This window comes from Hevea brasiliensis, chromosome 6 (assembly GCF_030052815.1).
Source record: "Hevea brasiliensis isolate MT/VB/25A 57/8 chromosome 6, ASM3005281v1, whole genome shotgun sequence".
Lineage (NCBI taxonomy): Eukaryota > Viridiplantae > Streptophyta > Magnoliopsida > Malpighiales > Euphorbiaceae > Hevea > Hevea brasiliensis.
Window position 1 is genome coordinate 99,217,723 of NC_079498.1, and position 144,179 is coordinate 99,361,901.

The 144,179-nt window shown below is 31.6% G+C and overlaps 3 protein-coding genes across 11 annotated transcripts; all 3 read left to right on the top strand.

Annotated features, from left to right (window-relative positions):
- Window positions 1–12,632: 12,632 nt before the first annotated feature.
- LOC110650389 (metal transporter Nramp1) lies at window positions 12,633–92,362 on the top strand. Of its 5 annotated transcripts, XR_009149530.1 has the most exons (15): window positions 12,633–12,791; window positions 12,979–13,106; window positions 15,130–15,208; window positions 15,301–15,341; window positions 15,834–15,912; window positions 16,016–16,120; window positions 16,394–16,503; window positions 21,420–21,601; window positions 21,718–21,787; window positions 22,623–22,796; window positions 22,971–23,075; window positions 23,479–23,610; window positions 24,469–24,564; window positions 25,107–25,636; window positions 92,102–92,362. XR_009149530.1 is itself a non-coding variant. In XM_021805336.2 (14 exons), exons 2-14 carry the CDS (start codon window positions 12,993–12,995, stop codon window positions 25,446–25,448), a joined length of 1,629 nt encoding a protein of 542 aa, XP_021661028.1. In that variant the 5' UTR covers window positions 12,633–12,791; window positions 12,979–12,992; the 3' UTR covers window positions 25,449–25,976. The 5 variants fall into 5 exon arrangements, 4 of the variants coding, with proteins under 4 accessions (XP_021661028.1, XP_021661030.1, XP_021661029.1 ...); XM_021805336.2 differs by lacking the exon at window positions 92,102–92,362 and having other exon boundaries at window positions 25,107–25,976; XM_021805337.2 differs by lacking the exon at window positions 92,102–92,362 and having other exon boundaries at window positions 12,664–12,791; window positions 12,976–13,106; window positions 25,107–25,976.
- Window positions 43,294–51,639, top strand: LOC110648966 (metal transporter Nramp1). 4 transcript variants are annotated; one of them, XM_058148738.1, is made up of 15 exons: window positions 43,294–43,451; window positions 43,637–43,767; window positions 45,808–45,886; window positions 45,979–46,019; window positions 46,523–46,601; window positions 46,703–46,807; window positions 47,076–47,185; window positions 47,353–47,534; window positions 47,635–47,704; window positions 48,343–48,516; window positions 48,690–48,794; window positions 49,151–49,282; window positions 50,137–50,232; window positions 50,773–51,120; window positions 51,288–51,639. In XM_058148738.1, the coding sequence occupies exons 2-14, from the start codon at window positions 43,654–43,656 to the stop codon at window positions 51,112–51,114; spliced, it is 1,629 nt and encodes a 542-aa protein (XP_058004721.1). In that variant the 5' UTR covers window positions 43,294–43,451; window positions 43,637–43,653; the 3' UTR covers window positions 51,115–51,120; window positions 51,288–51,639. The 4 variants fall into 4 exon arrangements, with proteins under 4 accessions (XP_058004721.1, XP_058004720.1, XP_058004718.1 ...); XM_058148737.1 differs by having other exon boundaries at window positions 51,316–51,639; XM_058148735.1 differs by having other exon boundaries at window positions 50,773–51,639.
- Window positions 79,147–92,090, top strand: LOC131180856 (metal transporter Nramp1-like). Of its 2 annotated transcripts, none has more exons than XM_058148733.1 (14): window positions 79,147–79,301; window positions 79,490–79,617; window positions 81,635–81,713; window positions 81,806–81,846; window positions 82,342–82,420; window positions 82,524–82,628; window positions 82,902–83,011; window positions 87,900–88,081; window positions 88,187–88,256; window positions 89,097–89,270; window positions 89,444–89,548; window positions 89,956–90,087; window positions 90,949–91,044; window positions 91,585–92,090. In XM_058148733.1, exons 2-14 carry the CDS (start codon window positions 79,504–79,506, stop codon window positions 91,924–91,926), a joined length of 1,629 nt encoding a protein of 542 aa, XP_058004716.1. In that variant the 5' UTR covers window positions 79,147–79,301; window positions 79,490–79,503; the 3' UTR covers window positions 91,927–92,090. The 2 variants fall into 2 exon arrangements, with proteins under 2 accessions (XP_058004716.1, XP_058004717.1); XM_058148734.1 differs by having other exon boundaries at window positions 79,153–79,301; window positions 79,487–79,617.
- Window positions 92,363–144,179: the final 51,817 nt, after the last annotated feature.

Genomic DNA, 144,179 nt, shown 5'->3' on the forward strand with positions numbered 1-144,179 from the left:
ACTATAAAATAAAATATTAATTAAAGATAATAATTGAATAAGATATAATATATCACAATTAGAATATATAATTTTAATTAAAATTATAAACTTTTATAAATAATTTAAAATATTAATACTATTTTAGTTATTTTAGTATTTTATATAATTAATGAGTAATGTGCTATATTTAGTGGGTAATCCATTAGTGTACGTACAAATAATTTTATATTTATAATTTTTTAATAAAATTTGCCACATATAATTTATCTATAGAATTGTTAAAAAAATATTATATATTCTTTTACCTGAAAAAATTTTATTTTTTTTGTTAAATTAAAGAATTTTTTATAATTAACTATTTTACCAAAAAATCTTATTTTACAAAAATCTCATAAAATGAGTCCTTAAATTATGTTGAATTATCTTATTTTTTCAACAAAATAATTTTATTTTACATGAAATTAATACTATTCATGAATTTTTATTATAGGTATAGACCTGTAAAATGGAGAATAAATAGATTAGAGAATTACCCACAAAATGTTTTCGATAAGTATCTCTGATGGCAAGTTAGAGCTGGTAAGAGAAAAGTGTCTAAAATTGATTAGAAAGGATAACATACTTGACTACGAAGATTTTAACTTTTTTTCTAAGCATCTAATAGAGTCCTATTTGGATTAAAAGTGTGATCTTAAAAAATTTCTATCTTTAAGAAATTACAATAAAATAGATTCAATTAAGAAAAATCTAATTAAAATAGAATTCAGAATCCTGAATAAAGTGACCTATAGATCCTTAGGATAAATTGTGGATCCAAGATAACAATAGAAAGGTATGATTTGCTTAGTCATATATTTTATTTTTAAAATCTTGTATATTTAATTAAATATGTATCTATAAAAATATATACAGTAGGATTCTTATATTAGAATATTTATGTCTAACTCAATCCTTTTAATAAAGAGATTAGGTTGAATTTAATTGTAATTCAATCAAGAGAATGAATATCAATTAGTGGGTTTTACCTTATTTATCCAAAGAAATCACTACTCTACATTCAATTTTAATTTCCTTCCATACTTCACAAGTTCAAGACTCCATTTGCTAGCCTCATGGATAAAAATATGAATAAGAGGGCATTTGGTTTAAATTATAAGTCAATCAAATATACTTATAAATAAAACATTATAAATTATTTGGTTTATCTTATAAGTTAAAAAAAATTATTTAAAATATCATAAGTCATAAGTAAAATAATTTACTTAAGCCTTTCTACTTATAAGTAAATTTGACTAATTTATAAGTTAAGTCAAGCACCCTCTTACTTCTGGCTTAAGAGAAATTCCAAAAAATTATCTTATAATTTCACGTAATATTTACCAATGACTTAAGAGAAATTCCAAAAAATTATCCTGTAGTTTCATGTAACATTTTAATAAATCTACGTATTTGTCCATGCCTTGATTATAACACCCCTAATTTTTAAAATTATTATTTTATGGATAATTATTTATATTTTGTTTTATTTAAATTTTTGGAAATTATTTGAAATTTTTCGAATTTTAGAAATCGGGTTCGATTTTCTAAAAATATAAGACTTTGATGATTTTTAAAAATTAATTTAAAGAATACGTGGCAAAACTAAAAATATATTTGGACTTTACGATTTTTTTTGAGTTTTTTAGAATTTTTTCGAAATTTTTAGGCCTTGTTTTCGGTCTCAAGGCAGAGTAAAAATTTAAAATTTTAGATCCTGAATCGGACTGGTCGAATCAAACCGGACCAGTCAAATCAAACCGGCCATTTCCTTTTCTTCTTCCCTCCGCGAGCACGCCCGACACTCTCTCTCTCTCTCTCTCTCTCTCTCGTTTTCTTTCTCCTCTCTCCTCCTCTCGCCTGACCTTCCCACTCATGGCGCGTCACTGACTGTCCCCTCGCCACCCCACTGTCCCCTTCACATTGTCGCTTTGGCGCTGGGAAAACGCGCCATAAGACGCCCCAACGAACCGGGTCTTCCCGGGTCGATTCCGACCAATTTGGCCACCAATCGAACCGGGTCTTGTGCCACACCTCTTCTACACCTTGAGAGCTTTCCACAGACACCAAGAACACCAAAATCCATCGAGCGATTTGCCCAATTTTTGTCCGGAAAGTTTCAGCCCATTTTGACTTTTGGGTTAAATTTCTCGCAAACTGTGAACCCCAAGAGAAAATCGAGAGTATCGTAGTGCTCCATTCGTCTAGAGCTTCGCGGCAATACCAATTTCAAAATTTTCTGACACCGTTTTTTGGTGGGTCCCGCGAAACTTCGTAGTGTTTTTCCGAGCACTAAATGAGCTTAGAAAATTCTGTAAAAATTACATACTAACTCCCGTGTTGTGGGCTTAGTGTAGGTACCTTCAATTCACGAAAATTCAACGGTTGCCCAAGTTTGTGAATTTTGGGCCAGGCAAACAGGTTACCGAAAAAGTCTTGGAATTGGGTTGAGATTTTGGCTACCCCACCATTGTCAAACGTCTCGAGCGCGTTCCCGGGGTCGGAATCGGCATAGGTAAACCCGAACCTTACTTTTTCTTAATTATCTAGTGCTTGAATTGGATTAAAAATCCATAAAATATTTGTGGTAGCTTAGAAAATTATAATTCCTTTTGCATTAGCTTAGTAATAATGCTAAAGACCGCGGGGAAAAATTTTAGAATTTTTAAAGCTCATTTGGGTAGTTTTTGCAAAAATGGTTAATTATAAGGACTAAACTGTAATTTTTCATATTATGATTGTTGACTGTTTGGATGGGCCCATGAGGGGCTAAGTGATGTGATTGAGTTATGGGTGTGTGATTTGTGGATATAGAAGTGCGTTTTAAGCCCTTTTACAGGTTGGGTAGGTCCTGGGTATAGGGAAGACTTTGTCGGATTTTCAGCACGACTTAGGACATCTTTGGTCTTTTCTTAGTTTGTATTGAGTCAAATGTATTAAATAATTATAATAAAATTGTCAGGTGAGCCGAGACAGCCTTCCTCCTCCGCCCAGCCGCTACAGTGACTTCGGTTAAGTCTGTGAGTAAAATATTAATTTTAATTGTAATTTCGATATTATTATATGTTCAAGCATGCCCATGCATCACTTATAAATATGTATCTATGTAGTTAAACACTAGGCACATTTTATATTGCATTCATAGTTGTTGAAGTGTCATAAATGTTATTTGTGGTAATTTGGAGCAGTGTGTGTGCATGGCGTGCGTGTGGTATGGTATTGGATATGGATAGGATGGGTAGACACGGCTTGAGAGGTACTCGCTGGGACCTGATCCTTCGGGGTAGACACGGATTGAGAGACACTCGCTGAGACCCCGTATTTGGTTTATTAAGCGAAAGTCCGGCTTGAGAGACACTCATTGGCAGAGGTTGGATTAAGAGGGCTGTATAGGGAATCAGCTCTCATATATATATTGTTTGACAATGTTGGGTGTGTGAGTGCTCCAAATTTCTTTTTTGCTATTATGATATGAAAATTATGATGATATTGCATTTCACTCCACAGGGTGCATTAGCTTTAGATAGCTATAGAGATTATGGTTAAAATTGATATTTTACTCTTTGAGTCGAACGCTCACTCCTGTTCATCTATTTTTCTAGGATACAGGAGGATTATTTGTTGTGGCTAACCTGCTCTTCTTCTTTGCAGGTCCATTAATAGTATTTAATGTATTTTGTACAATTGAGGTAAATTTTAGACTCCGCATGTGTTAGAAGCACTTATTTTTATTTTAGGCCTGTATTATAAAAGTTATGTTGGACCTGTAAAATTATTAACTGTATGCATGATGGGATTGGATGATGGAGCTGAGCTCCTATTTGAGTTATGACATTTTGATTATGTGGAGGGTGAGCTAAGCTCCCTAATTTATTATATATTGTGTTTACAGGTTAGACGAGTCAAAAACTCCCCGTTAAATGATCCATTTTATGGCCGAACTCTGTCTGGTTGAATTCTTGAAATTGGGCCCAAATGGGCTTAGAGTTGGGTTGAGGAATAGTTAGGCTTACTATAGGCCTCGGGGGCTTTAGGCTGGCCCAGGTCCTAGTACCGATCCGGTCCATAGGATGGGTCGTGACAAATATGGTATTAGAGCTTTGGGTCCAGATTCATAGGGAATATTTATCTAAAGTGTTGGGAAGAGTCTAATAGGAGTCACATGCGGAGAATAGGGTCCACATTCATCTTGCATTGTCATCTTTGCTTCTAGTTTCTGCTTTACGTAATTGTGTGTAAATATGAGTCTATAGAGCTTTGTAACATGCCGTTTTGAATTTTTGTGGGCTAATGCTATTGAATTTCAGGAAAATATGTAGAAGCAGAAGAGCTGCTACTGCACCAGAATCGGATGTGCCTGACGAGGTCTCAGCACAGGATGAGGCACCTGCCCCGAGGAGGCAGGGTAAGAGGCCTAGAGCTACTCAAGTAGAAGAGCAGCTACCACCAGTTCAGGATTAGTCTTTTATGGCTCAGGGTCCCATAGACCCAATGGCAGCTACCTTAACCGGATTGCAGAGAACCATCAATATGATGCACAGTATATGGTCCACCCTCCCTAACAGCAGCAGCCCACCGCACCAAGAGGGGAACCTTATAAACAAATAATTAATTTCAAGAATTTGGTGCCTGATACTTATGATGTGTTAGACGATGCCTATCGGTTTTTGGATTCCTGCAAACAGGTAGGGATGGAGTTGCAGTTGACTGATAGGAGGCTTATAGAGTGTGTGCAGCACGTATTGGGGCCAGTGCCAAGACAGTGGATGACAGACTACGTACTACCTCTATTGAGGGATTATCTTGGACCCAGTTTGTGGAACTGTTTATCAACAGGCTTGTGCCAAAAAGTTTCAGAGATCAAAAGCAGTGGGCCTTTGAGGTCTTAAGGTAGAATGGCAGATCTGTAGATGAATATGCTACAGAATTTTTGGAATTGAGCAGGTATGCCCCTACAGCAGTGGCTGCAGAAAGTATGAAGGTAAAAAGGTTCCTAAAGGGGTTAGACAAGAGGTATGCAAACCTGGCCATGATGTCTGATCAGTCTTTTGATATGGTAGTTGATCGAGCCTGACAGATTGAGATTAGCTATACAGGAGATGATAGTGGAAAAGCAAAGAAGAATAGAGCAGAAGGTTTTTCATGTATTCCCTACACGGGTACCACGGATAGTGGCGGCCAAAGTCACTACAGAGGAAGAGGTAGAAGCAACAAAAAGGGTGGTATTAAACACAAATCTTGAGGATTCAGACCAGGGTACAGATCTAGCAGTGGTCACAGTTTGGGTTATAGCAGTTCTGGGTTTGGTTCAGGATCCTACTTTGCACCTTACACACAGTGTGGAAAAGGACATTCAGGACCTTTATATGATGGGTTCAGGAGTATGTTTCCGATGTGGCCAGCAGGGTCACTTTTTTAGAGAATGTCCAGTGTTCAGCAAGCCACAGATGGGGTCACAGGGTTTTGTTGCAAATGTTCCTCGTCAGTTGTATCCTCTTGCTTCCAGTATAGCAAGCAGTCAGTTCAGTGGCCAACAGGGCCGAGGACAAGAAGGACATGGATTTGGAGGCAGGTCAGGAGGTAGAAGTCAATATCAGGGTTCTGCAATGCAGGGTAGCGATTAAGCTCGGGTTTTCACCCTGACCCACCAGGATGTTCAGGCTTCCAATATAGTTGTGGGAGGTATTCTTTTAGTCTATTCTTATGAGGCTCGTGTTTTGATAGATCCGGGTACTATGCACTCATTTGTCTCCTCAGTTTTTGCCATGAGATTGGGTAGGAACCCTACAACTTTAGAATGCCCTTTTTCTGTAGCTACCCCGCTTAGTGACAACATAGATGTGGATATAGTTTTTTCGGGTAGCCCAGTAGTAGTGGATGGAAAGATCCTCCCAGTAGACTTGGTTCCTCTACTAGTAATGGATTTCGATGTAATTTTGGGAATGGATTGGTTGGCAACTCATTATGCCACTTTAGACTGCAGGAACAAAAAGGTGTATTTCCACATACCTGGTGTGGAAGAGTTTAGCTTTGATGGTGATAGGAGCGTGGCTCCATATAATTTAGTGTCAACAATTAGTGCTAGAAAAATGTTGGGGTGTGCATGTCAAGGGTATTTGGCATTGGTGAGAGATACATCTGTAGAAGGTGTCAACATGGAAAATGTTTCTGTTGTCAGAGAATTCATGGATGTCTTCCCTGAGGAGCTTTCAGGGTTGCCACCAAGAAGGGAAATAGAGTTCTGCATTGATATTGTGCCCGGTACAAAACCCATATCAATGCCTCCTTACAGGATGGCACCAGCAGAATTGAAAGAGTTAAAGGAGCAACTACAGTAACTTTTGGACAAGGGTTTCATATGTCCGAGCACTTCACCCTGGGGCACTCCTGTTCTATTTGTGAGAAAGAAAGATGGGTCACTGAGGTTGTGTACTAATTATAGACAGATGAACAAGGTGACTGTGATGAACAAGTATCCACTTCCTCGGATCAATGATCTGTTTGATCAGTTCCAAGGGGCTAGATTCTTTTCCAAGATAGACCTACAATCTGGCTATCATCATTTGATTCCAAAACAGCATTCAGGACAAGATATGGTCATTATGAGTTCTTGGTGATGTCTTTTGGACTCAATAATGCACCAGCGGCCTTCATGGACTTGATGAACAGGGTGTTCAGGCCATTATTGGACCGTTTTGTCATCGTATTCATAGATGACATTTTGGTATACTCTCAGACTGAGGAAGAATACGTTTGGCATTTGAGGATGGTGTTGCAGACTTTGAGGGAGCACCAGCTATATGCCAAATTTTCAAAATGTGAATTTTGGCTAGAAAGTATCTCATTCTTGAGACAAGTGATTTCTAGTGAATGCATTCAAGTGGATCCCAAGAAAATTGAGGCTATAACTGATTGGCTTAGGCCTACAACAATCACTGAGATACGAAATTTTCTGGGCCTAGCTGGCTATTATAGGCGTTTTGTGTAGGATTTTTCCAAGATAGCAGCTCCACTAACTAAGTTAACTCGGAAGAATGTTCCATTCATTTGGACAGATCATTGTGAGGAGAGTTTCCAGAAGCTTAAGGAGTGTCTAACCACTGCCCCTGTGTTGACATTACTGATGAGTAGTGAAGGATATACCGTGTACTATGATGCCTCCAGAGTTGGCTTAGGGTGTGTTTTGATCCAGAATAGAAAAGCAGTGGCTTATGCTTCAAGGCAGCTAAAGAGGCATGAGCAGAAATACCCCACCCATGATTTGAAAATGGCGGCTGTAGTCTTTGCACTAAAGATCTAGAGACACTACCTGTATAGTGAAGTGTGCGAGATATACACCGACCATAAGAGTTTGAAGTACATTTTCCAACAGAGGGATTTAAATTTGAGACAGAGGAGATGGATGGAGCTTCTGAAGGACTATGATTGTACCATCCAGTACCACCCTAGGAAGGCTAATGTAGTAGCAGATGCTTTGAGTAGAAAATCTTCTAGCAACTTAGAGCACATATCAACGGAGAAGAAACCGTTTATTCAGGAAGTACATGAGTTAATGGATCAAGGTCTGATTTTAGATCTTTCTGATGAGGGGGTATTGTTGGCCCATTTTTCAGTGAGACCAGACCTGCGAGATAGAGTCAGAGTTTCCCAACACAGAGACCAATAATTGATGAAGATCAGAGAAAGAGTACAGTAGGGTGAAGGTGGTGAGTTTGGATTTGCTAATGATGGCGCCCTTATGCAAGGTTCCAGGATATGTGTGCCCGACGTGGACAATCTCAAAAATGAAATCATGCGAGAGGCCCACTATACACTGTACAATGTCCACCCAGGCTCCACCAAGATGTACCATGATATGAAAGATAGCTATTGGTGGAATGGCATGAAGAGAGACATAGCAGACTTTATGTCCAAGTGCTTAACTTGTTAGAAGGTGAAGTTTGAATACTAGAGGCCGTCAGGGAAGCTGCAGGAGCTCCTTATCCCAAAATGGAAGTGGGAAATAATTACTATAAATTTTGTGACTGGGTTGCCTCGTACCACGCAGGGATATGATTCGATATGGGTAATTGTAGACGGTCTGACTAAATCATCTCATTCCTTGCCTGTGAAGACCACATATTCTGTTGCACAGTACGCTCGGCTCTATATTTGTGAAATAGTCAGATTGCATAGAGTTTCTGCTTCCATAATATCTGACAGAGGGCCCCAGTTCACTTTTCGATTTTTGAGGAAGTTGCAAGAGGCACTTGGCACACAGTTGAACTTTAGTACCACTTTCCACCCTCAGACAGACGGGCAGTCTGAAAGGAAAATCCAAATACTGGAAGACATGCTTCGCATGTGTGTTTTGGATTTTGGAGGTCAATGGGATGATTAGCTACCCTTGGTGGAGTTTGCCTACAACAACAGTTATCATTCCAGCATAGGGATGGCACCCTATGAGGCACTATATGGCAGAAAGTGTAGGTCTACTCTGTGTTGGACGAAAATAGGAGAAGCGAAGGTGCATGATATAGACCTAGTGCAGTACACTTCAGAGATAGTTCCTTTAATCAGGGAACGATTGAAAATAGCTTTCAGTAGGCAGAAGAGTTATGCAGATCCCAAACGGAGGGATGTAGAGTTTGCAGTAGGCGATTACGTATTCCTGAAGGTTTCTCCGATGAAGGGAGTCATGAGATTTGGAAAGAAGGGCAAGTTGGCACCTCGGTATATTGGACCTTTTGAGGTTACTAAGAGAGTTGGAGCAGTTGCCTACCTGTTGGAGTTACCACCCAACCTTTCTCATGTTCATCCTGTATTTCACATCTTCATGCTCAGGAAATACATACCTGATCCTTCTCATGTGCTACAGCAGGATATAGTAGAGTTGAAGGAAGACTTGACGTTTGAGGAGCAACCTGTAGCCATAGTGGACTACCAAGTGAGGCAGCTAAGATCAAAACAGATCCATATGGTTAAGGTTTTGTGGAGAAGCCAGTCAGTGAAAAAGTGCACCTGGGAGTTAAAGCGGGACATGCGTAGCAAGTACCCTTATTTATTTAATGTATAATTCTAATATTTTATTCTGCCTTGTGTAAAATTCGAGAACGAATTTTCTATAAGGGGGGAAGAATGTAACACCCCTAATTTTTAAATTTATTATTTTATGGGTAATTATTTATATTTTGTTTTATTTAAATTTTAAGAAATTATTTGAAATTTTTCGAATTTTAGAAATCGGGTTCAATTTTCCGAAAATATAAAACTTTGATGATTTTTAAAAATTAATTTAAAAACCACGTAGTAAAACTAAAAATATATTTGAACTCTACGAATTTTTTGAGTTTTCTAGAATTTTTTTGAAATTTTTGGGTCTCGTTTTCGATCCTAAAGCAGAGTAAAAATTCAAAATTTTATATCATGAATCTGACCGACCGAATCAAATCGGACCAGATTGGACCGGTTGAATCAGATCGGCCATTTCCTTTTCTTCTTCCCTCCGCGCGCACACTCGACACACTCTCTCTCTCTCTCTCTCTAACTCTATCATTTTCTCTCTCCTCTCTCCTCCTCTCGCCGCCCCAGCCTTCCCAGCTCGCCGGCGCGCCACCCCAGCTTGTCCCCCTCGCCGGCTATCACCTAAGGAGCCGAGAAAACGTGCCCGAAGACGCCCCAACGCGCAATGCATCGTTTTGTCTTCACGGGTCGATTTCGGCCGATCCGACTACCAATTGGACCGGGTCTTGTGCCAAACCTTTTCTACACCTCGAGAGCTTTCCATAGACACTAAGAACACTAAAATCCATCGAGCGATTTGCCTAATTTTTGTTCGGGAAGTTTTAGTCCATTTTGATTTTTGGGTTAAATTTCTTGTAAATCGTGAACCCCACGAGAAAATCGAGAGTACGGGAGTGCTCCACTTATCGAGAGCTTTGTGGCAATACCAATTTTAAAATTTTTCGACACTGTTTTTTGGTGGGTCTCGCGAAATTTCTTAGTGTTTTTCCGAGCACTAAATGAGCTTAGAAAATTTCGTAAAAATTATATACTAATCCCCGTATTGTGGGCTTAGTGTAGTTACCTTCAATTCGCGAAAATTCAACGGTTGTCTAGGTCTGTAAATTTCGGGCTAGGTAAACAGGCTACCAAAAAAGTCCTGGAATTGGGTCGAGATTTTGGCTACCCCACCATTGTCAGACGTCCTGAGCGCATTCCCAGGGTCAGAATCGGCATAGGTAAACCTGAACCTTACTTTTTCTTAATTATCTAGTGCTTGAATTGGATTAAAAATGCATAAAATATTCATGGTAGCTTAGAAAATTATAATTCCTTTTGCATTAGCTTAGTAATAATGCTAAGGATCGCGGGGCAAAATTTTAGAATTTTTAGACCTTATTTGGGTAGTTTTTGCAAAAAGGGTTAATTATAAGGACTAAACTATAATTTTTCATATTATGATTGTTGACTGTTTGGATGGGCCCAGGAGGGGTTATGTGATGTGATTGAGTTGTGGGTGTGTGGTTTGTGGATATAGAAGTGCGTTTTAAGCCATTTTACAGGTTGGGTAGGTTCTAGGTATAGGGGAGACTCTGTCGGATTTTCAGTACGACTTAAGATATTTTTGATCTTTTCTTAGTTTGTATTGAGTCAAATGTATTAAATAATTATAATAAAATTATCAGATGAGCCGGGACAGCCTTCTTCCTCCGCCCAGCCGCCACAGTGACTTCGGTTAAGTCTGTGAGTAAAATATTAATTTTAATTGTAATTTCGATATTATTATATGTTCAAGTATGCCCATGCATCACTTATAAATATGTATCTATGTAGTTAAATAATAGGCACATTTTATATTACATTCATAATTGTTGAAGTGCCAGGGATGTTATTTGTGGTAATTTGGAGCAGTGTGTGTGCGTGACGTGCGTGTGGTATGGTATTGGATATGGACAGGATGGGTAGACACGGCTTGAGAGACACTCGCTAGGACCCGATTCTTCGGGGTAGACACGACTTGAGAGACACTCACTGGGACCCCGTATTTGGTTTATTAAATGAAAGTTCGTCTTGAGAGACACTTGCTGGCAGAGGTTGGATTAAGAGGGTTGTATAGGAGATCAACTCCCATATATGTATTGTTTGACAGTATTGGGTTTGTGAGTTCTCCAAATTGCATTTTTACTGTTATGATATGAAAATTATGACGATGTTGCATTTCACTCCACATGGTGCATTAACTTTAGATAGCTATAGAGATTATGGTTAAAATTGATATTTTACTCTCTGAGTCGAACGCTCACTCCTATTCATCTATTTTTCCAAGCTACAGGAGGATTATTTGTTGTAGTTAACCTGCTCTTCTTCTTCGCAGGTCTATTAATAGTATTTAATGTATTTTGTACAATTGAGTTAAATTTTAGACTTCGCATATGTTAGAAGCACTTATTTTTATTTTGAGCATGTATTATAAAAGTTATGTTGGACCTGTAAAATTATTAACTGTATGCATGATGGGATTAGATGAGGGAGCTGAGCTCCTATTTGAGTTATGACATTTTGATTATGTGGATGGTGAGCTGAGCTCTCCAATTTATTATATATTGTGTTTACAGGTCGGACGAGTCAAAAATTTTCCATTAAATGGTCCATTTTATGGTCGGACTCTGTTCTGTTGAATTCTTGAAGTTGGACCCAAATGGGCCTTAGAGTTGGGTTGAGGAATAGTTAGACTGGCCTAGGTTCTAGTACCGGTCCGGCTCATAGGTTGGGTCGTGACATTGATGTATATAGATGTGAAAGTATTCATATTATTTTTTTTATTTTTATTAATTATAAACTAATATAATATAATAATAAAATTTTCAATTAAATTTTTTTAGTTTAAATATATAATATACCTAGAATATTGATAAAATAAAATGATAATATTATAATTAAAATAATAAATAGAATAAAATATGGGACTGTTTTATAATAAAATTTATATTATAAATTTATAATATTATTTTGCTATTATTTGGTATAACTAATGAAAAATTAGATGAAAAATTAGATGGATTGAAAAATAATTTAAATATTAATAATTAAATAGATGCATTTTAAAAATATTAAGATTATTATGTAAATTTCATAAAATCTTAAAGATTAAATTATAATCTTTCCAAGACTTTATATATATATATATGTTTTTGTGTGAAGACGAAGATTTCATTAAAGAGGATTAAAAGGCTGGTAAACCCATTACAAATTGATGCTGGTACACAGGATTGACATTGAACGATGACTACTTTCGAGCTAGGCAATGTGCTACTCTGTTAGCAGAACGCCTGACATAATTAAAAGAGACTAGATTTAATTTTATTTTAATAACTTTTAAAAATACGAACATTTTATTTATTTTAATAAAAATAAAATTTAATTTTTTATCATTTTGATAAATTAAATAATTTTTAAATACTTTTTAATTAACTAAATAATTGATATACAAATTAAAAATATATTTTAAATTAAAAATTACAAGTACGTAGTAAAATTAACCAGCTATTGTGCTACGCGCAAGCAGCGAAGCACATTTTTTCTATTTCGATGGAGACCATCACCGGCAAGTCATGTGTATATTATATATCACGGCACTCGTTTGCTAGAAAACAGAAAAGCTATCAGTGTTAGATGAGAGAGAGAGAGAGAGAGAGAGAGAGAGAGAGAGCCACCTACAAAGACTCCGAGAGTGAGCATTTGGAGAGTTCTTCATAGAAGTCTGCTTCTTGATGTGCCTTCCTGTGATTGAGGTTCGTCTTTGCCTCTTTCACAGCCATGCATCGTTTCTTTTTTCATTTTCTTTCCCGGGTTTCATTTCTTTTTCGTTTTTTAATCTGCAATTTGGGACCTCAGTTCATGAATTTTTGTGTTTTGATTTAATGGCAATCGTTCTCATAGCTTTCGTTGAATTTATTTTTTTTTTCTTTTGCATAGCAGGGAAAGAGAAACCAATGGCGGGTTCGACGTCTGTGCAGCCGCAGTTCATTGTCAGCACTGGGAATCGGAGCTTTTCCAATGCACCCCTTATTGACAATTCAGATACTGATCAAATTGTTGTTCCTAACGTAAGTTCTTCAGCTTACTTTCTATTTGTTAATTTCATTGCATCTTTCTGGGTTTGTTTACTTGATAATACTGTAGTTATTTTTTGTTTTGAGTGACCTCCATTTGTTTGAATTAAGTCCTCAGTTTATTTTGTGCATGTTTACGCACCTGTTTATTTTTTGTCATAGAGAAAGAGTCCAACGGTGTTTATTGGGTTCTGTAATTAATCAAGTTTAAGCGATTATTATTATTATTTTTAATTTTGTTATTTAATTGGACAAGGCAGCTTTGGATTCCTCTGCTTTCTGTAAGAAGCAAAAACAGTTTTGGCTTCTTTTGCCAATTAAATAAGATGGGAAGTCACCTATTTGGTTCAAGCATTTATCTGTTGATTACCTGATTTCAACTCACTGACATAAAAGTCCTTGTTGACGTCTTCTGTTTTTTTCTTCTAATTTAAGTGGATCAAAGGACTCATTTTATGTCCCTCTTCACACTTGACTTGATCAATTGAGAGAGAAATTAGATAAGTTCAACTTAATACTTATGGTAATCTAATTGTAAAATTATTTTCTTTAAAATATTTATTTTATCCAAAAGGGTTCAATTCAAGTTGCCTTCATGCTATTCATCTTTTTTTTTTTTTTTTTTTTGTTTCTCATTTCTTATTTCTGAGTTTTCGTTTGAACAGACTGATATCAGTAAGACAGAGTGGCAGACATGAGCATTGGATTACTCTGTTTTAGATATTATGACTCGAAAATCAAAATATCTCTTGCTACATAATTTTAGGAAATTCAAATCAAATAAAGAACTTTATATTAATAATTGTAGTTGCATTATATCTGGAGGAATGTTTGATGAGGATTCAATCCACCTACAAGTCTTTCTAAAACTACAGGCTTGCCGCTGTAATACACCCAGAAGCTTCGATGTGGTCCCTAAAACATCATAGATTATCCTATACAAATGCATTGACTCCTTTGGTACTAAAATTAGTCTCGAAAAATGCCTGCAGACAGACAGCGTATATTAATAATTAATGAAGTTACATTTTGATATAAAAAAGACTTAACTTGGTGGTGTGATGTAATTTTTAGCCATGAATGCATCTGCTTTGCAAACAATAATTAGAATGGTTTAGCAGTAGTGGGAGGCTTTTGTATGACATGGCTAAAGCTTTTGAAAAATTAACGACTGATAGATTGGAGAACGTCATGGAAAAACAAAGCTTTTGAGGGTCAAAAAATAAATATTGATATTCAGTCTTAATAAGAATATTTTTTTTTTCTTCTAATACCAGTACAGATAACTTGTCAACGAAGGATATCTTTTTTTTAATATACTATGATGCTGTTACTTTTAATGAAAAGTACAAAAATTCAGTGAAAAGTGAAATACGATAGAAGGTAAAGGATTTATGCAACTAAGATACAAAATAGGCATATCCATGTAGGCATGTATATGTTTATGTCAGGCAGGAGTAATTTTTAATTTTCTGGCTTACATCACAGAAAAATCCTCACATAAATATAGTGATTTTTTATTTTAGTTTTTGAAGTAGAAAGTAACATTTACCTCCCTCTACCCACCCTACAAAAAGAAAAAAAAAAAAGAGAAGAAAAATGTCCCTAGAGAAGAGTAGTTTGTGATCTTAATGGTAATAAATAATGGAATATTTTATAGGTTTTCCATTTATTTGGTTCATAGGAGAGCTGGCTTGATTAATCATTGATCAATATATTAGAATTTCTTCACTTTATAGCGTCAATTTGCTGTATAATTTTATTGGCCTTTCAGAAAAAACTCTCATTGCATTCCCTCAATATTGTCATTCTTTTGCAAATACCGTTTGTGTCATTGGTCCCAATCGCTCTCAGCTTTGAAGTCTTGATTTTGTGATTGTTTCACAACATTTTTTTTATGCAAAATTTGCATTTTTGTAGATGGTGACTTTGCTCGTTGTTGCGTTATCTCTGCATAGAATTGGTTTTGAATGAGAAAATTAGTTGATGGAATGCCATTTTCACTTTGTTTATGCAGAAGAAAAGCTGGAAGAACCTGTTTGCATATATGGGTCCAGGGTTCCTTGTTTCTATTGCATATATTGACCCTGGAAATTGTGAGCCCGAAATTTCTAAGTTTGTTTGTGCTGCCACATGTTAACACAGCCGCTAATAATTTATGCACTAAATATTCTGTGTTAACCTGCAGTTGAAACTGACCTGCAGTCAGGAGCAGAATACAAGTATGAGGTACATTCATTTTTTCTCAATGCAGCAGTGTTTTCTTCATCACCTCTTCTCAGTTTTCTATATTGGAGTGGATCCATGAGTCTAATCAGGGTCATCATGCATTGGCATAACATATTACCATGGGAAGTTGCCAACAATGCAAAATTTTAAACTCTAATTCAATTTGGCATTTTTTTTCATCAATGTCCAACAATGAATATGGTAGTCATTTATTTAAAAAATTTCCCAGAATCTTCTTTACCAGCCAACTAGAAGCAACAGAATGAAAGATGCCTAGTCTTAGTCCATCAAAGAGGCTCCTAGATAGGGTACACCGTAGTTTCCAGAGCCATTTTGCCTTTCATTTTAAAAAAAATTCTAGGGGATTGTGAAAAGTAATACTAGTTTCCCTCATACAGATGCTAATACTTTTTATTTTATTTTATTTTATCATACTTTAATTCAATATGCAGCATTACTTTCCTGAAGGATTTTTATATATTTTTTTTCCAGTTACTTTGGATCATATTAGTGGCCTCATGTGCTGCTCTTATTATACAATCTCTAGCAGCCAATTTGGGGGTTGTCACTGGTATGCGGCATCTAAATCTGCAACTTTAGTACATATTTTCTCCTAGCATACCCGTATTAATTGCCTGCATTTTTTTTCTTCCAAATGTAATTTGTAATTGTAGGAAAGCATTTAGCAGAACATTGTAAGAATGAATATCCTCGGGTGCCAAACTTCATCCTTTGGATTCTTGCTGAAATTGCTATTGTTGCATGTGATATTCCTGAAGGTAAGTTTTGTTAATTTGCTTAATTTTTTTTATTCATATACATGTATAATCAATATATTGCTACGAGCTTAAAAATTGCATTTTGATATTTCAAAAATAATATTTCCACATGCATGTACTTTTGAGCATCTTTATATGTATAATCAAAATTTTAAGAAGATATGGCCAAAATAGCGATGCATTCTCTTATATAACATGTTTCTTGTCCACTAATTTTTGTCCTAGGATGTTTGTTCTTCACCGTACTCTAAATGACGTTCCTTTCTTTTTCAGTAATTGGTACAGCCTTTGCATTGAACATGCTTTTCAAAATTTCTGTGTGGATTGGTGTTCTTCTAACTGGGCTTAGCACGTTGGTTCTTCTAGCACTACAGCAATATGGGGTACATCGTTTTCTTCTTAGTCCATGTATCTTGAACTATTAAGATTAAGAAAAATATAATCTTGTCTCTCTTTTTTTTTTTTTTATCTCTTTTATTCAGTGTTATGGAAAGTTAATCACTATATTATTTCTCTGTACATTCTGTATTCTGTATTTCTATTTAGGATTTATTATTTAGGATTTCTTCCTAATTAGTAGAACACAATTATATGAATCAATCGTATATATATACCCATGTACAGATTAATTAAAATTAAAGAGAATCATCTCTTTCTACATGGTATCAGAGCAGGTCATCTATTTAGAGTGACTATTTGTTCTCAACACCTAGCTCAGGAGAAACCTTGATCGCCGACTGGCCGTTTCGACTCCGATCAACATCGCCGGCGTTGCCTCAACCCCCTCATTCCACCATTGTGTGTTGTTGCCTGATCCAGTACACCATTAAAGGACTTCTGAGGTTTGGCTCTCAGATCCTATTTCGGTATTTGCTTGATTTGTGATTTTGGGTTATTTTGCTGCTGTAAGCACTTTGGATTAGCGTTTCGGTTAATTTTCTTTGTCTCAACAAATGACAGACAATAAGAATGCTATTTTTGATGTGATTCCGGTGATGACTAAGATTACAGAACACAAACTTAATGGTTTGAATTACCTGGAGTGGAGTAAGACTGTTAGGGTCTATTTGCGTAGCATTGACAAGGATGATCACCTTACTAAAGATCCACCTACGGATGATACACAACAAACTTGGCTAAAAAAGGATGCTCGGTTGTTTTTGCAGCTTCGGAACTCAATTCACAGTGAGGTAATTAGTTTAATTAATCACTGTGAATTTGTTAAGGAATTGATGGATTACTTAGATTTTCTGTATTCTGGTAAAGGGAATATCTCCCGTATTTATGATGTTTGTAAGGCATTCTACCGTGCTAAGAAAGAGAATAAGTCTCTCACGGCTTGTTTTATGAATTTTAAACGGGTATATGAGGAACTTAATGTATTGTGCCTTTTAGTCCTGATGTGAAAGTTCAGCAGGCCCAACGGGAGCAACTGGCTGTTATGAGTTTTCTTGCAGGCCTTCCTTCAGAGTATGAGACTGCTAAATCTCAGATTCTGTCTAGTTCTGAGATTTCCTCTTTGTATGAAACATTCACACGGGTCTTTCGTACAGAGAGTACCCAATCTTCACAAACACAAGAGTGCTCTTATTAGCCGTAATCCAAATGGACAACAGGGTAATAGAAGAGGAAGTAGAGGAGGAATTACAGGCAACAGAAGTCATCAGCGTAATGGAGAGGCTAATTCTAATCAGGACTCAAGAGGAGTTATTTGTTATTATTGCCATGAACCTGGCCATACAAAATATAATTGTCTTTAACTTCAGAGGAAAAATCAGCGATCACATATAGTAAATATGGCAGCAGAGGAGTCTACAGTATCTTCCTCTGAGAAAACTATTTTGGTATCTGCAGAGGATTTTGCACAGTTTTTCTAGTATCAGGCATCTCTAAAGCCTACCAGTTCCTCTGTCACTACGATCGCTGAGTCAGGTAAATCCACTACATGCCTTGTGTCTTCCTCATCCAAATGGGTTATTGATTCTGGTGTGACAGATCACATGACAGATAATTCTAGTCTTCTATCTGCTTTTCAGTCTAATCTCACTTCCTCTATTGTTACTTTAGTTGATGGTTCTACTTCTTGTGTCATGGGTTCTGGAACTGCGAACCCGACTTCGTCAATTTCTTTGTCATCTATTTTGTGTTTACCAAAATTCTCTTTTAATCTATTTTTTGTTAGTAAACTTACTCGTACCTTAAATTGTTCTGTTTCCTTTTTTCCTGACAAGTGTTTGTTTCAGGATCTTATGATGAAGCAGATTATTGGTAGAGGACGTGAGTCAGGTGGTCTCTACATTCTGAAAAATCATGTATCGCGGTCGCTTGTTTGCTCCAGTACCTTAACACCTCTTGAAGCTCATTGTAGATTGGGCCATCCTTCTTTGTCTACCATGAAGAAGTCGTGTCCTCGCCTGATCTTTATCAGTACTAGAATGTGAGTCGTGTCAGTTTGCAAAACATCATCGTTTGCCTTCTGTGTTTAGAGTCAATAAACAGGCTTCATCCCCTTTTGAGTTAGTTCATTCTGATGTTTGGGGTCCTTGTTCTGTTACTTCTAAAACTGGATTTCGATATTTTATTACTTTTGTTGATGATTACTTTCGTGTTACCTGGTTATATTTAATGAAAAATCGTTCTGAGTTATTTTCTATCTTTTGTGCTTTTTATAATGAAATCAAAACTCAATTTAATATTTCTGTGCGCATATTAAGAAGTGACAATGCCAAAGAAGACTTTTCAGCACAATTTTAGTCTTATATGACACAAAATGACATTCTTTATTAGTCTTCCTATGTGGATGCCCCATCCCAAAATAGCATGGCCGAAAGAAAAAATCGGAATCTTCTTAAGGTAACCGTGCTCTTCTTTTTCAGATGAAAGTTCCTAAACACTTTTGGGCGGATGCAGTTTCTACGGCATGTTTTTTGATCAATCGTATGCCGTCTTCTGTTCTTAATGGGGATATTCCTTATACTGTTTTGTTTCCTAAAAAATCTTTGTTCCCTGTTGAACCCTGTATTTTTTGTTGTACCTATTTTGTGCGTGATGTTCGTCCACAGGTTACTAAATTGGATCCAAAGTCTCTCAAATGTGTCTTCCTTGGGTACTCCCGGCTGCAAAAAGGGTACCGCTGTTTCTCTCCTACTCTTAATCATTATCTTGTTTCTGAAGATATCACATTTTTTGAGTCCACTCCATTTTTTCCTCAATCATCTATGAATGAGAGTCAGGGGGAGGAGGTTGATCTTTTAATATATACTGTCCAATCAATGTCTAGTCCTCTCCCACAGCCTGTTTTTTCTGTCTCTAGACCTACTCGACCTCCTGTTGTTCATGTTTATTCTAGAAGATTGGAGATTCTTGACTCAGATCCTCCACCAGCTACTTCGTTGGGAGATCCTATACCTCATACCGATCATGATTCTGATCTAGACCTACCCATTGCTCTTCGTAAAGGTAAACATTCATGTACTTACCCTATCTCTTCTTTTGTTTCTTAATACTGTTGGTGAGGCACTGTCTCATCCTGGCTGGTGTGCTGCTATGAAAGAGGAAATTAAGGCTTTAGATGCTAATGGTATATGGGAACTGTTGCCTTTGCCCACTGGTAAGAAAGCTATTGGTTGCAAATGGGTATTTACAGTAAAGGTAAATCTTAATGGTTCTGTGGCTAGGTTAAGAGCACGCCTTGTAGCAAAAGGATATGCTCAGACATATAGGGTTGATTACTCTGACACTTTTTGTCCTGTAGCTAAACTTACTTCTGTTCGCTTGTTTATCTCTTTAGCAGCTACATATGATTGGCCCCTGCACCAATTGGATATCAAGAATGTTTTCCTTAATGGTGATCTTCAGGAGGAGGTGTATATGGAGCAACCACCTGGGTTTGTTGCTCAGGGGGAGTTGGGTAAAGTTTGTAGGCTTCGGAAGTCTCTTTACTGCTTGAAACAAAGTCCTAGGGCCTGGTTTGGGAGATTCAGTGAAGCAGTACAGGAATTTGGTATGCAAAAGAGTAAGTGTGATCACTCAGTATTTTATAGGCAATATGAGGCTGGTCTAATTCTCCTGGTAGTCTATGTGGATGACATTGTTATCACTGGGAGTGACTCTGTAGGTATTTCATCTCTTAAAACCTTCATCTAAACCCAGTTTCAGACCAAATACTTGGGATTGTTAAAATATTTCTTGGGTATTGAAGTTATGAGAAGTAAGAAGGGTATTTTCTTGTCTCAAAGAAAATATGTCTGCGATTTATTGACAGAGACAGGAAAATTAGGTGCTAAGCCTTGTAGTGCACCAATGACTCCAAATTTACAGCTGTTAGCAGGGGATAGTGAGTTGTTTGAAGATCTAGAGAGATATAGGAGATTGGTAGGAAAATTGAACTACCTTACAGTCACTCGTCCTGACATTGCTTATGCTGTTAGTGTGGTAAGTCAGTTTATGTCTTCCCCAACTGTTGCTCATTGGGAAGCCTTGGAACAAATCTTGTGTTAACTGAAAGGCGCTCCAGGAAGAGGTTTGTTATATGGTAATCATGGGCATTTGAATGTTGAATGTTTTTCAGATGCCGACTAGACTGGATCTAAGGTTGACAGGAGGTCAACTACTGGATATTGCGTTTTTGTTGGAGGAAATTTGGTGTCTTGGAGAAGCAAGAAGCAGAGTGTAGTTTCTCGATCTAGTGCTGAATCCGAATACAGAGCCATGGCACAATCAGTATGTGAGGTAATGTGGATACTTCAATTACTAAATGATACAGGTTTTAAGACCTCTCTGCCTGCGAAATTGTGGTGTGATAATCAAGCTGCTCTCCATATTGCTTCTAATCCGGTGTTTCATGAGCGGACCAAACATATTGAGATTGATTGTCACTTTGTTCGTGAAAAGATTCAACAACAGATCATCTCAACAGGACACATCAAAACTGGAGAGCAGTTTTGAGATATTTTCACAAAAGCTCTGAATGGAGCTAAGATTGACTACATTTGTAACAAGTTGAGCATGATTAACATCTATGCTCCAACTTGAGGGGGAGTGTTATGGAAAGTCAATCACTATATTATTTCTCTGTATATTCTGTATTCTGTATTCCTATTTAGGATTTCTTATTTAGGATTTCTTCATAATTAGTAGAACACAATTATAGGAATCAATTGTATATATATACCCATATACAGATTAATTGAAATTAAGGAGAATAGTCTCTTTCTACATTCAGAAAATATGAGGCTTTGCCAAACATCCAATTATGATGCATTGAATCAGCTTAACCACTCATAATTTCTTCTTATAGGTCCGGAAGCTTGAATTCCTTATTGCTTTTCTTGTTTCTACAATCGCTGCATGCTTTTTGGTGGAGCTTGCCTTTGCAAAACCCTCTGCTTCTGAAGTTCTCTATGGGCTTTTTGTTCCACAACTCAAGGGACATGGTGCTGCTGGCCTTGCAATTTCACTTCTTGGTGCCATGGTTATGCCGTAAGTGTTTTATTCAATTATGTCTTCCAACTATTAATAGTTACTTCCTTTTGAAAAAAAAAAAAAAGAAAAGAAAAAACATGTTTATCTTCTTTGGCTTCATTGCCCTCATGCAGGCACAATCTCTTCCTCCATTCGGCATTGGTTCTTTCTAGGAAAATCCCACGATCCATTCCTGGTATCAAGGTAAAGATCTTGAGTATATTAGCTTTAATCTTAATCATTTGCAGGCATGCTTCAGTGCACAAGTTCGTTTATCAGTTTATGTGAGCATGTGTGCAAGAGTGACCATTTCCATGCACCTCTTTTGGAAAATTATATTTGTATGCAATATATTTTAGCCTTTTCTACTGGAGGATGGATTTCTTAGTGTGCTTATCTTTGTGGGCAACAATATTAAACAACATAATCACATTTTGAACTTTGTAGCTTTCAACCTTTTGGCTAGTAAATTCATCTTTTTTTAAGTATTAGTACATACCTTTGCATATAGAGTTTCAAGACACTTAAACATGTATCTTAGAAAAGTATCTTATAGCCTTGACATCAGGAAGGATTTTCCATCCAATAATAGTAAAAAAAAAAATAAGAGTATATAATAGTTTGATGATTGTGCACCCCAAATATCTCTACCCTTTTGGTTAGTTATTTTTCATCTTTTTTTAAGTATTAGTACATACCTTTGCATATAGAGTTTCAAGACACTTAAATATGTATCTTAGATAAGTAGCCCATAGCCTTGACATCAGGAAGGATTTTCCATCCAATAATAGTAAAAAAAATAATAAGAGTATATAATAGTTTGATGATTGTGCACCCCAAATATCTCTACCCTTCTGGAAAGATATGTTTTCATTGCTGTTGCTGTCCTAGCATATCTTGAAGGTTATCCAAAACGAAATTAAATTTATAAAGACACTGCTACATGTTAACAAGTTGACACTCAATGGTTCTTATTAAAACATGACATTGACGATTTTTTGAACATAGAAATTTGCAGAACTAACAATTTTGTTTGCAGGAGGCTCGTAGATTTTACTTGATAGAAAGTGCCTTCGCTCTCACACTGGCCTTTTTCATTAATGTATCTGTTATTTCTGTAAGTGGTGCTGTTTGCAATTCCCCAAATTTAAATCCAGAAGATCAGTCAAAATGCAAGGACTTGGACTTGAACGAGGCTTCTTTTTTGCTTAAAGTATGTGAACAAATTTTCCAAATATCTGATTACATTTCCCTATCTATACTTGCTTTTGTACTCAGATAATGCTAATCTTGTACTGGATATTACAGTTTGTTTTCAGTTCCTTCTAAATTTACAATTTGATCTTGATCTGCTTCATGATGGTATTTTATTAATCTTTTTTGATAGAATGTTTTGGGTAGATGGAGTTCAAAACTTTTTGCAATTGCTTTGTTGGCATCTGGTCAGAGTTCTACAATAACAGGAACTTATGCAGGGCAGTATGTCATGCAGGTACTTGGTCATGACATATAATTGTTATTATTTCTTGAGGTCCATGTATGTAAATCAGCTTGCCATTAGTGCTGCCACTTTTACCTTAAGTAATAAGGCTTTATGGTTGCGTTCCTGATTTCTGTTGAAGAATTTAATATTTCTTAGCTCATCTTGTCATGTTGCAAGCACTAATGCACAGAGCACTTCCTCTGTTTTTTAAGGCAAATGATCTTTTTAACAAAATCACTTTCAATACATACATACATACATATATATATGTGTGTGTGTGTGTGTGTGTGTGTGTTCTGAAAGAAGGCAATTGGTTCAGATAAATCGTATATAACTATAGTAGTCTCCTTGATTGCTAGATGTTGCTATGGTATGTTTTTCCACATAATATTCACAATATTTCATATTCCAGGGTTTCTTGGATCTACGATTGACACCATGGATACGGAACTTTCTAACTCGATGCTTGGCAATAGTCCCTAGTTTAATTGTTGCACTCATTGGTGGCTCTGCTGGTGCTGGAAAGCTAATTATTATTGCATCTGTATGAGTTGCTTACCTCTAAAACTATTATACTTCTAGAACAATGTGCGTTTTTTCTTTAAATTTTAATCATATTCTGATATGTATACAAGTAATATGCACAGAGAATGAACATTAATAAGGTGTGTGTAGTAATATATTTAACTGCCACAGATTGCTTTGCGTATTGTCTGCTCTCAACTTCATAAAGATGCACTACCTGTGCTTATCAATGATGTTGCGGAATTTCTTTACTTTTGCAAGATTATGAGATTCTATGGTGATATATGCATATATGGGTGCATCTTAAAATTTGAACTCTTATCTATGGTGTTTTATGTAATTTTAATTCCATGTTTCATTTTGATTGACCATCAGGTGGAATTTTAACCTTGTGTGCAAGTTTCAAATGATGGCAATAACTTGAAAATCTCGGATAATCTTAAAGCACTTTCTTGTCGTGATATTTGTGAGGATGTCTCTGTTCATATTAACGAGTAATGAGTAATGATCATTCTGTTATTGCTTCTACCAACTAATTAAATATAGAAAGCAATAAAACCTCTGTTCTTGTTTTTATTATTTTACAGAGTTGTTCTTATGGTTGAATGCAATGTCTATTGTGGATAACTACTCTCTCACATAATGCTAGACTTCTGGCTGCATTATCTGTTGTTGAAGAGATTTCTTATTGTCATTCACTTTCTGCAATGCTTTGTAAACACTGAAGGGCAATGACTTTAGGCTTGTCAAACAGAAAAAAAAAAAAAAAAATCTGTAATTTGTTGTTACAATGATTCCATTTTTGTCTAGACCAAGGGCTAAAATTCTCATTTGTATCTTACCTTGCAGCAAGTTCACATCTGGTGTTGTTTTGCAGATGATTCTATCATTTGAGCTACCTTTTGCTCTCATTCCACTTCTCAAGTTCACTAGCTGCAAAACCAAGATGGGGATACACGCCAACTCAACTATGGTATAATGTTATTTTGATCTATGCTTCTTCACTTATTCATTTATACAATTTATTTAACCATTAAATTTGGAGACTTTGATTTGTCTTGAAAATTTCTCGCCTGACTACTTGGAAGGGTCCTTGTATCCTGCAAAAAATCCTGTTAAGAATAGTAATGAAGTATTTGACATTTCCATGGAGACAGACAGCTGTAAAATGCCTGGCTTGAAATATGTTGTGTTTGTTTGGAAACTTTTTATAGAAGTTCTTGCTGTTTCTTTTTCTTTCTTGTCTTCACCTTCTTTCCCTTGATGTTATTTCCTGATTTTTCTTTTCCTTTGAAATGTTGGACTTGTCAGTCCAGTATTTTTCAACAGTAACAAATGCATATAAAGATTTCTTGACAGTGCTTCAATGACCAAAATTGGATAGATTGCTGTTAAAATGTTTTTTTTCAAGCATTCTGGAGATTATTACTGCAACATATATCATTATCTTTCAACTGTTATTTCTGCTCCTTAACTTTTCATTATCACTGGTTTATCATTTTTCTTCTTTTACAGATTTCAGCTCTCACTTGGATTATTGGTTCCCTGGTCATATCAATAAATATATACTACCTTGCAACTGGCTTCATCAAGATTCTTCTTAATGGCCATTTAGAAGTGGTAGCTGTTGTTTTTCTTGGAATATTCGGATTTTCAGCTATGGCTGTGTATTTGGCTGCAATTGCTTACTTGGTGTTCCGTAAAAACAAGGAAGCTACTCATCTTCTGGCACTAACAACACCTGAAAGTCGACAGATGGCCAACGAGTCTTGTGATACATCAATGCATTGTCTCCCTAGAGAAGACATAGTAAGCATGCAGTTACCTCAAAGAAGGTCTACAGAAGAAGTCAATTGATAAGTGGTAGGGTAAGAGTGATTTCCACTGATAAATGGTAGGGTTAGTGAGAGTTCAATAAGTGAGCTTGGGAGCCTTTATGTAATTGGGCCTGAGAGCCTTGATTTGTTTTTGGGCTTCAAACCTTGTATTAATAAATCCTACCATCTTGCAAAAAAAAAAAAAAAAAAAAAAAAACTCTTGTATAGGTAACTTACGGAGTTTTTGGCTCTAAGGAGAGTATCAGCCGAAACTTCTTGGAGCAGAAAAAGTGCTGCTCTCTGAGGTGGATTTTCCATGCTAGCAAAGGAAGAAGAATCTCTTCTTTTGGGTGGTCCAAAACAAGGTGCAATCTTTGTCCAACTTGGTGTATTCCTTTGGGATTTTCTTTCTTAACATCATGTGAAGATTCACTACAATCCTGGACCGTATATAATTCCTATAACACGTGATTATGTATGGAATTAGAATACAAGGTTGATCTTGAATTAAATATGTATGTAATACATGGTTATAGCCATTATTAATTTCAGACTTTTCTTGACTAAACTCGATTCACCACAAGTCCAAGACAAAAAATATATGGTAGAGCTCATCTATTAATACATGGATGCTACATGATTGTATTTTAAATTTATGATAAATTAAGTTTAGGCAAAAATTTTCAATTAATTCCTACACAACTAAAAGTGTTAACACGGATCTTAAACTACACCAATTATTAAGAGTCTTGGCTGCAGCAGAATTGCTCTTCTTACTAACATCAGTGGGATAAGTTGCCAAATTTGATGCCACCCCTTTGAAGGCAAACCTCTCTATTCCAGCTATCACTAATTCAAATAATAATAATAATAATAATAATAATAATAATTTGAATAAGTTTGAATTAATTAATCAATTTCATCAAAAGAAGCAAAATTAAGCTGATTTTACCTATGAGGAGAAAGCAAGACTTGTGAGTCCTTTTGTTCTCTGACCACCAGCAATAATTATCACATTCTGATGATACAAACTCAAAATTTCATGCAACATAGTTCGCATAACAGTGTCACATCTTTACTTCTGGGCTTATCAAAAGAAAAGAAAAACGGTGTCAGATCTTTAATTATACTTTATTTGGAAGCTATTGATAAGTCGTATTTTAATGTATAAATTTATGTGCTTTTATTTATTTATTTTACTTATTTTTAATTAATTTTATTTAGTTTTTGTTATTTGTTTAGTTTTTACTTTTTAGTATTTATTTTTTAGTCAATTTAGGACTTCTATTTTTTTTTTTTTTTTTGTATTTTTAGTAGGAAAGATTCCAATTTGAGCTAGAAAAGATTACAAATTTGCTATGTTTGAAAGCATATTTTTGTTGATCAAAATTTGTCCAGAATTTGGCCATAGGCAAGGTCATGGCGCAGACACAGCATGGCCATGTGGGATGAGCTATACAAATTTTAATTACTAATCTGACTGGGTTTTTAATGCTTACTTGGAGAAGAGTCACCTAAGGTTGAAAGAAGTCTAAATAAGTAGAGATTACCTTATTTAAGAAGGAAAGAAGAGGAAAATCAGGAATCGACTTGGAATGGGAGTCTAAGAAGAGGTCCCTAACCACTCAATTGGGAGCAAGAGGGAGAAGATTTCTACATATTGAAGCTTAAAAATGCACCCACAATTAGAGTTTGATCTTTATTATTGTTCTTTAAGTTTTCATGATATATTTTCTTCTTTTTTCTTGTTCTACCATCTCTAGTGTGATGACCCAACCTTGGAAAGCGGTCCAATGAGGGCGGGGAGTGACATAAAAGAGTAAACTCCCTGTAGGCTTCTAGGATGGCGAGGCTACCTATAGTAGTGGAATACGGGGCACAGTAATGAATCAAATCATACATTGAAATGGGAAAACCTAATCACTAAAGGCGCTTTTTGATGGAATGGCCTGGAGAGTTGGAAGAACTCCAGGGTTAAGCTTACTCGCTTGAGAGAAATGTTAGGATGGGTGACCTCCTGGGAGTTCTCCATTCTATCTATGAGACAAAACCGCGAAGCTCAGGATGGGGTGAGCCAAAGTGGACAATTCCTCTAATGGTTAGAGCAAGGGCATTACAGATGGTATCAGAGCCCGGCCCCCCCTCTAGTAGATGTGTGGTTCGAGGACGAACCAGGTGGAAGCTGGTGGGCCTGTGACGACCCGATCCAGGAAATCGGTTTATAGGTGAGGGAGCGTGAGGCATAGTGTCATCCAATAGAATTATATAAAATGCATCAGGTAATACCCAGGAAAGATGGTGGAGTCACAATGGTCTCACTTAAGTACCACCTCCTTAGACAATATTTCCTAGACATGCACTTCATACAATTCTAATAAAATCAAAGTACTGGTAAGTACCGTCTTCCCATAATATTACCACGGTACTAAGGATTTATGCCACGAAGGTATAGATAGACAGGAGTCACCACCCGGATAATAACCAGGACATATTCAGTTTTTCTTCCGAGAGTCATGAATGACAACTTACTCCTTGCAGAATTTCTATAATCCTCATTATCATAGCCCAATGTTTAGGTTCGGGATAGTGGGTACGTAAAGGGAAGGTGTTAGGCACCCCTTACACCTGGTCTAACCTCGTTAATTCGAGTGCCAGTCCTCTACTAATATTTCTAGAAGTCTTGTTTATTATTCTTTTATTAAACTTTATCCTAAAAATGCAATTTTAATTCTACACACGCAAGTAATTCACAAAAGGGTTGTTGTTTACAAAAAATTTTCATGCATAAGTAATTCCTATCTATGGGGTTGATAATTTTTAAATGATATTTACCAGATGACTAAAATTAATTTATTATTGAGAATTTAATTTACAAACAAATTCAATATAAAAATAAACCTAAGTTTTTATTTCACCTAATTAATTGATTCACCAAGTTATCATAAGGATAATTAAACTAAATTAATTATGTTGTACATGTGTAATTTATTCTAATATCACATAAGGCCCGAACAATCACAACCTAATAAAGATTTCTAATATGAAAATTTATTTTATAATTACCAGGTATTAAATTAAATTTATTTTACATGCAAATGTTAGTTTAATTTACAAACAAGATGAATTTTAATTTACAAAATATTTATTTAAATTAATTACATGCAAAAGTCAGTTAAATTAAAAACAAAGTTAATTTTAATTACCAAATAAAAATCCTATTATTACTGCAATTTCATGCTAATGGTTATTCTAGGAATTTAGGATTGCTTACTTGTTAGTAATTGCAATTGCCATTGGGGCAAGCTACCCTTAAAAAAGGGTATTCTCTTCTAGTATGACAATGATATCTCTGGCTTACTCCTTTTAGCTCCATTTAAGCTCCACGTAAATATCCTATTTGGTACTTACCTTAGGACTACTTACTAATTTTATTTGTAATAAAAATAAAGAAACTAAAAAGTAAAGAAACTAAAGAAAATAAGAAAATACTAATAACAATTCACATTGGATTCTAACTCTAGTCTCCTAAGGAGTTAAAATTCCTAACTAGTTATAACTACCTTAGGGTTTAGGTCTTGTAACATGATCCAAACACTTCATAACACTTCTTGAATTAAGAGAATTCAAAAAAATAAATTAAATATCAATTAGAACTCAAGAACGCACAAGAACATATATATATATATATATATATATATATATCAAATTCTGACAGATTGACAGTAGCAAGAAATTTGATTTTTGAAAAATAGTTAGACAAGCCTAAAAATCTTGAAAAATTTACAGAAGATAGCCAAAACATCATACAACATCATAAAATTCATAGATTAAACAAAACTCTAGCCAAATAATCTACACAAATCATAAATTTTCCTAATAATAGAATTACACTACTTTTTTGTAAAATTCATAACTCACCAACCATAACAGATACGAATGCGAAAGTAATTGGAAAAGATTCACAAGATTCCAAACTTAATTTTAGACACCATATTCACACAACAATATTAAGAAACAAGGGAGATATGGGCTCTACAAGTCGGATATTCTGCAAATCAGATTTTACAGGAACCCTAATTTCAAACAGTCATAACTTACAAAATATTAAAGTTTTTTTAGTGATTATTGAGCCTAAAATTAATAGAATTTCGTGTAGAATATGAATATAATTTTTTCAAATTTTTTACAGATTCAGAAAATAACAAAATAATAATAAAAATATAAGAGATAAAAAACTGAACATGTGCAGAGTTGTGTATCCCTCAAATTAAATATGATTACATGATCTATATAAACATACAAAATAAATTAGAAACAAGGAACATAGAATTAAATATTACATGGCATAGATCTTAATAAGAAAATAAAAGAACTAACATTCAAGAAATATCGCAAGAAAGAAAGAAGAGCTAAAAGAATTTTGACTATTTCTCTCTTAAATTTTTTTTCCTTTTTTTTTTTTCTTCTCCTCCTCCTTTTCTTCTCTTCTCCAGTAGGGTATTTATAGGGTTTTGGGAGAGAGGTGTGATAGGGTTTGGGGTCCTAGGGTGATAAAGTTCAAATAAATTAAACAACTAGAATTACAGAATTTGGGTGAGACTGAAATATGGAAGAAGTGTTTCAACCAATAGGAAGAGAGGGGAAGGGGAAGGCACCAATAGGGAGTGAGGAAGAGGTGTGGTAGGGTTTGAAGTTCTAGTGTGATAAGGTTCAGATAACTTAAACAACTGGGATTGAGGAATTTGGGTGAGACTGGAATATGGGTGAGGTATTCCAACCAATAGAAAGAGAGGAAAAAGAGGTGGCACCAATAGGAAGTGAGTGAAGCCAAAGTGGGAGAGAGAGTTTGTATGGAAGAGGGATAGAGAAAAAGATATTTTCTTATTTTAATTTTTAAAAAATAAATTAAATGGGTCATATTTAAAATTTCTAACTAGACTTTCTTAGGCCCATGAGGCCCAATTAAGCTTAATTAGGTATATTTAAAAACTACTCATATTAAATTTAAATAAAATAAAATTTTATTTAAATTTAATTAAATTCATTTTTCAAAAAAATATTATTTTATTTATTTATTTTTTTTTTTTCAAGATCATGCCACGGAATTAATAATTCAGCTCTATGCCTCCAATTACATCTTACAGTTATATAATTTTTTATTATTGGGTTTTCCACAGTCTCAATGCACATACTCATTACAAAATAAGGGTCTACACGATCCAATGAGGGCGGGGAGTAGCATAAAAGAGTAAACTCTTGGCAGGCTTTTAGGATGGCGAGACTACTTAGGGTAGTAGAATGTGGGGCACAGGAATGAATCGAATCATACATTGAAATGGGAAAAACTAATCACTAGAGGCGCCATTTGGTGGAATGGTCTGGAGAGTTGGAAGAACTCTGGGATTAAGTGTGCTCGCTTGAGAGAAATGCCAGGATGGGTGTTCTCCTGGGAAGTTCTCCATTCCACCTATGGGAAAAAACCGTGAGGCTCAGAATAGGCTAAGCCAAAGCGGATAATTCCTCTAGTGGTTGGAGCAAGGGCGTTACATTTAGGCTGAAGTAGACCATTTTGTAAGGAAATGATGGATCATAAACCTATGTTATGATTTCTTTCTAATTCAACGCATTAATTTTATTTTCATAAGATTATGCAATATTTGATCTTAATGCTTTGTGTTTATTCAATTGATTGATTGTTCTAATGAGATTTGAACAGAGAAGCTATAATTAATTTCTCTTTTAAATGCATAATTAATTTCTAGAAAGATTATTGCATATCACATTAGGACTAAGCTACCTTAAGAAGGACCCTAGAAATAGTGTGTGGTTTGTTTAATTCCTAACCAAAGAGGACGAATTAATTGTAAGAGATTCATGTTCTTTATGCATCTAGATTCTTACTACCCTAATAAGGGCCATTAATTTAGATGAATATTCGACTTGAAAAAGACAAGTGGCCATATTCAATCTTACCATCTCATTGTGTAAAACTTATATTGAATTAGTTATTTGCATAGGTGAAGGTGAAATCTGACCCTAACACTTTTATCATAAAAAGTTTATTTAATTAATTTAATTATTTACTTCTATTTTTATTGTTAGTTTTTATTTTAGTTAAATTCAAAATTATCAATTTCTCAAATAACATTTGGGTAGTATTAGCTTAATTGCAAATGACAATTTTGATCCTCGTGGGACAATACTTTTTCTCATCACTTTATTACTTGAACGACTAGTACACTTGGTAGTGTTAACTATAATGCATCAAGTTTTTACCACCATTGCCGGGGATCATAAGTTTATTTGTAGTTGATTTTACATTACTTGTTAATTTGAAAATTTTAATTTGTGTTTTGTTTTTCTTTTATTTTTTTTATTCTAATATTACTTATTTGTTTTCTTGTGAGATACCTCAAGATGCTTCATCAACAAGTATTCACAAGTTTTATTCAACAATACTTAGAGCCATTATATGCCGTTTGGAGAAGGTTTAATGAATTGGTAGAACAATTTTCAAATCACAGTTTCTCAAATCAGTTTGTTATGTTTTGTTTCTACAATGAATTGGATGATGCTACGAGATGTTGGGTGGATAATGAAGCTTGTGCAACTGGTGTTCAGCTTTAACATAGAAGCCATGAGGAAGTACTTCACCTGTTGAATTTGACTATCAATGTTGGAATCCTTTACTGTAGGATTGGAGTCACCAATACCCTCCATATACTTCTCACCTTATTATTACAGACCATCCATTTGGAGATCAAGAGAAAAATTTGCAATTTGAAGAGTTGTCAAATCTATTGGAAATTTTTATTAGTAAATCTAAAGTGAGCAATGAAATTTTTAGTGGTCCAATGGTGAACAATGGAGTGTTGCTTTATTATAAGGAATTATACACTCAAGGTGAGGAAAGTGAGTTGAAGTATGAGGAAGCTTCATGGAAAGATAAGCCTCAATTGAAAGAACAAGAATCCTCAGGAGTTGAGTCATCAAGAGAGTTCCCACATAAAGATGAGCTAAAAATAGAGTTCGTGGATGAGATAAAAAAAAAAAAAAAGAGACCATTGATTTGTGTTCATCGATGGTACTAATATATACACCACCTAAAGATCCTTACTTTTCAGTGACACCACCTTCACTATGCTACTTCTTCTATGAGCTAAAGCAAAAATTAGAAATTTCTCTCCTATCTCATTGTTTAAGGCCAAGTGTTGTTTGTGCTATAGGCAAAATTCTTTCAAATTTAGCCAGACTTGAGGGCATCATATATAAAGAGTCATATGTGGTGTTATATGACACCTATGTTGAAAGGAAGCCACTCTTTGATGATCCACTCTTTAGTTTTATGCCATTAATTTTTATTTTTATTTTAACTTCCTTATATTTCTTAAAATTGTAGGTTTTTATCGATTTTATTTAGTTTATTTTAATCAAATTTACTTTTTTTGGGGGTTATTTTTGTAGGTCAAAAGTTTGGAAAAGTCTGTAGAAAAAGCATGTGAATAGTATCAAAATTACAGTAGAGTGAATTCCTAGCAAAAAGTGCAGCAGAGTTTTAGGCACATGTATGCCTGTGCCCTGGGCACAGCCTTACCCATGTGCAGGTGCCTTACGGAGTTTTTGGCTCTATAGGAGAGTAGCAGCCGTGATGTGGCCCAACCGCAAATGCACGGGTCATACAAGTAATACAGTAAAGATATCGTTCCCATGAGGAGTTGAGTTAATGATTGAATTTTTGATATAAAAGTTGACTAAATCGAAGTATTTTTGAAATTAAAGTAATGAATTGATGGGTATTGAGAATGTGAAATCTATATGTGCAAAATTAATATTCTATTCATCAATGTATTAATTAAACTAAAATTGCATCAAATTGAAATAAGCAAGTTCAAATATGGCAAGATTCTAAAATGGCAAACAATTAAATTCAATTGAAAATTAGCAATGATAAAAAGGCGATTCCGGAGTTCGGGATTTCATATTCGAGCTATTTTGGGATTTTTAATTGGTTATCCAATCTTGTGAAACTTATGGGTTTTAAGGAGATTAATTCTTAAATCCTTTGAATTCTCTTTCGAGTGAGACAAAGAGTGCCTTAATCAATCTAATCCTACTTTCGTGGACTTAGAATTAATTAAGACCCATTAAGTTCTTTAATTAATCTGTGAATCCTCTTAATCCTTAGCCTATTTCTAGGTCCAAGTTAATTAAGTCCGATTTCTTGATTATCTATTACAAGGCCTTCTCCTTTCGGTGCTTCAACCATGGATTAAGAACATCACTTAATGGGATCCTACACTAAGCATGTCATTAAGCACACAAGAAATGAATAAAACTCATTAAGACCACAAAATATGGATTACCCCATCAAAATCCACAAAATATCTCAAATATTACAACCCTTACTCCAGAATCAAAGGTAAAACTACTCACTATCCATAATGCTTACAAGATATATTGAGTTTAAATGGAAATAAAGCTTTAATCTAAGCTAAGGAATAAGAAATTAAACACTAGAAATGTAGAAAAATGTAAGGAAAGAAAGAAATCTGCAAATCTTGGTTGAAAATGGTGTGGAAGGTGAAAGTGTCTCCTCAAATTCTGCCTCTCTTCTCCTTTCCTTTTCTGCTCCTTTTTTTGCTCCCCTCTAAAATGGGAAAATGAGACTATTTATAGCATTTTTCTGACATGGAGCCCTAAAATGGTATGTTCTAGGAGGAATTATCTGAGGGAATCTTCTGCCAGCTCATTAATGAACTCTTTATGGGACTGCATAAGTGGACTGCATAAGTTATGCAGTCCCTTATGCAGTTTTCGGCTGATTCTGGTTCACTTATGCGAAACTGCATGACTTGGTGCATAGGCTATGCACAATTCCGTGAAGGTGCATAAGGGAGGCGAGAATGTGCATAAGCTATGCAGTCTCCTTATGCACATTTCGGCAGGTATTGGAATAGTGATTTTTCTCCTTATGCAGATCTGCATAGCTTATGCGGCAAGTTATGCACAATTTGGTCAATGCATATTTCAGCTTGAAAACTTGTTTTTGACATCTTTGGCTGTAGAAGTCACTCCTCAATGGCAAAATTTCTCTTCAGTCCTTCAAAAATACCATTTTTTCCTACAAAACAAAGTAAAAGATACAAATTAATCCAAAATCGACAATTATGGAAAACTAACTAAATAACTAATGAAATTAGCTAAAAGTGACTAATAATCAAATAAAATAGCTATGAAATTAAACCTAAATGATTATGCAAAATGTATGCATCAAGCCGAAACTTCTTGGAGCAGAAAAATTGCTGCTTTGCTTGTCACGCCTGCGATTAACATTAAGTTTCACTGTATACGTGCTTTTAGTTCTCATATGCTAAGTTGTATTTTCTCCTTTTGGCTTATCTTTCCTGCAATAACCAAATGAAATTAATTTTATGTAATAATATTTAAAACTTATCATTTACTAATTCTTGTCAGTAAATGTTCATCACTAGTATATTTTATTTTTTATATTTTGAATTTATTTATGATTTATATGACTATGAATTCAAATAAAGTCCATAACAAGTAATAAATTTTCCCTAACTTTTCCTGTTCCTGGGCATTGAAAAAGGCTTAAAAACATTTAAAAAAAAATCATTTTACGCTTCTTTTCATCCTCTTTAATTAGAAAAATTAATTTTCATCTATATATTTTAACAAAATTAATTATGTACTTAATCTCTCTATTTTAAAAAATATATTATTTAATTTCTTTATTTTTAGTTTATGAGATATTTAATTTCTTCTGTTAATTTTTCTATTCATCAAGTTAGTCAAAATAGAGATTTAGTTGTATTATTCAAATTATAGGGATTGAATAGTTGATGGATTTAAAATTATGGGACTAAGTAGTTGTATTATTCAAATTATATGGACTGAATAATTAAGTTGGGAAAAAAATTGCTTTAAAATAACTTTAAAATTATTTACGTAGTATATTTTTTAAAATAAAAAAATTAAATAATTAATTTTTTTATGATAAAGAATTAAATAATAATTTTTTTAAAAAAATTAAGTCTGACTAAGATTAAATTGGAGGCTTTACAATTCTAAAGACAATTTCAGAAAAAAAAAAAAAAATCCAAGCCGTTCAAGAGCACTTAACACAAATATACGGGTTTTGGATAAATATTTATATATTTCCTTAAGTTAAATGTTGATGCAGGAATTTTGGGAAGTGATAGATAGAATTGAGCATATAATAATTTTTAGAAATGATATATAAAGGTGATTCTTTTGCCGATGCTGTAAAATGCATAATTGGTTCTTAGTCGTCACAGATTGTTGAGAATTATACGTTAACATATATATATATATATATATATATTAAAAAATATCTTATTGGAAAGTAAACTTTTTGGGAATATGCTTCAATCCCAAGTAATCAAGTGGCTCATTAATCGGCAGATACTGTGCAAGTGTTGTTTCTGAATTATTTGCCACCTTTGTTTTATAAAAAAAATATTTTATATATAAAAAAATATTTATTATAAAAACTATTTTTAAAAAATATTTTCTTATAAAAATATTTTTTATTATTTGAATATTATATTAAACTAATAATAAATATTTATATTATAAATATAAGTATTTTTATACTTTGATAAAATTACTAAAATTTAAAAAATAACTTACTCTTTTAATAATAATAAGTTATTTTTTAAAAAAATAATTTAATTTTTTCTAATTAGAAAAATTTTTTCCTTTAAATCGTTTAAAATTTTTTTCGTTTACTATTTTTTAAGTATTTTAAACTTTTAATAAAATATTTTCAATAAAATAAATAAAATTAAAAATTTTCTAAAATTATTGAACATTGAGTTACTTTTAATATAATTTCATTATCTTTTTTAATAAAGCAGTCCTATTTATAAAAAAAATTGAGAAAAAAATTCAATTGATCAAAAAAAATTGCATAAGGTTCCTTTCTTACACAGTTCTTGCTTCTCTCCCTTCTACATTATCATCTTGGATTTGTCCAATTGGGCCTTCGAATGGTCATGACCTGGAGACTCGTCTAAGGGCTAAGGCTATGAAAGTGGTCAGGTTGCTCATCAGGCCACAAGGCTCACAAGCCCGTAACGAGGCAAGTATTTCAGCCTGCCTTGGGATGAATGCAAATGTTGTAGCATATACCCAAAACCCTAAATTAATCCTCCGATTTATCTTCAAAATTAATTAATACCTCATATTTTAATTTGACTTAAATCATAGTTTTATAAAATTTAAGATTAAGCAATTAAATTTTATTTCTTTTAAATTAGAGTTTAGATAACATGTGAAACAGATAAATATTTTTTTTTTAATAAAAGATTGAAAGAGTGTTGATTCGAATTTGAATAAGTCAAGTAAGTAATATACTTTTAACTACATAAATCAAATCAGATTAGGCAACATATAAATGTTAATTTAATATAATATTCATTATGTATAGAAAATAAAAATTCTAACCCCTCCTAATAAATTCCAACAATTATGGACCTGATTTGACAATATCTTAGTGTTCACATAACTTTAACATAAGAAAATAATTGGATTTTTGTCCACTTGATGTCAATGGAGTTCATAATCATGTTAAGGCAACTATAAAAGATTATGGAAAGTTTATTATTTGATTGGAACAAATAAAATGTTTAATTTTACTTAATTGGACATGTATAAAATTAACTATAAAATATTATGAAAAGTTTAGAATTTAATTGGAACAAATAAAAAAGTTTAATTATACTCAATTAAAAATGCATAAACGACAACATTTATAATGATAATAATTACGGTTCTCAAATGTTATTTGATTCGACTAATTTAATTAAAAATTTTGATAACGAGATCTATGATAAATCTAAGTGACTCATAAAATCGAAAATATAAAATTTAGTCAATCCAATCAGAACTCGATCTAATAGAAACAAAAATCTTAACCATTTCCTACTAAATTCAAACAATTATGGACATGATTTGACAATTTTTATTGTCCACACCTTAAACTAAGAAAATAACTATACTTTTGTCTACTTGATGTCAATGTAGTTCATAATCATATTAGAGAAGGTAACTATAAAAGATTAGAAAAGTCTAGAATTTGATTGGAACAAATAAAAGGTTTAATTATACTCAACTGGAAATGTATAAAATTATAAAATACTTTGGTAATGATAATAATTATAGTTATTAAACTTGATCTAATTTAACTAATTCAAATAAAAAGAAAATTGGGAACGAGATTTATAGCCAATCCGAGTTATCTATAAAATTTGAAAAATAAAATACAACTGATTCGATCAAAATTCGGTTAATCCAATATATGATAATCCTTTACCAGGTAAATAATAATAATAATATTTTATTATTTTTTAAACTTATTTAATAGATAATACAAATTTATTATCTATATTTTCGAATAATCAATTTTAATGAATGACTAAAAATTAAATAGTATTAGTTGAAATTTAAGGTATATTAAACAAATTAATTAAATATTAAAAAGAAGTATTTATAATATACAAGCTAATATACTAAAATTAATTTATAAAAAATTATAATCATTAATTTATTATGTTAGTTTTTAATTTATTAAATTTAACATTAATTTTAGTATATTAATATTGATTAAATCCAGTGTTGATAATGATGGTATATGAAACTACGTATATACTTTAAAATAGGGTTGAACATTCGGTTCAAATCAAATCGAATTGAACTAAATTATTAAAATTGAATTAACTGAATTATTATATTTTAAAAATCAAACCGAATTGAAATGGATGAAAAATCAAATTGAACCGAGTCACTCTATTTCAATTTGGTTCGAACTATTTAATTTTTGAGTTTTAATGAGTTTTTTAATTTAGACTTAATTTTTAACTTATTTATCTGATTTTGATCTTAATTTAAATCTAATAACTATTAATCAATGAAATTAAATAATTTATATATATATATATAATTACATATAATTTATAAATTTCTTATAAAAATAAATTAATTTAAAAATTAATAAAATAATTTTATTCAATTTAATTTAATTAATTTTTTTCTTTAAAATCAAACTAAATTAAAATAATTAAATTTTTTAAAATATAAAAATAAATTAAATTAAATTATTTTAAAAATTAAATTAAAAATTTAATTTAATTTAATTTATTTAATTCAAATCAAAATAGTATTCACCCAATCTTAAAAAGAGGTATTTATTTGTGGTAAGAGCAATACCTATGTAGAAGTTAATTAATGGCACATGGTAAGCTTTGATTTGATTAGGTCTGCTTTAAAGAAACCAGCTATGGCACACACCCCAACCCCAAGATGCCAATCAAAAGCTTTGCTTGATTTTTTATTCCCAGTTGGATTTTGCATAGTCGGATGTCATTTCGTAGCTTGTTGAGTTGATTCTCCACCATGACATTGGGAATCAACTCATCTTGCTTGGTTTTTATTATATAGAGAAAATAAGAAGGAAATATCAAATATGAGCCATCCATATCAAGGTGGACCCCATTGGAATTGACATAGTAAAAATAAGCGGGCGGGCCCAGTTTACTGATACTCTAAGATATGGTTCATCGTAAGTCAAAGGTCTTCTATCACTGCCATGTGGCAACCCTGTAGCCACTTATCACCGAAAATTATATATGCGGCTGCTATTTCATGGAATAACCTGGTAAGTCAGTAAGTTACATAAACAATATCTAAGTACAAGACATCTAAATTTTAATTAATAATATAAAATTTTTATAATTTTTAATAATTAATTTTTAAATTATTTATATTAATGTGATATTTATCAAATTATAAATTAATAATTTTAAATTAATAAATTTTGAGTTATTAAAATATTAGTTTATACAATTTGCTTTATGGAGATTGTGAGTAAAAAAGAGAATAGAAAAAATAAATTAGAAAAAAATTAGTTATAAAATATTATTTTTAATTAATTTAATTTTTTTAATAAAATTATTATTTAATATTTTTATTTATTAAAATTAACTATTTAATCTCTATACTTTAAAAAATATAATATCTACAATCTTTATTTTTTTAGTATATGAATTTTTTAGTTCCTTTAGTTATTTTAAAATAAAAATATTTTTCAACTCAATTATTCAGTTTTTATAATATCAATAATATATTTATTTAGTCTAATATTTTTAAATACATTAGTTATTCTCTCTTTGTTTATAATTATTTTATCCTTTTTAACTAACTTGATTAACAAAAAAATTAATTGAAGGGATTATATTATTTATAAATTAAAAATAAAAAATTAAATAATATATTTTTTAAAATAAAGAGATAAAATAATTATTTTTATTAAAATATATTGATTGAATAATAATTATTTTTTACAAAAATAATAATAAGAAGGAAGTGTAATTATTCACTTAAAATATGTGAAATTTATTATCTAATATATGGCCACTTTTAGAAATTTATTTCCCCTAAACTAATTGCGTTGATATTTTCATGTTTGTTCGCACGTTAATCGATATTAAATCCTTTTCAAAGCAAGTATTTTTTTTAATAGAAAAATTAAGAAAGTAAAAGCTCAAATATAGCAAATCAAATGAGTGATATGTATCTAATCATTGAATTAAAATAAATTTGATGATTTTCTTAAATTTAATTCATAGAGAATCTTTAAATATACATGGCACATATGAATTATGATAAACTAATAATTAGATCTAACTAAATTTAAAAAATCAAAAAATAAAATAATTGGATCGTAACTAATAAAAAAATGTAAGTACATAGCTAAGGGACAGTTAATTTGATGCACAAAACTAAGATTGGAAGAGTTTGCATTTAATCAATCCAATTGGGTTACCAATCATAATATACGTGTTCGATTATTGTGAATAGTATATGTGTAACGCTTATATGGTATAAAAAATTTTTAGTAAAATTGTTATGATTTTATCAAAATACTTAATTATGTTTCTGAGCGCTGAATGTGTATATCCCTATCTTTGACAAAAAAAATTTTAATGAGAGTCAAATAAAAAATAAAAGAAAATAAATAAACAAGGTGTTTTTTATGATTGGTTTATATATAGTAAAATTACTTCATTGTAAACAATAAGATAATTTAACATAACTTTATAATTCATTTTATAAAATTTTTGTAAAATAATATTTTTGCATAAAATGGTTAATTAAGAAAATTTTATTAATTTATCGAAAAAATTAAAGTCCAAAAACATATAAAAAAAACACACGTAATATTTTATATAGACACCACCAAATAAGGTATAATCATCTAACATTTTACAATTAAAATTTATGATTCTAATTAAAATTAAAAATTTTTATAAAAAAAATTTAAGATGTTACAGAAAATATCATGATTTAACATAATTTCACAACTTATTTCATAATATTTTTATAAAATAATATTCTTTTCTGTTAAGTAACTTATTGCGAAAAAATTGGTAGCTTAACAAAAAAAAAAAAAACTTCATGAAGAAAAAAAAAAAAAAAAAATATATATATATATATATATATATATATATATATATATATTATTTTAGTAATACTATAAAATAAAATATTAATTAAAGATAATAATTAAATAAGATATAATATATCACAATTAAAATATATAATTTTAATTAAAATTATAAAATTTTATAAAAAAATTAAAATATCAGTACTATTTTAGTTATTTTAGTATTCTATATAATTAATAAGTAATGTACGCACAAATAATTTTATATTTATAATTTTTTAATAAAATTTGCCACATATAATTTATCTATAAAATATTATATATTCTTTTATATGAAAAATTTTTTATTTCGTTAAATTAAAGAATTTTTTATAATTAACTATTTTAAGAACAAGTCTGATTTTACAAAAATCTCATAAAATGAGTCCTTAAATTATGCTGAATTATCTTATTTTTTGAACAAAATAATTTTTTTTTACATGAAATTGATGTTATTCATGAATTTTTATTATAGGTATAGACCTATAAAATGGAGAATAAATTGATTAGAGAATTACCCATAGAATGTTCCCCGTGAGTACCCTCCTATGACAAGTTAGAGCTGGTTTGAGAAAAGTGTCTAAAATTGATTAGAAATGATAACATATTTAACTATAAAGATTTTAACTTCTTCTATAAGCATCGAATAGAATCCTATTAAGATTAAAAGTGTGATCTTAAAAGATTTATATCTTAAAGAAAATACGATAAAATAGATTCAGTTGGGAGAAATCTATTTAAAATAGGATTCAAAATCCTAAATAAAGTGGCCTATAGATCCTTAGGATAAATTACGGATTCAACATAACAATAGAAATGTTTGATTTGGTTAGTCATATATTTTATCTTTAAAATCTTGAATATTTAGTTAAATATGTATCTATAAAAATATATACAGTAGGATTCTTATATTATAATCTTTATGTGGAGCTCAATCATTTTAGTGAGATTAGGTCGAATTTAATTACAATTCAATTGAGAGAATGAACATCAATTAGCGTGTTTCGCATTATTTATCCAAAGAATCCATTGCTTTACATTCAATTTTAATTTCCTTCCATACTTCACAAGTTCAAGACTCCATTTGCTAGCCTCATGGGTAAAATTATGAATAAGAGGGCATTTGATTTAAATTATAAGTTAGTCAAACATACTTATGAATAAACATTATAAATTATTTGGTTTGTCTCATAAGTTAAAAAAATTACTTAAAATATCAAAAGTCATAAGTAAGGTAATTTACTTATACATTTCTATTTATAAGTATATTTGACTAATTTATAAGCCAAGTCAAGTACTCTCTTACTCATGACTTGAGACAAATTCTAAAAAACTATCATGTAATTTCACGTAACATTTACTCATGACTTAAGAGAAATTCCAAAAAACTATCATGTAGTTTCATGTAATATTTTAATAAACTTACATATTTGTCCATGCCTCGATGTATATAAATGTGAAAGTGTATTATTTTTTTTTAATTTTTTTATTAATTATAAACTAATATAATATATAATTAAATTTTTAATTAAATTTTTTTAGTTTTAATATATAATACACCTAGAATATTGATAAAATAAAATGATAATATTATAATTAAAATAATAAATATAATAAACATGGGAATATTTTATAATAAAATTTATATTATAAATTTATAATATTATTTTGCTATTTTTAATATAATTAATAATAAATTAAACGAAAATTTAAACAAATTGATAAATCATTTAAATGTCAAAAATTAAATTGATGTGTTTTAAAAATACTATGATTAACCTATAAATTTTATTAAATTTTAAATATTAAATTATAATTTATCCTAACTTTTTTTTACACTACCCTTTTTTTGTTAACAAAGTTAAAGTTGAGGATACATTTTTATCACAAATTTAAAGATGGTAAATTATAATTTCCCCAAGACTTATATATATATATATATATATATATATATATATATATATATATATATGTCTGTGTGTGTGTGTGTGTTTTTGTATGTAGACGAAAACTTCATCAAAGAAGATTAAAAGGCTATTTGATGCTGGTACACAGGATTGACATTGAACGAAATGACTACTTTTGAGCGAGGCAATGTGCTACTCTGTCAGCAGAACGCCTGACATAATTAAAAGAGATTAGATTTAATTTTATTTTAATAACTTTTAAAAATATGAATATTTTATTTATTTTAGTAAAAATAACTCTCATTTTTTTATTATTTTGATAAATAAATAATTTTTAAATGCTTTTTAATTAATTAAATAATTGATATACAAATTAAAAATATATTTTAAATTAAAAATTAAAAGCATGTGGTAAACTTCACCAGCTGATGTGCTACGGGTGAGCAGTGAAGCACCTTTTTTCTATTGTGATAGGCATGTGTATATTACATATCACGAGAGGGAGAGGGAGGGAGAGGGAGGGAGAGCCGCCTAAAAAGACTCCGAGAGTGAGCATTTGGAGAGTTCTTCATAGAAGTCTGCTTCTTGATGTGCCTTTCCTGTGATTGAGGTTCGTCTCTGCCTCTTTCACAGCCATGCATCGTTTCTTTTTTTATTTTCTTTCCCGGGTTTCATTTCTTTTTCGTTTTTTAATCTGCAATTTGGGACCTCAGTTCATGAATTTTTGTGTTTTCATTTAATGGCAATCGTTCTCATAGCTTTCGTTGAATTTATTTATTTTTTACTTTTGCCTAGAAGGGAAAGAGAAACCAATGGCGGGTTCGACGTCTGTGCAGCCACAGTTCATTGTCAGCACTGGGAATCGGAGCTTTTCCAATGCACCCCTCATTGACAATTCAGATACTTATCAAATTGTTGTTCCCGACGTAAGTTCTTCAACTTACTTTCTATTTGTTAATTTCATTGCATCTTTCTGGGTTTGTTTGCTTGATAATACTGTAGTTATTTTTTGTTTGAGAGACCTCCGTTTGTCTGAATTAAGTCCTCAGTTTATTTTGTGCATGTTTATGCACCTTTTTATTTTTGGTCATAGAGAAAGAGTCCAATGGTGTTTATTGGGTTCTATAATTAATCAAGTTTAAGCGATTATTATTATTATTTTTAATTTTGTTATTTAATTGGACAAGGCAGCTTCGGATTCCTCTGCTTTCTGTAGGAAGCAAAAACAGTTTTGGCTTCCTTTGCCAATTAAATAAGATGGGAAGTCACCTATTTGGTTCAAGCATTTATCTGTTGATTACCTGATTTCAACTCACTGACATAAAAGTCCTTGTTGACGTCTTCTGTTTTTTTCTTCTAATTTAAGTGGATCAAAAGACTCATTTTATGTCCCACTTCACACTTGACTTGATCAATTGAGAGAGAAATTAGATAAGTTCAACTTAATACTTATGGTAATGTAATTGTAAAATTATTTTCTTTAAAATATTTATTTTATCCTAAAGTGTTCAATTCAAGTTGCCTTCATGCCATTCATCTTCTTTTTTTTTTTTTTTTTAAATTTTGTTTCTTATTTCTTATTCTGAGTTTTCGTTTGAACAGACTGATATCAGTAAGACAGAGTGGCAGACATGAGCATTGGATTACTCTGTTTTAGATATTATGACTCGAAAATCAAAATATTTCTTGCTACATAATTTTAGGAAATTCAAATCAAATAAAGAACTTTATGTTAATAATTGTAGTTGCACTATATCTGGAGGAATGTTTGATGACAATTCAATCCACCTACAGGTCTTTCTAAAACTACAGGCTTGCCGCTGTAATACACTCAGAAGCTTCGATGTGGTCCCTAAAACATCATAGATTATCCTGTACAAATGCATTGACTCCTTTCGTACTAAAATTAGTCTCGAAAAATGCCTGCAGACAGACAGCGTATATTCATTAATAATTAATGAAGTTACATTTTGATATAAAAAAGACTTAACTTGGTGGTGTGATTTAATTTTTAGCCATGAATGCATCTGCTTTGCAAACAATAATTAGAATGGTTTAGCAGTAGTGGGAGGCTTTTGTATGACATGGCTAAAGCTTTTGAAAAATTAACTGACTGATAGATTGGAGAACTTTGCGGAAAAACAAAGCTTTTGAGGGTCAAAAAATAAATATTGATATTCAGTCTTAACAAGAATCTTTTTTTTTTCTTCTAATACCAGTACAGATAACTTGTCAACAAAGGATGTCTTTTTTTTAATATACTATGATGCTGTTACTTTTAATGAAAAGTACAACAGTTCAGTGAAAAGTGAAATACGATAGAAGGTAAAGGATTTATGCAGCTAAGACACAAAATAGTCATATCCATGTAGGCATGTATATGTTTATGTCAGGCAGGAGTAATTTTTAATTTTCTGGCTTATATCACAGAAAAATCCTCACATAAATATAGTGAATTTTTATTTTAGTTTTTGAAGTAGAAAGTGACATTTACCTCTCTCTGCCCACCCTACAAAAAGAAAAAAGAAAAGAGAAGAAAAATGTCCCTAGAGAAGAGTAGTTTGTGATCTTGAGGGTAATAAATAATGGAATATTTTATAGGTGTTCCATTAATTTGGTTCATCTTATATAGGAGAGCTGGCTTGATTAATCATTGATCAATATATTAAAATGTCTTCACTTTGTAACGTCAATTTGTTGTATAATTTTATTGACCTTTCAGATAGAAAACTCTCATTGCATTCCCTCAATATTGTCATTCTTTTGCAAATACTGATTGTGTCATTGGTCCCAATCGCTCTCAGCTTTGAAGTCTTGATTTTGTGATTGCTTCACGGCATTTTTTTATGCGAAATTTGCATTTTTGTAGATGGTGACTTTGCTCGTTGTTGCGTTATCTCTGCATAGAATTGGTTTTGAATGAGAAAAATAGTTGATGTAATGCCATTTTCACTTTGTTTATGCAGAAGAAAAGCTGGAAGAACCTGTTTGCATATATGGGTCCAGGGTTCCTTGTTTCTATTGCATATATTGACCCTGGAAATTGTGAGCCCGAAATTTCTAAGTTTGTTTGTGCTGCCACATGTTAACACAGCCGCTAATAATTTATGCACTAAATATTCTGTGTTAACCTGCAGTTGAAACTGACCTGCAGTCAGGAGCAGAATACAAGTACGAGGTACATTCATTTCTTCTCAATGCAGCAGTGTTTTCTTCATCATCTCTTCTCAGTTTTCTATATTGGAGTGGATCCATGAGTCTGATCAGGGTCATCATGCATTGGCATAACATATTACCATGGAAAGTTGCCAACAATGCAAACTTTTGAAGTCTAATTCAATTTGGCATTTTTTTTTCATCAGTGTCCAACAATGAACATGGTAGTCATTTATTTAAAATATTTTCCCAGAATCTTCTTTACCAGTCAACTAGAAGCAACAGAATGAAAGATTATATTGTTTGGCCTAGTCTTAGTACATCAAAGAGGCTCCTAGATAGGGTATACCGTAGTTTCTAGAGCCATTTTGCCTTTCATTTAAAAAAAAAAAAAATCTATCGGATTGTGAAAAGTAATACTAGTTTCCTTCATACAGATGCTAATACTTTTTACTTTATTTTTTCATACTTTAATTCAATATGCAGCATTACTTTCCTGAAGGATTTTTATATTTTTTTTTCCAGTTACTTTGGATCATACTAGTGGCCTCATGTGCTGCTCTTATTATACAATCTCTAGCAGCCAATTTGGGGATTGTCACTGGTATGTGGCATCTAAATCTGCAGCTCTAGTACATATTTTCTCCTAGCATACCAGTATTAATTGCCTGCATTTTTTTGCCCTAATGTAATTTGTAATTGTAGGAAAGCATTTAGCAGAACATTGTAAGAATGAGTATCCTCGGGTGCCAAACTTCATCCTTTGGATTCTTGCTGAAATTGCTATTGTTGCATGTGATATTCCTGAAGGTAAGTTTTGTTAATTTGCTTAATTTTTTTTTATTCATGTATAATCAATATATTGCTACGAGCTTACAAATTGCATTTTGATATTTCAAAAATAATATTTCCACATGCAAGTACTTTTGAGCATCTTTATATGTATAATCAAAATTTTAAGAAGATATGGCCCAAATAGTGATGCATTCTTTTATATAACATGTTTCTTGTCCACTAATTGTTGTCCTAGGATGTTTGTTCTTCACCGTACTCTGAATGATGTTACTTTCTTTTTCAGTAATTGGTACAGCCTTTGCATTGAACATGCTTTTCAAAATTTCTGTGTGGATTGGTGTTCTTCTGACTGGTCTTAGCACGTTGGTTCTTCTAGCACTGCAGCAATATGGGGTACATCATTTTCTTCTTAGTCCATATGTCTTGAACTATTAAGATTAAGAAAAATATAATCTTGTCTAACTTTTTTTTGATCTCTTTTATTCAGAAAATGAGGCTTTTCCAAACATCCAATTATGATGCATCAAATAAGCTTAACCACTCATAATTTCTTCTTATAGGTCCGGAAGCTCGAATTCCTTATTGCTTTTCTTGTTTCTACAATCGCTGCATGCTTTTTGGTGGAGCTTGCCTTTGCAAAACCCTCTGCTTCTGAAGTTCTCTATGGGCTTTTTGTTCCACAACTCAAGGGACATGGTGCTACTGGCCTTGCAATTTCACTGCTTGGTGCCATGGTTATGCCGTAAGTTTTTTATTCAATTATGTCTTCCAACTATTAATAGTTCCTTCCTGTTGAAAAAAAAAACATTTTTATCTTCGTTGGCTTCATTGCCCTCATGCAGTCACAATCTCTTCCTTCATTCGGCATTGGTGCTTTCTAGGAAAATCCCACGATCCATTCCTGGTATCAAGGTAAAGATCTTGAGTAGATTAGTTTTAATCTTAATCATTTGCAGGCATGCTTCAGTGCACAAGTTCGTTTATCAGTTTATGTAAGCATGTGTGTGAGAGTGACCATTTCCATGCACCTCTTCTGGAAAATCATATTTGTGTGCAATGTATTTTAGCCTTTTCTACTGGTGGATGGATTTCTTAGTGTGCTTATCTTTGTAGGCAACAATATTAAACAACATATCACATTTTGAACTTTGTAGCTCTCAACCTTTTGGTTAGTAATTTTTCATCTTTCGTTAAGTATTGGTACATACCTTTGCATAAAGAGTTTCAAGACACTTAAACATGTATCTTAGAAAAGTAGCCCATAGCCTTGACATCAGGAAGGATTTTCCATCCAATAATAGTAAAAAAAAATAATAAGAGTATATAATAGTTTGATGATTGTGCACCCCAAATATCTCTACCCTTCTGGAAAGATATGTTTTCATTGCTGTTGCTGTCCTAGCATATCTTGAAGGTTATCCAAAACGAAGTTAAATTTATAAAGACACTGCTACATGTTAACAATTTGACACTCAATGGTTCTTATTAAAACATGACGTTAATGATTTTTTGAACATAGAAATTGGCAGAACTAACAATTTTGTTTGCAGGAGGCTCGTAGATTTTACTTCATAGAAAGTGCCTTCGCTCTCACACTGGCCTTTTTCATTAATGTATCCGTTATTTCTGTAAGTGGTGCTGTTTGCAATTCCTCAAATTTAAATCCAGAAGATCAGTCAAAATGCAAGGACTTGGACTTGAACAAGGCTTCTTTTTTGCTTAAAGTATGTGAACAAATTTTCCAAATATCTGATTCCATTTGCTTATCTACACTTGCTTTTGTACTAGATAATGCCAATCTTATACTGGATATTACAGTTGTTTTCAGTTCCTTCTAAATTTACTATTTGATCTTGATCTGCTTCATTATGGTATTTTTTTTTATCTTTTTTGATAGAATGTTTTGGGCAGATGGAGTTCAAAACTTTTTGCAATTGCTTTGTTGGCATCAGGTCAGAGTTCTACAATAACAGGAACTTATGCAGGGCAGTATGTCATGCAGGTACTTGGTCCTGACATATAATTATTATTATTTCTTAAGGTCCATGTATGTAAAACAGGTTGCCATTAGTGCTGCCACTGTTACATTAAGTAATAAGGCTTTATGGTTGCGTTCCTAATTTCTGTTGAAGAATTTAATATTTCTTAGCTCATCTTGTTATGTTGCAAGCACTAATGCACAGAGCACTTCCTCTGTTTTTTAAGGCAAATGATCTTTTTAAAAAAATCATTTTCAATATATATATATATATATATATATATTCCTTAAATCGTATATAACTATAGTATTCTCCTTGATTGCTAGAGGTTGCTATGGTATGTTTTTTCACATAATATTCACAATATTTCATATTCCAGGGTTTCTTGGATCTACGATTGACACCATGGATGCGGAACTTTCTAACTCGATGCTTGGCAATAGTCCCTAGTTTAATTGTTGCACTCATTGGTGGCTCTGCTGGGGCTGGAAAGCTAATTATTATTGCATCTGTATGAGTTGCTTACCTCTAAAACTATTATACTTCTAGAACAATGTGCATTTTTTCTTTAAATTTTAATCATATTCTGATATGTATACAAGTAATATGCACAGAGAATGAACATTAATAAGGTGTGTGTAGTAATATATTTAACTGCCACAGATTGCATTGCCTATTGTCTGCTCTCAACTTCATAAAAATGCACTAACTGTGCTTATCAATGATGTTGTGGAATTTCTTTACTTTTGCAAGATTATGAGATTCTATGATGATATATGCATATATGGGTGCATCATAAAATTTGAACTCTTATCTATATGGTGTTTTATGTAATTTTAATTCCATGTTTCATTTTGATTGACCATCAGGTGGAATTTTAACCTTGTGTGCAAGTTTCAAATGATGGCAATAACTTGAAAATCTCGGATAATCTTAAAGCACATTCTTGTGGTGATATTTGTGAGGATGTCTATGTTCAAATTAACGAGTAATGAGTAATGATCATTCTGTTATTGTTTCTACCGACTAATTAAATATAGAAAGCAATAAAACCTCTGTTCTTGTTTTGATTATTTTACAGAGTTGTTCTTATGGTTGAATGCAATGTCTATTGTGGATAACTACTCTCTTACATAATGCTAGACTTCTGGCTGCATTATCTGTTGTTGAAGAGATGTCTTTCACTTTCTGGAATGCTTTGTAAACACTGAAGGGCAATGACTTTAGGCTTGTTAAACAGAGAAAAAAAAAAAAAAAAACTGTAATTTGTTGTTACAATGATTCCATTGTTGTCTAGACCAAAGGGCTAAAATTCTCATTTGTATCTTACCTTGCAGCAAGTTCACATCTGGTGTTGTTTTGCAGATGATTCTATCATTTGAGCTACCTTTTGCTCTCATTCCACTTCTCAAGTTCACTAGTTGCAAAACCAAGATGGGGATACACGCCAACTCAACTATGGTATAATGTTATTTTGATCTATGCTTCTTCAGTTATTCATTTATACAATTTATTTAACCATTAAATTTGAGGACTTTGATTTGTCTTGAAAATTTCTCGCCTGACTACTTGGAGGATCCTTGTATCCTGCAAAAAATCCTGTTAAGAATAGTAATGAAGTATTTGACATTTCCATCAAGACAGACAACTTTAAGATGCCTGGCTTGAAATATGTCGTGTTTGTTTGGAAACATTTTATAGAAGTTCTTGCTGTTTCTTTTTCTTTCTTGTCTTTACCTTCTTTCCCTTGATGTTATTTCCTGATTTTTCTTTTCCTTTGAAATGTTGGACTTGTCAGTCCAGTATTTTTCAACAGTAACAAATGCATATAAAGATTTCTTTACAGTGCTTCAATGACCAAAATTGGATAGATTACTGTTAAAATGTTTTTTTCAAGCATTCTGGAGATTATTACTGCAACATATATCATCATCTTTCAACTGTTATTTCTGCTTCTTAACTTTTCATTATCACTGGTTTATCATTTATCTTCTTTTACAGATTTCAGCTCTCACTTGGATTATTGGTTCCCTGATCATGTCAATAAATATATACTACCTTGCAACTGGCTTCATCAAGATTCTTCTTAATGGCCATTTAGAAGTGGTAGCTGTTGTTTTTCTTGGAATATTCGGATTTTCAGCTATGGCGGTGTATTTGGCTGCAATTGCTTACTTGGTGTTCCGTAAAAACAAGGAAGCTACTCATCTTCTGGCACTAACAACACCTGAAAGTCGACAGATGGTCAACGAGTCTTGTGATACATCAATGCATAGTCTCCCTAGAGAAGACATAGTAAGCATGCAGTTACCTCAAAGAAGGTCTACAGAAGAAGTCAATTGATAAATGGTAGGGTAAGAGTGATTTCCACTCATAAATGGTAGGGAAAGTGAGAGTTCAATAAGTGAGCTTGGGAGTCTTTATGTAATTGGGCCTGAGAGCCTTGATTTGTTTTTGGGCTTCAAGCCCTGTATTAATAAAATCCTACCATCTTGCGAAAAAAAACTCTTGTATAGGTAACTTATGCAGTTTTTGGCTCTATAGGAGAGTAGCAGCCGAAACTTCTTGGAGCAGAAAAAGTGCTGCTCTCTAAGGTGGATTTTCCATGCTAGCAAAGGAAGAAGAAGCTCTTCTTTTGGGTGGTCCAAAACAAGGTGCAACCTTTGTGCAACTTGGTGTATTCCTTTGGGATTTTCTTTCTTAATATCATGTGAAGATTCACTACAATCCTGGACCGTCAATTAATATATATAATTCCTATAACACGTGATTATGTATGGAATTAGTAATACAAGGTTGATCTTGAATTAAATATGTATGTAATACATGGTTATAGCCATTATTAATTTCAGATTTTTCTTGTTTAAACTCGATTCACCATAGGCCCAGTACAAAAAATGTATGGTGAAGTTTATCTATTAATGTATGGATGCAACATAATTGTATTTTAAATCCATGATGAATTGAGTTTATGCAAAAATTTTCAATTAATTCCTACACAACTAAAAGTGTTAACACGGATCTTAAACTACACCAATTATTAACAGTCTTGGTTGCAGCAGAATTGCTCATCTTACTAAAATCAGTAGGATAAGTTACCAAATTTGATGCCACCCCTTTGAAGGCAAACTTCTCTATTCCAGCTATCACTAATTCAAATAATAATAATAATAATAATAATAATAATAATAATAATAATAATAATAATAATAAAAACTTGAATAAGTATGAATTAATTAATCAATTTCATCAAAAGAAGCAAAATTAAGCTGATTTTACCTATGAGGAGAAAGCAAGACTTGTAAGTCCTTTTGTTCTCCGGCCACGAGCAATAATTATCACATTCTGATGTTACAAACTCAAAATTTCACGCAACATAGTTCGCATACCAGTGTCACATCTTTACTTCTCTGCTTATCAAAAGAAAAGAAAAACGGTGTCACATCTTTAATTATACTTTATTTGGAAGCTATTGATAAGTCGTATTTTAATATATAAATTTATGTGCTTTTATTTATTTATTTTACTTATTTTTATTTAGTTTTTAATTTGTTTTTGTTATTTGTTTAGTTTTTACTTTTTAGTATTTATTTTTTAGTTAATTTAGGACTTCTAATTTTTTTTTTTTGTATTTTTAGTAGGAAAGATTTCAATTTGAGCTAGAAAAGATTACAAATTTGCTATATTTGAAAGCATATTTTTGTGAATCAAAATTTGTCCAGAATTTGGCCACAGGCAAGGTCATGGCGCAGACACAACATGGCCGTGTGGGATGAGCTATACAAATTTTAATTGCTAATCTAATTGGGTTTTTATTTCTTACTTGGAGAAGAGTCTCCTAAGGTCGAAAGAAGTCTAAATAAGTAGAGATTACCTTATTTAAGAAGGAAAGAAGAGGAAAATCAAGAATTGACTTGGAATGGGAGTCTAAGAAGAGGTCCCTAACCACTCAATTGGGAGTAAGAGGGAGAAGATTTTTGCATATTGAAGCTTAAAAATGCACCCACAATTAGAGTTTGATCTTTATTATTGTTCTTTAAGTTTTCACGATATATTTTCTTCTTTTTATTGTTCTACCATCTCTAGTGTGATGACCCGACCCGGGAAAGCAGTCCAATGAGGGCGGGGAGTGACATAAGAGAGTAAACTCCCGGTAGGCTTCTAGGATGGCGAGGCTACCTAGGGTAGTGGAATACGGGGCACAGTAATGAATCGAATCATACATTAAAATGGGAAAACCTAATCACTAGAGGCGCCTTTTGATGGAATGGCCTGGAGAGTTGGAAGAACTCCGGGGTTAAGCGCACTCGCTTGAGAGAAATTTCAGGATGGGTGACTTCCTGGGAGTTCTCCATTCTATATATGGGACAAAACCGTGAAGCTCAGGATGGGGTGGGCCAAAGCGGACAATTCCTCTAGTGGTTAGAGCAAGGGCGTTACAGATGGTATCAGAGCCGGGTGTGTGGTTCGAGGACGAACTAGGTGGAAGCTGATGGGCCTGTGACGACCCGACCTAGGAAAGCGGTTTATAGGTGAGGGGGTGTGAGGTGTAATATCATCCAATAGAATTATATAAAATGAACCAGGTAATGCTCAGAAAAGATGGTAGACTCACAATGGTCTCACTTGAGTACCACCTCCTTAGACAGCATTTCCTAGACATGCACTTCATACAATCCTAATAAAATCAAACCACTAGTAAGTACCGTCTTCCCATAACACTACCACGGTACTAAGGATTTATGCCACGAAGGTATAGATAGACAGGAGTCAACACCCGTGTAATAATCGAGACATATTCAGTGTTTCTTTCGAGGGTCATAGATGGCAACTTACTCCTTGCAGAATTTCTACAACCGTCATTACCATAGCCCAATGTCTAGGTTCGGGATAATGGATATATAAGAGGAAGGTGTTAGGCACCCCTTATGCCTAGTCTAACCTCGTTAATTCGAATGCCAGTCATCTACTAATATTTCTAGAAGTCTTGTTTATTATTCCTTTATTAAACTTTATCCTAAAAATGCAATTCTAATTCTACACACGCAAGTAATTCACAAAAGGGTTGTTGCTTATAAACATTTTTCATACATAAGTAATTCCTATCTATGGGGTTGATAATTATTTAAATGATATTTATTAGATGACTAAAATTAATTTATTATTGAGAATTTAATTTATAAACAAATTCAATTTCAAATACCCCTAAGATTCTATTTTACCTAATTAATTAATTCACCAAGTTATCCTAAGGATAATTAAATTAAATTAATTATGTACATGTCTAATTTATTCTAATATCACATAAGGCCCGAACAATCACAACCTAATAAAGATTTCTAATATGCAAATTTATTTTATAATTACTAAGTATTAAATTAAATTTATTTTACTTGCCAAGGTTAGTTTAATTTACAAACAAGATGAATTTTAATTTACAAAATATTTATTTAAATTAATTACATACAAAAGTCAGTTAAATTAAAAACAAAGTTAATTTTAATTTACTAAATAAAAATCATATTATTACTGCAATTTCATGCAAATGGTTATTATAGGAATTTATGATTACTTATTTGTTAGTAATTGCAGTTGCCATTGGGGCAAGCTACCCTTAAAAAAGGGTCTTCTCTTCTAGTATGACAATGATATCTTTGGCTTACTCGTTTTAGCTCGATGTAAGCTCCACGTAAATGCCCTCTTTGGTACTTACCTTAGGACTACTCACTAATTTTATTTATAATAAAAATAAAAAAACTAAAAAGTAAAGAAACTAAAGAAAATAAGAAAATACTAATAACAATTCATATTGGATTCTAACTCTAGTCTCCTAAGGGGTTAAAATTCCTAACTAATTACAACTACCTTATGGTCCAAGTCTTCTAACATGATCCAAATACTTCACAACATTTCTTGAATTAAGAGAACTCAGAAAAATAAATCAAATATCAATTAGAACTCAAGAACACACAAGAACATATATATATACAATTCTCAGATTCTGACAGATTGACAGTAGCAAGAAATTTGATTTTTGAAAAATAGTTAGACACGCCTAAAAATCATGAAAAAATTACAGAAGATATAACCAAAACATCATACAACATCATAAAATTCATAGATTAAACAAAACCCCAGCCAAATAATCTACACAAATCATAAATTTTCCTAATGATGGAATTGCACTACTTTTTTGTAAAATTCACAACTCACCAACCATAACAGATACGAATGCGAAACTAATTGGAAAATATTCACAAGATTTCAAACTTAATTTTAGACACAATATTTACACAAAAATATTAAGAAACAAGGGAGATATGGGCTCTAAAAATCGGGTATCTTGTAAATCAGATTTTACAGGAGCCCTAAATTCAAACAGCCATAACTTACAAAATATTAAAGCTTTTTTAGTGATTCTTGAGCCTAAAATTAATAGAATTTCGTGTAGAATATGAATATAATTTTTTCAAATTTTTTACAGATTCAGAAAATAACAAAAAAATAATAAAAATATGAGAGATAAAAAACTGAACATGTGCAGAGTTGTGTATCCCCTCAAATTAAACATGATTACATGATCTATATAAACATACAAAATAAATTGGAAACAAGGAACATAGAATTAAACATTAGATGGCATAGATCTTGAAAAGAAAATAAAAGAACTAACATTCAAGAAATATCGTAAGAAAGAAAGAAGAGCTAAAAGAATTTTGACTATTTCTCTCTTAAATTTTTTTTCCTTTTTTTTTTTTTTTTGTCTTCTCCTCCTCATTTTCTTCTCTTTTCCAGTAGGGTATTTATAGGGTTTTGGGAGAGAGGTGTGATAGGGTTTGGGGTCCTAGGGTGATAAAGTTCAGATAAATTAAACAACTAAATTACAGAATTTGGGTGAAACTGAGATATGGATGAGGTGTTTCAACCAATAGGAAGAGAGGGGAAGGGGAAGGCACTAATAGAGAGTGAGAAAGAAGTGTGGTAGGGTTTGAAGTTCTAGTGTGATAAGATTCAGATAACTTAAACAACTGGAATTGAGGAATTTGGGTGAAACTGGGATATGGGTGAAGTGTTCCAACCAATAGAAAGAGAGAGAAAATGGGTGGCACCAATAGGAAGTGAGAAAGAGAGTGGAGCCAAAGGGGGAGAGTGAGTTTGTATGGGAGAGGGATAGAGAAAACGATATTTTCTTATTTTAATTTTCAAAAAATAAATTAAATGGGTCATATTTAAAATTCCTAACTAGACTTTCTTAGGCCCATGAGGCCTAATTAAGCTTAATTAGGTACATTTAAAAACTACTCATATTAAATTTAAATAAAATAAAATTTTATTTAAATTTAATTAAATTCATTTCCCAAAAAAATATTATTTTATTTATTTATTTATTTATTTTCAAGATCATACCACGAAATTAATAATTCAGCTCCATGCCTCCAATTACATCTTACAGTCATATAATTTTTCATCATTGAGTTTCTCACAGCCTCAATGCACATACTCATCACAAAATAAGCGTCTACACGGTCCAATGAGGGCGGAGAGTGGCATAAAAGAGTAAACTCCTGGCAGGCTTTTAGGATGGAGAGGCTACCTAGGGTAGTGGAATGTGGGACACAGGAATGAATCGAATCATACATTGAAATGGGGGAAACTAATCACTAGAGGCGCCTTTTGGTGGAATGGTCTGGAGAGTTGGAAGAACTCTGGGATTAAGTGTGCTCGCTTGAGAGAAATGCCAGGATGGGTGTTCTCCTGGGAAGTTCTCCATTCCACCTATGGGATAAAACCGTGAGGCTCAAAATAGGCTGAGCCAAAGCGGATAATTTCTCTAGTGGTTGGAGTAAGGGCGTTACATCTAGGCTGAAGTAAAACATTTTGTTAGGGAATGATGGATCATAAACCTATGTTATGATTTCTTTCTAATTCAACGCATTAATTTTATTTTCATAAGATTATGCAATATTTGATCTTAATACTTTGTGTTTATTCAATTGATTGATTGTTCTAATTAGATTCGAACAGAGAAGCTATAATTAATTTCTCTTTTGAATGCATAATTAATTTCTAGAAAGATTATTGCATATCACATTAGGACTAAGCAACCTTAAGAAGGACCCTAGAAATAGTGTGTGGTTTGTTTAATTCCTAACCAAAGAGGACGAATTAATTGCAAGAGATTCATGTTCTTTATGCATCTAGATTCTTACTACCCTAAGAAGGACCATTAATTTAGATGAATATTCTACTTGAAAAAGACAAGTGGCCATATTCAATCTTACCATCTCATTGTATAAAACTTGTATTGAATTAGTTATTTGCATAGGTGAAGGTGAAATCTGACCTAACACTTTTATCATAAAAAGTTTATTTAATTAATTTAATTATTTACTTCTACTTTTATTGTTAGTTTTTATTTTAGTTAAATTCAAAATTATCAATTTCTCAAATAACATTTGGGTAGTATTAGCTTAATTGCAAATGACGATTTTGATCCTCGTGGGACAATACATTTTCTCACCACTTTATTACTTGAACGACTAGTACACTTGCTAATGTTAACTATAATGCATCAAGTTTTTAGCACCGTTGCCGGGGATCATAAGTTTATTTGTAGTTGATTTTACATTACTTGTTAATTTGGAAATTTTAATTTGTGTTTTGTTTTTCTTTTATTTTTTTTTATTCTAATATTACTTATTTGTTTTCTTGTGAGATACTTCAAGATGCTTCATCAACAAGTATTCACAAGTTTTATTCAACAATACTTGGAGCCATTCTATGCCGTTTGGAGAAGGTTTAATGAATTGGTAGAACAATTTTCAAATCACAGTTTCTCAAATCAATTTGTTATGTTTTGTTTCTACAATGGATTGGATGATGCTACGAGATGTTGGGTGGATAATGAAGCTTGTGCAACTGATGTTCACCTTTTACATAGAAGCTATGAGGAAGTACTTCACCTGTTGAATTTGACTATCAATGTTGGAATCCTTCACTGTAGGATTGGAGTCAACAATACCCTCCATATACTTCTCACCTTATTATTACAGACCATCCATTTGGAGATCAAGAGAAAAATTTGCGATTTGAAGAGTTGTCAAATCTATTGGAAAATTTTATTACTAAATCTAAAGTGAGCAATGAAATTTTTAGTAGTCCAATGGTGAAAAAATGAAGTGTTGCTTTATTATGAGGAATTATACACTCAAGGTGAGGAAAGTGAGTTGAAGTATGAGGAAGCTTCATGGAAAGATAAGCCTCAATTGAAAGAACAAGAATCCTCAGGAGTTGAGTCATCAAGAGAGTTCGCACATGAAGATGAGCTAAAAATAGAGTTCGTGGATGAGACAAAAAAAAAAAAAAAAAGAGACCATTGATTTGTGTTCATCGATGGTACTAATATATACACCACCTAAAGATCCTTACTTTTCAGTGACAACACCTTCACTATGCTACTTCTTCTATGAGCTAAAGAAAAAATTAGGAATTTCTCTCCAAGCTCATTGTTTAAGGCCAAGTGTTATTTGTGCTATAGGCAAAATTCTTTCAAATTTAGCCAGACTTGAGGGCATCATATATAAAGACTCATATGTGGTGTTATATGACACCTATGATGAAAGGAAGCCACTCTTTGATGATCCACTCTTTAGTCTTATGCCATTAATTTTTATTTTAATTTTAACTTCCTTATATTTCTTAAAATTGTAGGTTTTTATCGATTTTATTTAGTTTATTTTAATCAAATTTACTTTTTTTTGGGGTTATTTTTATAGGTCAAAAGTTTGGAAAAGTCTATAGAAAAAGCATGTGAATAGTATCAAAATTACAGCGGAGTGAATTCCTAGCAAAAAGTGCAGCAGATTTTTAGGCACATGTATGCCTGTGCCCTGGGCACAGCCTTACCCATGTGCAGGTGCCTTACGGAGTTTTTGGCTCTATAGGAGAGTAGCAGCCGAAACTTCTTGCAGCAGAAAAATTGCTGCTCTGCTTGTCACGCCTGCGATTAACATTAAGTTTCACTGTATATGTGCTTTTAGTTATCATATGCTAAGTTGTATTTTCTCCTTTTGGCTTATCTTTCCTGCAATAACCAAATGAAATTAATTTTATGTAATAATATTTAAAACTTATCATTTACTAATTCTTGTCAGTAAATGTTCATCACTAGTATATTTTATTTTTTACATTTTGAATTTATTTATAATTTATATGACTATGAATTCAAATAAAGTCCATAACAAGTAATAAATTTTCCCTAACTTTTCCTGTTCCTGGACATTGAAAAAGGCTTAAAAATATTTTTTTAAAAAAATCATTTTACGCTTCTTTTCATCCTCTTTAATTAGAAAAATTAATTTCATTTATATATTTTAACGAAATTAATTATGTACTTAATCTCTCTATTTTGAAAAATATATTATTTAGTTTCTCTATTTTTAGTTTATGAGATATTTAATTTCTTCTGTTAATTTTTCTATTCATCAAGTTAGTCAAAAGAGAGATGTAGTTGTATTATTCAAATTATAGAGATTGAATAGTTGATGGATTTAAAATTATGAGACTAAGTAGTTGTATTATTCAAAATTATAAGGACTGAATAATTGAGTTAGGAAAAAAATTGCTTTAAAATAACTTTAGAATCATCTACGGACTAAAAATAAAGAAACTAAATATTATATTTTTTAAAATAAAAAAATTAAATAATTAATTTTTTTTACGATAAAGGATTAAATAATAATTTTTTTAAGAATTAAGTCTGGCTAAGATTAAATTCGAGACTTTACAATTTTAAAGACAATTTCAAAAAAAAAAAAAAGAAATATTCCGAGCCGTTTAAATAGTTATATATTTCCTTAAGTTAAATGTTGATGCAGGAATTTTGGGAAATGATAGATAGAATTGAGCACATAATAATTTTTAGAAATGATATAGAAAGGTGATTCTTTTGTCGATGCTGCAAAATGCATAACTGGTTCTTAGTCATCACAGATTGTTGAGATTTATACGTTAATATATGAGGTAAAGTTGGTGTTTGAGTTATGTTTTATGTTTATAATTACGAAATCGGATTGTCAAAGTATTATATATATAAAAACTTATTGGAAAGTAAACTTTTTGTATATAAAGGTGATTCTTTTGCTGATGCTGCAAAATGCATAATTGGTTCTTAGTCATCACAGATTGTTGAGATTTATACGTTAATATATGAGGTAAAGTTGGTGTTTGATTTATGTTTTATGTTTATAATTACGAAATCGGATTGTCAAAGTATTATATATATAAAAACTTATTGGAAAGTAAACTTTTTGTATATAAAGGTGATTCTTTTGCCGATGCTTGAAAATGCATAATTGGTTCTTAGTCATCACAGATTATTGAGATTTATACGTTAATATATGAGGTAACGTTGGTGTTTGATTTATGTTTTATGTTTATAATTACGAAATCGGATTGTCAAAGTATTATATATATAAAAACTTATTGGAAAGTAAACTTTTTGGGAATATGCTTCTATCCCAAGTAATCAAGTGGCTCATTAATTGGCAGATATTGTGCAAATGTTGTCGGAAAGTAATTTATATATAAAAATTATTTTTTATAAAAATTATTTTTTAAAAAATTGTTTTTTATCAAAATATTTTTATTATTTAATTATAATATTAAATTAATGATAAACAGTTATATAATAAATATACATATTTTCACATTTTAATAAAATTATTATAATATAAAAACTAATTTACTTTTTAAAAAAAGAGCAAGCCATTTTTTAAAAAACAGCTTAATTTTTCTTTTAATCAAAAAAAATATTTTTCTTTTAATCAATAAAATATTTTTTATTTACCCATTTTCTAAGTACTTAAATCATAAAAAAAGAGAAAAAAAATTTTTAATAAAATATTTTCTATAAAATAAAAGGAATCGAAATTTTTCTAAAATCTCATAATATAATTTGATTATCTTTTTAATAAAGCAGTCTTATTTATAAAAAAAATAATAGAAAAAAAGTAATAAAATTGGATGAGGCTCCTTTCCTACAAAGCTTTTGGATAAGGCTCCTCTCCCTTCTACATTATCATCTTAGATTTGTCCAATTGGGCCTTCGAATAGTCATGACTAGGAGACTTGTCTAAGGGCTAAGGCTATAAAAAATGGTGGGTTGCTCATCAGGCCACAAGGCTAACAAGCCCGTAATGAGGTAAGTATTTCAACCTGCCTTGGGATGAATGCAGATGTTATAGCATATACCCAAAACCCTAAATTAATCCAACTTTTTCTTCAAAATTAATTAAGACCTCATATTTTAATTTGACTTAAATTATAGTTTTATAAAGTTTAAGATTAAGCAAATAAATTTTATTTCTCTTAAATTAGAGTATAGATAACATTTGAAACATATAATTATCTTTTTTTTTTTAATAAGAGATTAAAGGAGTAGTGATTCATACTTGAATCAGTCAGCTAAGTAATATAATTTTAACTACATAAATCAAATTAAATTAGGCAATATATAAATGTTAATTTAATATGATATTCATTATGTACAGAAAATAAAAATCTAACCCCTCTTACTAAATTCCAACAATTATGGACATGATTTGGCAATATCTTAGTGTCCACATAGCCTGAATCTAAGAAAATAATTGTATTTTTGTCCACTTGATGTCCATGGAGTTCATAATCATGTTAAGGCAACTATAAAAGATTATGGAAAGTTTATTATTTGATTGGAACAAATAAAAGGTATAATTGTACTTAATTGGACATGTATAAAATTAACTATAAAAGATTATGAAAAGTTTAGAATTTAATTGGAACAAATAAATAGTTTAATTATACTCAATTAAAAATGTATAAAATGACAACATTTATATTGATAATAATTATGGTTCTCAAATGTTATTTGATACGACTGATTTAATTAAAAAAATTGATAACGAGATCTATGATAAATCGGAGTGACTCATAAAATCAAAAATATAAAATTTTGTCAATCCAATCAGAACTCGATCGAATAGAAACAAAAACCTTAACCCTCTCCTACTAAATTCAAACAATTATGGACATAATTTGACAATATCTTAGTGTCCACATAACCTTAACCTAAGAAAATAATTGGATTTTTGTCCACTTGATGTCAATGGAGTTCATAATCATGTTAAGGCAACTATAAAAGATTATGGAAAGTTTATTATCTTATTGGAACAAATAAAAGGTTTAATTTTACTTAATTGGACATGTATAAAATTAACTATAAAAGATTATGAAAAGTTTAGAATTTAATTGGAGCAAATTAAAGGTTTAATTAAACTCAATTAAAAATGCATAAAATGACAACATTTATAATGATAATAATTATGGTTCTCAAATGTTATTTGATTCGACTGATTTAATTAAAAAATTTGATAACGAGATCTATGATAAATCTGAGTGACTCATAAAATAAAAAACATAAAATTTGGTCAATCCAATCAGAACTCGATCGAATAGAAACAAAAACCTTAATCCTCTCCTACTAAATTCAAACAATTATGGACATAATTTGGCAATATCTTAGTGTCCACATAACCTTAACCTAAGAAAATAATTGTACTTTTTGTCCACTTGATGTCCACGGAGTTCATAAACATGTTGAGGCAACTATAAAAGATTATAGAAAGTTTATTGTTTGGTTGGAACAAATAAAAGGTTTAATTGTACTTAATTGGACATGTATAAAATTAACTATAAAATATTATGAAAAGTTTAGAATTTATTTGGAACAAATAAAAAGTTTAATTATACTCAATTAAAAATATATAAAATGACAATATTTATAATGATGATAATTATGGTTCTCAAATATTGTTTGATTCGACTAATTTAATAAAAAAATTTGAGAACAATATCTATGATAAATCTGAGTGACTCATAAAATCAAAAATATAAAATTTAATAAATCCAATCAAAACTCAATCAAATAGAAACAAAAATCTTAACTGTTTCTTACTAAATTCAAACAATTATTGACATGATTTGGCAATTTTTAAATTGTCCACACATAACATGATTTGTCAATTTTCAAATTGTCCGCACATAACATGATTTGGCAATTTTCATTATCCGCACCTTATCCTAAGAAAATAATTGTAGTTTTGTCCACTTGATATCAATGGAGTTCATAATCATATTAGAGAAGGTAACTATAAAAGATTAGAAAAGTCCAGAATTTGATTGGAACAAATAAAAAGTTAAATTACACTCAACTGCAAATGTATAAAATTATAAAACACTTCGGTAATGATAATAATTATAGTTATTAAACTTGATATAATTTAACTAATTCAAATAAAAAGAAAATTGGGAACGAGGTTTATAGCCAATCCGAGTTATCTATAAAATCTAAAAAATAAAATACAGCTGATTCGATCAAAATTCGGTTTATTCAATCTATGATAATCCTTTACCCGGTAAAAAATAGTAATAATATTTTATTATTTTTTAAACTCATTTAATAGATAATATAAATTTATTATCTATATTTTCGAATAATCAATTTTAAAGAATGACTAAAAATTAAATAGTGTTAGTTGATATTTAAGTTATATTAAACAAATTAGTTAAATATTAAAAAGACCTATTTACAATATACAAGCTAATATACTAAAATTAATTTATAAATAATTATAATCATTAATTTATTATGTTAGTTTTTAATTTATTAAATTTAACATTAATTTTAGTATATTAATATTGATTAAATCCAGTATTGATAATGATGTTATATGAAATTACATATATATCCATCCATGTACCTTAAGATAGGGTTGAGCGTTCGGTTCAAACAAAATCGAACTGAACTAAATTATCAAAATCAAATTAACTGAACTACTATATTTTAAAAATCGAACCGAATCGAAATGAATAAAAAATCAAATTGAATCGAACCAGTCTATTTCAATTTGTTTCAAACCAATAAATTTTTGAGTTTTGATAAGTTTTTTTAATTTAGACTTGATTTTCAACTTATTTATCTGATTTTGATATTGATTTGAATCTAATAACTATTAATCAATGAAATTAAATAATATATATATATATATATATATATATAATTACATATAATTCATAAATTTTCTATAAAAATAAATCAATTTAAAAATTAATAAAATAATTCTGTTATGTTTAGTTCAATTAATTTTTTTTTAAAATCGAATCAAATTAAAATAATTAAATTTTTTAAAATATAAAATCAAACTAAATCAAATTATCTTAAAAATTAAATTAATTATTAAATTAAAATAATTTAATTTAATTTATCCAATTCAAATTAAATTAAATAGTATTCACCCTGGTAAAATCTATGCCTATGTGGAAGAATGGCACATGGTATGCTTTGATTTGATTAGTACTGTTTTAAAGAAACCAGGCATGGGACACACCCCAACCCCAAAATGCCAATTAAAAGCTTTGCTTGATTTTTATTCCCACTTGGATTTTGTACGGTTGGTTGTCATTTCGCAGCTTGTTGAGTTGATTCTCCACCATGACATTGGGAATCAACTCATCTTGCTTGGTTTTTATCATATAGAGAAATTAAGAAGGAAATATCAAATAAGAGCCTTCCATCTCCAAGAATTAGGGTTGACCGCATAGGAATTGATATGGTAAAAAAAAGCGGCCGGGCCCAGTTTACTCCTACTTAAGATATGGCTAATTGTCAGTCAAAGGTCTTCCATCACTGCCATGTGGCAACCCACCAGCCACTTATCACCGAAAATTATATATGCGGCTGCTATTTCATGGAATAATCTGGTATACAAGACATCTAAATTTTAATTAATAATATAAAATTTTTATAATTTTTAATAATTAATTTTTAAATTATTTATATTAATGCAATATTCATCAAATTATAAATTGATAATTTCAAATTAATAAGTTTTGAGTTATCAAAATATTAGTTTATACAATTTGCATTATGGAGATTGTGAGTGAAAAGAAAATAGAAAAAAGAAATTATAAAATATTACTTTTCATTAATCAAGTTTTTTAATAAAATTATTATTTAATTTTTATATTTAATAAAATTAATTATTTAATCTTTATATTTTAAAAAATATAATATTAAATATCTCTATCATTAACCATTTGAATTTTTTAATTCCTCTCATTATTTTAAAGTTTTTTTTTCAACTCAATTATTCAATCTTTATAATTTCAATAATATAGTTATTTAGTCTAATATTTTTAAATATATTGACTATTCCCTCTTTGTTTATAATTATTTTATCTTTTTTTATTAACTTTACTAATAAAAAAGTTAATAGTAGGGATTAAATTGTTTATAAACTTAAAATAAAAAATTAAATAATATATTTTTTAAAATGGGAGATAAAATAGTTAATTTTATTAAAATGTGCTGATTGAATGACAATTATTTTTTTAAAAAATAATAATAAGAAGGAAGTGTAATTATTCACTTAAAATATGTGAAATTTATTTGCTTATTTGAAGTAATATTACATCTAATATATGGCCATTTTTAGAAATTTATTTCCCCTAGATTAGTTGTATTGATATTTTCATGTTTGTTTACACGTTAATCGATATTAAATCCTTTTCAAAGCAAGCGTGTTTTTTTAATAGAAAAATTAAGAAAGTAAAGGCTCGAACATAACTGATAAAATGAATAATATGCATCTAATTACTGAATTAAAATATATTAGATGATTTTCTTAAATTTAATTCATAGAGAATTTTTAATTATACATAGCATATATGAATTATGATAAATTAATAATTAGATCTAACTAAATTTAAAAAATAAAAAAATAAACTAATTGGATCCTAACTAATAAAAAAAATATAAGTACATAGCCAAGGGACAAAGTTAATTTGATGCACAAAACTAATTCGTACCAACTGATAAAACATAAATGATTGGAAGAGTTTGCATTTAATCAATCCAATTGGGTTGCCAATCATAAGATACGTGTTCGATTATTGTAAGTAATCACAAATTAGTAGGGTTGTTGATTTTCTTACAATTATAAAGAAGGATGAGATTGAGGAGCAAAAATTTAAAGCATTAAAATAATAAATAAAAATAATTAATGAGTTTGCATAGTAAACTTCTCCTGATTTTATTAAGATGTAATGTTTTGTCCCTAAGTATAGGGTATGTGTCTCTATCTTTAGCAAAAAAGCAAACCACTAAGAGGGGGAGCGAGTGAGTCTAGGTGTAACTCTGATTGAGGTTCGCGATTGGGTCGGGTGTGCCAAGGGGACTAGTCATTAGGATCCCACATCGATTGTGAAGAGTCAGTGTGTAGCACTTATATGGGATGAAAAGTATTGATAAAAGCTAAGTCCTATTCTTGAATGCTAATTGTGTATATCTCTATCTTTGCTAAAAAAAAAAAATCAAATTTTAATGAGAGTCAAATAAAAAATAAAAAAAATAAATAAATAAGATGTTTTTTTATGATTGGTTTATGTACAGTAAAATTACTTCGTTGTAAATAAAATGATAATTTAATATAATTTTATAATTCATTTTATAATTTTTTTTGTAAAATAGTATTTTTCCTGTAAAATGGTTAATGAAGAAAATTTATTAATTTATCAAAAATATTAAAATTTATAAACATAAAAAAAAACACATATAATATTTTATATAGACACCACCAAACAAGGTATGATTATCTAACATTTTACAATTAAAATTTATGATTCTAATTAAAATTAAAAATTTTTATAAAAAAAAAATAAGATGTTACAGAAAATATGATGATTTAACATAATTTCACTACTTATTTCATAATATTTTAATAAAATAATATTTTTTTTCTGTTAAGTAACTAATTGTGAAAAAATTGGTAGCTTAACAAAAAAAATAATTCATGAAGATTAGTAATACTATAAAATAAAATATTAATTAAAGATAATAATTGAATAAGATATAATATATCACAATTAGAATATATAATTTTAATTAAAATTATAAAATTTTATAAATAATTTAAATTATTAATATTATTTTAGTTATTTTGGTATTTTATATAATTAGTGAGTAATGTGCTATATTTAGTGGGTAATCCATTAGTGTACGTACAAATAATTTTATATTTATAATTTTTTAATAAAATTTGCCACATATAATTTATCTATAGAATTGTTAAAAAAATATTATATATTCTTTTACCTGAAAAAATTTTATTTTTTTTGTTAAATTAAAGAATTTTTTATAATTAACTATTTTACCAAAAAATCTTATTTTACAAAAATCTAATAAAATGAGTCCTTAAATTATGTTGAATTATCTTATTTTTTCAACAAAATAATTTTATTTTACATGAAATTAATACTATTCATGAATTTTTATTATAGGTATAGACTTGTAAAATGGAGAATAAATAGATTAGAGAATTACCCACAAAATGTTTCCGGTAAGTATCTCTGATGGTAAGTTAGAGCTGGTATGAGAAAAGTGTCTAAAATTGATTAGAAAGGACAACATACTTGATTACGAATATTTTAACTTCTTATCTAAGCATCTAATAGAGTCCTATTTGGATTAAAAGTGTGATCTTAAAAAATTTCTATCTTTAAGAAATTACAATAAAATAGATTCAATTAAGAAAAATCCAATTAAAATAGAATTCAGAATCCTGAATAAAGTGACCTATAGATCCTTAGGATAAATTATGGATCCAAGATAACAATAGAAAGGTATGATTTGCTTAGTCATATATTTTATTTTTAAAATCTTGTATATTTAATTAAATATGTATCTATAAAAATATATACAGTAGGATTCTTATATTAGAATATTTATGTCTAACTCAATCCTTTTAATAAAGAGATTAGGTTGAATTTAATTGTAATTCAATTAAGAGAATGAATATCAATTAGTGGGTTTTACCTTATTTATCCAAAGAAATCACTACTCTACATTCAATTTTAATTTCCTTCCATACTTCACAAGTTCAAGACTCCCTTTGCTAGCCTCATGGATAAAAATATGAATAAGAGGGCATTTGGTTTAAATTATAAGTCAATCAAATATACTTATAAATAAAACATTATAAATTATTTGGTTTGTCTTATAAGTTAAAAAAAACTACTTAAAATATCAGAAGTCATAAGTAAAGTAATTTACTTAAGCCTTTCTACTTATAAGTAAATGTGACTAATTTATAAGTTAAGTCAAGCACCCTCTTACTTCTGGCTTAAGAGAAATTCCAAAAAATTATCTTATAATTTCACGTAACATTTACCAATGACTTAAGAGAAATTCCAAAAAATTATCCTGTAGTTTCACGTAACATTTTAATAAATCTACGTATTTGTCCATGCCTTGATTGTAACACCCCTAATTTTTAAAATTATTATTTTATGGATAATTATTTATATTTTAATTTATTAAAATTTTAGGAAATTATTTTCAAATTTTCAAATTTTAGAAATTGGGTTCGATTTTCCAAAAATATAAAACTTTGATGATTTTTAAAAATTAATTTAAAGACTACGTGGCAAAACTAAAAATATATTTGGACTCTACGAATTTTTTTGAGTTTTCTAGAATTTTTTCGAAATTTTTGGGCCTTATTTTCGGTATCAAGGCGAAGTAAAAATTTAAAATTTTGGATCCTGAATCGGACCGGCCGAATCAAATCGGACAGATCGAATCGGACCAGCCATTTCCTTTTCTTCTTCCCTCCGCGAGCGCGCCCGACTCTCTCTCTCTCTCTCTCTCTCTCTCTCGTTTTCTCTCTCCTCTCTCCTCCTCTCGCTGCCCCAGCCTTTCCAGCTCGCCGGCGCGCCACCCCAGCCTATCCCCCTCTCCACCCCAGCCTGTCCCCCTCGCCGGCTATAGCCTGAGGCGCTGGGAAAACGCGCTCGAAAACGCCCCAACGCACAGCGCGTCGTTTCATCTTCCCGGGTCGATTTCGGCCAATTTGGCCATCAATTGGACCGGGTCTTATGCCACACATCTTCTATACCTCGAGAGCTTTCCATAGACACCAAGAACACCAAAATCCATCGAGCGGTTTGCCCAATTTTTATCCAGAAAGTTTCAGCCCATTTCGACTTTTAGGCTAAATTTCTCGCAAACCGTGAACCCCACAAGAAAACCGAGAGTACCGGAGTGCTCCGTTCGTCGAGAGCTTCGCGACAATACCAATTTCAAAATTTTTCGACACCGTTTTTTGGTGGGTCCTGCGAAACTTCATAGTGTTTTTTCGAGCACTAAATGAGCTTAGAAAATTTCGTAAAAATTATATACTAACTCCCATGTTGTGGGCTTAGTGTAGGTACCTTTAATTCATGAAAATTCAACGGTTGCCCAGGTTTGTAAATTTTGGGCAGGCAAACAGGCTACCGAAAAGTCTTGGAATTGAGTTGAGATTTTGGCTACCCCACCGTTGTCAGATGTCCCGAGCGCGTTCCCGGGGTCGGAATCGGCATAGGTAAACCCGAACCTTACTTTTTCTTAATTATCTAGTGCTTGAATTGGATTAAAAATCCATAAAATATTTGTGGTAGCTTAGAAAATTATAATTCCTTTTGCATTAGCTTAGTAATAATGCTATCGACCGTGGGGCAAAATTTTAGAATTTTTAAAGCTCATTTGGGTAGTTTTTGCAAAAATGATTAATTATAAGGACTAAACTGTAATTTTTCATATTATGATTGTTGACTGTTTGGATGGGCCCATGAGGGGCTATGTGATGTGATTGAGTTATGGGTGTCTGATTTGTGGATATAGAAGTGCGTTTTAATCCCTTTTACAGGTTGGGTAGGTCCTAGGTATAGGAAAGACTGTCAGATTTTCGGCACGACTTAGGATATCTTTGGTCTTTTCTTAGTTTGTATTGAGTCAAATGTATTAAATAATTGTAATAAAATTTCAGGTGAGCCGGGACAACCTTCCTCCTCCGCCCAGCCGCCACAGTGACTTCGGTTAAGTCTGTGAGTAAAATATTAATTTTAATTGTAATTTCGATATTATTATATGTTCAAGCATGCCCATGCATCACTTATAAATATGTATCTATGTAGTTAAATACTAGGCACATTTTATATTGCATTCATAATTGTTGAAGTGCCATAGATGTTATTTGTGGTAATTTGGAGCAGTGTGTGTGCGTGGCGTGCGTGTGGTATGGTATTGGATATGGATAGGACGGGTAGACACGGCTTGAGAGGTACTCGCTAGGACCCGATCCTTCGGGATAGACATGGTTTGAGAGACACTCGTTGAGACCCCGTATTTGGTTTATTAATCGAAATTCCGGCTTGAGAGACACTTACTGGCAGAGGTTGGATTAAGAGGGCTGTATAGGGAATCAGCTCTCATATATGTATTGTTTGACAGTGTTGGTGTGTGAGTGCTCCAAAGTGCCTTTTTGCTGTTATGATATGAAAATTATGATGATGTTGCATTTCACTCCATAGGGTGTATTAGCTTTAGATAGCTATAGAGATTATGGTTAAAATTGATATTTTACTCTATGAGTTGAATGCTCACTCCTGTTCATCTATTTTTCTAGGCTACAGGAGGATTATTTGTTGTGGCTAACTTGCTCTTCTTTTTCGCAGGTCCATTAATAGTATTTAATGTATTTTGTACAATTGAGTTAAATTTTAGACTCCACATGTGTTAGAATCATTTATTTTTATTTTAGGCTTGTATTATAAAAGTTATGTTAGACCTATAAAATTATTAACTGTATGCATGATGGGATTGGATGATGGAGCTGAGCTCCTATTTGAGTTATGACATTTTGATTATGTGGAGGGTGAGCTAAGCTCCCTAATTTATTATATATTGTGTTTACAGGTCGGGCGAGTCAAAAACCCCCCGTTAAATGGTCCATTTTATGGCCGGACTCTGTCCGGTTGAATTCTTGAAATTAGGCCCAAATGGGCCTTAGAGTTGGATTGAGGAATAGTTAGGCTTACTACGGGCCTCAGGGGCTTTAGGCTGGCCCAGGTCCTAGTGCCTGTCCGGCCCATAGGATGGGTCGTGACAAATGTGGTATCAGAGCTTTGGGTCCAGATTCATAGGGAATATTTATCTAAAGTGTTGAGAAGAGTCTAATAGGAGTCACATGTGGAGAATAGGGTCCACATTCATCTTGCATTGTCATCTTTGCTTCTAGTTTCTGCTTTATATAATTGTGTGTAAATATGAGTCTATAGAGCTGTGTAACATGCCATTTTGAATTTTTGTGGGCTAATGCTGTTAAATTTCAAGAAAATGTGTAGAAGCAGAAGAGCTGTCACTGCACCAGAACCGGATGTGCCTGACGAGGTGTCGGCACAGGATGAGGCACCTGCCTCGAGGAGGCGGGGTAAAAGGCCTAGAATTACTCAAGTAGAAGAGCAGCTGCCACCAGTTCAGGATCAGTCTTTTATGGCTCAGGGTCCCATAGACCCAATGGCAGCTACCTTAGCCGGATTGCAGAGAACCATCAATATGATGGCACAGTATATGGTCCACCCTCCCCAACAGCAGCAGCCCACCGCACCAAGAGGGGAACCTTACAAACAAATAATTAATTTCAAGAATTTGGTGCCTGATACTTATGATGTGTCAGACGATGCCTATCTGTTTTTGGATTCCTGCAAACAGGCAGGGATGGAGTTGCAGTTGACTGATAGCAGGCTGATAGAGTGTGTGCAGCATGTATTGGGGCCAGTGCCAAGACAGTGGATGACAGACTACGTACTACCTCTATTGAGGGATTATCTTGGACCCAGTTTGTTGAACTGTTTATCAATAGGTTTGTGCCAAAAAGTTTCAGCGATCAAAAGCAGTGGGCCTTTTCATGTATTCCCTACACGGGTACCACGGATAGTGGCGGCCAAAGTCACTACAGAGGAAGAGGTAGAAGCAACAAGAAGGGTGGTATTAAACACAAATCTCGAGGATTCAGACCAGGGTACAGATCTAGTAGTGGTCATAGTTTGGGTTATAGCAGTTCTGGGTTTGGTTTAGGATCCTCTTTTGCACCTTACACACAGTGTAAAAGAGGACATTCAGGATCTTATATGATGGGTTCAGGAGTATATTTTCGATGTGGCTAACAGGGTCACTTTGCTAGAGAATGTCCAGTGTTCAGCAAGCCACAGATGAGGTCACAGGGCTTTGTTGCAAATGTTCCTCGTCAGTTGTATCCTCTTGCTTCCAGCATGGCAGGCAGTCAGTTTAGTGGCCAACAGGGCCGAGGACAAGGAGGACATGGATTTTGAGGCAGGTCAGGAGGTAGAAGTCAATATCAGGGTTCTGCAACGCAGGGTAGGGGTCAAGCTCGGGTTTTCACCCTGACCCACTAAGATGCTCAGGCTTCCAATGCAGTTGTGGGAGGTATTCTTTTAGTCTGTTTCTATGAGGCTCGTGTTTTGATAGATTCGGGTACTACGCACTCATTTGTCTCCCCAGTTTTTACCATGAGATTGTGTAGGAACCCTACAACTTTAGAATGCCCTTTTTCTGTAGCTACCCCGCTTAGTGACAACATAGATGTGGATATGGTTTTTTCGGGTAGCCCAGTAGTAGTGGATGGAAGGATCCTCCCAGTAGACTTGGTTCCTCTACTAGTAATGGATTTCGATGTAATTTTGGGAATGGATTGGTTGGCAACTCATTATGCCACTTTAGACTGCAGGAACAAAAAGGTGTATTTTCACATACCTGGTGTGGAAAAGTTTAGCTTTGATGGTGACAGGAGCGTGGCTCCATATAATTTGGTATCAGCAATTAGTGCTAAAAAAAATATTGGGGCATGGATGTCAAGGGTATTTGGCATTGGTGAGAGATACATCTGTGGAAGGTGTCAACATGGAAAATGTTCCTGTTGTTAGAGAATTCATGGATGTCTTCCCTGAGGAGCTTTCAGGGTTACCACCAGGAAGGGAAATAGAGTTCTGCATTGATGTTGTGGGGGGTATAAACCCCATATCAATGCCTCTTTACAGGATGACACTAGCAGAATTAAAAGAGTTAAAGGAGCAACTACAGTAGCTTTTGGACAAGGGTTTCATATGTCTGAGCACTTCATCCTGGGGCGCTCCTGTTCTATTTGTGAGAAAGAAAGATGGGTCATTGAGGTTGTGTATTAATTATAGACAACTGAACAAGGTGACTGTGATGAACAAGTATCCACTTCCTCGGATTAATGATCTGTTTGTTCAGCTCCAAGGGGCTAGATTCTTTTCCAAGATAGACCTACGATCAGGCTATCATCAGTTGAAAATCAGGAATGAGGATGTGTCCAAAATAGCATTCAGGATAAGATATGGTCATTATGAGTTCTTGGTGATATCTTTTGGACTCACTAATGCACCAGCGGCCTTCATGGACTTGATGAACAGGGTGTTCAGGCCATTATTGGACCGTTTTGTCATCGTATTCATAGATGACATTTTGGTATACTCTCGGACTGAGGAAGAACACGTGTGGCATTTGTGGATAGTGTTGCAGACTTTGAGGGAGCACCAGCTATATGCCAAAATTTCAAAATGTGAATTTTGGCTAGAAAGTATCTCATTCTTGGGACAAGTGATTTCTAGTGAATGCATTCAAGTGGATCCCAAGAAAATTGAGGCTGTAACTGATTGGCTTAGGCCTACAATAGTCACTGAGGTGCGAAGTTTTCTGGGCCTAGCTGGCTATTATAGGCATTTTGTGCAGGATTTTTCCGAGATAGTAGCTCCCCTAACTAAGTTAACTCAGAAGAATGTTCCATTCATTTGGACAGATGATTGTGAGGAGAGTTTCCAGAAGCTTAAGGAGTGTCTAACCACCACCCCTGTGTTGACATTACCGATGAGTGGTGAAGGATATACCGTGTACTATGATGCCTCCAGAGTTGGCTTAGGGTGTGTTTTGATGCAGAATAGAAAATTAGTGGCTTATGCTTCAAGGCAGCTAAAGAGGCATGAGCAGAACTACCCCACCCATGATTTGGAAGTGGCGGCTGTAGTCTTTGCACTAAAGATTTGGAGACACTATCTGTATGGTGAAGTGTGCGAGATATACACCGACCATAAGAGTTTGAAGTACATCTTCCAACAGAGGGATTTAAATTTGAGACAGAGGAGATGGATGGAGCTTCTGAAAGACTATGATTGTACCATCCAGTACCACCCTGGGAAGGTTAATGTAGTAGCAGATTCTTTGAGCATAAAATCTTTTGGCAACTTGGCGCACATATCAACGGAGAAGAGACCGTTGATTCAGGAAGTACATGAGTTAATGGATCAAGGTCTGATTTTAGATCTTTCTGATGAGGGGGTATTGTTGGCCCATTTTTCAGTGAGACCAGACCTACGAGATAGAGTCAGAGTTTCCCAACACAGAGACCAGCAATTGATGAAGATCATAGAAAGAGTACAGTAGGGTGAAGGTGGTGAGTTTGGATTTGCCAATGATGGCGCCCTTATGCAAGGTTCCAGGATATGTATGCCCGACGTGAATAATCTCAGAAATGAAATCATGCGAAAGGCCCACTATACACTGTACAATGTCCACCCAGGCTCCATCAAGATGTACCATGATATGAAAAATAGCTATTGGTGGAATGGCATGAAGAGAGACATAGCAGACTTTATGTCTAAGTGCTTAACTTGTCAGAAGGTGAAGTTTGAACACTAAAGGCCGTCAGGGAAGCTGCAGGAGCTCCCTATCCCAGAATGGAAGTGGGAAATGATTACTATGGATTTTGTGACTGGGTTGCCTCGTACCACGCAGGGATATGATTTGATATGGGTAATTGTAGACCGTCTGACTAAATCAGCTCATTTCTTGCCTGTGAAGACCACATATTCTGTTGCACAGTACGCCCGACTCTATATTTGAGAAATAGTCAGATTGCATAGAGTTTCTGCTTCCATAATATCTGACAGAGGGCTCTAGTTCACTTTTCGGTTTTTGAGGAAGTTGTAGGAGGCACTTGGCACACAGTTGAACTTTAGTATTGCTTTCCACCCCCAGACAGACGAGCAGTCTGAAAGGACAATCCAAACACTGGAAGACATGCTTCGCATGTGTGTTTTGGATTTTGGAGGTCAATGGGTTGATCAGCTACCCTTGGTGGAGTTTGCTTACAATAACAGTTATCATTCCAGCATAGGGATGGCAACCTATGAGGCACTATATGGCAGAAAGTGTAGGTCTCCTCTGTGTTAGACGAAAATAGGAGAAGCGAAGGTGCATGATATAGACCTAGTGCAGTACACTTCAGAGAAAGTTCCTTTAATCAGGGAACGATTGAAAATAGCTTTCAGTAGGTAGAAGAGTTGTGCAGATCCCAAACGGAGGGATGTAGAGTTTGTAGTAGGCGATTACGTATTCCTGAAGGTTTCTCCGATGAAGGGAGTCATGAGATTTGGAAAGAAGAGCAAGTTGGCACCTTGGTATATTGGACCTTTTGAGGTTACTGATAGAGTTGGAGCAGTTGCCTACCGGTTGGAGTTACCACCCAACCTTTCTCATGTTCATCCTGTATTTCACATCTCCATGCTCAAGAAATACATACCTGATCATTCTCATGTGCTACAACAGGATATAGTAGAGTTGAAGGAAGACTTGACGTTTGAGGAGCAACCTGTAGCCATAGTGGACTACCAAGTGGGGCAGCTAAGATCAAAATAGATCCATATGGTTAAGGTTTTGTGGAGGAGGCAGTCAGTGAAAAAGTGCACCTGGGAGTTAGAGCGGGACATGCGTAGCAAGTACCCTTATTTATTTAATGTGTAATTCTGATCTTTTATTCTGCCTTATGTAAAATTCGAGAATGAATTTTTTGTAAGGGGGGAAGAATGTAACACCCATAATTTTTAAATTTATTATTTTATGGGTAATTATTTATATTTTGTTTTATTTAAATTTAAAAAATTATTTGAAATTTTTCGAATTTTAGAAATCGGGTTCGATTTTCCTTAAATATAAAACTTTGATGATTTTTAAAAATTAATTTAAAGACCACGTGGTAAAACTAAAAATATATTTGAACTCTACGAATTTTTCTGAGTTTTCTAGAATTTTTTTGAAATTTTTGGGCCTCGTTTTCGGTTCCAAGGAAGAGTAAAAATTCAAAATTTTATATCATGAATCGGACCCGTCGAATCAAACCGGACTGGATCAGACCGGTCGAATCGGATCGGCCATTTCCTTTTCTTCTTCCCTCTGCGCGCGCACCTGACACACACACACACTCTCTCTCTCTCTCTCTCTCTCTCGTTTTCTCTCTCCTCTCTCCTCCTCTCGCCACCCCAGCCTTCCCAGCTCGCCGGCTTGCCACCCCAGCCTATCCCCCTCGCCGGCTATCACTTGAGGCGCCGACAAAATGCACCCAAAGACGCCCCAATGCGCAATGCGTCATTTTGTCTTCACGGGCAGATTCTGGCCGATCCGACCACCAATCGGATCGGGTCTTATGCCAAACCTTTTCTATACCTCGAAAGCTTTCCATAGACACCAAGAACACTAAAATCCATCAAGCGATTTACCTAATTTTTGTTCGGGAAGTTTTAGCCCATTTTGATTTTTGGGCTAAATTTCTCTCAAATCGTGAACCCCACGAGAAAATCGAGAGTACCGGAGTGCTCCACTTATCGAGAGCTTCGCGGCAATACTAATTTCAAAATTTTTCGACACCGTTTTTTGGTAGGTCCCGCGAAATTCGTAGTATTTTTTCAAGCACTAAATGAGCCTAGAAAATTTCGTAAAAATTATATACTAATCCCCGTATTGTGGGCTTAGTGTAGGTACCTTTAATTCGCGAAAATTTAACAGTTGTCCAGGTCTGTAAATTTCGGGCTAGGCAGATAGGCTACCAAAAAAGTCTTGGAATTGGGTCGAGATTTTGGCTACCCCACCATTGTCAGACGTCCTGAGCGCGTTCTCAGGGTCAGAATCGGCATAGGTAAACCCGAACCTTATTTTTTCTTAATTATCTAGTGCTTGAATTGGATTAAAAATTCATAAAATATTCATGATAGCTTAGAAAATTATAATTCCTTTTGCATTAGCTTAGTAATAATGCTAAGGATCGCAAGGCAAAATTTTAAAATTTTTAGAGCTTATTTGAGTAGTTTTTGCAAAAAGGGTTAATTATAAGGACTAAACTGTAATTTTTCATATTATGATTGTTGACTATTTGGATGGGCCCAGGAGGGGTTATGTGATGTGATTGAGTTGTGGGTGTGTGGTTTGTGGATATAGAAGTACGTTTTAAGCCCTTTTACAGGTTGGGTAGGTTCTAGGTATAGGGGAGACTCTGTTGGATTTTCGGCATGACTTAAGACATCTTTGATCTTTTCTTAGTTTGTATTGAGTCAAATGTATTAAATAATTATAATAAAATTATCAGGTGAGTCGGGACAGCCTTCTTCCTCCGCCCAGCCGCCACAATGACTTCAGTTAAGTCTGTGAGTAAAATATTAATTTTAATTGTAATTTTGATATTATTATATGTTCAAGTATGCCCATGCATCACTTATAAATATGTATCTATGTAGTTAAATACTGGCACATTTTATATTACATTCATAATTATTGAAGTGCCATGGATGTTGTTTGTGGTAATTTGGAGCAGTATGTGTGCGTGGCATACGTGTGGTATGGTATTGGATATGGACAGGACGGGTAGACACGGCTTAAGAGACACTCGCTAGGACCCGATCCTTCGGGGTAGACACGGATTGAGAGACACTCACTGGGACCCCGTATTTGATTTATTAAGTGAAAGTCCGGCTTGAGAGACACTTGCTGGCAGAGGTTGGATTAAGAGGGCTGTATAGGGGATCAGCTCCCATATATGTATTGTTTGACAGTGTTGGGTGTGTGAGTTCTCCAAATTGCATTTTTACTGTTATGATATGAAAATTATGACGATGTTGCATTTCACTCCACATGGTGCATTAACTTTAGATAGTTATAGAGATTATGGTTAAAATTGATATTTTACTCTCTGAGTCGAACACTCACTACTATTCATCTATTTTTCCAAGCTACAGGAGAATTATTTGTTGTAGCTAACCTGCTCTTCTTCTTCACAGGTTCATTAATAGTATTTAATGTATTTTGTACAATTGAGTTAAATTTTAGACTTCGCATGTGTTAGAAGCACTTATTTTTATTTTAGGCATGTATTATAAAAGTTATGTTGGACCTGTAAAATTATTAACTGTATGCATGATGGGATTGGATGAGGGAGCTGAACTCCTATTTGAGTTATGACATTTTGATTATATGGAGGGTGAGCTGAGCTCTCCAATTTATTATATATTGTGTTTACAGGTCGGACGAGTTAAAAACTTCCCATTAAATGGTCCATTTTATGGTTGGACTCTGTTCGGTTGAATTCTTGAAGTTGGACTCAAATGGGCTTTAAAGTTGGGCTGAGGAATAGTTAGACTTACTACGGGTTTCGGGGGCTTTAGGCTGGCCCAAGTCCTAGTGCCTGTCCGGCCTATAGGTTGGGTCGTGACATTGATGTATATAGATGTGAAAGTATTCCGATTATTTGTTTTATTTTTTATTAATTATAAACTAATATAATATAATAATAAAATTTTCAATTAAATTTTTTTAGTTTAAATATATAATATACCTAGAATATTGATAAAATAAAATGACAATATTATAATTAAAATAATAAATAGAATAAAATATGGGACTGTTTTATAATAAAATTTATATTATAAATTTATAATATTATTTTGCTATTATTTGGTATAACTAATGAAAAATTAGGCGAATTGACAAATAATTTAAATATTAATAATTAAATAGATGCATTTTAAAAATAATAAGATTATTATGTAAATTTCATAAAATCTTAAAGATTAAATTATAATCTTTCCAAGACTTTTATATATATATATATATATATATATATATATATATATATATATATATATATATATATGTTTTTGTGTGAAGACGAAGACTTCATTAAAGAGGATTAAAAGGGTGGTAAACCCATTACAAATTGATGCTGCGACACGGGATTGACATTGAACGATGACTACTTTCGAGCGAGGCAATGTGCTACTCTGTTAGCAGAACGCCTGACATAATTAAAAGAGACTAGATTTAATTTTATTTTAATAACTTTTAAAAATACGAATATTTTATTTATTTTAATAAAAATAAAACTCAATTTTTTATCATTTTGATAAATTAAATAATTTTTAAATACTTTTTAATTAACTAAATAATTGATATACAAATTAAAAATATATTTTAAATTAAAAATTACAAGTACGTGGTAAAATTAACCAGCTATTGTGCTACGCGCAAGCAGCGAAGCACATTTTTTCTATTTCGATAGAGACCATCACCGGCAAGGCATGTGTATATTATATATCACGGCACTCGTTTGCTAGAAAACAGAAAAGCTATCAGTGTTAGATGAGAGGGAGAGAGAGGGAGAGGGAGGGAGAGCCACATACAAAGACTCCGAGAGTGAGCATTTGGAGAGTTCTTCATAGAAGTCTGCTTCTTGATGTGCCTTCCTGTGATTGAGGTTCGTCTTTGCGTCTTTCACAGCCATGCATCGTTTCTTTTTTCATTTTCTTTCCCGGGTTTCATTTCTTTTTCGTTTTTTAATCTGCAATTTGGGACCTCAGTTCATGAATTTTTGTGTTTTGATTTAATGGCAATCGTTTTCATAGCTTTCGTTGAATTTATTTATTTTTTTCTTTTGCATAGCAGGGAAAGAGAAACCAATGGCGGGTTCGACGTCTGTGCAGCCACAGTTCATTGTCAGCACTGGGAATCGGAGCTTTTCCAATGCACCCCTCATTGACAATTCAGATACTGATCAAATTGTTGTTCCTAACGTAAGTTCTTCAACTTACTTTCTATTTGTTAATTTCACTGCATCTTTCTGGGTTTGTTTACTTGGTAATTCTGTAGTTATTTTTTGTTTTGAGTGACCTCCATTTGTTTGAATTAAGTCGTCAGTTTATTTTGTGCATGTTTACGCACCTGTTTATTTTTGGTCATAGAGAAAGAGTCCAATGGTGTCTATTGGGTTCTGTAATTAATCAAGTTTAAGCGATTATTATTATTATTTTTAATTTTGTTATTTAATTGGACAAGGCAGCTTTGGATTCCTCTGCTTTCTGTAAGAAGCAAAAACAGTTTTGGCTTCTTTTGCCAATTAAATAAGATGGGAAGTCACCTATTTGGTTCAAGCATTTATCTGTTGATTACCTGATTTCAACTCACTGACATAAAAGTCCTTGTCGACGTCTTCTGTTTTTTTCTTCTAATTTAAGTGGATCAAAGGACTCATTTTATGTCCCTCTTCACACTTGACTTGATCAATTGAGAGCGAAATTAGATAAGTTCAACTTAATACTTATGGTAATCTAATTGTAAAATTATTTTCTTTAAAATATTTATTTTATCCAAAAGTGTTCAACTCAAGTTGCCTTCATGCTATTCATTTTTTTTTTTTTTTTGTTTCTCATTTCTCATTTCTGAGTTTTCGTTTGAACAGACTGATATCAGTAAGACAGAGTGGCAGACATGAGCATTGGATTACTCTGTTTTAGATATTATGACTCGAAAATCAAAATATCTCTTGCTACATAATTTTAGGAAATTCAAATCAAATAAAGAACTTTATATTAATAATTGTAGTTGCATTATATCTGGAGGAATGTTTGATGAGGATTCAATCCACCTACAAGTCTTTCTAAAACTACAGGCTTGCCGCTGTAATACACCCAGAAGCTTCGATGTGGTCCCTAAAACATCATAGATTATCCTATACAATGCATTGACTCCTTTGGTACTAAAATTAGTCTCGAAAAATGCCTGCAGACAGACAGCGTATATTAATAATTAATGAAGTTACATTTTGATATAAAAAAGACTTAACTTGGTGGTGTGATGTAATTTTTAGCCATGAATGCATCTGCTTTGCAAACAATAATTAGAATGGTTTAGCAGTAGTGGGAGGCTTTTGTATGACATGGCTAAAGCTTTTGAAAAATTAACGGACTGATAGATTGGAGAACGTCATGGAAAAACAAAGCTCTTGAGGGTCAAAAAATAAATATTGATATTCAGTCTTAATAAGAATTTTTTTTTTTCTTCTAATACCAGTACAGATAACTTGTCAACAAAGGATATCTTTTTTTTAATATACTATGATGCTGTTACTTTTAATGAAAGTTACAACAATTCAGTGAAAAGTGAAATACGATAGAAGGTAAAGGATTTATGCAACTAAGATACAAAATAGGCATATCCATGTAGGCATGTATATGTTTATGTCAGGAAGGAGTAATTTTTAATTTTCTGGCTTACATCACAGAAAAATCCTCACATAAATATAGTGATTTTTTATTTTAGTTTTTTAAGTAGAAAGTAACATTTACCTCCCTCTACCCACCCTACAAAAAGAAAAAAGAAAAGAGAAGAAAAATGTCCCTAGAGAAGAGTAGTTTGTGATCTTAATGGTAATAAATAATGGAATATTTTATAGGTGTTCCATTTATTTGGTTCATAGGAGAGCTGGCTTGATTAATCATTGATCAATATATTAGAATGTCTTCACTTTATAGCGTCAATTTGTTGTATAATTTTATTGGCCTTTCAGATAGAAAACTCTCATTGCATTCCCTCAATATTGTCATTCTTTTGAAAACACCGTTTGTGTCATTGGTCCCAATCGCTCTCAGCTTTGAAGTCTTGATTTTGTGATTGTTTCACAACATTTTTTTTATGCAAAATTTGCATTTTTGTAGATGGTGACTTTGCTCGTTGTTGCGTTATCTCTGCATAGAATTGGTTTTGAATGAGAAAAACAGTTGATGGAATGCCATTTTCACTTTGTTTATGCAGAAGAAAAGCTGGAAGAACCTGTTTGCATATATGGGTCCAGGGTTCCTTGTTTCTATTGCATATATTGACCCTGGAAATTGTGAGCCCAAAATTTCTAAGTTTGTTTGTGCTGCCACATGTTAACACAGCCGCTAATAATTTATGCACTAAATATTCTGTGTTAACCTGCAGTTGAAACTGACCTGCAGTCAGGAGCAGAATACAAGTATGAGGTACATTCATTTTTTCTCAATGCAGCAGTGTTTTCTTCATCGCCTCTTCTCAGTTTTCTATATTGGAGTGGATCCATGAGTATAATCAGGGTCATCATGCATTGGCATAACATATTACCATGGGAAGTTGCCAACAATGCAAAATTTTAAACTCTAATTCAATTTGGCATTTTTTTTCATCAATGTCCAACAATGAATATGGTAGTCATTTATTTAAAAAAATTTCCCAGAATCTTCTTTACCAGCCAACTAGAAGCAACAGAATGAAAGATGCCTAGTCTTAGTCCATCAAAGAGGCTCCTAGATAGGGTACACCGTAGTTTCCACAGCCATTTTGCCTTTCATTTTCAAAAAAAAAATCTAGGGGATTGTGAAAAGTAATACTAGTTTCCCTCATACAGATGCTAATACTTTTTATTTTATTTTATTTTATCATTCTTTAATTCAATATGCAGCATTACTTTCCTGAAGGATTTTTATATATTTTTTTTCCAGTTACTTTGGATCATATTAGTGGCCTCATGTGCTGCTCTTATTATACAATCTCTAGCAGCCAATTTGGGGGTTGTCACTGGTATGCGACATCTAAATCTACAACTGTAGTACATATTTTCTCCTAGCATACCTGTATTAATTGCCAGAATTTTTTTTCTTCCAAATGTAATTTGTAATTGTAGGAAAGCATTTAGCAGAACATTGTAAGAATGAATATCCTCGGGTGCCAAACTTCATCCTTTGGATTCTTGCTGAAATTGCTATTGTTGCATGTGATATTCCTGAAGGTAAGTTTTGTTAATTTGCTTAATTTTTTTTATTCATATACATGTATAATCAATATATTGCTACGAGCTTACAAATTGCATTTTGATATTTCAAAAATAATATTTTCACATGCATGTACTTTTGAGCATCTTTATATGTATAATCAAAATTTTAAGAAGATATGGCCAAAATAGTGATGCATTCTTTTATATAACATGTTTCTTGTCCACTAATTTTTGTCCTAGGATGTTTGTTCTTCACCGTACTCTGAATGACGTTCCTTTCTTTTTCAGTAATTGGTACAGCCTTTGCATTGAACATGCTTTTCAAAATTTCTGTGTGGATTGGTGTTCTTCTGACTGGGCTTAGCACGTTGGTTCTTCTAGCACTACAGCAATATGGGGTACATCGTTTTCTTCTTAGTCCATGTATCTTGAACTATTAAGATTAAGAAAAATATAATCTTGTCTCTCTCTTTTTTTTTTTATCTCTTTTATTCAGTGTTATGGAAAGTCAATCACTATATTATTTCTCTGTATATTCTATATTCTGTATTCCTATTTAGAATTTCTTATTTAGGATTTCTTCCTAATTAGTAGAACATAATTATAGGAATCAATTGTATATATATACCCATGTACAGATTAATTGAAATTAAGGAGAATCATCTCTTTCTATATGGTATCAGAACAGGTCATCTATTTAGGGTGACTATTTGTTCTCACCATCTAGCTCAGGAGAAACCTTGGCCGTCGACCGACCGTTTCGACTCTGATCAACATCGCCGGCGTTGCCTCAACCCCCTCATTCCACCACTGTGTGTTGTTGCCTGATCCAGTACACCATTAAAGGACTTTTGAGGTTTGGCTCTCAGATCCTATTTCGATATTTGCTTGATTTGTGATTTTGGGTTATTTTGCTGCTGTAAGCACTTTGGATTAACGTTTCGGTTAGTTTTCTTTGTCTCAACAAATGGCAGACAATAAGAATGTTATTTCTGATGTGATTCCGGTGATGACTAAGATTACGGAACACAAATTTAATGATTCGAATTACCTGGAGTGGAGTAAGACTGTTAGGGTCTATTTGCGTAGCATTGATAAGGATGATCACCTTACTAAAGATCCACCTACGGATGATACACGACAAACTTGGCTAAAAAAGGATGCTCGGTTGTTTTTGCAGCTTCGGAACTCGATTCACAGCGAGGTAATTAGTTTAATTAATCACTGTGAATTTGTTAAGGAATTGATGGATTGCTTAGATTTTCTGTAATCTGGTAAAGGGAATATCTCCCGTATTTATGATGTTTATAAGGCATTCTACCGTGCTGAGAAAGAGGATAAGTCTCTCACGGCTTATTTTATGAATTTTAAACGGGTATACGAGGAACTTAATGTATTGTTGCCTTTTAGTCCTGATGTGAAAGTTCAGCAGGCCCAACAGAAGCAACTGGCTGTTATGAGTTTTCTTGTAGGCCTTTCTTCAGAGTATGAGACTGCTAAATCTCAGATTCTCTCCAGTTCTGAGATTTCCTCTTTGCATGAAACGTTCACACTGGTCTTTCGTACAAAGAGTACCCAATATTCACAGCCTGCCAGTAGTGCTCTTATTAGCCATAATCCAAATGGACAACAGGGTAATAGAAGAGGAAGTAGAGGAGGAATTACAAGCAACAGAAGTCATCAGCGTAATGTAGAGGCTAGTTCTAATCAAGACTCAAGAGGAGTCATTTGTTATTATTGCCATGAACCTGGCCATACAAAATATAATTGTCTGTAACTTCAGAGGAAAAATAAGCGATCACGTATAGTAAATATGGCAGCAAAGGATTCTACAGTATCTTCCTCTGAGAAAACTATTTTGGTATCTGCAGAGGATTTTGCACAGTTTTCCTAGTATCAGGCATCTCTAAAGCCTACCAGTTTCCCTGTCACTACGATCGCTGAGTCAGGTATATCCACTACATGCCTTATGTCTTCCTCATCCAAATGGGTTATTGATTCTGGTGTGACAGATCACATGACAGGTAATTCTAGTCTTCTATCTGCTTTTCAGTCTAATCTCACTTTCTCTACTGTTACTTTAGTTGATAGTTCTACTTCTTGTGTCATGGGTTCTGGAACTGCGAACCCGACTTCATCAATTTCTTTGTCATCTATTTTGTGTCTACCAAAATTCTCTTTTAATCTACTTTTTGTTAGTAAACTTAGTCGTACGTTAAATTATTCTGTTTCCTTTTTTCCTGACCAGTGTTTGATAGAGGACGTGAATCAGGTGGTCTCTACATTCTGAAAAATCATGTACCGCGGTCGCTTGTTTGCTCCAGTACCTTAACACCTCTTGAAGCTCATTGTAGATTGGGTCATCTTTCTTTGTCTACCATGAAGAAGCTGTGTCTTCAGTTTTAGTCTTTATCAGTACTAGAATGTGAGTCGTGTCAGTTTGCAAAACATCATCGTTTGCCTTCTATGTCTAGAGTCAATAAACGGGCTTCATCCCCTTTTGAGTTAGTTCATTCTGATGTTTGGGGTCCTTGTTCTGTTACTTCTAAAACTGGATTTCATTATTTTATTACTTTTGTTGATGATTACTCTCGTGTTACCTGGTTATATTTAATGAAAAATCGTTATGAGTTATTTCCATCTTTTGTGCCTTTTGTAATGAAATCAAAACTCAATTTAATATTTCTGTGCGCATATTAAGAAGTGACAATGCCAAAGAAGACTTTTCAGCACAATTTCAGTCTTATATGACACAAAATGACATTCTTCATCAGTCTTCCTGTGTGGATACCCCATCCTAAAATAGCGTGGTCGAAAGAAAAAATCGGCATCTTCTTGAGGTAACTCGTGCTCTTCTTTTTCAGATGAAAGTTCTTAAACACTTTTAGGTGGATGCAATTTCTACGGCATGTTTTTTTATCAATCGTATACCGTCTTCTATCCTTAATGGGGATATTCCTTATACTGCTTTGTTTCCTACAAAATCTTTGTTCCCTGTTGAACCCCGTATTTTTTGTTGTACCTATTTTGTACGTGATGTTCGTCCACAGGTTACTAAATTGGATCCAAAGTCTCTCAAATGTGTCTTCCTTGGGTACTCTCGGCTGCAAAAAAGGTACCGTTGTTTCTCTCCTACTCTTAATCGTTATCTTGTTTCTGAAGATATCACATTTTTTGAGTTCACTCCATTTTTTCCTCAATCATCTATGTATGAGAGTCAGGGGGAGGAGGATGATCTTTTAATATATACTGTCCAATCAATGTCTAGTCCTCTCCCACAGCCTGTTCCTTCTGTCTCTAGACCTACTCGACCTCCCGTTGTTCATGTTTATTCTAGAAGATTGGAGATTCCTGACTCAGATCCTCCACCAGCTACTTCGTTGGGAGATCCTGTACCTCATACTGATCATGATTCTGATCTAGACCTACTCATTGCTCTTCGTAAAGATAAACGTTTATGTACTTACCCTATCTCTTCTTTTATTTCCTAATACTGTTGGTGAGGCACTATATCATCCTGGCTGGTGTGTTGCTATGAAAGAGGAAATGGAGGCTTTAGATGCTAATGGTACATGAGAACTGTTGCCTTTGCCCACTAGTAGGAAAGCTATTGGTTGCAAATGGGTATTTACAGTAAAGGTAAATCTTGATGGTTTTGTGGCTAGGTTAAAAGCACGCCTTGTAGCAAAATGATATACTCAGACATATGGGGTTGATTACTCTGACACTTTTTGTACTGTAGCTAAACTTACTTCTGTTCGCTTGTTTATCTCTTTAGCAGCTACATATGATTGGCTCCTGCACCAATTGGATATCAAGAATGCTTTCCTTAATGGTGATCTTCAGGAGGAGGTGTATATGGAGCAACCACCTGGGTTTGTTGTTCAGGGGGAGTTGGGTAAAGTTTATAGGCTTCAGAAGTCTCTTTAGGCTTGAAACAAAGTCGTAGGGCCTGGTTTGGGAGATTCAGTGAAGCAGTACAGGAATTTGGTATGCAAAACAGCAAGTGTGATCACTCAGTATTTTATAGGCAATATGAGGCTGGTCTAATTCTCCTGGTAGTCTATGTGGATGACATTGTCATCACTGGGAGTGACTCTGCAAGTATTTCATCTCTTAAAACCTTCCTCCAAATCCAGTTTCAGACCAAAGACTTGGGATTGTTAAAATATTTCTTGGGTATTGAAGTTATGAGAAGTAATAAGGGTATTTTCTTGTCTCAAAGAAAATATGTCTGCGATTTATTGACAAAGACAGGAAAATTAGGTGCTAAGCCTTGTAGTGCACAAATGACTCCAAATTTACAGCTGTTAGCAGGGGATAGCGAGTTGTTTGAAGATCCAGAGAGATACAGGAGATTGGTAGGAAAATTGAACTACCTTACAGTCACTCGTCCTGACATTGCTTATGCCGTTAGTGTGGTAAGTCAGTTTATGTCTTCCCTAACTGTTGTTCATTGGGAAGCCTTGGAACAAATCTTGTGTTATCTGAAGGGCGCTCCAGGAAGAGGTTTGTTATATGGTAATCATGGGCATTTGAATGTTGAATGTTTTTCAGATGCCGACTGGATTGGATTTAAGGTTGACAGGAGGTCAAATACTGGATATTGCGTTTTTATTGGAGAAAATTTGGTGTCTTGGAGAAGCAAGACGCAGAGTGTAGTTTCTCGATCTAGTGCTGAATCCAAATACAGAGCCATGGCACAATCAGTATGTGAGGTAATGTGGATACTTCAATTACTAGATGAGACAGGTTTTAAGACCTCTCTGCCTGCGAAATTATGGTGTGATAATCAAGCTGCTCTCTATATTGCTTCTAATCCGGTGTTTCATGAGCGGACCAAATATATTGAGATTGATTGTCACTTTGTTCGTGAAAAGATTCAACAACAGATCATCTCAACAGGACACATCTAAACTGGAGAGCAGTTTTAAGATATTTTCACAAAAGCTCTGAATGGAGCTAGGATTGACTACATTTGTAACAAGTTGGGCATGATTAACATCTATGCTCCAACTTGAGGGGGAGTGTTATGGAAAGTCAATCACTATATTATTTCTCTGTATATTCTGTATTCTGTATTCTTATTTAGGATTTCTTATTTAGGATTTCTTCCTAATTAGTAAAACACAATTATAGGAACCAATTGTATATATATACCCATATACAGATTAATTGAAATTAAGGAGAATCATCTCTTTCTACATTCAGAAAATATGAGGCTTTGCCAAACATCCAATTATGATGCATTAAATCAGCATAACCACTCATAATTTCTTCTTACAGGTCCGGAAGCTTGAATTCCTTATTGCTTTTCTTGTTTCTACAATCGCTGCATGCTTTTTGGTGGAGCTTGCCTTTGCAAAACCCTCTGCTTCTGAAGTTCTCTATGGGCTTTTTGTTCCACAACTCAAGGGACATGGTGCTGCTGGCCTTGCAATTTCACTTCTTGGTGCCATGGTTATGCCGTAAGTGTTTTATTCAATTATGTCTTCCAACTATTAATAGTTACTTCCTTTTGATAAAAAAAAAAAAACATGTTTATCTTCTTTGGCTTTATTGCCCTCATGCAGGCACAATCTCTTTCTCCATTCGGCATTGGTTCTTTCTAGGAAAATCCCACGATCCATTCCTGGTATCAAGGTAAAGACCTTAAGTATATTAGCTTTAATCTTAATCATTTGCAAGCATGCTTCAGTGCACAAGTTCGTTTATCAGTTTATGTGAGCATGTGTGCAAGAGTGACCATTTCCATGCACCTCTTTTGGAAAATTATATTTGTATGCAATATATTTTAGCCTTTTCTACTGGTGGATGGATTTCTTAGTGTGCTTATCTTTGTAGGCAACAATATTAAACAACATAATCACATTTTGAACTTTGTAGCTCTTAACCTTTTGGTTAGTAATTTTTCATCCTTTTTTAAGTATTAGTAAATACCTTTGCATATAGAGTTTCAAGACACTTAAACATGTATCTTAGAAAAGTAGCTCATAGCCTTGACATCAGGAAGGATTTTCCATCCAATAATAGTAAAAAAAATAATAAGAGTATATAATAGTTTGATGATTGTGCACCCCAAATATCTCTACCCTTTTGGTTAGTTATTTTTCATCTTTTTTTAAGTATTAGTACATACCTTTGCATATAGAGTTTCAAGACACTTAAACATGTATCTTAGAAAAGTAGCCCATAGCCTTGACATAAGGAAGGATTTTCCATCCAATAATAGTAAAAAAAAAAATAATAAGAGCATATAATAGTTTGATGATTGTGCACCCCAAATATCTCTACCCTTCTGGAAAGATATGTTTTCATTGCTGTTGCTGTCCTAGCATATCTTGAAGGTTATCCAAAACGAAATTAAATTTATAAAGACAATGCTACATGTTAACAAGTTGACACTCAATGGTTCTTATTAAAACATGACATTGACGATTTTTTGAACATAGAAATTTGCAGAACTAACAATTTTGTTTGCAGGAGGCTCGTAGATTTTACTTGATAGAAAGTGCCTTCGCTCTCACACTGGCCTTTTTCATTAATGTATCCGTTATTTCTGTAAGTGGTGCTGTTTGCAATTCCCCAAATTTAAATCCAGAAGATCAGTCAAAATGCAAGGACTTGGACTTGAACAAGGCTTCTTTTTTGCTTAAAGTATGTGAACAAATTTTCCAAATATCTGATTACATTTCCTTATCTATACTTGCTTTTGTACTCGATAATGCTAATCTTATACTGGATATTACAGTTTGTTTTCAGTTCCTTCTAAATTTACTATTTGATCTTGATCTGCTTCATGATGGTATTTTTTTAATCTTTTTTGATAGAATGTTTTGGGTAGATGGAGTTCAAAACTTTTTGCAATTGCTTTGTTGGCATCTGGTCAGAGTTCTACAATAACAGGAACTTATGCAGGGCAGTATGTCATGCAGGTACTTGGTCATGACATATAATTGTTATTATTTCTTGAGGTCCATGTATGTAAATCAGCTTGCCATTAGTGCTGCCACTTTTACATTAAGTAATAAGGCTTTATGGTTGCGTTCCTGATTTCTGTTGAAGAATTTAATATTTCTTAGCTCATCTTGTCATGTTGCAAGCACTAATGCACAGAGCACTTCCTCTGTTTGTTAAGGCAAATGATCTTTTTAACAAAATCACTTTCAATACATACACACATACATATATATATGTGTGTGTGTGTGTGTGTGTGTGTGTGTGTTCTGAAAGAAGGCAATTGGTTCAGATAAATTGTATATAACTATAGTAGTCTCCTTGATTGCTAGATGTTGCTATGGTATGTTTTTCCACATAATATTCACAATATTTCATATTCCAGGGTTTCTTGGATCTACGATTGACACCATGGATACGGAACTTTCTAACTCGATGCTTGGCAATAGTCCCTAGTTTAATTGTTGCACTCATTGGTGGCTCTGCTGGTGCTGGAAAGCTAATTATTATTGCATCCGTATGAGTTGCTTACCTCTAAAACTATTATACTTCTAGAACAATGTGCATTTTTTCTTTAAATTTTAATCATATTCTGATATGTATACAAGTAATATGCACAGAGAATGAACATTAATAAGGTGTGTGTAGTAATATATTTAACTGCCACAGATTGCATTGCGTATTGTCTGCTCTCAACTTCATAAAGATGCACTACCTGTGCTTATCAATGATGTTGTGGAATTTCTTTACTTTTGCAAGATTATGAGATTCTATGGTGATATATGCATGTATGGGTGCATCATAAAATTTGAACTCTTATCTATGGTGTTTTATGTAATTTTAATTCCATGTTTCATTTTCATTGACCATCAGGTGGAATTTTAACCTTGTGTGCAAGTTTCAAATGATGGCAATAACTTGAAAATCTCGGATAATCTTAAAGCACATTCTTGTCTTGATATTTGTGAGGATGTCTCTGTTCATATTAACGAGTAATGAGTAATGACCATTCTGTTATTGCTTCTACCAACTAATTAAATATAGAAAGCAATAAAACCTCTGTTCTTGTTTTTATTATTTTACAGAGTTGTTCTTATGGTTGAATGCAATGTCTATTGTGGATAACTACTCTCTCACATAATGCTAGACTTCTGGCTGCATTATCTGTTGTTGAAGAGATTTCTTCTTGTCTTTCACTTTCTGCAATGCTTTGTAAACACTGAAGGGCAATGACTTTAGTCTTGTCAAACAGAAAAAAAAAAAAAAAAAATTCTGCAATTTGTTGTTACAATGATTCCATTGTTGTCTAGACCAAAGGGCTAAAATTCTCATTTGTATCTTACCTTGCAGCAAGTTCACATCTGGTGTTGTTTTGCAGATGATTCTATCATTTGAGCTACCTTTTGCTCTCATTCCACTTCTCAAGTTCACTAGCTGCAAAACCAAGATGGGGATACACGCCAACTCAACTATGGTATAATGTTATTTTGATCTATGCTTCTTCACTTATTCATTTATACAATTTATTTAACCATTAAATTTGGAGACTTTGATTTGTCTTGAAAATTTCTCGCCTGACTACTTGGAGGGTCCTTGTATCCTGCAAAAAATCCTGTTAAGAATAGTAATGAAGTATTTGACATTTCCATCAAGACAGACAGCTGTAAGATGCCTGGCTTGAAATATGTTGTGTTTGTTTGGAAACTTTTTATAGAAGTTCTTGCTGTTTCTTTTTCTTTCTTGTCTTCACCTTCTTTCCCTTGATGTTATTTCCTGATTTTTCTTTTCCTTTGAAATGTTGTACTTGTCAGTCCAGTATTTTTCAACAGTAACAAATGCATATAAAGATTTCTTGACAGTGCTTCAATGACCAAAATTGGATAGATTGCTGTTAAAATGTTTTTTTCAAGCATTCTGGAGATTATTACTGCAACATATACCATTATCTTTCAACTGTTATTTCTGCTCCTGAACTTTTCATTATCACTGGTTTATCATTTTTCTTCTTTTGCAGATTTCAGCTCTCACTTGGATTATTGGTTCCCTGATCATATCAATAAATATATACTACCTTGCAACTGGCTTCATCAAGATTCTTCTTAATGGCCATTTAGAAGTGGTAGCTGTTGTTTTTCTTGGAATATTCGGATTTTCAGCTATGGCGGTGTATTTGGCTGCAATTGCTTACTTGGTGTTCCGTAAAAACAATGAAGCTACTCATCTTCTGGCACTAACAACACCTGAAAGTCGACAGATGGCCAACGAGTCTTGTGATACATCAATGCATAGTCTCCCTAGAGAAGACATAGTAAGCATGCAGTTACCTCAAAGAAGGTCTACAGAAGAAGTCAATTGATAAGTGGTAGGGTAAGAGTGATTTCCACTCATAAATGGTAGGGTAAGTGAGAGTTCAATAAGTGAGCTTGGGAGCCTTTATGTAATTGGGCCTGAGAGCCTTGATTTGTTTTTGGGCTTCAAACCTTGTACTAATAAAATCCTACCATCTTGCGAAAAAAAAAACTCTTGTATAGGTAACTTACGGAGTTTTTGGCTCTATAGGAGAGTATCAGCCGAAACTTCTTGGAGCAGAAAAAGTGCTGCTCTCTAAGGTGGATTTTCCATGCTAGCAGAAGAAGAAGAATCTCTTCTTTTGGGTGGTCCAAAACAAGGTGCAATCTTTGTGCAACTTGGTGTATTCCTTTGGGATTTTCTTTCTTAACATCATGTGAAGATTCACTACAATCCTGGACCGTCAATTAATATATATAATTCCTATAACACGTGATTATGTATGGAATTAGAATACAAGGTTGATCTTGAATTAAATATGTATGTAATACATGGTTATAGCCATTATTAATTTCAGACTTTTCTTGTCTAAACTCGATTCACCACAAGTCCAAGACAAAAAATATATGGTGGAGCTCATCTATTAATTTATGGATGCTACATGATTGTATTTTAAATTTATGATAAATTGAGTTTAGGTAAAAATTTTCAATTAATTCCTACACAGCTAAAAGTGTTAACACGGATCTTAAACTACACCAATTATTAACAGTCTTGGCTGCAGCAGAATTGCTCATCTTACTAACATCAGTAGGATAAGTTACCAAATTTGATGCCACCCCTTTGAAGGCAAACCTCTCTATTCCAGCTATCACTAATAATAATAATAATAATAATAATAATAATAATAACTTGAATAAGTATGAATTAATTGATCAATTTCATCAAAAGAAGCAAACTTAAGCTGATTTTACGTATGAGGAGAAAGCAAGACTTGTGAATCCTTTTGTTCTCTGACCACCAGCAATAATTATCACATTCTGATACTACAAACTCAAAATTTCATGCAACATAGTTCGCATAACAGTGTCACATCTTTACTTCTAGGCTTATCAAAAGAAAAGAAAAACGGTGTCACATCTTTAATTATACTTTATTTGGAAGCTATTGATAAGTTGTATTTTAATATATAAATTTATGTGCTTTTATTTATTTATTTTACTTATTTTTAATTAATTTTATTTAGTTTTTATTTTGTTTTTGTTATTTGTTTAGTTTTTACTTTTTAGTATTTATTTTTTAGTTAATTTAGGACTTCTATTTTTTTTTTTTTTTTTGTATTTTTAGTAGGAAAGATTCCAATTTGAGCTAGAAAAGATTACAAATTTGCTATATTTGAAAGCATATTTTTGTTGATCAAAATTTGTCCAGAATTTGGCCACAGGCAAGGTCATGGCGCAGACACAGCATGGCAGTGTGGGATGAGCTATACAAATTTTAATTGCTAATCTGACTGGGTTTTTATTTCTTACTTACAGAAGAGTCTCCTAAGGTCGAAAGAAGTCTAAATAAGTAGGGATTACCTTATTTAAGAAGGAAAGAAGAGGAAAATCAGGAATCGACTTGGAATGGGAGTCTAAGAAGAGGTCCCTAACCACTCAATTGGGAGCAAGAGGGAGAAGATTTCTTCATATTGAAGCTTAAAAATGCACCCACAATTAGAGTTTGATCTTTATTATTGTTCTTTAAGTTTTCATGATATATTTTCTTCTTTTTTCTTGTTCTACCATCTCTAGTGTGATGACCCGACCCGGGAAAGCGGTCTAATGAGGGCGGGGAGTGACATAAGAGAGTAAACTCCCGGTAGGCTTCTAGAATGGCGAGGCTACCTAGGGTAATGGAATACAGGGCACAGTAATAAATCGAATCATTTATTGAAATGGGAAAACCTAATCACTAAAGGCGCCTTTTGATGGAATGGCCTAGAGAGTTGGAAGAACTCCAGGATTAAGCGTACTCGCTTGAGAGAAATGTCAGGATAGGTGACCTCTTAGGAGTTCTCCATTCCATCTATGGGACAAAACCGTGAAGCTCAGGATGGGGTGGGCCAAAGCGGAGAATTCCTCTAGTGGTTAGAGCAAGGGCGTTATAGATGGTATCAGAACCGGGCCCCCTCGAGTAGATGTGTGGTTCGAGGATGAACCAGGTGGAAGCTGGTGGGCCTGTGATGACCTGACCTAGGAAAGCGGTCTATAGGTGAGGGAGCGTGAGGCGTAATGTCATCCAATAGAATTATATAAAATGCACCAAGTAATGCCTAGGAAAGATGGTGGAGTCACAATGGTCTCACTTAAGTACCACCTCCTTAGACAACATTTCCTAGACGTGCACTTCATACAATTCTAATAAAATCAAATCACTGGTAAGTATCGTCTTTCCATAACACTACCACGGTACTAAGGATTTATGCCATGAAGGCATAGATAGACAGGAGTCATCACCCGGATAATAACCGGGACATATTCAGTGTTTCTTCCGAGAGTCATGAATGACAACTTACTCCTTGCAGAATTTCTACAATCGTCATTATCATAGCCCAATGTCTAGGTTCGGGATAGTGGGTACGTAAAGTGAAGGTGTTAGGCACCCCTTACGCCTGGTCTAACCTCGTTAATTCGAGTGCCAGTCCTCTGCTAATATTTCTAGAAGTCTTGTTTATTATTTCTTTATTAAATTTTATCCTAAAAATGCAATTCTAATTCTACACATGCAAGTAATTCACAAAAGGGTTGTTGTTTACAAATAATTTTCATACATAAGTAATTCCTATCTATGGGGTTGATAATTATTTAAATGATATTTACCAGATGACTAAAATTAATTTATTAGTGAGAATTTAATTTACAAATAAATTCAATTTTAAATAACCCTAAGTTTCTATTTAACCTAATTAATTAATTCACCAAGTTATCCTAAGGATAATTAAACTAAATTAATTATGTTGTACATGTGTAATTTATTCTAATATCACATAAGGCCCAAACAATCACAACCTAATAAAGATTTCTAATATGCAAATTTATTTTATAATTACTAAGTATTAATTAAATTTATTTTACATGCCAATATTAGTTTAATTTACAAACAATATGAATTTTAATTTACAAAATATTTATTTAAATTAATTACATGTAAAAGTCAGTTAAATTAAAAACAAAGTTAATTTTAATTTACCAAATAAAAATCCTATTATTACTGCAATTTCATGCCAATGGTTATTCTAGAAATTTAGGATTACTTACTTATTAGTAATTGCAATTGCTATTGGGGCAAGCTACCATTAAAAAATAGTTTTTTTTTCTAGTATGATAATGATATCTCTGGCTTACTCTTTTTAGCCCCATGTAAACTTCACCTAAATACCCTCTTTGGTACTTACCTTAGGACTACTTACTAATTTTATTTGTAATAAAAATAAAGAAACTAAAAAGTAAAGAAACTAAAGAAAATAAGAAAATACTAATAACAATTCTTATTGAATTCTAACTCTAGTCTCCTAAGGGGTTAAAATTCCTAACTAGTTACAACTACCTTAGAGTCCAGGTCTTCTAACATGATCCAAACACTTCATAACACTTCTTGAATTAAGAGAACTCAAAAGAATAAATTAAATATCAATTAGAACTCAAGATATATACAATTCTTAGATTCTGACAGATTGACAGTAGCAAGAAATTTGATTTTTGAAAAATAGTTAGATAAGCCTAAAAATCATGAAAAAATTACAGAAGATAGCCAAAACATTATACAACATCATAAAATTCATAGATTAAACAAAACCCCAGCCAAATAATCTACACAAATCATAAATTTTCCTAATGATAGAATCGCACTGCTTTTTTGTAAAATTCATAACTCACCAACCATAACAGATACGGATGCGAAACTAATTGGAAAAGATTCACAAGATTCCAAACTTAATTTTAGACACCATATTTACACAAAAATATTAAGAAACAAGGGAGATATGAGCTCTACAAGTCGGATATCCTGCAAATCAGATTTTACAAGAACCCTAATTTTAAACAGCCATAACTTACAAAATATTAAAGTTTTTTTAGTGATTATTGAGCCTCAAATTAATAAAATTTCGTGTAGAATATGAATACAATTTTTTCAAATTTTTTACGGATTTAGAAAATAACAAAAAAATAATAAAAATATGAGAGATAAAAAACTGAACATGTGCAGAGTTGTGTATCCCCTCAAATTAAACATGATTACATGATCTATATAAACATATAAAATAAATTAGAAACAAGGAACATAGAATTAAACATTACATGACATAGATCTTGAAAAGAAAATAAAAGAACTAATATTCAAGAAATATCGCAAGAAAGAAAGAAGAGCTAAAAGAATTTTGATTATTTCTCTCTCAAATTTTTTTTCCTTTTTTTTTTCTTCTCCTCCTCATTTTCTTCTCTTCTCCAGTAGGGCATTTATAGGGTTTTGGGAGAGAGGTGTGATAGGGTTTGGGGTCCTAGGGTGATAAAGTTCAAATAAATTAAACAACTAGAATTACAGAATTTGGGTGAGACTGAGATATGGAAAGAGGTGTTTCAACCAATAGGAAGAGAGGGGAAGGGGAAGGCACCAATAGGGAGTGAGGAAGAGGTGTGGTAGGGTTTGAAGTTCTAGTGTGATAAGGTTCAGATAACTTAAACAACTAGGATTGAGAAATTTGGGTGAGACTGGGATATGGGTGAGGTGTTCCAACCAATAGAAAGAGAGGGAAAAGAGGTGGCACCAATAGGAAGTGAGGAAGAGAGTGGAGCCAAAGGGGGAGAGAGTTTGTATGGGAGAGGGATAGAGAAAAAGATATTTTCTTATTTTAATTTTCAAAAAATAAATTAAATGGGTCATATTTAAAATTTCTAACTAGACTTTCGTAGGCCCATGAGACCCAATTAAGCTTAATTGGGTACATTTAAAAATTACTCATATTAAATTAAAATAAAATAAAATTTTATTTAAATTTAATTAAATTCATTTTCCAAAAAAAATATTATTTTATTTATTTATTATTTTTTTTCAAAATCATGCTATGGAATTAATAATTCAGCTCCATGCCTCCAATTACATCTTACAGTCATATAATTTTTCATCATTGGGTTTCCCACAGCCTCAATGCACATACTCATCACAAAATAAGGGTCTACAAGGTCCAATGAGGGCGGAGAGTAGCATAAAAGAGTAAACTCCTAGCAGGCTTTTAGGATGGCGAGGCTACCTAGGGTAGTGGAATGTGGGGTACAGGAATGAATCGAATCATACATTGAAATGGGGAAAACTAATCACTAGAGGTGCCTTTTGATGGAATGGTCTGGAGAGTTGAAAGAACTCTAAGATTAAATGCGCTCGCTTGAGAGAAATGCCAGGATGGGTATTCTCCTGGAAAGTTCTCCATTCCACCTATGGGACAAAACCGTGAGGTTCAGAATAGGCTGAGCCAAAGCGGATAATTCCTCTAGTGGTTGGAGCAAGGGCGTTACATCTAGGCTGAAGTAGACCATTTTGTTAGGGAATGATGGATCATAAACCTATGTTATGATTTCTTTCTAATTCAACGCATTAATTTTATTTTCATAAGATTATGCAATATTTGATCTTAATGCTTTGTGTTTTTTCAATTGATTGATTGTTCTAATGAGATTTGAACAGAGAAGCTATAATTAATTTCTCTTTTGAATGCATAATTAATTTCTAGAAAGATTATTGCATATCACATTAGGACTAAGCTACCTTAAGAAGGACCCTAGAAATAGTGTGTGGTTTGTTTAATTCCTAACCAAAGAGGACGAATTAATTGTAAGAGATTCATGTTCTTTATGCATCTAGATTCTTACTACCCTAATAAGGACCATTAATTTAGATAAATATTCTACTTGAAAAAGACAAGTGGCCATATTCAATCTTACCATCTCATTGTATAAAACTTATATTGAATTAGTTATTTGCATAGGTGAAGGTGAAATCCGACCCTGACACTTTTATCATAAAAAGTTTATTTAATTAATTTAATTATTTACTTCTACTTTTATTGTTAGTTTTTATCTTAGTTAAATTCAAAATTATCAATTTCTCAAATAACATTTGGCAGTATTAGCTTAATTGCAAATGATAATTTTGATCCTCGTGGGACAATACTTTTTCTCATCACTTTATTACTTGAACGACTAGTACACTTGCTAGTGTTAACTATAATGCATCAAGTTTTTAGCACCATTGCCGGGGATCATAAGTTTATTTGTAGTTGATTTTACATTACTTGTTAATTTGGAAATTTTAATTTGTGTTTTGTTTTTCTTTTCTTTTTTTTTTATTCTAAAATTACTTATTTGTTTTCTTGTGAGATTCTTCAAGATGCTTCATCAACAAGTATTCACAAGTTTTATTCAACAATACTTGGAGCCATTCTATGCCGTTTGGAGAAGGTTTAATGAATTGGTAGAACAATTTTCAAATCACAATTTCTCAAACCAGTTTGTTATGTTTTGTTTCTACAATGGATTGGATGATGCTACAAGATGTTGGGTGGATAATGAAGCTTGTGCAACTGGTGTTCACCTTTAACATAGAAGCCATGAGGAAGTACTTCACCTGTTGGATTTGACTATCAATGTTGGAATCCTTTACTGTAGGATAGGAGTCACCAATACCCTCCATATGCTTCTCACCTTATTATTACAGACCATCCATTTGGAGATCAAGAGAAAAATTTGCGATTTGAAGAGTCGTCAAATCTATTGGAAAATTTTATTAGTAAATCTAAAGTGAACAATGAAATTTTTAGTAGTCCAATGGTGAACAATGAAGTGTTGCTTTATTATGAGGAATTATACACTCAAGGTGAGGAAAGTGAGTTGAAGTATGAGGAAGCTTCATGGAAAGATAAGCCTCAATTGAAAGAACAAGAATCCTCAAGAGTTGAGTCATCAAGAGAGTTCCCACATAAAGATGAGCTAAAAATAGAGTTCGTGGATGAGACAAAAAAAAAAAAAAAAAGAGACCATTGATTTGTGTTCATTGATGGTACTAATATACACACCACCTAAAGATCCTTACTTTTCAGTGACACCACCTTCACTATGCTACTTATTCTATGAGCTAAAGCAAAAATTAGAAATTTCTCTCCAAGTTCATTGTTTAAGGCCAAGTGTTGTTTGTGCTATAGGCAAAATTCTTTCAAATTTAGCCAGACTTGAGGGCATCATATATAAAGACTCATATGTGGCGTTATATGACACCTATATTGAAAGGAAGCCACTCTTTGATGATCCACTCTTTAGTTTTATGCCATTAATTTTTATTTTAATTTTAACTTCCTTATATTTCTTAAAATTGTAGGTTTTTATCGATTTTATTTATTTTATTTTAATCAAATTTACTTTTTTTTGGGGTTATTTTTATAGGTCAAAAGTTTGGAAAAGTCTGTAGAAAAAGCATGTGAATAGTATCAAAATTACAGCAGAGTGAATTCCTAGCAAAAAGTGCAGCAGAGTTTTAGGCACATGTATGCCTGTGCCCTGGGCACAGCCTTACCCATGTGCAGGTGCCTTACGGAGTTTTTGGCTCTATAGGAGAGTAGCAGCCGAAACTTCTTGGAGCAGAAAAATTGCTGCTCTGCTTGCCACGCCTGCGATTAACATTAAGTTTCACTGTATATGTGCTTTTAGTTATCATATGCTAAGTTGTATTTTCTCCTTTTGGCTTATCTTTCCTGCAATAACCAAATGAAATTAATTTTATGTAATAATATTTAAAACTTATCATTTACTAATTTTTGTCAGTAAATGTTCATCACTAGTATATTTTATTTTTTATATTTTGAATTTATTTATGATTTATATGACTATGAATTCAAATAAAGTCCATAACAAGTAACAAATTTTCCCTAACTTTTCCTGTTCCTGGACATTGAAAAAGGCTTAAAAACATTTAAAAAAAAAATCATTTTACGCTTCTTTTCATCCTCTTTAATTAGAAAAATTAATTTTCATCTATATATTTTAACGAAATTAACTATGTACTTAATCTCTCTATTTTGAAAAATATATTATTTAGTTTCTCTATTTTAGTTTATGAGATATTTAATTTCTTCTGTTAATTTTTCTATTCATCAAGTTAGTCAAAAGAGAGATCTAGTTGTATTATTCAAATTATAGGGATTAAATAATTGATGGATTTAAAATTATGGGATTAAGTAGTTGTATTATTCAAATTATATGAACTGAATAATTGAGTTGGGAAAAAAATTGCTTTAAAATAACATTAGAATTATCTACGACTCAAAATAAAGAAACTAAATAGTATATTTTTTAAAATAAAAAAAATAATTAATTAATTTTTTTATGATAAAAAATTAAATAATAATTTTTTTTAAGAATTAAGTCTGACTAAGATTAAATTGGAGGCTTTACAATTCTAAAGACAATTTCAGAAAAAAAAAAAATATATATATATATATTCCAAGCCGTTCAAGAGCACTTAACACAAATATACGGGTTTTGGATAAATAGTTATATATTTAATGTTGATGCTGGAATTTTGGGAAGTGATAGATAGAATTGAGCATATAATAATTTTTAGAAATGATATATAAAGGTGATTCTTTTGCCGATGCTGCAAAATGCATAATTGGTTCTTAGTCGTCACAGATTGTTGAGACTTATACGTTAACATATATATAAGATATTAAAAAATATCTTATTGGAAAGTAAACTTTTTGGGAATATGCTTCAATCCCAAGTATCAAGTGGCTCATTAATCGGCAGATATTGCGCAAGTGTTGTTTCTGAATTATTTGCCACCTTTGTTTTATAAAAAATATTATATATATAAAAAAATATTTATTATAAAAACTATTTTTAAAAAAATATTTTCTTATAAAAATATTTTTTATTATTTGAATATTATATTAAACTAATAATAAATATTTATATTATAAATATAAGTTTTTTTATATTTTAATAAAATTACCAAAATTTAAAAAATAACTTACTCTTTTAATAATAATAAGTTATTTTTTAAAAAAATAATTTAATTTTCTTTTAATTAGAAAAATATTTTCCTTCTAATCGTTTAAAATTTTTTCATTTATTATTTTTTAAGTATTTTAAACTTTTAATTAAATATTTTCTATAAAATAAATAAAATTAAAAATTTTCTAAAATTATTGAACATTGAGTTACTTGTAATATAATTTCATTATCTTTTTAATAAAGCAGTCCTATTTATAAAAAAAATTGAGAAAAAAATTCAATTGATAAAAAAAAAATTGCATAAGGTTCCTTTCTTACACAGTTCTTGCTTCTCTCCCTTCTACATTATCATCTTGGATTTGTCCAATTGGGCCTTCGAATAGTCATGACCTGGAGACTCGTCTAAGGGCTAAGGCTATGAAAGTGGTGAGGTTGCTCATCAGGCCACAAGGCTCACAAGCCCGTAACGAGGTAAGTATTTCAGCCTGCCTTGGGATGAATGCAAATGTCGTAGCATATACCCAAAACCCTAAATTAATCCTCCGATTTTATCTTCAAAATCAATTAATACCTCATATTTTAATTTGACTTAAATCATAGTTTTATAAAATTTAAGATTAAGCAATTAAATTTTATTTCTTTTAAATTAGAGTATAGATAACATGTGAAACAGATAAATATTTTTTTTTTTTAATAAAAGATTGAAGGAGTGTTGATTCGGACTTGAATCAATCAGGTAAGTAATATACGTTTAACTACATAAATTAAATCAGAGTAGGCAACATATAAATGTTAATTTAATATAATATTCATTATGTATAGAAAATAAAAATTCTAACCCCTCCTAATAAATTCCAACAATTATGGACCTGATTTGGCAATATCTTAGTGTCCACATAACCTTAACCCAAGAAAATAATTGTATTTTTGTCCACTTGATGTCCATGGAGCTCATAATCATGTCCACTTGATGTCCATGGAGTTCATAATCATGTTAAGGCAACTATAAAAGATTATGGAAAGTTTATTATTTGATTGGAACAAATAAAAGTTTTAATTGTACTTAATTGGACATGTATAAAATTAACTATAAAAGATTAGGAAAAGTTTAGAATTTAATTGGAACAAATAAAAAGTTTAATTATACTCAATTAAAAATGTATAAAATGATAACATTTGTAATGATGATAATTATGATTCTCAAATGTTGTTTGATTCGACTGATTTAATTAAAAAAATTGAGAATGAGATTTATAATAAATCTGAGTGACTCATAAAATCGAAAATATAAAATTTGGTCCATCCAATCAGAACTCGATCAAATAAAAATAAAAATCTTAACTGTTTCTTACTAAATTCAAACAATTATTGACATGATTTGGTAATTTTTATTGTCCACACATAACATGATTTTGCAATTTTTATTGTCCACACCTTAACCTAAGAAAGTAATTGCAGTTTTGTCCACTTGATGTCAGTGGAGTTCATAATCATATTAGAGAAGGTAACTATAAAAGATTAGAAAAGTCTAGAATTTGATTGGAACAAATAAAAGGTTTAATTATACTCAACTGCAAATGTATAAAATTATAAAACGCTTCGATAATGATAATAATCATAGTTTAAGATTAAGAATTAAATTTTATTTCTCTTAAATTAGAGTATAGATAACATGCGAAACAGATAAATGTTTTTCTTAGTAAGAGATTAAGGAAATGTAGATTCGAACTTGATTCTGTCAGGTAAGTGATATGTTTTCAATTACTTAAATCAATCCAGATTAAAGCAACATATAAATGTTAATTTAATATAATATTCATTACGTATAGAAAATAAAAATCTTATAAATTTTAAGTGTCAACAATAATTTAGATTTTTTTTTATCTCTCTGATATTTTGTTTTAGTTAATTATATTAGGCTAACATACATGTGTTTCATATCATGAACATTATATTAATTTAATCTACGTGTGTTTTACATGTCAAACGTATTATAATTAAAAAAAAAACTTAATTGTTTATCAAATTTCATAAAAACTTAGGAGATATTTGGTACGAGATTAATAAGTGGTAATTGAAACTCTTAACCCCTCATTAATATTGTTTGGATACTTAAACAAACCAGTTAACTTTTCACTTCATTAATATTTATACCTTCTTGAAAGGTTAAATATTAACTTTGAAAAGTTTAAGTTAATAATTATACTCTTTAAAAGTTAAAATTAACATTTAACTCTTAATTTTTTAACATTTTACCAAATATACCTTTATGGTTGAGCCATTAAAATATAATAAGAATCTAACACTACAAGAAAAAAGCAATTTAAAAATAGAATTTTTCGTTCCTAAATTGAAGATTTACGTTTCTAATTTGGTTTAGAAAAAATCCATTTCTAATTAGCTTGTTGCTAATAACTATAAAAATGAAAATTTTTGTCCATTTCTAAATTAGAAATGGATAGTATTCTGTTTCTAATATAATTAGAAATGAAAACAATTTTATTTCTAATCTGTTTCTACTTTTTTCCGTTTTTAGTTAGCAACGGATTAGAAATGGAATATTAGAAAAAGAAATTAAACTGCTTCAAATTAGAAACAAATTCTTGTCCTTTTCTAATTCATTTATGTTTAGAAATGGGATTCTGTTTCTAATTCGTTTTTAATAAGAAAATTTTTTCAAAAAAAAAAAAGAAACATATTTTTTTTTTCATTTCTAATTAATAAAGGCAAAAAATAAAAAAGTAATTTATTGTTAAATTATTTATTTTGAAGTCATTTTAAAAGTAACATTTTTAAAAAATAATAAATTACTATTAAAAATACAATATAAATACTATTACTAATATTATAAAATAAATATAAAATATTAAAACAAAATTACTAATAAAAAATACAAATGGAAAATTATCATTAATATGTTATAATAAAAATATTAAAAAATAAATTACTAAAAAATTTATTAATGTATTACTAATAAAAATACATTAATACTAAAAACAATATAAAAGAATTATTAAAAAATTACAAATAAAAATAAATTAAACAGAAAATTACCATAACTATATTATAATAAAAATTACTAAAAATTACATTGCTAATAAAAATTAAAATGGGAGTAAGAGTTATGGAAAAAAAAAGATAAGAGAAAAATGAAATAAAAGAAAATGAAAGAAAATGAAAAAATGAGAAAAAAGAGAGAAAAAAAAACTACTAATAAAAAAAGAGAAAAACAAAATGAAAGATAAAAGGAAAAAAATGAGAAAGAAAATGAAATGAGAGAAAATGAAATAAAAAAATATAAATGAAAAGGAAAAAAATAAGAAAAAAATTATATGAAAGATAAAATGAAGAAAATGGAGAAGAAAAGAAATGAAATAGATGAAAGAGAAATGAAAAGAAGTGAAATAAAGAATGAAATGAAAGAAAAAAAAAATAAAAGAAAGAGTGAAATGAGGAAGGAGAATTTTTTTTTTTTATAAGTGATTTAAAAATGGATTAAAAACAAATTGCAAAATCCATTTCTAATTGAAAAAATGGGGGACTTTTTCCTCCAAAAATTAGAAACGGATTTTATAAATTTAAAATATAATAGAAATGAATTTTTATATCCATTTCTAAATTAAAAAAAAAAGGGGATAATTCTCGTCATTAATTTTAAGGTTCACAATTTAGAAACGGATTCTAAAATCAATTTCAAAGTTTGGAAATGGATTGGAGAGTCCATTTCTTTTTTTTTTTTTTTTAAAGCGGGTTATTTTCCTCCATAACTTTCAGTCTCTACAATTTAAAAATAGATTAGTAACAAAATTGAATCCCTTCTAATTTAGAGACCGAATTGAATCTTCTAATTTAAAAACAGAATTTGGAATCTATTTCTAAATTTTAAGTTTTATTTTCATTCTCTACAATTTAGAAACATATTAGAAACGAAATTGGATCTTTAGAAATAGAATTTGGAATCCGTTTCCGAATTTAAAAACTGATTTTGAAATCTATTTCTAAATTTTTAAACTTTCTTTCATTCTTTATAATTTAGAATGGATTTCAAAATCCATTTCTAAATTTAGAAATGGATTAGAAATGGAATTGAATTCATTTCTAAATTAAAAACGGATAGTATTATGTTTCTAATTTAATTAGAAATAAAAATAATTTTGTTTCTAATCCATTTCTAGTTAGCAATGGATTAAAAATGGAATATTCAAAAAAAGAAATTAAACTATTACAAATTAAAAACAGATTCTTGTCCTATTCAAATAGAAATGGAATTGCATTTCTAATCCGTTTCAAATAATTTTTTTTAAAAAAAATAGAAATATATTTTTTCGTTTCTAATTAATAAAGGCAAATAATTAAAAAAAAGTAATTTATTGTTAAATTATTTATTTTGAAGTCATTTTAAAAGTAAAATTTTTAAAAAATAATAAATTACTACTAAAAAATACAATATAAATACTATTACTAATATTATAAAATAAATATAAAATATTAAAACAAAATTACTAATAAAAAATACAAATGGAAAGTTATCATTAGTATGTTATAATAAAAATATTAAAAAATAAATTACTATAAACTTTATTAATATATTACTAATAAAAATACATTAATACTAAAAACAATATAAAAATATTATTAAAAAATTACAAATAAAATAAATTAAACAGAAAATTACCATAACTATATTATAATAAAAATTACTAAAAATTAAATTACTAATAAAAATTAAAATGGGAGAAAGAATTATGGAAAAAAAAGATAAGAGAAAAATGAAATAAAGGAAAATGAAAGAAAATAAAAAAAAAGGGAAAAATGAAATAAAAAACTATTAATGAAAAAAATAAGAGAAAAACGAAATGAATGATAAAAGCAAGAAAATGAGAAAGAAAATGAAATGATAGAAAATGAAATGGACAAAAAAAAGTATAAATAAAAGGGAAAAAAATAAGAAAAAAATGATATGAAAGATAAAATGAAGAGAATAGGAAAGAAATGAAATGGAAGAAAGAGAAATGAAAAAAAGTGAAAGAATGAGTGAAATGAGAGAAAAGAAAATAAAAGAATGAGTGAAAAGAGGAAGGAGATTTTTTTTTTTTTATAAGTGATTTAGAAACATATTAGAAATGGATCATAAAATCCGTTTCTAATTAAAGAATTTTTTTTTAAAACGATTTAGAAACAGATTAGAAATGAATCACAAAATCTGTTTCTAATTGAAAAAATGGCCGGACTTTTCCCTCCAAAACGGAATAGAAATGAATTTTTATTACCGTTTCTAAATTTAAAAAAAAAATGAGATAATTTCGGCTATTAATTTTAAGGTTCACAATTTAGAAGTGGATTCTAAAATTGTCACGACCCAATTTATGGGCCGGACCTATATTAGGACCTTGGCCGGTATAAAGCCCTCGAAGCCCGTAGTAAACTTTACTGTTCTAAACCCATGACCAGGCCCACAATTTAGGTCCAATATGCATATAAAATAATTTAAATTAAATTATTATAATTTTATTTCAGGCCAACTTAACCCAGTAATTACCAAAAACTAAAATTAGGAGAGCCCAGCTCAACCCTGTTACATCATTTAAAAACTATTTAAAACTCATAAAATTTTTTTCACTTGTTAATACAAAAAATTAAATTCATGCAGTCTCTGACAGGATTAATGCTACTACTAGTACATACAGAGTTCTAAATTACAAATTTAGATAATAATAATAATACAGTTAAGTAATTTTTTCATAACCTGCGAGGAACGAAACAAGTTATTCTAAAAAAGGACTCCTCTTGTAGCTTGGAAAAATATGGTGAACAGTAGTGAGCTTTCAACTCAGTGAGTAAAATACCAATTTTAAGTACAATTTCTATAGCTATCTAAAGCTAATGCATCATAAAGAGTGGAATGCAACACTATCAAAATTTTTATACACATCGCATCATAACAACAAAAAGGCAATTTGGAGCACTCACACACCCAACGCTGTTCAAACAATATATATATAGGAATTGATCCCCTATACAACTCTCTTAATCCAACGGGTCCCAGCGAGTGTCTCTCAAGTTGGACTTTCACTTAATAAACCAAATGCGGGGTCCCAGCGAGTGTCTCTCAAGCCGTGTCTACCCCGACTTATCCATAAAGGACCGGGTCGCAGCGAGTGTCTCTCAAGCCGTGTCTACTCGTCCTATCCATATCCAATACCATACCACACGCACGCACACAGCTCCAAATTATCACAAACAATATCCATTGCAATTTATCAATTAAGAATGTAATATAAAACGTGCCTAGTGTTTAACTACATAGATACATATTTATAAGTGATGCATGGGCATGCCTGAACATATAATAATATTGAAATTATAATTAAAATTAATATTTTACTCACAAACTTAAACTGAGGTCACTGCGGCGATTGGGCGGAGAAGGAATACTGTCCCAGCTCACTTGACAAATTTCATTGCAATTATTTAATATATTAACTCAATACAAGTTTGGAAAAGACCAAAGATACCCTAAGTCGTGTCGAAAATCCGACAGAGTCTCCCGTATACCTAGGACCTACTCAACCTACAAAAGGGTTCAAAATACATTTCTATATCCACAAATCACACAATCACAACTCAATAACATCACATAGCCCCTCCTGGACCAGTCCAAACAGTCAACAACTACAATTTGAAAAGCTACAATTTAGCCCCTTATAACTAGCCCTTTTGCAAAAACTACCCAAACGAGCTCTAAAAATTCTAAAAGTTTGCCCCACATTCCTTAGCAATATTATAGAGCTAACGCAAAAGGAATTATAATTTTCTAATCACCCATGAATATTTTAAGAATTTTTATTTTGAATCGGTATTAGCTGGAAATGAGCAACTTGGAGTTCGAGTTTACCTATGCCAATTGTGACACCTGGAACGCGTTCATAACATCTGAAAATGCTAGGATTGACTAAATCGATCATATTCTGAGACGGGCCGTTGAGCAGCCGGATCTGGCTGAAAATGCGGTCCTGACGCCGGTGAGCTATCCTCGATCCAATTGCACCTAAATTAATTTCAAATTTTATTATTAATTATCATAAAATTATTTTTGAATTTTAGAAATTAAAAAAGTTCGAAAATCTCACCAAGCGTTCTGGACCGTCCGATTATCACCTTTTTTAAACGGTGTCCGATCGGAGCGGGACCAATACTATCTCAAAGATTTTGCCGTCCTGAGTCCATTGGTGGTCTCGGATTTTTGATCCGACGGTCGGATCACTGAGAAAATGGCCGGAAATCTTGAAACCTATATGTTTTTCTTCCAACTTTCCCTCATCGGATCTTCTCCCTCCAGCCACCATTGGAGGCGAGGCTGGATGGGTCTTGAAGCTTGCTATGCCAGAAGTTGAACGGGCCTAGTCTCGTCAGAAATAACCACCAGATAACGTCGGAACGAAGCTTGAAAGTGGTGGCCTCGCACATGCGTCCACCTCCCTCTCTCTTTGAAACTAGCCTCCATTGTCGCCCTTTGTCGCCTTGCCTGCTGCCGTTGAGGCTCGCCGGAGCATGCTGGAGACTCACCGGTCTTCATCGTCGGTAGTGATGTCCTTTGTCGGCCGAAAAAATGAAGAAAGGGAGAGAAGGAGTGGGTGAAAGAGAGAGTTGCGTGGAGGTGAGGGGGGGGGGGGGTTACATGGGTCTGCTTCAAAATTCTCATTTCTTTTTTTTTTTTTTTTAATTTTGCATTTCATGCTGCCCAAGCCAACGTCACTTCCATCAACTTTTAATTTCTTTCATTATATATATATATATATATATATATATATATATATATATATATATATATATATATATATATATATATTTAACTTTTAAAATATATAATATTTTATTAAAATAACTTTATTAAATCTCCTTTTAAAATAATATTTAATTATTATTAATATTTAAAATAAACTCTTACTTAATAAATTAATTAAACATAATAATATTATTAATCATAATATTAGTAATTATACTAAATTTAAAAAAATGTTAAAACATAAAACTATAATCTAAATTCAATAATCCAAAAGATTAAATCTAAAACTTTATAATAATCTTATAAAATATATTAAAATCACATAATAGTATTAAAATAATATTTAAATGCTATAAAAAAAAATATAAATCCATATTTTAAATTTGTAGGTTATTACAAAAATCCATTTTAAACTTTGAAAACGGATTAGAGAGTCCGTTTCTATTTTCTATTTTTTTTTAAAAAAAAAAAGCTTCACTTCATTATTTTCAATCTCTATAATTAAGAAACGGATTAGAAATGGAATTGAATCCCTTTCCAATTTAGAAACGGAATTGAATCCCTTTCTAATTTAGAAATGGAATTTGGGATCTATTTCTAAATTTTTAAGTTTTATTTTTATTCTCTACAATTTAGAAACATATTAGAAATGGAATTGGATCCGTTTCTAATTTAGAAACAGAATTTGGAATCTATTTCTAAATTTAGAAATGAATTTTGGAATCCGCTTCTAAATTTTTAAACTTCTTTTCATTCTCTGTAATTTAAAAACGGATTTTAAAATCTGTTTCTAAATTTAGAAATTGATTAGAAATGGAATCGAATCTGTTTCTAAATTAGAAACGGACTAAAATCCATTTCCATTCCATTTTTAGTTTCTTTCTAAATTTAAAAGTAAACTTTTTAGTGCTAGAATTAGAAACAGAAGTTTTCCGTTGCTTTTTAGCATTAAAAGTAACAACGGATTCTTGTCTATTTCTAATTCGTTGTGATACCTAATAAATAAATTTAATTTCTATTCCATTGTAAGTCTAATTCAAATTAGAAACAGATATAATTTATTTCTAATTTCTGTTGCTATTCGTAGTGAATGAACTTTATCGATAAAATTGGAGGGTTAATTTCGACTTGAGGTAATATGCAACCTTTATCTCTTTTAGCATACTGTTACTTTTTGTATGTCTTGCCATAGATAGTATCCATATAACCTTATATGGAGGTGACTTTAGGTAAGAAAATTCTAACACCTCCTGCTAAATTCCAACAATTATGGACATGATTTGGCAATATCTTAGTTTCCACATAACCTTAACTTAAGAAAATAATCGTATTTTTGTCCATTTTATGTCAATGGAGTTCATAATCATATTAGAAAAGGTAATTATAAAAGATTACGGAAAGTTTACTATTTGTTTGGGACAAATACAAGGTTTAATTATACTTAATTGGACATGTATAAAATTAACTATAAAAGATTATTAAGAGTTTATTATTTGATTGGAATAGATAAAGAGTTTAATTAGACTCCATTGAAAATGTATTAAATGACAAAAACACTTATAATGATAATCATCATGGTTGTCAAATTTTGTTTGATTCGACTGATTCAATTAAAAAAATTTGGAAATGAGATCTATGGTTAGTCTTAGTTAATAGTTACCCATAAAATCAAAAATATAAAATTTAGCCAATCTGATTAGAATTCGATCGATTAGAAACAAAAATCTTATCCCTCTCCAAATAAATTCAAATAATTATGGACATGATTTGGCAATTCTTAGTTTCCACATAACCTTAACCTAAGAAAATAATTGTAGTTTTGTCCACTTGATGTCAATGGAGCTCATAATCGTGTTAAAGAAGGCAACTAAAAAGGATTATGGAAAGTTTATTATTTGATTGGAACAAATAAAAGGTTTAATTATAGGACATACATAAAATTAGTGATAAAAGATTATGGAAAGTTTAGAATTTGATTGGAAAAGATAAAAAATTTAATTATACTCAATTGGAAATGTATAAAATAATACAACATTTATAATGATAATGATTATGGTTCTCAAATTCTATCTGATTCGACTGATTCAATTAAAAAATTTGGAAACGTGATCTATGGTTAGTCTGAGTTACCCATAAAATCAAAAATGTAAAATTTGGCTGTTATTTTTGTGGCTTTGAATTTTAGAATATATTTTTTCATGGACTCGAATTGTGACCCAACCCAAAAATTTCGCGCTGCAACTTGATTGGGATAAAAAGTTAGATCTGTGGTGGTAACGGAGGGCACGGACAAATAGGGTATGGACTAGTATAAATATTATAATATTCTACCATTTGTAGAAGAGTTGTGAGATATTCGGAAAACACACTGGGATTAGGGTTTGAGAGTTTTAATTGATTATATTTTGCTCTTTTCATCATAGTAGAATTTTTTCTCTTGTCTTGCCCGTGGACGTAGACCCATTAAATTATGTGTTATTCTTCTTCTCTTTTCAATATTGTGTGATTGTGCGATTTATGTGTATGCCTTGGATTTGTGTGCTTGTTATAACATTGGCCAATTCATTCAAACTCGATCAATTAGAAACAAAAATCTTAACCCTCTCCTACTAAATTCAAACAACAAGAGACATAATTTAGCAATTCTTAGTGTACACATCACCTTAACCTAAGAAAATAATTGTATTTTTGTCCACTTGATGTCCATGGAGTTCGTAATCATGTTAGAAAAGGTAACTATAAAAGATTAGGAAAGTCTAGAATTTGATTGGAACAAGTAAAAGGTTTAATTATACTCAATTGCAAATGTATAAAATTATAAAACATGATAATAATTATAGTTATTAAACTCAATCTAATTCAACTAATTAAAATAAAATAAAAAATTGGGGACGAGATTTATAATCAATCCAAGTTATCTATAAAATCAAAAATATAAAAAGCAGTTGATTCGATCAAAATTTGGTTAATCCAATATATGATAATCCTTTATCAGGTTAAAAAAAAATAACAATATTATATTATTTTTTTAACTCATTTAATAGATGATATAAATTTATTATTTTAAGGAATGACAAAAAATTAAATAGTATTAGTTGAAATTTAAGGGTGTATTAAACAAATTAATTAAATATTAAAAAGAAGTATTTATGATATACAAGCCAATATACAAATTAATTTATAAAAAAAAATTATAATAATTAATTTAATATGTTAGTATTTAATTTATTAAATTTAATATTAATTTTAGTATATTAATATTGATTAAATTTAATATTGGTGATGATGTATGAAATAACATACATATCCATGTACCTTAAATGGATATATCCATGTACCTATGTATTAATGGCACATGCCAAGCTTTTCTTTGATTAGCACTGTTTTAAGGAAACCAGCAATGGCACACACCCACACCACAAGATGCCAAATAAAAGCTTTGCTTGATTTCCCAGCTGGATTTTGCATAGTTGGTTGTCATTTCGTAGCTCATTGAGTTGATTCTCCACTATGGCATTGGGAATAGAATCAACCCATCTTGTTCGGTTTTTTATTATATAGAGCAATTAAGAAGGAAATATCAAATATGAGCCATCCATCTCAGAGAATCAAGGTGGACCCCATTGGAATTGATATAGTAAACAAAAGCGGGTATCAATGCCATGTGGCAACTCACCAGCCACTGATCACCGAATTAGTATTATTAATGAGTTGGCATAATGAACTTGATGAACATATTATTAGTATCGAATTTTAAAGAGAGTCAAATAAAAAAAATAAAAGAAAATAAATAAATTAAGTGTTTTTTATAATTGATTTTGTATAAAATAAAATTACTTCGTTGTAAACAATAAGATAATTTAACATAATTAATTTAACATAATTAATTTATAATTCATCTTATTAAACTTTTTTAAAATAATATTTTTTAAATGGTTAATTAAGAAAATTTTATTAATTTAACCAAAAAACCTAAAGTTGATTTACATAAAAAAACACATATAATATTTTATATAGATACCTATGGATAAAGTATAGTCATCTAATATTTTATATTTAAAATAAAAAATTTGTATAAAAAAAAGTTAAGATGTTAAAAAAAATATAATAATTTAACATAATTTCACAACTTATTTCTCAATAGTTTTATAAAATGATTTTTTTTTTCTGTAAAGTAACTAATTGATAGCTTAACAAAAGAATTACTTCAAGAAAAATTAAATAAGATCTAATATATCACATTTAAAATATATTATTTTAATTAAAATTATAAAATTTTATAAAAAAATTTAAAATACCATTTTAGTATTTTATATAATTAATGAGTAATGTGCTATATTTAGTGGGTAATCTATTAGTGTAGGTACATATAATTTTATATTTATAATTTTTTAATAAAATTTGCTACATATAATTTATTTATAAAATTGTTAGAAAATATTATATGTTCTTTTTACGTGAATGAATTTTTTGTAATTAATTATTTTGTGAAAAATCTAATTTTATAAAAAAATCTTATAAAATAAATTCTTAAATTATGTTAAATTATTTTATTTTTTGTTACAAAATGATTTTATTTTATATGAAACTGATGTTGTACGTGAATTTTTATTGCAGTAAAGCACTTTTTTGTATGTTGATAGGGACCATCACTAACGACGCATGTGTATATTATATGCTAGTATAATGCTCATCCTATGAGTGATTTATAATTTTATTTTTTAAATTTAATTTTTAATTATATTTTAAATAAAATAAATTATTATTATTATTAAATTAATTTTAAATTAAAAATTTTTTCTTATTTAATTTAATTTGAATAAATTTTTACTTGTTATAATAATAAAATTTTAATTAATTTATAGTGTACCTATTTAATTCCTTTTATACATATGTTAATAGTAGTTTTTATGATTTTTTCGTCTAAAATGTAATAAAAGAACTTTATTCAAAAAAAAATTAAAATTTTATGAAATTTCTTTTATTTTATCTCATAATTTATGTAAATGGATACTTACTAGATTACAGAAAATATATTAGATTAATTAGAAAATAATATTTTTTTATTAATATAATAAAAAATATTAAATTACTAATAATGAATTGAATTATTTAATTTTAATAATAATAAAAATATATAACATTATTATTAATTAAAAATAACATTCTATTGTATTATTTTTTAAAAATACTATATCTAAGTGTAAATTTTTTATTATTAATCTGATATATTTTTTATAAAATAATTCTTTAACAAAAATGGTTATCATTTTACATAAATTTATAATATAAAATAATATAAAATAAATACATTTCATAAAAATTAACATTTTAAAATATTATCATTTTCTATTAATATAATAAATATTAAAAATACATACTATTTTTTAAAGATAAATTTCATAATTTTAATATTAAAACTTTAATCTTTTTTAATAATCTTTATTTTTAGTTAAATTTTCAATGTAATTATATTTTTAATTTATTTTTGAAATTCTAGTTCTATATAAAAATATAGTTGAGAGATAATTTATACATAAAAATATAGATAATTAATTAAAATCTAAAAATAATTTTATTAAAAATTAATGATAATAAAATATGAATAATCAAAATATTAGTTATAATTACATTCGATATATAATTATAATGAAATAAAATATTTAAAAATTTAAGAAATATTAAATAAGAAATTTATAAAAAAAATTAATAATTAAATAAATGTTAGTTAAATATATTTTAAATAAATAAAATTTGAGAATAATAACTAATTACTTTGAAAGAAATAATAAAAAACTAGTATAAATAAAAATACTTAGTGAGAGAAGAGTGTTTGATGTGTATCAAATGTCTTATATGACATACTATACATAGACAAATAAATGAAAATTATTTAAATAAAAATTTAATTTATAATTAAATATTATTTAATTAAAAAACAATAATAAAAACAATCAAATTCAATTTTTACAACAGTAAAATATTTCATATTTACTTGATCGTTTCAATTAAATGGCCATAAGTTGGCCATAATGATAATAATAATAATTAATTAAATTTAGGAAAGTGAAATAAAAAGAATATTAAATTATTAACATAAAAAATAATACATACTAATTATAAATAAGTTAAATTTCTATATTTTATTTTTATAATTTTTTATGTAGATTACACTTTTTATCTCTCAAAATTTTTAATAAAGATTTCACAATAAAAATAATAAAAAATATAACAATGTAATAAAAATATTTATTAAAGATATGAAATAATTTAAGGTTGATTAAATTATACGATAGTTGATTATAAGATCATAAATTAATGATCAATTTTCTCTAAACTAATGGTTATCAATGACTTATTATTATTATTATTATTATTATTGAGGGTAATATGTGGCAAATAATGTTTTTGTATAAATAAATTTTAAAAAAACAATATAAATAATTTTTAAATATGACATTTAATCATAAAAGGTTTCAATTTTTAAAAATTAAATTTTAAAGAAAATAATAATTGAAATCATAAATGTTAAAGTAGTATTATAAATAATAATAATAATAATTAAAAGAGAAATAAAAAAATAAATAATAATTAGTATTGATAAAATAATATAAATAATTTTTAAATATTGTATTTAATCATAAAAAGTCATAATTTTTAAAAATCAAATTTTAAAGAAAATAATAATTTAAATAATAAAAATTAAGGTAGTATTATAAATAATAATAATAATTAAAAGAGAAATAAAAAATTAAATAACAATTAGTATTTATAAAATAATATAAATAGTTTTAAATATTGCATTTAATTACACAAGGTCTTAATTTCTGAAAATTAAATTTTAGAAAAAATAATAATTTAAGTATTATAAATAATAATGATAATTAAAAAAGAAATAAAAAAATAATTAGTGTAAAGAAGAGTATTTATGGAAAATGATACGTAGCAAACTTTTCAAGGAAAATACCACATGTCATTTCCTTGGAAATACCTTTCTACTTTGTATATATATATATACCAAAGGGATGCAGGATCGATAGGGATATCTAACAAAATAGAATTAATATAAAGAAGAAGAAGAAAGAACAATAAATAATATGAGGATGCAGTAAAATGAAAATGAAGATGCAATAAGGTAACAAGTTATTAAAGCATAAAATAATATGGACGGTAGAACCAGCTACAGATATAGATATAAAGAAAAGATAAGGTAACAAGTTATTAAAGCATAAAATATATATGGGCGGTAAAACTAGCCACAGATATAGATATAAAGAAAATATTGAATAATGTGAAAGATAAGATAGTTTTTATTGAAGCTCTAATATCGAACACTTACAAGGAGATAGAATAGGGGAATGGGAGAGGTATCTGAAAGGAAAACTTGTCCTAAGAGTGAAGAGCCTCTTCCTTTTATAAATGAAGGAAGGAGGTTTACAATTATTGTAAGCAATTATTACACATGTGAAAATTGGAAGATGCCAATAATTAGTGGGCCGAAAGTTGTTGCAAGTGGAGATGTTGAAGCCTTTGAAATGACCAAAAGTTGTCTTTGGACTGTAAACATATGAAGAGTTACTGATGCTTTAATGCTATAATCTTTAATTTCGTTTCTACAGTGTTTTTCAAGTTCTTTATTCATTTGAATTGGTCGGGCTTTAGTAGGAATTTGCGATTCTTGAAAATCATTTTCGTAGGGGAGATCAACAACATATTGTTTTCTTTCCCAAAAAGCATTCGGAAGATAAGAACAAACAATATTTTCTATTTGTTGTTGAAGAAGAGAAATCATTTTCTTTAAAACAGGATGTTGAATTTGATTTTGAATCCTTTGGATTGAAACAATTTTTCTTAAGTTTTGAAGTTCTATTTCTTTTGACAAAATCAGACAGTTGAGTTGATTTTCATAAACAGAGCAGGCTTTAATAATATGCAAGTTACGAGTTTGGGGTTTTTTAATAAAAGGGAAAACAATCTTTTTTCCTTTAAGTTTAGCAGAAATATGATCATAATTAACAGAATAAAGAGTAATAAGATTTATGAATGGAGTGCCAAGTATGACCGTATGATGAATATTATGCACAAGCAAAAATGAAGTTTTGATTTGTAAACCGTTGTTCAAAATATATGCATCAGTTTTTGAATCAATTTTGAGATAAGAGTTGTTGGCGGCTTTGAGTCTTTCAGTGGTCGCTTCTCGAAATCCTTTTGGAATTATTTCTTCCTTGATACAATAAAGGTCAGCACCTGTATCAAAGAGAGCAATAGTATCCAATATCATCAGAAATTTTTAGAGTTATTTTGACCAAATATTTTTGGGAAGTGACTTGTTTTAAAATTGAAAGAAAATTATCTGGAACATCTTGAAGATTGGCTAGTTGTGGTGTTTTAGTTTCAGGTTCGAGATCATCTGCTTCTTCTTCTTCAGAAAATTTCTTAAGAAGAAGCTGAATGACAACAGAGTCTTCTTTTTGTTTGGTTTAAAGCTGCTTGAGTTAAGACTTGATGGTTTTGATTTCACTATGTAAATCTTGGATGGTGGAAGTATGGGGTTTTATCTTGGGCTTTTGTAGGATGGCTGTAAGGTCATATGGATAACCTTTGGATGGCACAAAGGTAGAAGGGGTTTCAAAAGATGATGCTTCAAAAGAGTGTTGAAGCTTAGTGAGATATTCTTTCTGAAGTTGAGGGTATTGGATGTGTTGAATAACATCAAGCATAAACCTTTGATCTTTGGTAAACATATTTAGTTGCTTTTCGGATCTATCAGCAGTAGAAGATTCAGAGAGTACTTCATTAAGCTTGAGTCCTCTGATTCTGAAGAAACTGTTTCAATTTCTTTAGAAGATAATCAAGCCCTCCAGCTTGATGAAGTCCTCTCTGAATCTTCTACTGCTGATGGATCCGAAAAGCAACTAAATATGCTTACCAAAGATCAAAGGTTTATGCTTGATGTTATTCAACACATCCAAGACCCTCAACTTCAGAAAAAATATCTCACTAAGCTTCAACACTCTTTTGAAACATTATCTTTTGAACAATGGTTTTGATTAGTTTGAAAATCAAAACTTCATTTTTGCTTGTGCATAATATTCATCATACGGTCATACTTGGCACTCCATTCATAAATCTTATTACTCCTTATGCTATTAATTATGATCATATTTCTGCTAAACTTAAAAGAAAAAGATTGTTTTCCCTTTTATTGAAAAACCCCAAACTCATAACTTGCATATTATTAAAGCCTGCTCTGTTTATGAAAATCAACTCAACTGTCTGATTTTGTCAAAAGAAATAGAACTTTAAAACTTAAGAAAAACTGTTTCAATCCAAAGGATTCAAAATCAACTTCAACATCCTGTTTTAAAGAAAAGGATTTCTCTTCTTCAACAAAAAATAGAAAATACTGTTTGTTCTGATCTTCTGAATGCTTTTTGGAAAAGAAAACAACATAGTGTTGATCTCCCCTACGAAAATGATTTTCAAGAATCTCAAATTCCTACTAAAGCCCAACTAATTCAAATGAATAAAGAACTTGAAAAACACTGTAGAAACGAAATTAAAGATTTGCTTTCTAAAAATTTAATTTACCTTCGCCTGTGTCCCCACAGGTTGTCTTGCTTTTATGTTAATAAATCTTCTGAAATTGAAAGAGGAGTCCCTCGACTTGTTATTAACTATAAGCCTCTTAACAAAGCTTTAAAATAGATTCGTTACCCGATTCCAAACAAAAAAGATCTTATTCAAAAACTTTTTGCTGGAAAAATCTTTTCAAAGTTTGATATGAAATCTGGATTTGGCAAATACAGATAGCTCCTAAAGATCGCTATAAAACTGCTTTCACTGTCTCGTTTGGCCATTATGAATGGAGTGTCATGCCATTTGGTTTGAAAAATGCCCTATCTGAATTTCAATGCATCATGAATGACATTTTTAATCCATACTCTGCATTTTGCATTGTTTACATGGATGATGTCTTAATCTTTTCGTCTTCTATTGAGCAACATTTCAAGCATCTAAGAACTTTTATATTTGTTGCCAAAAGAATTGGATTAGTGGTTTCTAAGTCCAAAATTAGTCCTTTCCAGACTAGGATTAGGTTCTGAGGACACTACATCTCCAATGGTACAATTTCACCAATAGAAATGTCACTTACTTTCACTGATAAATTTCCTGACAAAATTCTTGAGAAAACTCAACTTCAAAGATTTCTAAGATGTTTAAACTATGTTTTAGATTTCTTTCCAAACTTAAATAGATTGCTTCAACCACTTCATGAAAGACTCAAAAAGAATCCTAAGCCCTGGACACAGGAACACACTTCCCTTGTTCAGAAAATCAAAACCCAAATAAAGCAAATTCCTTGCTTACATCTTGCTAATCCATTTGCTTTTAAAATTGTTGAAACTGATGCCTCTGATCTTGGATATAGAGGAATTCTAAAGCAACTTAAAAATAATAAAGAGGTTATAGTTCAGTATGTTTTTGGACATTGGGATGAAACCCAGAAAAATTATTGCACTATTAAAAATGAAATTTTGTCTATAGTTATCTGCATTCAAAAACATCAAAAGGCCTCCTTAGAAGCTGTGGAACAATGGTTACTCAAACAGCCTAAGGAATAAAGACAACTTCCTATAACTTCTGCCCAAGACCCTACGACTTTTTTGGTCCAAAAATCAAATGCTCAAGCCTTCTTGGCCCAGGCCAAGTCTGAAGAAGAATATTTTACCATCATGCAACAACTGCTGAGTAATAGGTCCTCCACTTCGAAAAGTCCAAGCCATGCCAGCACATCTTCTGATGTAGTCAGCCTCGGAAATGATAATGAGAATGACTGCTTTGGAATATTTTCAGCATTAAAGCATCAGTAACTCTTCACATGCTTACAGTCCAAAGACAACTTTTGGTCATTTCAAAGGCTTTAACATCTCCACTTGCAACAACTTTCGACGCACTAATTATTGGCATCTTCCAATTTTCACATGTGTAATAATTGCTTATGGTAATTGTAAACCTCCTTCCTTCATCTATAAAAGGAAGAGGTTCTTCACTCTTAGGACAAGATTTTCCTTTCAGATACCTCTCCCATTCCCCTATTCTATCTCCTTGTAAGTGTTCGATATTAGAGCTGTTAGTAGTATGCCCTAAAGCATATAATTTAGTATGTATCTTGTACATATTTTATTAATAAAAAAAGACATTTTCACTTTTTCGTTTACATAATATATTTGTGTATAATAGAAAAGGTCCATTAATATTTTGTTAAAAATTCTATTCTTAAGTTGCTAAGAATATGAGTGACAGTATTTCTAGCACAAAATATCATAAATTGGTTCACAATCGATGATGGTTCACAATCGAGGATACTTCACACAGGACATGACTTATCCAGAAAGATTGTATTCATGTTTGTTCCCAATGTATTTATATGAGATATAAATAAGATGAAATGGTTAGTCTCATGCCCTATAACAAACATGATAGGCACTTATGCATGATAAGTAGGCCGAACCAGTGACATTTATGACAAGCACATGGAGTTTACTCTTGTCAATGCATTGTTATAAATCATATTAGTGCATATAATCTTTAGACCTGAGATAGCACAGTTATCTTGTATATAGGTGGTTTGAGTTTGATACTGCTTTCATACTTGTACTGTGTATGGGTATGTGGGCATGTGTTGGCTCCTACTAGTTATATATGGAGGTAGGTGTTGATCAAGATGGAATCTGTTACCCTAAGTAAATAGGGATAAAATCCTGTGTTCATTTAATTGTTCTTGATGTTTCAAGTTTTTGGCCAGGACAGATAGATTTAATCAGAAAAGAGTTTCTGATGAGAAAATCTTTTTAATCAAGAACTGGAATTAAAAGAGAATATAATATTCATAGCAAATGGGGTTTGACATAAACTATGACTCCAGCTTGAATTGAGATTTTGTAACAGAGAGATTCTAGTACATGGTAACATATGATTATAGGTTCATTTAAGGTAAACCTTATTACTAATTAGGTAGCCATGACATGCTATGCTAAGTGTTAACCATGGTCTATGAGGTGCATAAAATGATTTAGAGAAATCATTTATGGTAGGAAAGAGTTCTGATGATATTAAGAGTTAATATCATATCTCATTGCCAATTAGTGATGAGCCTAGTGAGTCACACACATACACAAGTAATCACCAAGTTAAATGTGATTTAATTAATTAGTTAAATAGTTTAATTGATTAATTAAATGGGTTTGATTTGCAATTAGATTGCAAAGTCCCTAGCATAGCTTGAAACCAAATCTAGGTTATTGGATGTATAGTATAAGTTAAATTTATATTTAAAATATTTAAATATGAATTTAATTATGAGAAATTGATTAATAGAGATTAATTAATTAATTAATTTACATGCTATTAATTAATTTACATTTGATATAAATTGATTAGAAGAAGAAAAATAATTATTTTAGGTTGAGAACTAAAAATTAAGACACAAGGGTAATTTGGTCATTTCACAGGGTGACATGTGGCACCATGAGATGGTGACACATGGCACTACACATAAGCTTGCCATTTGTTTTTTAATCATGTAAGATGATCAAAATCAAGATTAAATCTAAGTTTGACACTTGGCACAATGTGATTGGGCCAATTAAACTAAGAGCCAATTAGAAGATGACATGTGGCAAGGGTTTTATGTCACACCCTACTCCCCCGTAAGATGTAACATGATCTCGTAGTACACCTAATGAATTATCGTACTTCGCCTACCGATAACCCATTAGATATATTACAAGGGATTTTAAAACAATTTTCGTGAAATTTAAATTATCGATTAAAATCTGGTGTTATAATTTTTTTTTCAAAATTTCGGCAAAGTGCCGGCTGTGTTTTGAGAAAACAGTTCTTCAAACCAAAAAAGGAAAAACACTCCCAATATATTTTCTCAAATACAACTCCAAGAAACTTCATTTCATCTCACAATTCAATCTCAATAATCAATCATTTCATTTTCAAACCAATCTCATCATAAAAGAAACATTTCATTGATTACAAGACTCAAAAATTAATATTACAAAACTATTCAGGTAAATGAAACCTCAAATTTACATTTACAATAATTTACATTTAATTACATACCAAAATATTTTACAAGAGTTTTTATACAACTGCTCAAATAATTTACATAAATATTATTACATGCATACATCAAAACCTGTGTACATGGGTAAACCTGGAGCTGATCTGAATGTCTCTTCAAAGAAGCTTACTCAATTGCTCTATGCTCTTTTCACCTGCGACAGCATACAAAGCTATCGCTGAGTGGTGAACTCAGTGGTGCACAACTATAATGGTACAATATACCTTAACAAAAATTACAGCAAATAATATGGAAATCTGGATACTCATCAAATTCCAAAACTCAAAATATTCATTGCCAATAATATAAATCATTTGTATAAAATGACTTTGATCATGGAATTCAATTTATCAAATCATAACCAAACATTTAAGGTAATTCCAACAATTTATGGAAATAAAGGTTAATTCCAATAAAATCAATTATACATAAATCCCATTTGAAATTGAAATTCTTTACTATTTAAAAACCATTCTTTATCTCAAAAACCATTCTTTATCTCACTAACTATGCAAGGGCCATAACATAAAAACTTAGATCTACCCTCTAATAAGAGGAGAATCTAAGCCTATGCATGTACCATGGTAATGAAAACACAACTAACTCCATTGTCTTCTCAACAAATGAGAGAGAAGGGTCATAACCTAGTCAAGCATCTATAGTGAGATATAAAACAATATCATAATCCTTTTAGTGAGCATAAATCACAATACAATTCGATTCAAAGTCAATTCCAATATCCAATAATTTTTATGCTCATCACAATTCAAATCATAAATTTGCATTTTTCCATACAAATTGCCCATCACAATTCAAAACATGCTCTATCACAATTTTCCAAAACATAATTTATTCAATTCACAACAATGCTTAATACTTGTGAAAATACCATTTCACAAAGCTAAATTCATACATACTATAACAAATTTAATAATCATTGAATTAAATCCAATGCTTGTTAAACATAATACATAAGAAAAATATGTCATTTAATCATATGAAATATTCAAAACAAAATCAGTTAAAAATTAGTTGTGCAGTCGCTCCTAGGCCTTGATTCAATGTTCTTTATGCTTCTCAATATCCTTATTAACTGAAATACACAATTTAAAGTGTTTCAGTACTCAATGAATTTGTTTCCAACCATAAAATCCAATATCTAAATTTTCTTGGTACTATTCCCTTCAATTCATTTCATTAGTCAACTTATAATGTTGACCCTTGATGCACTCTAAGTGAGTCAATTCCAATATTATCAATATATCACATTTTATAGCCCTTTAGTGTTGGTATATGTTACCAAATTTATTTTCAAGTGTATTGCATTTTATTGCAATTTACCGGATTTCGGTGTACTATTTTGATCTAGCCGGACGACCTAGTTCCTTTGGTTTTCGGGTTCTGGTCCAAATGACAAATTTGTAGGTCTATGTCTTATTGCACGCGGGGCAAAATTTCAGGTCATTCTGAGTTGTGTAGACCAAGTTATGGTCAATTTACCAATGCTGAACAAAATGCATCAAAATAGTAACTTTAGGTCATTTTTAGGTCACTTTTGGTTTGGCCAGTTTTGGTACCTGAACTTGTACAAGCTATTTGGCTTGGTTTTGGCCATTTCTGGGCTTTGGTGTTTTTATAAGAATTTTAGATCTATGTCTAAACTATTCATGGTAATAATTTTAGGTCAATTGGACCTGTTTTGAGTAAGTTATGGTCAAAATACTAACTACTGCCCAATTGGTCAATTTCCAGGCTTTCAAGTCACTAATGCGGATTTGGTCATTTTTCAAGTCACCTTCTAGGTAGAATTTAGGTAAGCTTCCTTCATGAAAGTTGGCACATTTTGTGCCTAGTTTCACCTCCAATTGGCCTCATACTAATTGGAGTCACACACTTAGGGTTATAGGTCCATTTGCACACTGCCCTCTACATGCTTTTCAAACACCAAACCAAACACATGTTTACCAATTACATTTTCACTTCCCATACCATTCTGCATTTGGCACTAACCAAAACCATTCCATTCTCTACATTATAGGTCAACTTGGACAAAATATAACCACTTCAAATACACCAAATGTAGTCACCATTCACAAAGTTCAATCCCAACAATATATACACATAAATACTTTTAATTATCACACAAACTTCCATCATCAAATTACATACCTATCACTACTATTCCACACACATATATGCTGCCATTCTTTTGTACAATATTTCAACAACATTTCATAAATTTGAACCTTACCAATTTCCATTTTGAGGCTGCCCAAAAATTACACATACACATCAACTTCCATTTTCACTTTTCAAGCTTACAAATCAAACTTTATACATGGAATTCAATTTCAATACAATTAAACATTTAAATCAACACCCCAAATCACCAATTACATGAAGAAAACAAGTTACATATTAAACTTCCATGGCTGCCGAAATGAAGCAGCACCCTAACTTACCAAACTTCAACTTTTCTTTCATATATCAACTTATCTCAACACCCACACAAACTTTAACTAAGAAAAGTTGAAGAAATGGATACTTACCCCTTGTGAGCTTGACCAAACTTTACCTATTCCTCTTGAAATTACTATCAAATTCTTGCTTGCAAGGTGGGGATAAACTTTAATGAAGACAAGTTGTGGAAAGCATGGCTTGATCATGGAGATTTGAGCTTGGGAAGTGGGTGGCCATGGATGAAAGCTTGGGAGGATTTTCGACTGGTTTGTTTGGGAGGTTGAAGATGACAAATTTTCTGTCCCAATATACTATATTATATGTCTATTAACTTCACTTAGTGGAGCACTAAGTATGGTTAAAGTATTAATTAATCCAAAGTTTCCAATTTCCCACATTTTCCTCATATCTTTTACTATTTAGATTATGTGCCACCATTTTAATTTTTCATGACATTTTCCAAGTGTAATATTATTTATTTTTAATGGACATTTAAATCAAAAGGCAACTTGGGATGTCAATTGACCACAATGCCCCTATTCGGGTTGCATTCCCGATTTTTTTGTAACACCGAGTTTTGTCATTTTCTCGATTTCTCGTTTTTCTTTGTACTAATTAATTAATTTTTCTTTGATATTTCTAATGACATTTATACTTCAATAGATGTTTATTTAAGTCTTAAAAATATTTTCCAGGGTTCCCCGCGGTCCAAGGCTAGTCAACGGTTCACGCCACAACTTCCCGGTGCGGTCACCCATCGCTATGGTTCTCGGCTCGTTTAACTTGGTTACATTTCATTGCTATTATTTTTCCTTTGTTTTTCTTGTATTTTCTTTTCTTGTATTTCATTATTTTATGTCTCCTCACCCATATCTAAGTGTAGTTCTAGGCATTCTAGCTGTCCGGACAACACTGGTCACCGAAACAGTAGAACGCACTACCGAACACAGGGGTGTTACAATTCTCCCTCCCTTAAAATAAATTTCATCTCAAAATTTTACCTGGCATCAGTTTCTGAATAGCTGTGGGTGTTGTCTCCTCATGTCCTCTTCCAAGGAGAAACTTTAAGGAATACCTTATTACCCACTGCATATTTAATATCTCTTCTCTTCAGATCAACATAGGACTTCTAACGGTCTGATGTAGCATTGAGTCGATCTCTGATCAATATGATCTTTTCCTCTGTCTGCTGAACAATTTCTAGCCCAATCATCTTCCTTTCACCTACTTCATCCCAACATAGGAGAGTTCTGCACTTTCTACCCTATAAAGCTTCATATGGAGGCATCCCAATGCTTGATTGGTAGCTGTTGTTATAAGCGAACTCAATCAAAGGTAAGTGTATATTCCAACTTCCTTCAAACTCAATCACACAAGCCCATAGCATATCCTCCAATATCTGAATTACCCTCTCAGATTGGTCATCTATCTGTGGGTGGAATGCCGTGCTGAAGTTCAATCTAGTTCCTAGGGCTCTCTGAAGACTACACTAGAATCTAGAAGTGAACCTAGGATCTCTATCTGATACAATCGATACTGGTACTCCATGTAGTTTTACAATCTCATTTATATACAATCTGGCCAATCTCTCCAACTATAGTCCATCCGGACTGGCAAAAAGTGAGCAGACTTGGTTAGTCTATCATCTATGACCCATACTGCATCATGACTATTCTGTGTCCTCGGAAGTCTCATCACAAAATCCATAGTTATCCGTTCCCTTACAATGTTTCATAAGGTGCCGTTTGTATGCTAGCTTGACACTTATTATTGTATACAAATTCTGTTAGTGGGAGGTATCTGTCCCATCTCCCCTCGGATTCAATGATACAAGTTCTCAGTATATTCTCGAGGGCTTATTACATTTTACAGGTTATTATTATCATTTCATTTCATTATTTATAGAAACTCAATGAGTTTCAGAATTTACCTGAATTACTTGTTTCAACTGTCCATCCGTCTGAGGATGATAAGTCGTACTGATATCTCTAAACTTATAGCAATTACTGTGGTACAGGTAGTTCACATTATTGTAACCGATTCTTGACTCGACTACCTTACAAGTGTAGTCTTTCGACAGACTAGTTCTGAAGTTTTAAATTTCTTACTAAAATTTTCACATTTATTTCCCGTAATAGTACTCTATTCGGGCGTAACTGTATCAATTTATAGATTACTTATAAATATTCTTATTTTATTGTACTATGAGGAAGCACGTAGCTCTACACAATAATCCCATATCGGTACTGTAATCTGCAGCTTACAATACAACATCGAGAACATTACATAGTCACTATGTTATAACCTCATGGACTAGGTTTTCTAACATCTTATCTTTCTCGAATCCACTAATATCCTAAACCGATTCTGATTACAATATCCCTTGGTAATTACTAACAGTAACATCTTTGCCCTCATCTAGAGCAGTTCTATTACTGTAACTTACTTTTAGGTCCTCTTGCCTTACATTAAGTAGGCTCGCCAATTAGCTTTATAATTTATGGTGTGTTAAAAAATACTTTTAGCTAACAATTCTTCCAAAATTAATGTCAATCATACTTGTTATTATAGTTTTTATCCTAAAGGACTAGTCACTAATACATCAAAATTCATTCCCATGTAAAGGAATAGCAACAGAACATATAGTTCTAACATTAGCACACAACTAAGTAGTGCTGGGATAAAATAATAATTAATTGTTTCTTTCAAAAATTAAGAACTTACCAGCAGCTACATCCGAAGTTTATGTTCTTTCTCCTTGGCGCATAATGGACGCTCTGACTGATGCGCTATTATGTTCGGGTTGATTCACTGTGTTATGGTTGTGAGGAGTACCAACTCTATTTCTATCTCGACCTTTACTGACTGTCTGTGAACTTTGGAGAGTAGATCGAGGTGCTCTAGTATAATCTTTAACAAAGTGTCCAAGCTTTCCATAGTTGTAGCAGGCTCCAGAGGCCTTACGACAAATACCTCCATGTAGCTTACCATAAACATGGCAGAAACGGGCAGAATAGGAACTTCTGGTTGTTTGAAGACTAGATCTTGATGTTCTCTGCTCTGATGATCCACCTCTGTCATATCCTTGAGCTCGGGGTTCCTCAAATTCTTTTCTCTTCTCTAAATTACTGTTCGAGCTCTGACCCATAGGTTTCTCCCTCTTCTCTATTTCATACTGCCCTTGTGGGGGTTGGGTTTGTGCTTGAGCTTGAGCTGACAGAGTATCAGCCATTTGTTGAAAGAAAGTGGCCATTTGCTGGGCCATTTGTGCAGTAATTTGTACCGGTAAAACTGGTACAATCGGGCCTTCGACACTTTGTGGAGCTGGGGCCTCAACTTGTACTTCTGCCATCACAGACTATTCTATTGTCTCATTCTTCTCTTCCATATCTTTTCATAGGATTTTCTATTCTTATACAACTAAAACAAGGAGATTCCTCTCCATTAGTTCATATTTATGATGTAAATATACTATATGTATCAAACATTTGAGCAGTTGTAGTTACCGACAAAAAGATTTCAAATTCACAGTTCAAAATTTACTTTAAAACCATTGCTCTGATACCATACAACATGTCACACCCTACTCCCCCGTAAGATGTAACATGATCCCGTAGTATACCTAATGAATTACAGTACTTCGCCTACCGATAACTCATTAGATATACTACAAGGGATTTTAAAACCATTTTCGTGAAATTTAAATCATCGATTAAAATCTGGTGTTATAAATTTTTTTTCAAAATTTCGGCAAAGTGCCGGCTGTGTTTTGAGAAAACAGTTCTTCAAACCTGAAAAGGAAAAACACTCCCAATATGTTTTCTCAAATATAACTCCAAGAAACATCATTTCATCTCACAATTCAATCTCAATAATCAATCATTTCATTTTCAAACCAACCTCATCATAAAAGAAACATTTCATTGATTACAAGACTCAAAAATTAATATTACAAAACTATTCAGGTAAATGAAACCTCAAATTTACATTTATAATAATTTACTTTTAATTACATACCAAAATATTTTACAAGAGTTTTTATACAACTGCTCAAATAATTTACATACATATTATTACATATATACATCAAAACCTGTGTACATGGGTAAACCTGGAGCTGATCTGAATGTCTCTTCAAAGAAGCTTACTCAATTGCTCTATGCTCTTTTCACCTGCGACAGCATACAAAGCTATCGCTGAGTAGTGAACTCAGTGGTGTACAACTATAATTTAAAATATAGTACAATATATCTTAACAAAAATTACAGCAAATAATTTGGAAATCTGGATACTCATCAAATTCCAAAACTCAAAATATTCATTGCCAATAATATAAATCATTTGTATAAAATGACTTTGATTACGAAATTCAATTTATCAAATCATAACCAAATATTTAAGGTAATTCCAACAATTTATGGAAATAAAGATTAATTCCAATAAAATCAATTCTAAATAAATCCCATTTGAAATCAAAATTTTTTACTATTCAAAAACCATTCTTTATCCCACTAACTATGCAAGAATAATCCGAAAAGGGCCATCTTCAGGGTGATTCTAACTCCCTATGGTTGGGGAGGTCGAATCAGATTCTAACTCCCTATGGTCGGGGAGGTCGAATTATCATGCACAGCACACATCACAATAATGAAACTTCCGAAATGGCCATAACATAAAAACTTAGATCTACCCTCTAATAAGAGGAGAATCTAAGCCTGTGCACGTACCATGATAATCAAAACATAACTAACTCCATTGTCTTCTCAACAAATGAGAGAGAATGGTCATAACCTAGTCAAGCATCTATAGTGAGATATAAAACAATATCACAATCCTTTTAGTGAGCATAAATCACAATACAATTCGATTCAAAGTCAATTCCAATATCCAATAATTTTTATGCTCATCACAATTCAAATAATAAATTTGCATTTTTCCATGCAAATTGCCCATCACAATTCAAAACATGCTCTATCACAATTTTCCAAAACATAATTTATTTAATTCACAACAATGCTTGATACTTGTGAAAATACCATTTCACAACGCTAAATTCATACGTACTATAACAATTTCAATAATCATTGAATTAAATCCAATGCTTGTTAAACATAATACATAAGAAAAATATGTCATTTAATCATATGAAATATTCAAAACAAAATCAGTTAAAAACTAGTTGTGCACAAACATGATTTGAGTCGCTCCTAGGCCTTGATTCAATGTTCTTTATGCTTCTCAATATCCTTATTAACTGAAACACACAATTTAAAGTGTTTCAGTACTCAGTGAATTTGTTTCCAACCATAAAATCCAATATCTAAATGTTCTTGGTACTATTACCTTCAATTCATTTTATTAGTCAACTTATAATGTTGAACCTTGATATACTCTAAGTGAGTCAATTCCAATGTTACCAATATATCACATTTTATTGCCCTTTAGTGTTGGTATATGTTACCAAATTCATTTTCAAGTGTATTGCATTTTATTGCAATTTACCGGATTTCAGTGTACTATTTTGACCTAGCCGGACGACCTAGTTTCCTTGGTTTTCGGGTTCCGGTCCAAACTACAAACTTGTAGGTCTATGTCTTATTGCACGCGGGGCAAAATTTCAGGTCATTCCGAGTTGTGTAGACCAAGTTATGGTCAATTTACCAATGCTGGACAGAATGCATCAAAATAGTAACTTTAGGTCATTTTTAGGTCACTTTTGGTTCGGCCAGTTTTGGTACCTAAATTTGTACAAGCTATTTGGCTTGGTTCTACCCATTTCTAGGCTTTGGTGTCTTCATAAGAATTTTAGATCTATGTCTAAACTATTCATGGTAAAAATTTTAGGTCAATTGGACCTGTTTTGAGTAAGTTATGGTCAAAATACTAACTACTGCCCAATTGGTCAATTTCCAGGCTTTCAAGTCACTAATCCGGATTTGGTCATTTTTCAAGTCACCTTCTAGGCAGAATTTAGGTAAGCTTCCTTCATGAAAGTTGGCACATTTTGTGCCTAGTTTTACCTCCAATTGGCCTCATACTAATTGGAGTCACACACTTAGGGTTATAGGTCCATTTGCACACTGCCCTCTACATGCTTTTCAAACACCAAACCAAACACATGTTTACCAATTACATTTTCACTTCCCATACTATTATGCATTTGGCACTAACCAAAACCATTCCATTCTCTACATTATAGGTCAACTTGGACAGAATATAACCACTTCAAATACACCAAATGCAGTCACCATTCACAAAGTTCAATCCCAATAATATATACACAAAAATACTTTTAATTATCACACAAACTTCCATCATCAAATTACATACCTATCACTACTATTCCACACACATATATGCTGCCATTCTTTTGTACAATATTTCAATAACATTTCATGAATTTGAACCTTACCAATTTCCATTTTGAGGCTGCCAAAAAATTACACATACACATCAACTTCCATTTTCACTTTTCAAGCTTACAAATCAAACATTATATATGGAATTCAACTTCAATACAATTAAACATTTAAATCAACACCCCAAATCACCAATTACATGAAGAAAACAAGTTACATATTAAACTTCCATGGCTGCCGAAATGGAGCAGCACCCTAACTTACCAAACTTCAACTTTTCTTTCATATATCAACTTATCTCAACACCCACACAAACTTTAACGAAGAAAAGTTGAAGAAATGGATACTTACCCCTTGTGAGCTTGACCAAACTTCACCTATTCCTCTTGAAATTACTATCAAATTCTTGCTTGCAAGGTGGGGATAAACTTTAATGAAGACAAGTTGAGGAAAGCATGGCTTGATCATGGAGATTTGAGCTTGGGAAGTGGGTGGCCTTGGATGAAAGCTTGGGAGGATTTTTGGCTCGTTTGTTTGGGAGGTTGAAGATGACAGATTTTCTGTCCCAATATACTATATTATATGTCCATTAACTTCACTTAGTGGAGCACTAAGTCTGGTTAAAGTATTAATTAATCCAACGTTTCCAATTTCCCATATTTTCCTCATATCTTTTACTATTTAGATTATGTACCACCATTTTAATTTTTCATGACATTTTTCAAGTGTAATATCATTTATTTTTAATGGACATTTAGGTCAAAAGACAACTCAGGATGCCAATGGACCACAATGCCCCTATTCGGGTTGCATTCCCGATTTTTCGATAACACCGAGTTTTGTCGTTTTCTCGATTTCTCATTTTTCTTTGTACTAATTAATTAATTTTTCTTTGATATTTCTAATGATATTTATAATTTAATAAATGTTTATTTAAGTCTTAAAAATATTTTTTAGGGTTCCCCATGATCCAGGGCTAGTCAACGGTTCACGCCGCAACTTCCCGGTGCGGTCACCCATCGCTATGGTTCTCGGCTCGTTTAACTTGGTTACATTTCATTGCTATTATTTTTCCTTTGTTTTTCTTGTATTTTCTTTTCTTGTATTTCATTATTTTATGTCTCCTCACCCATATCTAAGTGTAGTTCTAGGCATCCTAGCTGTCCGGATAACACTGGTCATCGAAACAGTAGAACGCACTACCGAACATAGGGGTGTTACATTTTAAGTGATGACCTAGCTATATTAAGGAAAGGATGAAAGAACAAAAGAACAATTGATCCATTGCTGGTTGCCTTCACCAAGAGTGGCGGCATGGTGTAGTGACCGTAAAGCATGCGCATAGTTTGAGCACCATGGTATGCGCAAGGTAAATGGGTTTTGTATGCACAATTGTTGTATAATATTAAGGCCCATGTCTAATTAAATTGTTTAATTAGAAATTATATCACACAATTAAATTTGTTTGAATGTGATTAAAATCTGAATTTTTAAATTTGTTTGAATGTGATTCAAATATGAATTTTTAAATTTGTTTAAATAAGATTCAAATCTGGATTTTTAAGTTGAATATGAGATATCCAATTTAATTTATGTATGTATATTTTATTTAATTGTTAAATAGTGATATGCATGTTGGATGATCATGGACAATAAAAGACCAATGTGATTGGATTTATTTCTTTTATGTTTTTTTGGATTGTAAATTAATTAATTTATTTTAATTTATTTTAGTGGCATATATTATAAAGGTTGTAATATTTTTTGGGTTGTAATTTCATTTATTTGGTTCTTGTAAATTCGCTTTGGTATGCCAAGGATTACTACGTAATTGGATTGCAAGAAGATCAAGGAGGTCAAGAGCATTGATGGGACCAGTGGGAGGAATTCAAAATCAAGTGTTGATTATGTACTCCTTCAGCAACTCTTGTAATATGAATGAATGAAATGCACTTAGGAATGCCCTGATTCAATTCTTGGTGGCTCAGAATTGAATCCCTTACAAAGTCCATGATCATACCATATTTATTGTTTATCCATGAATGCATGAGATGTATGGGATTGTATGCAAGTATATTACTATATGCATGCTAAATGGATAATGTGCAAAGTGAGACCATAATAGTAATTAGGACGACCACAAAAATCTTCCAAACAAATGATTAAGTTGGAAATGGTATAATTAAAGTAATTATGACATGTGCCCTCCATTAAGGCAATTATTTTAAGAAATTTTAAATACTTGCATATGATGCAATTAATTTAAGAGATTTTCTTAAGAGTAATTGTTAAGCATGAGATGTTGTAAATATGTAAATGGTTTGGTGGCCAATAATGGATGTGCCTGAGCACATTAAAATTATTTGCATGTTTACTGGCTCAATGGGATCAACTTAACTAATGCAAGATAAGTCAATAATGGATGTGCCTGAGATTTTGAGCATTAGGGGTTAGGTAAACGATTGAACCTCACATGAGATGTGATGGGCAAGGAGTTGCTCACTTATAGTTTATTGTAATTCCAATAATGGATGTGCCTGAGGATAATCAATAAGATTATAAGAATTCAATTACCCACTAGAAATCTATCCAACTAGGATTTCCCTTTTCTACTTTGGAAGTGTAGGATTCGCTAAGTTATTGGAAGGACCAATTTGATTAAAAGACCATAATCATTTTGGTTAAATACATGATACATTTACTAATTAATCTGGTTATTTTCTACAGTTAATTTTCTGATAATAATAAGCACACCACAACCACCACCATCCAATATCCTTGCAAGCTTACTTGATCGCAATAGGTTGACAGGACCTAATCTCTCTGATTGGCTAAGAAATTTGAAACTTGTCCTGAACCTTGAACATATAGGATATGTTCTAAACTCAAATGTTCCTGATCCCTTACCTCCAAAGGCCACTCAAGAGGAACATGAAACTTTGGATAAGTGAAAGGAACATGATATGAGAGCCAAGTGTTACATGCTTGCTTCTATGAGTAATGAGTTATAGAAGCAGCATGAGAACATGCAGTGTGCGAGTGAGATCCTCTTTCACCTACAAGAGTGGTATGGTGAGCACAACAGGAATGCTAGGTATGAGATATCTAGACAGTTATTCAGCATGAGGATGTTTGAGGGACAGAATGTTAGGGATCATGTCCATAAGATGATTTGGTTGATTGAGCAGCTGGAACATCTTGACTTTAACATGGATTTCCAACTGCAAACGGATTTGATCCTTCAGTCCCTTCCTGAGTCATTTGAGAATTTTGTGACAAATTTCCATATGACTAAGCAGGAATGCACCTTGGCTGGTTTACTCAACATGCTGGTTATTGCCCAAAAGAATATGCAGGGCAATGAAGGAAAAGAGGTAGTTTTGATTGCATCTTCTTCTGCTGGAAAGTCTAACAAGAAGAAGAGCAATAAGAAAAAGAAACCTTAAATTCCTTATCCTTCCAAGAAAATAGCTAAATAGAAAGGGAAGACTAAAGCTGATGGAGGTAAAGGAAAGTGTTTCCACTGCCAGCAGGATGGGCACTGGAAAAGGAACTGCCCAGGGTATCTTGCTTCTCTGAAGGATAAGAAGGATACACCTTCAGAAGGTATCTCCATATCTTATTATTTAGATTCTGATGATACTCATAGTTCATCTATAGCTTGGGTTTTAGATACTGGTGCCAGTTCTCACATTTCTTATGATATGCAGGAACTAGCAAAAAGTAGCAGCTTGCGTTCTCAATATGTTAGACTCCAGATTGGTGATGGCTCAACTGTTGAAGCTTTAGCCATAGGATCTAAATCTTTTTATATGTCTGGACATGTTTTGTGTTTGAATAATATCTTATATGTACCTGATGCTTTTAAGAATATCATTTTTATATCTAGTTTGACTAGTGATGGTTATGAATTTCAATTCACAAATGATATTTGCAATATTTATTTTGGAAATAAATATGTTGGCTCGGGTTATATGCATGATGGTCTTTATTATTTGGATAATAATGATAAACACAAATTAAATGCAAGTGATCTAAATGAATGCAATGCCATGATGAAAATCAACTCAAGTTCAAAATATATTTGGCACTTAAGATTAGGTCATGTTGCAGAAGATAGGATTACAAAACTGGAGAAAATAGGGATTCTATCCTCATTGGGTTCTGAACCTACTCTAACTTGTGAATCCTACCTTTAAGGCAAAATGACCAAATCACCCTTTGTTGGACAAGGGCTAAGAGCTGAAAATATATTGGAGCTAATACATAGTGATGTATGTGGTCCATTTAAAAAAATGGCTAGAGGCGGTTTTCATTATTTTATTACCTTTAATGATGTTAAATCAAAGTTTGGGTTTTTGTATTTGATGAAATACAAACATGAATCCTTTGAAAAGTTCAAAGAATTTAAATCTGAAGTAGAAAATCAAACAGGAAAAAGTATTAAAGCTCTTCGATCAGATCGTAGACGTGAATACTTGAGTACTGAATTTGATGAATACTTAAAAGAGCATGGCATTGTTTTCCAGCTGACTCCTCCAGGAACACCACAGCTGAATGGTGTATCTGAAAGGAGAAATCATACCCTATTGAATATGGTACGTAGTATGATGAGCTATACTGATATGCCAATCTCCTTTTGGGAATTTATATTAGAATCAGCTTTGCATATTCTGAATAGGATTCCATTAAAATCAGTATCTTCCACACCTTTTGAGATATGGCATGGAAGAAAACCAAGTCTTAAGCATGTTAAGATTTGGGGTTGTCCAGCTTTTATCAAAAAGTTGAACACTGATAAATTGGAAACCAGATCAGAAAAGGGTCGATTTGTTGGATATCCAAAAGATAGTTTTGGATATTATTTTTATTTGCCTACCTCACAAACGGTTGTGGTAAGTAGAGATGCCACATTTCTTAAATAACAGTTTGTTCAAGAAGGAGGTAAAGGAAGGCAAATAGAGTTAGAATTGGAAAATTTTGATCAACCAACAGATCAGATGGATATAGATCCATCTAGTCAACCTACACCTATTGATGAAACATCTACAGCTGCTCCTCGTAGATCAACCAGGGTATCTCACCCACCAGTGAGATATGGTTTCCTTTATGAAGAAGAGCAAGAGTTGTCTACTCATGAAGAAGTAGATCATGGAGATGATCCACTTACATATGAAGAAGCTATATCAGATATAGACTCTTCAAAATGGATTGATGCTATGAAATCCGAGATTGATTCCATGTATAAGAATCAAGTTTGGGATCTTGTTGACCCACCTGAAGGTATTGTACCTATAAAGAACAAATGGGTTTTCAAGAAGAAAATTAGTTCTGATGGAAACGTAGAGACCTATAAAGCAAGGCTAGTAGCGAAAGGGTTTCGCCAAAGGCAATGAATCGACTATGAGGAGACTTTCTCGCATGTTGCAATGCTTAAATCAATTAGGATTTTATTAGCAATAGCTGCATACTATGATTATGAGATTTGGTAGATGGAAGTCAAAACAGCTTTTCTCAATGGATACATTAAAGAAAATATTTTCATGGAATAACCTAGGGGTTTTGAATCCTAAGATGGTTCCAAGGTATGCAAGCTAAAGCGATCCATTTATAGGTTGAAACAAGCTTCAAGGAGTTAGAACATCCGTTTTGATGAAGCCATTAAGTCATTTAGTTTTATTAAAAATGAGGATGAGCCATGTGTATGTAAGAAGGTTAGTGATAGTGCTATCACTTTCCTTGTCTTATATGCGGATCATATTCTATTGATAGGTAATGACACAGGTATGTTGACAACTGTAAAGGTATGGTTGTCAAATACATTCTCCATGAAAGACTTAGGGGAGGCAACCTATATTATTGGGATTCGCATCTATAGAGATAGAGCGAAAATAATAATTGGTTTATCCCAAAGTCTATACTTGAAAAAGGTGTTAAAGAGGTTTAACATGCTTGATTCCAAGAGAGAATTGTTACCAGTGAGACATGGTATCCACCTTTCTAAAGAGATGTCTCCAAAGACACCTGAAGAAAGAGATAAAATGGCTAGGATTCCATATGCTTCAGCTATTGGAAGTTTGATGTATGCAATGTTGTGTACTAGGCCAAATATCGCATATGCTATTAGTTTGACTGGCAGGTATCAATCCAATCCAGGTTTGGAGCACTGGATAACTGTCAAGAATATCCTTAAGTACTTGAGAAGAACTAAGGATTTATTTTTGATATATGGAGGTGGTGACTTGTAATTGGATTGTTATACTGATTCTGATTTCCAATCAGATATCGATGATAGAAAGTCTACCTCTGGATATGTGTTCATTTTCAATGGAGGTGCAGTCAGTTGGAAGAGTTCCAAACAGAGTATGACTGCAGATTCCACTATCGAGGCTGAGTATATTACTACATCAGATGCTGCAAAGGAAGCTGTTTGGATAAAGAAGTTCGTAACAGAACTTGTAGTAGTTCCTTCCATTGAGTCAACAGTTCCACTCTACTGTGACAACAATGGAGCAGTCATATAGGCTAAGGAACCCCGGTCTCACCAGAAATCCAAACACATAGAAAGGCGCTACCACATTATCAGAGAGATAGTTGGGCGAGGCGATGTAGCCATGCAAAAAATAGCATCAGCTGAAAATCCAGCTAATCCATTCACTAAGCCTATGTCACAAACTCAGCTAGACCGACATCTTGAGAAGATGGGTCTAAGATATTATAATGAATGGCTCTAGTGCTAGTGGGAGATTGTTAGTAGCATGCCCTAGAGCATATCATTTAGTATGTATCTTGTACATATTTTATTAATAAAAAAAGGCATTTTCACTTTTCCGTTTACATAATATTTATGTGTAATAGAAAAGGTCCATTGATATTTTGTTAGAAATTCTATTCTTAAGTTGTTAAGAATATGAGTGACAGTATTTCTAGCACAAAGTATCATAAATTGGTTCACAATCGAGGATACTTCACACAGGACATGACTTATCCAGAAAGATTGTATTCATGTTTGTTTCCAATGTATTTATATGAGATATAAATAAGATGAAATAGTGAGTCTCATGCCATATAACAAACATGATAGACACTTATGCATGATAAGTAGGCCGAACTAGTGACATTTATGACAAGCACATGGAGTTTACTCTTGTCAATGCATTGTCATAAATCATATCAGTGCATATAATCTTTAGATCTGAGATAGCACAGTTATCTTGTATATAGGTGGTTTGAGTTTGATACTGCTTTCATACTTGTACTGTGTATGGGTATATGGGCATGTGTTGGCTCCTACTAGTTATATATGGAGGTAGGTGTTGATCAAGATAGAATCTGTTACCCTAAGTAAATAGGAATAAAATCCTATGTTCATTTAATTGTTCTTGATGTTTCAAGTTCCTGGCTAGGACATATAGATTTAATCAGAAAAGAGTTTCCGATGAGAAAATCTTTTTAATCAAGAACTGGAATTAAAAGAGAATATACTATTCATAGCAAATGGGGTTTGACATAAACCATGACTTTAGCTCGAATTGGGATTTTGTAACAGAGAGATTCTAGCGCATGGTAACATATGATTACAGGTTCATTTAAGGTATACCTTATTACTAATTAAGTAGCCATGGCATGCTATGCTAGGTATTAACCATAGTTTATGAGGTGCATAAAATGATTTAGAGAAATCATTTATGGTAAGAAAGAGTTCTGATAATATTAAGAGTTAATATCATATCTCATTGCCAATTAGTGATGAGCCTAGTGAGTCACACACATACACAAGTAATCACCAAGTTAAATGTGATTTAATTAATTAGTTAAACAGTTTAATTGATTAATTAAATAGGTTTAGTTTGCAATTAGATTGCAAAGTCCCTAGCATGGCTTGAAATCAAATTTAGGTTATTGGATGTATAGTATAAGTTAAATTTATATTTAAAGTGTTTAAATATGAATTTAATTATGAGAAATTAATTAATAGAGATTAATTAATTAATTTACATTTGATATAAATTGATTAGAAGAAGAGAAATAATTATTTTGAGTTGAGAACTCAAAATTAAGACACAAGGGTAATTTTGTCATTTCACAGGGTGATATGTGGCACCATGAGATGGTGACACATGGCACTACACATAAGCTTGCCATTTGTTTTTTAATTATGTAAGATGATCAAAGTCAAGATTAAATCTAAGTTTGACACTTGGCACAATGTGATTGGGCCAATTAAACTAAGAGCCAATCAAAAGATGACATGTGGCAAGGGTTTTAAGTGATGACCTAGCTATATAAGGGAAAGGATGAAAGAACAAAAGAACAATATGATTTCTCTCATTGTGTGCCGCCACCCAAAGAGACTCTCTCCTCTCTTCTTCTTCATCTCTCATTAATTCAAAGAGAAAACAATTGTTTTCTTTGAATTAAAATTGCTAGAAATCGTTTCTAGTGTCCAATATGCATCTGCAACCTCTCTAAAAGGAAAAACCTCAATTTCTAATTGATTTAAAAGGCTTGAGAAGCTGTTCAAGGGGCTGCCATTGGTGATCTTGGTGTGGACAAGCTAGAGGGATAACATCTGGTGTCGTAGGTGCTTCCCAAATGTACCAAATATAACTACAGTGCATCAAAAGGTTAGTGCACATGTTTTTGATTTAATCTAGGGTTCTAATGAATTAATATGTTAATTCTAAAAATCTTAAATGGCAAACATAGATCCAAATACATATTAAAAGAGTTTTAATATGCAATTGAACATTGAAATCAATAGGTAAGAATTGAATCTTGCATGATGCATGAGATCCTAGAAGAAAATTTTTGAATTCAATGTTCTAATCTAATAATTTTTCATGCTTCCGTTCCATCAAGAGCTTCAATAAAAACTATCTTATCTTTCATATTATTCAATATTTTCTTTATATCTATATATGTGGCTAGTTTTACCGCCCATATATATTTTATGCTTTAATAACTTGTTACCTTATTGCATCTTCATTTTCATTTTACTGCATCCTCATATTGTTTATTGTTCTTTCTTCTTCTTCTTTATATTAATTCTACTTTGTTAGATATCCCTGTCGATCCTGCGTCCCTTTGGTATCAGAGGATGCAATATATATATACACTAGTATAATGTCCATGCTATGCATGGATAATTTATAATTTTTATCTTTTAATTTAATTTTTAATTATATTTTAAATAAGATAAATTATTACTATTAAATTAATTTTCAACTAAAATTTGTCCTTATTTAATTTAATTTAAATAAATTTTTATCTATTATAATAATAAATTTTTAATTAATTTATGATGTAATTAATTAAAATATCTATTTAATTCTTTTTATACATATATTAATAGTAGTTTTTATAATTATTTATATTAAAATGTAATAAAATTACTTTATTCAAAAAATATTTAAATTTCATGAAATTTTTATTTTTTATCTTATAATTTATGTAAATTTATTTTTTTTAGATTGCAGAAAATATATTAGATTAATAAGAAAATAATGTTATTTAAAAATTTTATAAATATAATTTTTATTTTTAATATAATAAAAAATATATTAAGTTACTAATAATGAATTGAATTATTTAATTTTAATAATAATAAAAATATATAACATTATTATTAATTTAAAATAATATTTTATTATATTATTTTATAAAAATATTATATCTTTAAATTTTTATGAAGTGTAAATTTTTTTATTAATCTAATATATTTTTTTATAAAATAATTTTTTCACAAGAATGATTATTATTTTACATAAATTTATGATATAAGATAAATATATTTTATAAAAATTAAAATTTTAAAATATCATATTTTTTATTAATATAATAAATGTAAAAAATACATGCTATTTTTCAAATGACAGATTCTATAATATTGTAACTTTATTTTTTTTAATTATCTTTACTTGTAGTTAAGTTTTCAATGTAATCATATTTACATTCTATTTGTGAAATTCTATTTCTATATAAAAATATAGTTAAGAGATAATTTATGCATAAAAATTTATATATTTAATTAAAATTTAAAAATATTTCTGTTGAAAATTAATGATAATAAAATATGAGCAATCAAAATATTAGTTATAATTGCACTCGATATATAATTATAATGAAATAAAATATCAAAAAGTTTAAGAAATATTAAATAAAAAATTTATAAAAAAATTAGTAATTTAATAAATATTAATTAAATATATTTAAATAAATAAATTTTGAAAATAATAACTAATAAATTTTGAAAGAAATAATAAAAAACAATAAATCAAAAAAAGATTTGAGAGCACTTAGATGAAATAAAAATACTTGGTGAGAGAAGAGTAGCTGAAATTTTATAATTAAATATTATTTAATTGAAAAACGATAACAAAAACATTTAAATTCAATTTTTATAACAGTAAAATATTTCTTATTTATTTGATCGTTTTAATTCAATGGCAATAAGTTAGTCATAATGATAATAATAATACATATTAATTAATCTTAGAAAAGTGAAATAAAAATAATATTAAATTATTAACATAAAAATTAATATATACTAATTATAAATAAGTTAAATACCTATATTTTATTTTTATAACTTTTTATGTAGACTACACTTTTTGTCTCTCAAATTTTTTAATAAAGTTTTCATAATAAAAATAATAGAAAATATAACAATATAATAAAAATATTTATTAAAGATATGAAACAATTTAAGATTGATTAGATTATATGATAGTTGATTATGAGATCACAAATTAATGATTAATTTTCTTTAAATTAATGGCCATTACTAACCTTTTATTATTATTATTGTTGTTGTTGTTGTTATTAAATTATTATTATTATTATTATTATTATTATTATAGAGGTGATATGTGGTAAATAATGTTTTTGCATAAATAAATTTATAAAAAAATAATATAAGTATTTTTAAATATTATATTTAATCATAAAAGGTTTAAATTTTTAAAAACAAATTTTAAAGAAAATAATAATTTAAATCATAAATATTAAGTTAGAATTGTAAATAATATTGATAATTAAAAGAGAAATAAAAAAATTAAATAATTATTATTACTATAAAAGAGTATAAAAGAGAGTTATTAATAGACAGTAACACGTGATAAACTTTTTAAAGAAAGTGCAACGTGGCATTTCCTTAGAAATACCACTCTGTTTTATATATATGTAGATATAGATTATAGCACTTGTTTACTAGAAAACGAAAAAAGCTATACGTGTTAGATGTGTGTGTGTGTGTGTGAGAGAGAGAGAGAGAGAGAGAGAGAGAGAGAGAGAGAGAGAAAGAGAGCCACCTCAAAAGACTTTGAGAGTGAGCATTTTGAGAGTTCTTCTAAGAAGTTTGCTTTTTGATGTGCCTTTCTTGTGACTGAGATTCATCTTTGCCTCTTTCACAGCTATGCATCATTGTTAGAGTTTAAACTTGGTTTTAGCCGACATAAGAATTCTAAAATTTGCAAGCCTACTTAACAATTAAGAATTCTTAAGGGTGAAGAAAGTTGTTGTAACTTGGTTCAAAATGGTGGCAACATGTGGGCATAATAATAATGAAAATCCAACTAATAATTTGCACTTGAGTCACTAAATTTGTGCTCATTTCACCATCTTTGTTATGCTATATATATATATATATAGGATCAATGTTAAAGTATTTGCAATGTAGAAGTGTAGCAGAATTTTGAGAGAAAATTGTGAGGAAAATTATGAGTTAGCTCTAGCGAGTTAACAAGTGAGAAAGCTCTTACAAGTTGAGTGGGTGAGAAGTATTTTGACTATTCTCAATTAATAAAATTATTTGAGTATTTGTGTGTGGATTAATTAAATGCATTTTATCTAAGCAATTATTGTCTTTTAATTGCCGACATCTAGTATCAAAGCCAGTCACAATAAGATGGCTTCGAGTTCAAACACAAGAGTACAATAAGTCCAGTAGGTGTAGGCAACAATTTTCAAGTTCGATGAAAAAAATAATTTTGCGATGTGGAAGCATTTGATGGAATTATTTTTGAAAAGTAATGGCTATGGAGAAATTTTGGAAAAAGGCTTCATTGAAAAAGAAAAACCATCAAACGAAAAAATACAATAACTAGTTCATGATCGTTCTCTCAATGAAAAAGCCTTGTTCTTGATTTGTCAGTCCGTTGAGTTGACAGTTCTTGAAAAAATATTTCATACCAAAATAGTAAAGGAGGCATGGAGTATTCTACTCAAAACATATGAAGGTGTAGATCCAATTAAATGAAACAGATTGAAAGGTTTGAAAAAATAGTGCGAGCTAATAGAGCAAGACAAAGACGAAACTATTCGTGATTATTTTTCATGAGTGCAGAGGCTAGTCAACGAGATGAGAGATAATGGTGCCAAAATGAAGGAGAAAAAAGTGGTGGAAAAAGTTTTGTGGACATTGACGAATAAATTTGATTATGTGGCAACTGCTATTGAAGAGTGCAAAGATCTTGAGACTATGACTTTGAGTGATCTACAAGCTTCATTGAAGGCATGTGAGATGTGGATGAATGAAAGGTCGTAATACTCAATGGAGCAAGCATTATAGGCCTAGATGAATTTAAGGAGTGAAAAGGAGACTGCTTCAAACAGAAAGTAGCAGAATCAAAGGGGTCTAAACAACAGAGGCAGAAGAGGCAGAAATTTCAGAACCACTGGTAGACAAGGAGTAAGAGGCAATCAATCTTCTTAGGAAAAATATAATATTCAATGCTATAAATGTAAGAAGCATGGTCACTATCAATCTAAATGTAAGTCACATATCCAGTGCCATAACTGCACAAAATATCGCCATTATAGCAGAAAGTGTCATGCTCGAAGATAAAAAAATAAAGAATATCATGCCAGAGTTGCTTAGAATGATGATCCAGAAACCTTATTACTAGCTAGTCTTGAAATTGGTAGCAGTAATCATAGCCAGTGGTTGTTAGATTCGGGTTGTAGTGATCACGTAAGGGGCAATAAAGAAGTTTTTTCTAAGCTACATGAATCCTTTCACTCTTCGGTAATGCTTGGTGATAACTATAAAATTCTAGTCTTAGGGAAAGGGAGGATTGCTATCAAAGTCAAGGATGGGTCTTGTGACAAATTTCTGTATGACTAAATAGGAATGCACCTTAGCTGGTTTACTCAACATGCTAGTTATTGCCCAAAAGAATATGCCGGGCAATAAAGGAAAAGAGGTTGTTTTAATTGCATCTTCTTCTGCTGGAAAGTCCAACAAGAAGAAGGGCAATAAGAAAAAGAAACCTCAGATTCCTGGTCCTTCTAAGAAAATAGCTAAACAAAAAGGGAAGACTAAAGCTGATGGAGGCAAAGGAAAGTGTTTCCACTTTGCGGAAGGATGGGCCTTTGGAAAAGGAACTGCCCAGAGTATCTTGTTTCTCTGAAGGACAAGAAGGATAAACCTTCGGAAGGTATGTCCATATCTTGTTATTTAGATTCTGATGATACTCATAGTTCATCTACAGCTTGGGTTTTAGATACTGGTGCCAGTTCTCACATTTCTAA

What these genes read in the sequence shown, in the direction of transcription:
- LOC110650389 (XM_021805336.2), top strand. Translation starts at nt 12,993, where the DNA reads ATGGCGGGTTCGACGTCTGTGCAGCCGCAGTTCATTGTCAGCACTGGG. An exon ending in TGCATGTGATATTCCTGAAG is followed by an intron (nt 16,121 to 16,393) that starts GTAAGTTTTGTT and finishes TTTCTTTTTCAG; the next exon opens with TAATTGGTACAGCCTTTGCA. An exon ending in AGCTAATTATTATTGCATCT is followed by an intron (nt 23,611 to 24,468) that starts GTATGAGTTGCT and finishes GTTGTTTTGCAG; the next exon opens with ATGATTCTATCATTTGAGCT.
- LOC110648966 (XM_058148735.1), top strand. Translation starts at nt 43,654, where the DNA reads ATGGCGGGTTCGACGTCTGTGCAGCCACAGTTCATTGTCAGCACTGGG. An exon ending in CAATTTGGGGATTGTCACTG is followed by an intron (nt 46,602 to 46,702) that starts GTATGTGGCATC and finishes TTGTAATTGTAG; the next exon opens with GAAAGCATTTAGCAGAACAT. An exon ending in AGGCTTCTTTTTTGCTTAAA is followed by an intron (nt 48,517 to 48,689) that starts GTATGTGAACAA and finishes CTTTTTTGATAG; the next exon opens with AATGTTTTGGGCAGATGGAG.
- LOC131180856 (XM_058148733.1), top strand. Translation starts at nt 79,504, where the DNA reads ATGGCGGGTTCGACGTCTGTGCAGCCACAGTTCATTGTCAGCACTGGG. An exon ending in ATCAAATTGTTGTTCCTAAC is followed by an intron (nt 79,618 to 81,634) that starts GTAAGTTCTTCA and finishes TTGTTTATGCAG; the next exon opens with AAGAAAAGCTGGAAGAACCT. An exon ending in CAGGGCAGTATGTCATGCAG is followed by an intron (nt 89,549 to 89,955) that starts GTACTTGGTCAT and finishes TTCATATTCCAG; the next exon opens with GGTTTCTTGGATCTACGATT.